General features: G+C 44.6%; 2 protein-coding genes and 1 long non-coding RNA gene across 7 annotated transcripts in view; all 3 read right to left on the reverse strand.

Annotated features, from left to right (window-relative positions):
* ARHGAP44 (Rho GTPase activating protein 44) overlaps positions 1–16801 on the reverse strand; it is a 119053-nt gene extending 102252 nt beyond the window's left edge. For all 4 annotated transcript variants that reach the window (XM_040243320.1, XM_040243322.1, XM_040243319.1 and 1 more), the window contains exon 1: positions 16530–16801. In XM_040243320.1, coding sequence (XP_040099254.1) covers positions 16530–16582 — 53 coding nt within the window. In that variant the 5' untranslated portion in view covers positions 16583–16801. The remainder of the gene's footprint in view (positions 1–16529) is intronic.
* A 16477-nt stretch (positions 16802–33278) lies between these two features.
* MYOCD (myocardin) lies at positions 33279–74751 on the reverse strand. Of its 2 annotated transcripts, XM_040243327.1 has the most exons (11): positions 74671–74751; positions 72360–72521; positions 58744–58919; positions 54810–54923; positions 50767–51011; positions 49657–49810; positions 45302–46243; positions 42406–42549; positions 40829–40957; positions 37654–37711; positions 33279–34692 (listed from the first exon to the last, which is right to left on the reverse strand). In XM_040243327.1, exons 1-11 carry the CDS (start codon positions 74684–74686, stop codon positions 34121–34123), a joined length of 2712 nt encoding a protein of 903 aa, XP_040099261.1. In that variant the 5' UTR covers positions 74687–74751; the 3' UTR covers positions 33279–34120. The 2 variants fall into 2 exon arrangements, with proteins under 2 accessions (XP_040099261.1, XP_040099260.1); XM_040243326.1 differs by lacking the exon at positions 74671–74751 and having other exon boundaries at positions 72360–73003.
* Positions 74752–76176: 1425 nt separating this feature from the next.
* On the reverse strand, positions 76177–117256 carry LOC120865964. Its single transcript, XR_005721569.1, has 4 exons — positions 116999–117256; positions 86231–86296; positions 81251–81294; positions 76177–76360 (listed from the first exon to the last, which is right to left on the reverse strand). It is a non-coding gene; the product is annotated as an uncharacterized LOC120865964 (long non-coding RNA).
* Between the last annotated feature and the right edge of the window lie 26923 nt (positions 117257–144179).

Genomic DNA, 144179 nt, shown 5'->3' on the forward strand with positions numbered 1-144179 from the left:
GTCCTATTTTTTTGCTTGCAGAGTAAAATCCTGGTGATTAGGAAGGCACGACTACAAGCCCCCAGCTAAATATTTAACATGGAAAATCTCAATTTAGAGGACTCAAAAAACCCATTCTGACACCTGTTGGAAAAGCACACACTGCCTCATGCCACCTCGTTGAGAAGCGCCTGCTCCCGCTGTTTGCACAGCACCTGGGACAGCTCCGGACACAGAGGTATCAGCCTGGATCCCTGCAAAGTCACAGCACCCAGTCCAGTGAGGTAAACAGAACTGGCAGCAGCTGGAGATCAGAGCAGAATGAGAGAACTGGTACAGAAGCAGTAGAGCGTGTGGAAGCACAAAGCAAGACACGGCCGTGGGGAGAGACAGGTAGGGGTGGCATCCGAATTGAGCTCTGAGAATGAGCCTCCCAGCTTCCGAGCCCCTTCTGTATTCCAGACACGGCACTGGGGTCCACAGACTACGAGCTGACCTATCACAATGATACAGGACACCGTGTTTCATATGTCGATCCAAACCAGAGCTCTGGAGTACAGAAGGGCCCTGACAAATACAAAGCAGAAGCAACAACATTCTGACTCAAGGTGAAAACCTCACTGAAGTTAAGACTTGAACTTCTCTGAACCACACTTCCAATGACAGTCTAAAAACTCTAGTTCGAAGCATGGGTGGCCCCTGAAAAACTGGTTTTCACACTCAAAATGCTGGGTTCAAGCGAGCTGCAGTCTGACTGTCTAGCCAGATGCCCTTTTCCTCCTCCCTCCTGGACAAGTACCCGTCCCTCCCCCATGCAACACTCCATCTGTACTCCCAGGGCTCTCCGCGCCACTAGTGAGCACAATCCTGCCCCCGCCCCCCGCGAGGGGCCCAGTCAAAGATGCAGGCTTGAGCCCAGCAGCCCCCGGCACCTCCTCCCTCAGGCACATGGCAAGTCAATGGAAAACGTGTAAATATGCTTCACAGGCTGCTCAGGGAAAAGAATTTGCCTGTCCTTGCAGGAGATACAGGAGATGCAGGTTTACTCCCTGGAGGAGGAAACGGCAACCCACTCCAGGATTCCTGGGCTTCCCTAGTGGCTCAGCCAGTAGAGAATCCACCTGCAATGCAGAAGCCCTGGGTTCCATCTCTGGGTTGGGAAGCTCCCCTGGAGAAGGAAATGGCAACCCACTCCAGTATTCTTGCCTGGGAAATCCCATGAACAGAGGAGCCTGGTGGGCCACAGTCCACGGGGTCACAGAGAGTCAGACTCGACTGAGCACATGCATATCAACTGCCTTAGGTGAGAGGAAAGGACTCTTATCCCCTGACTGGGACCCTAGGGACTGCTCCACTTGTCTGAGTCATTTTGGGGCTGCTGTAGCAGAATGCGTTAGGGATTCAAGCAGCTTCACATCAGTAGAAATGTCTCCCAGTTCTAGAAACTGGCAAGTCCATGGTCAAGGCCACAGCTGATCTGCTTTATGGCAATGTCTTCTCCTTGAGTCCTCATGTAGTGGAGGGGCCAAAGGGAGCTTCTGGGGGATTCCTTTTTGGCTGCACCACACTGCCTGTAGGATCTCAGCTCCCTGATCAGGGATCAAATCCGCATCCTTTGCATTCAAAACTCAGAGTCTTAACTACTGGACCATCAGGGAAGACCCTCCAGGGATGCCTTTATAAGGCCACTAATCCCATTCACAGTGGCTCTGTCTTCATGATCTCATCAACTCCTAAAGGCCCTGCTTCCCAAACCACCACCTGGAGGGTCAGGATTTCAATATGAATTTGGGGGGAACATAAACATTCAGACCCAAGCATCTTTCTCCCGTGTCCTCTCGTGGGTTCATGAGCATGAAGACAAACTACCTCAGTTGCTGCTACCAGCTGTATTTCGACCATGAAAAAAAGCCAAGATGCAGGTGAAGGCAAAGCAAAGAGAAATGGTGAGAAAGATACAGGGACCCTGTGCTCAAGGCACCTGGTCTCTCTACCTGTGCACACACCTTCACCTGAAACAAAGTCTCCTTACTAAGTCTCTCTGAAGTCTCATCTGCTACTGTAATGAAAAGCATTCTAGGTGATACAAGTGATCCAGTTTTCTTTCCTGCAGAACTTGAGAACCTTAAATAGAAATATAGATCGTAAGTCTCTAAGAAGAATCGACAGCGTGCCACATTCCTTGCAGTCCGGGAATTTTTTTCCCACAGAACAAAACTTGATAAAGAAGCAAAAGGACATTCTTCTGTCCATGTACTCAAAAATATCATCTTTCCTGTATTGCAGGAAGCCAGAGAGGAGAGATCTCAGGCGAGAATACACATAAAGAGGACACTGCCGCAGGCGACGGTAGGGACACAGACAACAAGGAACAATCAGGAATGTTGGGATGGATCTGTACACACTACTGTGCATGTTTAGAATGGATGACCAACAAGGACCTGCTGTATAGCAAGGGGAATTCTGCTCCATGTCATGTGGCAGCCTGGATGGGAGGGGAGTTTGGGGGGAGAATGGATATATGTATGCATACAGCTGAGTCCCTCTGCTGTCCACCTGAAAATATCACAACACTGTTAATTGGCTACACTCCAATACAAAATAAAAAGTTTCTAAAAAGATACAGGCATGAAATAACATATATAAATTATGATTCAGAGAGAAATTTGGAGGAACTGACTGGACATGGAGGAGTGAGGAATGTACCTCAGAATACCAGGAAACAAGCTCTCCAGGTCACTGCTAAGGTCACAGCTCCCTGGCAAAGGGACCTAGGTTGGGCCTTTGATGTCACTGACTAGAGCCTAGTCAACCATCTGAGTGGACTAAATGGCCACCATCCTTTCTTGATCCTTCGGGTAAAAGCCTCTGGTTTTCCTTTTGGGAATTGCTTCCCCCCTTTTGGTCTGCGTGGACATGCGATGTAGTCAACTCCTTACCCTTCCTCGGTCTGCAAAGGGTTGGCCAGGTCACATGACCCACTCCAAGCCAATCAGACTTTCTTCTGCAATAGAATCCTGAGTGTCCCAATGAGAGAAAACAACTGGGAACTAATCGCCCTTTTTAAAAAATTTGTTTTAAATTGAAGTACAGTTGATTTACAATGTTAGTTTCAGGTGTACAGCAAGTGATTCAGTTATACATTTATATAGTTTAGTGTGGGTGTGTGTGTGTGTGGGTGGGTGGGTGTGTGTGGGGGTGTGTGCATGCTAAGTCGCTTCAGTCGTGTCCAGCTCTTTGGAACTCCATGGTCTGTAGCCCTCCAGGCTCCTCTTTCCACAGGATTCTCCAGGCAAGAATAGTGGAGTGGGTTGCCATGCCCTTCTCCAGGGGAACTCCCCAACCCAGGGATCAAACCCTGGGTCAATCCTGCATTGGCAGGTGGGTTCTTTACCACTAGTGCCACCTGGGAAGCCCTATATGTGTGTGTGTATATATATATGCTTTCCAGATTCTTTCCCCATATATGTTATTGCAAAATACTAAATAGAGTTCTCTGCGCTATACAGCAGATCTTTGTTGGTTACCTATTTTAAATATAGTAGTATGTATACCTTATTCCCAAAGCCCTAATTTATCCACCCTTCCTTTTTCCCTTTCGGTAACCTTAAGTTTGTTTGCTAAGTCTGTGGGTCTGTTTCTGTTTTGTAAATAAGCCCATTTACAGGGAAGTAACCTTTCCAAACAGAGAAGGTGATGGCACCCCACTCCAGTACTCTTGCCTAGAAACTCCCATGGATGGAGGAGCCTGGTAGGCTGCAGTCCATGGGGTCGCTAAGAGTCAGACACGACTGAGCGACTTCACTTTCACGTTTCACTTTCATGCATTGGAGAAGGAAATGGCAACCCACTCGAGTGTTCTTGCCTGGAGAATCCCAGGGATGGGGGAGCCTGGTGGGCTGCCATCTATGGGGTTGCACAGAGTTGGACACGATTGAAGCGACTTAGCAGCAGCAGCAGCAGCAGCAGCCCTTCCAAAAGTGGCCTCTGCAGGGCTGTCCTGTGGCCCCTTGTACCTGGTCACTCCATTGATTTTCTGAGCTGCTCTTCTTTCCAAAGCTTCATTTTGGCTTAAATTAGCTCTTCATACTGCTGCAACCAGAGAACCCCAACTGATCACAGGGATCCACTAGACCTCAGCTCCAAGTCATGCAGACCAAGTTTCAAAATGTGATGTGGCTTTCAAAAGTAGCCACGCACAAAGGCTATTAGCTGATCACTTCTTAAGAGATGACTATTCTGTTCTGTAAAATGAGATCTGATATCAGGTCCCTTCTAGAGCATGAAGATAAGATGTTTCCCATGTTTGAAAATCAAGACTGAGAAGAACTTCAAACATTTCTATTCAGACCTTCCAGGGCCCCAAACTTAACAGTATCACATGAGAACTTCCAGCTACATTTTACATTTGCCCACTTTGAAAGGGTTTGATTTTTTTGTTTTGTTTATTTTTAAAGAATTTGGAAATTTTTAGAAAGTGCAAGCAGCAAGAAACCAAACCACTCCTAATCCTACCCAGAGATAAACATTGCATGCTGAATTGTCCAGGCTTTCCTGATTTCCTTCCAGTCTGTTCTATGTACTCTTTACAAAAAAAAAAAACACAAAAAAACTGTACAGTCTCAACTCTGTATGCCTTCAGTATCCTGTTTCCTTATCTTAAACATTTCTCCCAAGTCATTACATTTTTTTGAACGTTAGGGAAATGCTAAGATTGTTACAACTGCATAGATGGGCCAGAATTTAGTCATCCCACTAACGTTAGACATTTCAACATTTTCCAGATTTTTCCCTCCTGCAGACTCAAAGTGAAAAGTTAAAGTGTTAGTCCCTCAGTTGTGTCCAAATCTTTGTGACCCCATGGACTGTAGCCAATCAGGCTCCTCTGTCCATGGAATTCTGCAAGCAAGAATACTGGAGTGGGTAGCCATTTCTTCTCCAGGAGATCTTCCCGATGCAGGGATTGAACCCGGGTCTCCTGCATTGCAGGCAGGTTCTTTATCGTCTGAGCCACCAGGGAAGCCCAGACTCAAAGTACAGCAATAAAGAACATCAGTGTCAGAACCAGCAAATCCAGGAGCAAATCTCAACTGCTGTCCTTTCCTTATCAACTCTGCACCCAGAAGCATCACACGCTCACCTGCTTGGAGACTTGTGCAAACACTGGGGGTGTCTCCTGAGGATGGACCTCTGCAGCCTCAGGGCCCCTACTGCTAATTTAGTAACTATTCTGAAGAGTCATGAAGATGAAACAGGAATGTCTGTGAAGTGCATCAAGTGTCTGCCGTAAGACGCAGGACACACACCACCAAGAGCAGCTGTGCAATCGAAGCTTATATCTGCAATCCCAGCAGTATTCATGGTGCGCCAAGTCGCTTCAGTCATGTCCAACTCTTTGCAGCCCACCAGGCTCCTCTGTCCATGGAATTCTCCAGGCAAGAATACTGGAGTGGGTTGCCATTTCCTCCTGCAGGGGTTTTTCCCATCCCAGGGATCGAATCCATGTCTCCTGCATTGCAGGCAGATTCTTTACCATTTGAGCCACCAGGGAAGCTCCATAACAGTATCCATAAGCAAATGACAAAATAATAAAAGTTCAGTCCGCTTTTCATTTCCCTGATATGACAAACGAGATATGAGTATATACTCATAGATTCTACCAAGTTTTAAAATCATAAAAAAAGAATGCTTTTCTATAGCATTCGTTTTGTAAAGGTCCCTGCTCAGTTTATTTGTCATGTAGAAGTTGGTAGAGGCTTTTGCAGATACAGAAACTGCTTTTCTTCCAATACAGAGCTTTTTTTTAAAAAAAAGCACTTTCAAAGGGCACTCACTCTCCTTATCCTTTCTGGTGAAACTACAGTCAGGAAACAAAATGAAGAATTTTCTATTGGCAGATGTTCATAGTATGCTCTTTGTGGATGGCTACCAACAAGACACTCGATTACCTTGAATGAATATGACAGTGTTATTTTTATTCATGTCAAGAGCAGTTCATTAGCATTTTCAGAACCACCTAAACTGAAGTAACAGGAGGGACCCAGAGGCTACAGAGATCCATCTTCAGGAGAGAGCAGCTGAGAAAGAGCATTTGCCCGCGCGTGGCCTACTTAGGCCACAGCTCTGATGGTCTGCGCCTGTCTTACTCTGCCACTTCCACAAAATGGAGCTACGCAGAGCACCCAACTTCTAGCCATGCTTCCACATTGCTGTTCAATCACTAAGTCATGTCCCAGTCTTTGCGACGCCATGGACTGCAGTATGCCAGGCTTCCCTGTCCTTCACCATCTCCCGGGGCTTGCTCAAACTTATGTCCATTGGGTCAGTAAGGCCATCCAACCATCTCATCCTCTGTTGCCCCCTTCTCCTCCTGCCCTCAATCTTTCCCAGCATCAGGGTCTTTTCCAATGAGTCAGCTCTTCACATCAGATGGCCAAAGTGTTGCTGCCATGAGTCAAAAAATAATAAAGCCTATAAAAGACACTGCCCAGTCCCGGGTGGCAAGAGACAGAGCTGAGGCCTTTGTGGCTCTCCTTTTCCGGGTCCACGAGGGACTGCCTTTCCCTGCCCCAGCTCCAGGTGGGGTGCCGCAGGTGACTTGCTCTAACCACTGGATGTGAGCAGAAGTGACGTGTGTCACTTCCATAAAGAACCAACATGATTCGTCACATCCTCCACCATCAGAGAGGTGCATGTGGGGTATGGGAAGAAGGGAAACCCCTGGCAAAGCTAGTCCAGGTGAAAAGAGGGAAATGCAAATTTGGCTGACAAAGGAGGTACGACTATATACTCATAGGTTCTATTAAGTTTTAAAATCATAAAAAAGGAATGCTTTTCTATAACACAGGTTACTAAAATGACTCAGGAAAAGATAGAAAACATAAATAGCCCAGTGATCGCTAAAGAAACTGGGAAAGCTGCCAAAGAACCACCTCCAAAAACTGTCCTGGAAAGGTTGTTTTGAACCTTCAAAGAACAAGTAATTCCTTACCTCACCATTGCACAGGAAAAAGAAGTGAACAGTCTGTTTAACAATGTTATGGCTCAGTGGTAAAGAATCCACCAGCCAATGCGGGCAACGTGGGTTTGATTCCTAAGTTGGGAAGATGTCCTAGAGGAGGAAACGGCAACCCACTCCAGTATTCTTGCCTGGGAAATCCATGGACAGAGAAGCCTGGAGTCCTGCAGTACCTGGGGTCACAAAGACTCAGATAAGACTTAGCAACAAAAGAACACATAGGAATACTGAATGCTCAAATCCTAAAGCACTAAATCTAGCATCGTATAAAAATAACTAGCAAGCATAGTCAAATAAGATCAACCGCAGAAAGGCAGGGAGAGCTCAATACTAGAAAGTCTACTGAGGCTCAAGAATGTAAAACACAAGGCCTTCATGTGTAGGAGGAACTATCATTTCTGTATCACTAGCACAGAAAATAATGCCTGGAACATAGTAAGTGCTCAACAAATATCTATGGCATAAATTACTGAGTGAACAGTAACAAATTAAAGGAGAAAAATACATGATTACCTCTAAAGATCACGACAATGTAGTCAAATTTAACTTCAGTGCCAAAGAAAAATTCAAAATAAAATAATAAATTTATGCAACATGTAATATGATTAAAAAACAAAGTCTCTCAAACCAATCATGCATTTCCAGAGCTAATAAGACAGGGAAGTTCACATTTCACCATATGTTCATCTAGTTTAACACTGTTCTATAAGTCCTAGACAATGCAATTAGACAAGAAAATATGATAAGTATAATACTGGAGAGGAAGAAATGAAATTACTATTTGTAGAAAATATGATTACTACTTGGAAAACTCAATACACTCTATTTCTGTTAAAGTACTTATAAGCAACGAGAAAGTCTGGATGAAGGTGATTAAGATAATTATACAAAAATCAATAACTTTCCTACATTCCAACAATAAAGAGTAAGAAAATATCACTTAACAAAAGACTCCAACCATTAAGGCTACAGTAATGACAATAACAAATTACCTAAACATAAAAGCAAGATTACTCAGGACCTTTGTAAACAAAAACTAGATTATAGGATCATAAACAAACTTGAATAAATATGTCATTCCCAGATAGAAAGAATACTGCAAAATTGTCAATTTCTCCCAACTTAATGCATACATTTTAAAACATACTGAAAATAAACCAGTGAGCAAAGCCAAAAGAATATAATCAACATTTTTTTTCAAATAAGGAAGCTATCTATAATTAACTGTGACTAAGGCACATGATCTTTAAGCAAAGCTGTTGAGTCCTAATTGTCAAGCCAAGGAGTTGCCCCAGATGAAGCTAGGCTAAGGGGCCCACACCAACTCCATTGCACTCCTGCCCAAAGGATGGGATGTACTGATCCACCCCTGCTCACCTGGGCAGCAAAGCCCACCTCAAATCCCTGCTCAGTGCCAAAGAATTGATGCTTTTGAACTGTGATGCTATGAAAGACTCTTGAGAGTCCCTTGGACTGCAAGGAGATCAAACCAGTCCATCCTAAAGGAAATCAACCCTGAATACTCATTCAAGGACTCCTGCTGAAGCTCTAGTACTGTGGCCACCTGATGCAAAGAGCTCATCACTGGGAAAGACCCTGATGCTGGAAAACACCGAGGACAGGAGGAAAAGAGGACAAGAGAGGATGAAAGGTTAGAGAGCACCACCGATTCAATGGACGTGAACTCTGGGAGAGAGTGAAGGACAGAGGAGCCTGGCATACTGCAGTCCATGGCATCGCCAAGAGTCAGAAACAGCTTAGCAACTGAACAACAACAACTGTTTAGAAACAAAAACTAAATGTGACATCTATGTGATGTCACACACCAAAATCACAGAATTTGACAAATAAAAGATCTGGTGGCAAAATAAAATTATATAAATGGTAATGAAAATGTATCAATATTAATGTAATCTTAGGCTGGGAAAAGTGTTCCAAAGCATAACATTTAAAGCACAAACCATAAATTGATAGACTTGAGGTCATGAAATATTAAAAATGACATAAAATATCAAAGGCAGAGAAAACTATAGGGAGAGTGCATGGCATAAGACAAAGTGTATATACTTAATATACTAGCAATGACCTTAAAATCAATAAGAAATAGTCATGAACATGACTGTAAAGAAATGGGACAAAGACCTATGCAGGCAACTCAGAGAAGGCCACAAACATCCAATAGACATAAAAAATGCTCAACCTCACTATAGAAATTTGAGAGGAAAAAAGGTTTTGGTTTTATTCAGGTAATTAACAAAGTCATAAAATTAGTTACTGATGGAGTTGGGGTGAAGAAATTAACAATTCTTCTGAGGATGAAAACAGAAAATATGTGTGTGATTCATATATATGAAATATAATCTCTCACAGTCTTAAAAACTCATTTATTCTTTGGCCCAGAAACTCCATTTCTAAGACCTCATCCTAGGAAAGTAAACCCATAGGAAATACTTACTACATGATTACCAAAGGAACTCAGTGGACTCTAATGTAATATTACATAGCTTTGAAAAGTCATGCTGTAAACACAGCTACTGACAAGGGAAGATATTCAAAATATAACACAAAGAAGGAAAAGACGGGTTGCAAAAAGTACGCAGCCACTGGTCTCTATGTCTTTAAGAATAAAAATATACCTATTAAAAACTTGGAAGATTATATCCATAATATTACTGTGGTCTCCAGGTAGTCAGATTACTGGTTTGGGGGGTTTCTGTTTTGTTTTCTGGCCATACCTTGTGGCAGGCAGAGTCTAAGCTCCCGACTAGGGATTGAACCTGAGCCCCCTGCAGTGGAAGTAGGGAGTCTTAACCACCGCACCACCCGTGAAGCCGCTCCAGGTAGTAAGATTGATGATTTTTTTTTGCCTTTTTGCCCACCCTTGAGTCTATAACTTTTCTACAATAAACAAGTATCATCTACACAACCTAAAAGAAAGTTTTAAAAAAAGTAAATTGAATTCTGTGGGAAAATAAACATTTATCCTAAAAATAAACTCTGAAGTTGGAAAATGAAAGCAAAAACATCTGCTTCCTGGACAGAAAGGAGAGTTTAAAATTGCTAGACAGCCACACACTTCCCAAAGGCAGAGGTGCGTCAGCACCCAACGGGAGAGCCCTAACTCTTCCCCACTCCCGGGCTCCCCACACCTCTCTCCAAACTACCACTAACTCCTTGAAGAGTTGAGGCTTAACTGTATTATTTCCCATTGTCATCAATATAGCATTTGAAATACATGTTGTCATTATCAATATGGCATTTGAATCTCTTGATTATTATTAAAAGAGATCAAAAGATCCTTACTAATCCCCTCTAAAAGAAACAACCTTCAACTGAATGACTGTTCTGCTCAACTACTGATTCACTTTGTCTAGAGGGGAAACAATCTTCATCACCCATCATGATACATTTCTTCGCTGGATGGACAATGGGAGGGGGAGTCATTATCCGCTGCTGAGAATGGCTCTCTGGTGATGACTTGCAGGTCTGGGAGAACAGAGTCCTGCAGGAAGTCCTGACACCCGGGAGCAGCCCAGCCCGAGGCTGCAAGCTGGCAGGTCTGCATAGTGAGGAGCCTGGAAGACTCAAGCAGAGAATACATTCCAGATCTGCTAGCCTGCTCATCCGTCGGTGAGTACATTCTGTTTCTCTGTCACACACACACCGCAGCAGGTGGCCTGACACAGGCTTCCATAAAACTAATGAAAAACATCACTCTGAGACCTTACAAACATCCACAGTGCTCCTTGGGGGACAGGTTTGGGTGTGCCCAGCCCCAGCCCTGTTGCATAACAGAAAGACACGGGGAAATACAGGCAGGAGCAAAAGAGTCCGATGACTAATCTGGAGTTGGTTCTGACTTTTCTGTGACACCCTATCAACTGGACCATGGCCCTTAGGAGGCCTGCTGATGGGCAAATAGTGTCTCAGAGACACCTTCAGGAAAAGATCCTCACTGGTCTGGGCTGCTTTGGCTCAAGCCAAGATGTCTGCAGCACCAGTGCTCCTGGAGACGGCTGCATCCTCGGCATCTATCTGGGTACCCCTGGTGGCAGCAGTGGCATCCTGAGAGCTGCACAGCAGCAGTGATGCTCAGCCTGCCCAGCTCTGCACCAGAAACCAAGCCTGCCCGAGGTGGCAGGCCGAGCAGTCTAGAAGTGGAAGACGGGGCTGCGCAGACCAAACTTGACCTTCCACGCCCCCAACTCAGAGCTTTAAGAACCAAAGAATCCAACCCAACCGGACTTGGTCCCTCCCACACCTCCAGAGCTCCTTGTCTACTCGAGTCCCTTGAACATCACCCTGTTTTGCCCATGAGCACTGAGGGCTTCCCAGGTGGTGCCTGCCAATTTGGGAGACGTAAGAGACGGGGGTTCGATTCCTGGGTCAGGAAGATCCCCTGGAGAAAGAAATGACAACCCACTCCAGTATTCTTGCCTGGAGAATCCCATGGACAGAGGAGCCTGGTGGGCTATGGTTCCTGGGGTCACAAAGAGTTGGACACGACTAATGCGACTTAGCACAGAGCCCAGTGATAGCCATCACTGGTCAGTGGCTGTGGGCATCTGAGAAGTCCTTTACACTCGGGAGCCAGTGTTTTCAGAGGACTGAATGGGCACAAGGAGCCTCACCAACCATTTCCTGGGTACTCGATATAAGCCAGGCTCCCTTTAACTCTTAATAGACATCTACGGCAGGGGCTGCTATGCCGTCCACCACCCCTCACTGGAGCCTGAAGGAACTTCCTCCTCACCAAGTCGAGGTGCTAGTTTTATTTCCATTTTCTCAGTCACCTAGCGTGTTAGTCACTCAGCTGTGTCTGACACTTTTGTGACCCCATGGATTGTAGCCTGCCAGGCTCCTCTGTCCATGGAATTCTCCAGGCAAGAATACTGGAGTGGGTAGCCATTCTCTTCTCCATGGGGACCTTCTTGACCCAGGGATCAAACCCACGTTTCCTGCATTGCAGGCAGCTTCTTTACCCTGAGCCACCAGGAAGGCCAGTTTTAGTTCTGTTTTCTGGGTCACCTAGCAGGTCTCTAAATCTCAGCTCAGGGCTCTATTTCCACCCAACACAAACCACATGCCATTTGCAGAAAAAATACTCTATGTCTTTCAGAGTGCCTCTCACCCCAGCAACCGATAGACTCTCCTGAAGGTAAAAAACTCGGTATCCTAAGTCAGCATGAACTGATTCCTCCCTTAACTCCTGCTCTATCCTTCCAAAGCCCAGGAGTACAGCTGTGGTCATGTATCAGTACACCCATTACCATCCCAAAAGGAGAAAGGGGCCGTGTCTGGAGCCTTTCACATCCTTGTCTATGACACTGGGACCTCTCGTTCACTTATACATCTAATTGCCAAAGAATTTCAGAGAACCGACTATATGCCAGGTATTAGAGGACAGCTGTTCCTGCCTGCAAGGAGCTTAAAGTCTACTGGGAAAGGTAAATGAGACAAGATAAAAATTACAGTACACAAGAGAAACGGGTTTTGTTTACTCTGCACAGCAACAGTTCATGAACCAGTATAGAGCCTGGCAAATAGCAGGCATCCAATAAGCATTTACTGAATGAAAGAATAAGCATACAAGCCAGGAATAGCATCTGCCCAAAGGTACTTGTGGCTACTATTTATGAAGCATGCCTTGGCTGAGCATGGTTTTGGGTGCTTTCTGGGAGTAATCCCATCACCTCATTGCCACAATCACCACATCACTGGTACTGAGTCCAAACTTGTACTGCTCGCCACACAAGAGGCCAATAAATTGAGAGAGGAGCTGTTGGACCAAGGAATAGTGACTTTATTTGGAAAGCCAGCAAACCAAGAAGATGGTGGACTCATGTCCCAAAGATTCATCTTGCCTGAGTTCGAATTCAGGCTTCTTTTACATTAACACTAAAAAAAAGCAGGGGGGGGCGGGGACAGTAAAGTCAAACATTTCTTGGTTTGGGTTAGCCTCCAGAAGGGATGTGTTAATTTCTTTCTCCCTGCAGTCATTCACAGGTGAGCTTGATCAGGAAGTTTCCTGGAAGCTAAAGGTATTTTGGCTTAATGATCATGACCTGGGGGGCAGGACTCCCAGAGATGGGTCATTATGTGTAATTTAAGCTTACAGGCAACATCCCTTTAGTGATGAACTTGTCATAGAATACAAAAGGTCCTTTCCTATTATATCACCTCAGCACAACCCTTATTATACCCATTTTGCAGATGAGGAAACTAAGGAGCAGAGCCCAGCTCAAGATCCTGTAGTCAGTAACCATCCAGCCAGATCCATCCCACTCGAAAGCCAGTGCTACCTGGAACCACGAGGCACTTGGTGTTACAGTCTGGAAAGTCGAGAGATGCTTCCCAAAAGATGGGCTGAAGTGAACGGAGAGGAGAAGGAATGTGAGCACAGATGGGAGAAGCAAACCAAGGAGGAGATGACACTTTTCCTAGTTAACTGCAGTGGGCTTGAAACTTTTCCCAGTTGCTGGCACCCTCTCTACAGAGAAGTACTCACTTCAAAAGAAAATACTGCTAACTCCATAAGGTATGTGTAAGTACAGCATTTCCTTGTTAAAGAGACTGGATCTGATCCCTGGCAGTTTTATATTCAGAAGACGTCCAGAACCTACCACTTACAGAAGGCAAGCTGGGTGAGATGCCAAGAGGTAGGACCACCCTCGCATCTCTTTGCCCTCCCTCAAAGACAAGAATGTCATTCTTTCAAAGACACACAGGGCAAGCATCCAGTGGCTTGTTAAAGCATCACCAATAGGTGGTCCACCAACCCCACACCTAAATTCCAAGCATCCAATCCCACTGCTTCTACCGAGTCAAGAAATTAAGAAGCAGCGTTAGGACCATGACTTGGTACATTCTCCGTAAGGGAAAGTGACTGCCCCCTTTTACTTACCTGCATGGACCCCATGGTCAACTGGATTAATCAACAACCATGAACTGAGGACCAACTGCCTAGAAGGCATTGCACTATACACACTGAGCATACAATGGCAGTCGGTACATTCTACGGTTTTGTGCTTGTAAGAAATCAAAAAAAATGAAAAAGAAGAGCATTTCAAAGAGTGATGAGTGCTGTCCCAAAAATGAACAAGATGATGGGGGAATGGGAAGAGGGGAGGGGGGCCCCTCAAAGGTCTTTGAGCAAAGACCTGGAGGAAGAGGAAGAGGCACGCAGGAAGAGGAAGAGGCACGCAGGAAGAGCAGACCCTTAGCCAAGCAGGGAAAGTGGGAAACACCTGGAGCAAGATCCCCAGACAGAAGTGAGCTTGGTGCGTTTGGGGCAAGGAAGGCCGCCGTCAATGGAGCACACAGGAGGAGGGGTCGGCGGAACAGAAGGAGAATGAAAAGACCAGAAGGGAGCCAAGTCTGGCCAGGTCTTGTAGGCCCCTGGAAAGATCTGGGGCGCTCAGTGCAATGAAAAGCCACTGAAGCCCTTTCAGCAGCAAAATAATACAAACTAGTTTTTGCCCTAAAAGGTTCACTCAACTCAGAACGTCATCAACATGGATAGAGACTAGTGATTAACACAACAGTGAGCTGGTCCCAACACTACCTGATAGAGAGTCAAAATTCATCCACACGCCAGCAATCACCAGTGTCTCCATAAACAAGTGGAAAGTACCTCTTAGTGACCAGCTGCTTGGAGCTCCAAGAATATGCTTTCAAATTAGTAAGAACACCTGGTACCTATTCTGAAACCCAACCTCCATTCTCCCTTGGTCATTCCATCCATGGATGAGGCTGGAAATCAGGTTTTATGCCCAAGGTTCTACTTTGAAACAAGTCCTGAAAAGAAACAGCTGTGTTTTAGGGGTACTGGGAAGAAAGCATGACACCTTGCTAACATTCTGCTTCGATGACCGAAGCAGAACCTCAAGACCAAGTGAGAAGGGAGATCCAGGTCTAAGGTTATAGGTCCCTGGTCACGTGGTTGGTCTGGTGTGAAGACCTGAAGACCCATGCCAGCCCCTGGGGTGATGCAGAAGTCAATCACTAAAGACAGGTCAACTGGACCATCATCTGCTAAATGACCCAGACAGGAAAACACGGTTTCCGCATCCAACATACGGAAAGGCAGCCCACGTGAGGCTCTATCTGTGGCAATACCATGCCAGAAATCTGGGCTAATCTGACTCTGCTATTCATAAATTCTTCCCCCTGTGAAAGCACATGTGTTTGGGAAAAAGGAAAATGCATCCAAGTCCATTTTAGATATGGTTGCTTGGGAGCCATCTGGAAGCCTAACAAGCCGCCCGCATCCCCTCTGCCCCCAAATGCCCACCGTAATTAGGGCAGTGTGCTTACAAGGAGGACCACACTCCTCACTGGCCAGATGCCAGCTGGGGCTCCATTTCCCACCCAATAAAGGTATTTGGTTTCTTGGTAAACCTAGTGGAGGGCCCTCGAGGTGTCGAGCTCGTACTTGAATTGCACCCAAGATTGGGTTCTCTGCTTTTCGCCGGCCTTAAGACAGCACACCCAAATTCCTTGGCCACAGAAGAAACGGAAATCTCTCTCCAGGGACAGAAGTTTCACGAAAATCCCTCTCTACCTAACCAGTCTGTGTGCAGAGCTTGGGAAGAGACCCACCGGAACCCTTATGTAACAGGAATAGACACCGGCACCCCACACAGCGGCCCCAGGAGACACTAGCCCAGATGTAGCCCATTTTGGTGATGACAGCCGGCGGCGGGGTCTTGCGCTAGGATCCGGTTCTTTCCAACTCCGAGGCCGGGGTTCCCCCCGCCCCTGGCCTCCCCTACCTGGCTGTGATCTTCCTTCTGCTTATCTCATCTTCCAGAGGAGTTGGGCCTCCTCTGCAGCCTTCACCGCCATCCCCCGCCGCCGCCGCCTCCCCTCCCCCCCACCCAGCAAGCCGCCACTGAAATCAGTCTCAGGACCGAGCGACTGCCGCGCCATTCCACCAGCACCTTCCCTGCCGCGGCCCCCACCCCTACCGATCTCTCCCCGCCACCTAACACCTCGACAAACCCGGTCAGAAAAAGAGATTCAGCATCTCGCACAGCCAGAGCCCCGGGAAGGGCAGGCTCAGCTCTGTCAAGCCGACCCACCAGGCCCAACATTCCCCCCCTCCCCGCGCCGCCGGACCCCGCAAGGAGCCCCGAACTCGGGACTGGAGGGGCATGCATCTTCGAAGAGCGACCGCGGGTCGGCGGCCTCCAGCACGATCAGAGCGAACACCTGTTTCCAGGACGCTCTGGTGCCAGAGGGTGAAGGGAGTCCCGGGGGGCGGGGGGGGGGCGGGGTGAAGGGGCAGCTGGGGACGCAGGTAAAGGATGCGTCATTCTTCGCGCTTGGCAACCGGAGCCCCGGAGCGGCGGGCAGAGGTCCAGAATGGCTCGGGGGTCCGAGAGAAGTTCGGGGAGGAGGGGTCGCGCCCGCGAGCGGCGCCCCGAGCTAGGGGAGAGGACCGGCGGGGGCCGGCGAGCCCGCTCCATCACCTACCTGCGCGCGCGGGGGGATACAGCCCCGCCGCGCGCCCAGCCCGCGGGTGACCTACCTGCCCACCGTCTGGTTGGCCAGCTGGCGCATGCGGTTGAACTGCTTCTTCATCGTGGCCCCGCTGGCGCGTTAGCCCGGAGCTGGGGAGGACGAAGCAGCCCGGAGCCCGCCGCAGGGTTACATGGCTCCCGCGCCGAGCCTCCCGGGCGGCGGCACTGCGGAGCCTCTCGAGCCGTCTGGCCCGCTCGCGGCTCCCTCCCGGGGGCTCCACCGCCTACTCCTCGTGCAGCCGCGGAGCCCTCATGGCCACGCCCGGGCCGCCCTGGGCGCCGCCGCCGGGTCCGCCCCGGCCGCTGCCCCCAGCCCCGCTACGGCGCGGGACCCGGGTCTCCGCAGGCTGGCCGCTGACCGGCTGGCCCGGGTTGGGGGGGGGGGGGGTCCCGCTGCGCCTGTGCGGAGGGCGCCGTGCATTCTGGGGCTTGTAGTTCCGCGCCCGGCGCCCACCTTGCCACGGTCCCGGGTTTCCACGTGGGGCCAGCGGCTCTGCACTTGTTTTCCGGCTTTAGAAATAGCAAAGTGGAACCGAGAATACAACAGCAAATAAGGAGCATCCATTGCCTTTTTTTTTCTCTTTAATGAAATACAGGGCATGTACAATATCATGTCAGTTTCAGGTGTACTGGATTTCCCTGGAGGCTCAGAGGGTAAAGAATCTGCCTGCAATGCAGGAGACCTGGGTTCAGCCCCTGGGTTGGGAAGACTCCTTGGAGAAGGGAATGGCTACCCACTCCAGTATTCTTGCCTGGAGAACATGGAGAGAGGTGCCTCGCCGGCTGCAATCGCAGGGAGTCGGACAGGACTAAGGGACTAATACTTCAGGTGTTTTACATGATGATTTGACATTTGCAAACGATCACCACCATAAATCTAGTAACCAACTGTCCCAACACAAAGCTATTACAATGTTACTGACCATATCCCTTATGTTGCAAAGGTCCAACAGAACAGAGCAACTGAACAACTGACGTATAACTAGAGATTTGTGCCTCTTAATCCCCTTCACCTCTTTCGCCCACTGCCTCCCACCCTCCTTTCTGGAAACCACCTGTTTGTATTTGAAGAGAATGTAAGGTATTGTTGCTTTGAATTCCCAGAAGGAAGACATGCCTGCAAGAACATGGCTCATAAAGCTGCAGATGATTAACACTGAGAGCCTGGCTTAAGCTTGGGGCAAGAGTGTTGGGCAGACTTTGCACCAGGTGTAGCATACATCACAGAAATGTGATGCTTGCTATTCAACAAACCTAGTAGGCAACCAGAAGCCAATAAAATGATAGTGGCATCATGATCACGGGTTCCAGTTTGACCGGGATCACTTTCTTGTGTCGCTTAGACTCCAGCCTCATGTCCCTTCTACCGCTGAAGACCAAGTGCCATCAGCTGTGACTGGCCAGCAGCATCCTACATCGTGGTGGCGCATTAGCATCAGTTGGCTTTTGAAAAGGGGTCATGACCTTCTGCAGCCTTTATCCTTTGGAAAACAATGGTGACTTGTTAGGTTTTATCATCATCTACCAAGTAAGAGCAGTGTGTTGGGTGGGAGGGTCTTTGGATCAAAGAGATATGAGTATTACAACTCCAAATACCAGTTATATAACCTTAGGGAGAAAGAAACCTTAGGGGCTTCCCTGGTGGCTCAGACGGTAAAGCGTCTGCCCGCAATGCGGCAGACCCGGGCTCGATTCCTGGGTCGTGAAGATCCCCTGGAGAAGGAAATGGCAATCCACTCCAGCACTCTTGCCTGGAAAATCCCATGGATGGAAGAGCCTGGTAGGCTACAGTCCATGGGGTCGCAAAGAGTCAGACGCGACTGAGCGACTTCACTTCACCTCACTTCAGGGAGAAAGTACATACCCTCTCTAAGTCAGCTTTCTCATCTCCAATAGAGAAATAACACCACTTGAGAGATAGCAAAGTTAGAGATCTGTTTGCTAAGTTATCAACAATCAAGTAACATCTAAATTTCTATATAGTACATTATGTCCTCTTCATTTCCTACAAATAAGATTAGCATGATTGCAATAGAGAGAAATGCTCTTCCTACAGCCGAATTACTAGTCTGACAAATGAAAGAAATTTTTTTTGCAATGGGCTATTTTGCATAGGTTGATTATAGTCTCAAGATGTCCTACATATGGTTCTAAGTATCTTGCTGACCAGCTGAACAAAAGATGGTTTGAGGCATGTCTTGGCTGAATGAACATGAAATCTTTAATTAAGTTGTGAATTTAGCCTCAGCTTATTAGGTCAGCAGCTCTAGCCAATTAATAAGTTAAGGCATTATTTGCTTTTAACTGAGTTATGCCTATAATGTCAATATAATTTTTCTACAAACTAAAGTTATTTCCATTTTGAGAATTTTTTTAAAAACTAAGTCACAGCATGTTTTTATATGTATAAATAATAGTGAGGCAGTAAGGACACTGGGTGACTTTTATTAATAGTAGCACTGTCTCCTGTAATGTCTAGAGTGTCCAGTATATCAGTCACGGCAGCGCATGGCTATTGAAATTAAAATTTAAAATGTAATTCCTCAGGACTTCCCTGGTGGTCCAGTGGTTAAGATTCTGTACTTCCACTGCAGGGGGCACAAGTTCGATACCTGGTCAAGGAAGTAAGATTCCTGGACACCACCTGGTGCAGCCTAAAAATTAAAAAATAATTTTAAAACATTGGGGCTTCCCTGGTGGCTCAGTGGTAAAGAATCTGCCTGCCAATGCAGGAATCACAGGTTCGATCCCTGATCTGGAAGATCCCTCATACTGCAGAGCAACTAAGCCCTCTTGCCACAATTATTGAGCCTGTGCTCTAGAGCCCAGGAGCTGCAACTACCGAGCGCACGTATCACAACTACTGAAACCCGTAGAGTCTGAGCTCTGCCACCACAGTGAGAAGTCTGCAGAGTGCACAATGCAACAAAGGGCAGCACCCGCTTCCCAGCAATGGAGAAGAGACCGTGCAGCAACAATGATCCCAAACAGCCAAAAATAAAAAAATCTTAAAAAAAAAAACAAAACATACTATCCTCCAATTAAAACTTTTAAAAGTTAAAAGTAATAAAATTTAGTTTCTCCATCACCCTAGCCACATTTTAAGGGCTTCATAGCCCCATGAGACTAGGGGGTTGCTGTGTTGAACAGCACAGAATTAGGAGATTCGTAGCATCTCAGAAAGTTCTAATGGACAGCACTTGTCCTCCAGAACTCTGGCAGACAACTCCGATATCATGTCAGCCTCTGCCTTCAATGCTGAGATATTTCAGTTCTGTTCTGCTTCTCCTCAAAAGGCAGCCTACCCTGCTAGACTGTGGTCTAATAATATGTTATTAACTGATGGTTTCTTCACAGGTTTCTGTTCTCCTATGAGTTTTTCCTCCATTCAAGAAGCAGCCAGGGCTTTTTCTGCTTCCTACCCCAGGGAGGGGATGACAGTGCAGAAAAAAAGAGAAAGGAGTGTCAAATCTTTTCATCTCTCAAAGCAGACTTCAGAAACACAAGTGAGAAAATAGAGTTTTTTTAAAAAAGGGGGTTTTGAGTTTGAAGATTATGGGCTTTGGAATGTTTATGTCTATGCCATAAATAGCAGCGTTTGAAGAGTATCCTACCCCGTATATTCTAGATAAAGAACCCCCAAGCTGTGGGATACTGAAGATGATAATAGGGGAGCGGGAAAGGAGACAGGAAGAGGAAAAGTTGATGACGAATGTGCTGATTTTATTATTGTTCAAAAATTTCACTGCCTATCTCCATAGGAAGGGATTATACTTCCTCTTCTCTTTGAGGTCAAGATCAATCACGTGATTTTTTCCTTGGACATACAATATGCACAGAGGTGATTTATGCCACTTCAAAGTAGAAGCTTTTAAGAGTCATTTTGTGACCCACCGCCTTCTTTCTTTACACCAGCAATGAACAGTTGGGGGCTGCTGTGGATCAGAGTCACGGTTATCCACTTGGAGTGAAAAAAATAATACCTTTGTTGTTGTAAGTCAGAGGTTAGAGGACTGTTCATCACTGCGGCATCACTGAGCCTAAGCTTACTACAGAAGGAATCTCTAAGAAAGTGACTTGCCCCATCCCCTTCCCAAGGTCACAGTTTAAGTAGAGTCCAGGCAGGTAGGAGACAGGTAGATTATATAGCTATGGGTCATATAGCAAAGGGACAGAGGCCCTCCACATGGAGGACCTGGAGTGCCCGAAACACAGAGCCATGTGCAGTGAACGTGTGTGCTCTGAGAGCCTACAAAGGCACCAAAAGAGCTGGGCGTGATGCTGTCGGCAACAAAGATAAGGAGAAGGCAGCAATGGCTGAGGTGTGGAATGAAGAAGCCCCAGATCACCTGAAATTTGATTTCTACCTCCAGAAGAATGGACTGAACGTTTCAATTAAGCGCATTTGAAGAAGAAGCTGAAAAGAGGGAGGAGGGGAGAGGAAGGAGAGGGGGACAGGGGAGGGGAAGGGGGGAGGAAGGTGAGGGAAGAGGGAAGAAAGGGAGAGACAGTGAACAAGAAGGAAGGGGAAGAGAAAGAAAGAACATTCTACTTCTCATATCCCTGACTTTGATCTATGGCAGGGTTACACTTCCTGCTCCTGTGGACCTGAATGAGACCACATGACTTGCTTTGACCAACAAAAATAGGGGCTTCTTACTTGCTTCAGTAATGTTGTAGTACTATTTATCTGAGATCCCTTTCCTCTGAAATCTGATATTCCACTTGGAAGCCCCTGAATCAGTTTTAGCATCTTCCTTCTGCACCCCAGCATTGGCTGGAGCTGCCCTGTCCAACTCAGAAGTCACAAAAGACATGTGCTTATTTAAATTTCAATTAAATTCAATAAAATTAGAGATTTAGTTCCTCAGTGACACTAGCCACATTTCAAATACCCCCAAACCACACATAGCTAGTGCCTGCCATATTAGATAGTATAAAACAGAGCATCTACATCACCACTGACAGTTCCGCTGGACAGTACTGGTCTGGAGAACAGAATTCAAAATACAGGGCAAAAATACCATATGATATCACTTATATGTGGAATCTAAAGTATGAGACAAATGAACTTATCTACAAAACAGAAACAGACTCACAAAAGCAGAGAACAAACTAGCGGTTACCAAAGAGGAAGTGGGTGGGGGGTGGATAAATTAGGAGTTTGGGATTAGCAGATACACGCAACTCTCTATAAAATAGAGAATCAACTCCTATATGGCACAGGGAACTATATTCAACATTCTGTAATGACCTATAATGGAAAAGAAACTGAAAAAATGTGTGTGTGTGTGTACATGTATATGGGCTTCCCAGGTGGCACAGTGGTAAAGAATCTGCCTGCTAATTCAGGAGATTCAAGAGACATAGGTTCCATCCCTGGGTTGGGAAGATCCCCTGGAGGCAACCCTCTCCAAGAATCTTGCCTGGAAAATTCCATGAACAGAGGAGCCTGGCAGGCTATAGTCCATGGGGTCGCAAAGAGTCAGACACAGCTGAGTACACACACACACATACATATATACATACGTATATAACTGAACCACACGTACATATATGTATATAACTGAACCATATATGTGTAATATGTGTATATATACATATATGTATATCACCGAACCACCTTGCTATGCACCTGAAACTAACACAACGCTGTTAATCAGTTATGGGTCAATTAAAAAAAAGAATTTCTGCACCATAGTGTGTCTGTCACATTTTCAAATTATTCTTGTGTTGCCAAATTATCCTCTAGATTAAAAAATGGAAATATTTTGCAGGCCCATCTACCATGCATAAATGTCCTATTCTGCCCACACCCTGACCTACATGGGATATTACCACTTTTAATAATCCTGCCTGATGAATAGCTGAGAAATAGCATTGTAGTGCTCTTTTAATTTGCAGGGTTTTTCTTCTTTATCACGGTAAACACGCGTCTCACGTTTCAAGGCTATGAGCATTCCTTCTTCAGTTAACTGCGCACTTCATGTCCTCAGCCTGGTTTTCTCTTATGGGGCTCCATATTATCTTATTGATTTTAAAAAGCTCTTTAGTTACCTCAACTACACTAATGCTATTGTTATCTTATGTCAGATATTTCCTTTCGTTTGACCTTCCCCCTTTAAAATCTCTAATGTTGATTTTTGTCTTCCAGGAATTTTACATTTTTAACATGGTCAAAGCCATCCATCGTTTCCTTTATGTTTTATGCCTCCAGTTTAATGCTTAGAAAGCCTACCCTATCCCCAAAGGGTAGAAATATTCAACTGTATTTTCATCTAAGCTCCTTCATTTGTTAATTCTCTTTATTTAGAGTAAATTTTAAATTCGGTTTTGGGGACCAAAAAGTTAACTAGAGCCAATAGCTTTGACTCATTTCTTCCTCCAATATTATTTTCAAATAACTCAAATATATTTACACACACACACATACACACACACACACACCAGAAAAATTCTATTTCACTCATGGAAATTAGGGAAAGATACCACTTGCTATATTGGCAGAAAATGGAAGCAGTCATTAGATAGAAACCTCAACCTTAAGAGTAGAGACTTCATCTCGGACCTCTTTTTGCCCAAAATAAGACCTGGGTATATAGAAGACATTCAACAAGTGTTGATTATGATAAGGAATATATACAATGGAAATGGAAAACTGAGATGGAAAGAACTGAGGACCTTATGCAGTAAGTTCCAGTGGCAACTGTGTCAAATTTTAATGAAGCAACTCGACATGACAAACAAGCCCAGGATCAGTCTTGGCTTGGTCACTTACTGAGGGATCCAAGACAAATTACTCAACTTCTCTAGTAACTCAGTTTCTTCCTCTGGAAAATGAAGGCAAGAACCTTGTCTCCCCTGCTCACCATTACACCTGCAGTTCCTACTTTGCAAGATTGTTACGAAGATCAAACACATTAACGCAGGCATGTGAAATGTTTGCTACATTGAAACTAAGGGAGTGGTCATTATTACTACATATATTAATGATAATATATTTTGTTCTTACAGGAAAAAAAAATGGTACCAGTGATTTCTGAATCAGGGAAGAACTGGCCAGGAAAAAGTTACTATGTGTGCTAACCTCTTGAGGGAAATTAAATGGAGACTAATATCATCTCTGATAGATCACCTCCCCCACCATCTCAGCCACCAAATCCTGACTAATCAGAGCTCTCTATCTGAGAATGAACAAACAGAAAAATATCAGTAATTAAATATAATAGTGAAGATGATGATAAAGATGATGACTACAATGATGATGGCAAGATATGATGAAAATAATAATAAATCATATAGTATTAGTTGTTTACTCATGTCCAGCTCTTTGTGACCCCATGGACTGTAGCCTGCCAGGTTCCCCTGTCTGTAGAGTTCTCCAGGCAAGAATACTGGGGTAGATAGCCATTCCCTACCCAGGGGATCTTCCTGACCCAGGAATCAAACCCAGGTCTCCTGCATTGCAGGCAGATTTTGTCATATGAGCCACCAGGAAAGCACAATAAGCCATATGGCGAAAAGTGAAAGTGAAAGTCACCAGTCGTGTCTGACTCTTAGCAACCCCATGGACAATACAGTCCATGGAATTCTCCAGGCCAGAATACTAAAGCGGGTAGCCGTTCTCTTCTCCAGGGGATCTTCCCAACCCAGGGATCAAACTCAAGTCTCCTGCATTGCAGGTGGATTCCTTACCAGCTGAGCCACCAGGGAAGCCCAAGAATACTGGAGTAGGTAGCCTATCCCTTCTGCAGGGGATCTTCCCAACCCAGGAATAGAACCGAGATCGCCTGCATTGCAGGCAGATTCTTTCAACATATATCATCTCATTTAATCCTTAAAAGAACTTTAGGATGAGGGTTTTATTACCCCCATCGAATAAACTAAAGCTCAGAGGGTTTCTAGGAAGAGTCCTTCATGCATCACCATTGAGATGCCAGGTTTTTCTAGTTCAAATGCTTGTGCTGTTATTACAGGTTATTACCTCCATAAAACAGGGAAGCTAATCTGAGAATTCAGAGAACTGTCCTCCAGTGAAAAAGTTAAGCAGGAAGTAAGGGAAATATATTTTTAAAGTCTAATTTGTATTCCTGGTGAGAACAGAGAGAACACTGCTTTAATATGACAGGAGCGGGCTGCCATGAAAAAGAGCCGTCTTAAACAAGGAAGAGCTCTTGGATAAGAAACACATGACTTCTAAACTAATGAAACTCAATAGAGGCAGGAAATAACAGATTTGCCACTGCCCGAAGCCAGGCTGGTCTATTCCAGGATGGGCTGGAAGAGATCTCCCAAAATTCAGAGGAAAGAAGGAGGTAAGGTTCCATGAAAAGAAGGGAAAAGGCAGAGACGTGGAATCTTCCTCAGAACATTGAAAAATATATATGTAATAGCATTTCCAGAGCAGATGATGAATAAGAAAATAGCATGGAAATTCTTGAAAAGATATTTTGCACAGCTGCAGAAAAGCCCAAATCAAACTTGAAATCATTCATCAACCTTCTCACTACTGCACTTGACTAGTCTAAAAATTAAAAAAAAAAAAATCATTCATCAAGTGCCAGAAACTACTACTGCAGCGGGTAGAGGTGGGGGCCCCAGAAGCAACTGGGTAAAATTTCTAAATTTCAAAGCTAGATACATGCTGTCTGGTATATTTGAAAGTTGCTAAGAGAGTAGATCTTAAAAGTTCTAATCATAGGAAATAAATGTAATTTGTGTGGCATGGATGTTAACTAGACTTACTGTGGTGATCATTTTGCAGTATGTGCAAACATCACATCATTACATTGTACTCCTGAAACTAATATAATATGTTAATTACACCTCAATGGAAACAACCACCAAGGCCAAAGGGTGGGGGGGCGGGATTGGGTGAGGGATGGACTGGGAGTTTGGGGTTAGCAGATATAAGATTTTATATATGGAATGGGTAAGCAACAAGGCCCTACTGTATTTCACAAGGAATTAGAGTCAGTATCCTATGATAAACCATAATGGAAAATAATGTAAAAAGGAATGTGTATATAGTATATGTATAAATGAATCACTTTGCTGTACACAGCAGGAACGTACACATTGTGAACCCAGTATACATCAATAAGCAAATTAAAATAAAACCACCACCACAATATAAATACAAAGATATATATAAATGTATATAAGTACTGTTCAGAGAAAAGAAGTTTCTCTCTGAAGAAAAGCTGATTCCCTCAAGCTTCGTTTTTGCAACAGTGTAATAAAATTTCAAGCAATATTTACAGAGCTCAATGGAAACAGGTTGTAACTCAAGTGGGACTCAAAAACTCTGCATCTGGTCTAACATTCACAAACAAGGGTGAAAAATAAGGCGTTTTTAAACATGCAATGAACTGAAAAGGTTTATCAGCCATCATTCTCTAAAAAAAAAAAAAAAAAATTCCCAAGAGAAATAAAAATCAAAATAAAGAACAAATGAGAAGATTTTCTATAGGATCTTGGGGTAAGGAAGGATTCCTTAAACATGATACCAAAAATTCTCACCTTAAAGGAAATCATTATAAATCATAGTGAGTGAGTGAAGTCGCTCAGTCGTGTCCGACTCTTTGCGACCCCATGGATTGTAGCCTACCAGGCTCCTGCCTCCATTGGATTCTCCAGGCAAGAGTACTGGAGTGGGTTGCCATTTCCTTCTCATACTACTTAACAATAAAAGACTTTGCTTTATGAGATAATATCATTAAGAGAATAAAAAAGCAATCTATAGAGTGGGAGAAGTTACTTGAAAAAATCATATAATTGTCAAAGACTCGACTCCAGAATACATAGAGTTCTGCAATACAACAGGAAAAGGGCAAGAAACTTAAAGGAAAAATGGGCAGGTGGCCTGAACAGTCACCTTACCACAGATAGGAATCCAAATGGCCAAGGAAATATGAAAAGTTGCTGAACCTATTAGTCATCCAATCGATGCCAGGCGATTTTACAGGGAATGCCAAAACACATCCACAACATGGCTAAAACTAAAAAGATGGGCAAAACCAAGTGTTGTTCAGGACACAGCTCAGCTGAAGCTCATGTATTCTGATGGGAGGGGGATGCGGACAAGCCCCTCAGAAAGCTGTTTTTACATCACTGGCTACGACTTAAAGGTAGGCAAACACCATGACCCAACAATTTCACATGTTCAACAAAAATGTAAGGAGACTTCCCTGGTGGTTCAGTGATTAAGACTCTGTGCTTCTATTGCAAGGGGCATGGGTTCAATCCCTGGCTGGGGAATTAAGATTCCACATGATGCAAAACTCAGCCAAAAAATAAATTAAAAAAAAAAATTGGTAATGTCTGTACCAAAATGGATTGTATCAGCAACATTTCCAATCGTCAAAAATTGGAAACAGCTGAAGTGTCCATCAACAGTAGAGTGGATAAATTAAAGGTGATACTGATGTGCTACCACTTTCTCTTGTGTGTACTAGCTAATTCTCATTCTTTTTTTTAATTACCTCAGATATCTCTCCTCTAGAAAAATCAGTCCTTTAAATTTCTGTCTGCTCTGGTCTTGTGCATCTTCTTCCTCACGTGGCCATGCCCCTTGAAAGGCGATGCCTGGATTCAGTCTCCATTTTCTCATTGCCCCCACCTTTTTCTCTTTCTCTGGCCACGCTGCACAAGACCTGTGGGGTCACGTCCCCCGACCACCGCCGTGAAAGCCCAGAATCATAACCACTAGGTCACCAGGGAACGGCCTCTTCACTGCCTTCCAATTTGTCGGTCCACATCCACTTGGCTTTACCACTGTACCCATGATGCTCTCACCTTGGTTACCGACCAACCACCTCCTTACTATTAAACCAAACAGTACTCTTCCTTACCTTACAGAAACAGCAGCACTAGACAGGATTGAAGATTTCCTCTTTCTCACACCTTGGAGCCTGGGATACTTCCTACTTCCGGTCTTCTTCCTGGTTTCCTAGTCCCGCCCCTTCCTCCCCTCTGCCAATAGCGAACCGTGTAGGTGGTCCTCGGCATCCCCTTTTCTTATCACTCCACAGGTTGTGTAGGTCACCGCCATCCTCATGATTTCAGTGATCTTCCGAATGCTGATATCTTCCACCTCTAAATCTCTGTGCAAAGGACTCTGAGTTCCAGATCTCTCCAGTGAATGCTTTTGACTTGAGTGTCCTACAGGCGACAGGCACTCAAATTCACAATTTTTCGTATTAAGGTTACTCACTCTGGCCTTTTGCCTCTGTGAATGGAATTAACATACACTGGACATTCACCTGGGCTTCCCAGGTGGTGCTAGTGATAAATAACCTACCTGCTAATGCAGGAGACATGAGAGATGCATATTCCATCCTGGGTGGGGAAGATCCCCTGGAAGAGGGCCTGGCAATCCACGCCAGTATTCTTGCCTGGAGAACTCCAGAACAGAGGAGCCTGGTGGGTTACAGTCCATGGAGCCACAAAGAGTCAGACATGACTGAAGCAACTTAGCATGCACGCACAGACATCCACCTCTCTCTCCTTTGCCATTCCCATCCCATGATCAAGTCCCGTACTTTCCACTCTATTAACATGTTTCAAAACCACCTTAGTCTCTATTCCTACAGCTGTTTTTCTTAGTTGAGTCACCATCTACTTGGCTGGTTTATTAAAGAATCTTAAGTTAGTACTTTCACTCCAACACCTACCGTTACCCCATCATTTCTTCTGTACTGAATTCAGTATGTTGAATTCCCCTTGAAGTTGTTACATCTGTAGAATAAGGAGGGCACCAGTGATTTATCAAACTAATTCACAATTTACTGCGTGTATTTTAATAGGATATATGTAACTGTAGGCTCACTAATGTCCTCATTTGATTAGTGTGGGTGAGACGTACAGTGTATGAGATCAGAAGCACTGCAGATAAGTATAGTATGATTGCTGGTTCTGCCAGGTTTCAGATGTGTAACCTTAAGTGATTAACTCAGCTTTTCCAGACTCAGTTTCTTCATCTGTAAACTGGAGGTGATCGTAATACTGTTTCATGGTACCATTGTGGGGATTTTACAAAATAACAGCACAATGCCTGGTACATTGCATAGTCAAGAAAAAAGCTTTCATCTCTCTCTAAAATAAACATTTTATTTAAAAATATACATATATTTTTTAAAAAAGAACACATGCCAACTTTGGTATTTAGCCATTGCTTCTTTTCTCTTCCTGGTCACCCACATTTCTTCCTAGTTATATATAGTTGAGTGAAGGAGCCGACGTGAAAGCTCCACCACACGGGGTCCCTGCAGAGAACATATGCTGGCTCTTTGGATTTCTTTGCAAAGTGCCTCTTTGTGTTTCCAGGAGGCAGGATTTCAAGCACCCAGCTGTGCACTGCCCTCTTTCCTCACTGCAGGCACATTGGAGAGAACTCTGGGGAGCAGCGTGGGTTCCCTTCCTTTGGAAAACATTACAGCAACCTCCAGGATCGCCATCATTCTATGACCTTATCCCAGAAACCCTCTGGAGCTGTTAAAGCACACACAGGGAGCTCACAAGGCCGAAGGTGACTAAAGTAAGCGCAAGAGACCACCATGAGTTTGTCTTAATCCATAGAATTCTAGAAACTTAGATTCCACCAACTCCTACCATCAGAAGGGAACTTCTTCATGTTACCAAACCCAATGAGTCTACAGCAATTTCCCTGGGAGATAATAGAGAAAATTTTTTTGGATCTCTTCCGGTCTTAAAGTCACTTCCTAATGCATACTCTCACCCTAGCCAGGGCTCCCCTGAAAATGTGGATTCCAGAATCAAACCCAGCTCCTCACCACACTGAGCAGCTCTCTAGCTTATAGGACTGTCTTGTTGTATGTCTAGTAATATCATCTAATGCTAGTTGAGTTTCCGCATCTCAACTGCCCTGCTGGTTTCTACTGGATTTATAACAAAACTTAAGACTCCAGACTCTTTTACTCTGAGTTCTCTTACAGCTAACAGCAAACTTGGTGCATCTGTGGACCACAGCCAAGCCCTGAATGGGGGCCAAGCTGCCCTCACAATCCTGCAGCTTTTGTTCCCTAAAAGATAGAGGCTCTTCATGGACACCCTACCCTGTAAGTGTCCCTTTTGTCCAGAGAGCTTGTTCTGAAGATCAAGATGAAGGCATGGGACAAAATAATAATAATAATAATAAGTTCCCTTTGTCCTTCTCTGATTTTCCAAATGTTTCTTTATCTGGCAATGAAGATAAACCCTAAAAGCTCAAACAGATGTTTTAAGTGGTAGAAAGACATCTAAGTCATGTTGCTGCTGTTTGATCACAGAAGAAAAAAATGTCAGCATGAGTGTAGGTTTTAGCTAAAAAGCCCCTCTCCTTTGGGAAAACTCTCCCCTTTGTCATCATAGGTAAAGGGATTCTGGTTGGAAGACTTGGGAATTACCAGGCTTCTTGCAACCTCCCAGCCCCTCAAGATCAGAACCATCTGTGCAGAGTCTACGTGGTACTGGACATCTGGGACAGGGGATGTGCTCTGCACAGGTGAGACATCCAGTTATTATCTCCCGGATGAGTAGATCTGATACAGGAGTTTTCGGCCAAACCAGCATTGGTTTCTAGAAGAGATGATAGAAACCTCTTCAACAGATCTTTAGAAAAGACTGTCTTGAACGCTTGGGGTAGGTTTTTTACCCCCCCTCTCCTTTTTTTCAGATTGGAAATAAATGTTTCTAGATAGCAAAGGCCACCTGTTCACAGACTGTTGGTTGTTCAACTTAAGACCCTCCTGCTTTCCTTATCTGTTGGGGCGACCACTTCATGGAGAGAATGGTTTCTCATCCCAAGCTTTTCAATTTCCTTTTCGTAATGTAATGTCTCAGCTGAACCGAGAGGCTGTGACCTGACCTTCCTTCCTTTCCTCCCTCTTTCCTTCCTTCCTTCTTTCCTTTCCCCCTTCCTCTCCCTTTCTTTATAGTAGAATGTGTGTCATCTCAGTAACACTGTTAGAAGCACGGCTTCTACTGAGCACAGGCTTAATGGAAGTATTTGCGCAAAGGAACTTCCTGAATCCGTTAGATAAGGGTGAACCCACAGGACTGCACCAGAGTTGGGAGCAGCTGCAAATGCCTGCAGGTCAGCTTTACCACAGGGTGGTCCTGGGGGTCTTGAGAGGACCACATGTGGGTAGTTTCAGGCTCTAAAACCCTGAGGAAACTTGAATGTGGCCATCTTCTTAAGTCTCTGTACATCTTTTAGTCATGCCCAATTTGTCATCAGAACAGAAGACACAATTAAGAGTTTAAAAGAACTTAAAAAAAATCCCCCTTATAGGAAACATAAATTAACACAGATGATCAAGGAGCAACCAGCTTCATCAACCTTTTCCCAATTATCCTCAGTTTTATCTTTCAAATCTCACATCTGATCTACAGAAAGAGAGCGCGAATATGGTGGGTGGGGGTTGTGGGTGGAGGTTGAAAGCAATGATCCAGGAGTCTGCTCTGGGTTGTGTGCTGGTTTGTAGCAGCAAATATCTTTCGTTAACTGTGAGGCGTATACGTCAGTGCCAGATAATAGCCTAAAAATATCCCAATGAAAATGCATAGCCTTACAAAGACAGAGGCCTCCTAGCCACGTCTAGCCCTTCAGACAGAAATACCCAAAGGAAAAAAAAATAATCGACACTCAGACCAGAGTCTCAGAGATTGCTGTGAGGTTGTTTTCCATAGGAAGGGGGATAAAAATAACATTAAAAAATTCACACAACTTGGCACATGAGAAACGGACTGACCAGCGAGCTTTGTCAAGATCCCCCCAAAGTGTCAACGTCTGAGGACACACAAAGGCGAGGAATGTGTCGGGAAGGCTTCCCTCCCCATAGCATCAGCATCAAAGACGAGATGGCGATGTTCCCCTAGGGATCTCTGGTTCTGATGACAGACATCAAAGCAAAGTGGAAAATGTACCGTGTGGCTCTTTTAAAGCCCAAGGCAGATGAAGGAATGTAAAACGACTGTCGTCTTCCACCGCTGCTCTCTGCGAGAGAAGGCAGTACCTTTCCAGTGACCGAAGGTGAATGCTCCCTGTCTCTTCACATCACAGTCGCTGTCGAGACGGGCTTGTTCATCGTAAGCAGGTGGCTGTGCGTCACTGGGTTGGAGCCATGAGTCATACGTAGAAGCAACTTGTAGTCTGGGTGATGAATCGGGAACTCGCAGTGAGAAAGGGCAAGATCATTTCACAGCAGATGGAGGCTTAAAGGCTTTTGGTATAGGACTCTGTTGCACTGCCTTGAAGATACACACACATACACATGTGTGTACGTATATGTACACATGGATGTGTCTATATGGATACACATATCCACACATACCTATAGACACACATACATATACATATGTATATATCTATACACACATGCATATGTGTGTGTATATATATATATATATACACACATATATAATATATATATTCCCCTCCTGCCCTCCCCACCCCCTCATTAAGATGCGGCAGCTTTCAGAGTAGCAATCACCAAAAACACTCTGTGTTCACACATGTTAACAGGTTAACAATGGAATGACTTCTAAATCTTTTTTTTTTTTTCAAAAAGAGAACTTCTAAAATCACAACATGTTTGATTATTTTCTCCATAAGTGCACAGTGAACATTTTTTTTTTTTTACAAAAGAAGAAAACAGTGCCTTAGTGATTTAAATAAAAAATAAAAACAGCGAGAGCTACCTTCTACAGCATGCAACACTATGAATCCGTGCGTTAGAACCACAGTGAGCCTTAGAGACGATCCTGCAATTTAAGTTTTCAACTCCCAGCAAAAGCAGGGGAAGTGGTGAGGAATGCACAGGAGACCATCGTCTGTTTTTCCTTCCATCCTTTTCAACGTGCGATTGTGTTTTCTTTCAGAAACCCAGACCTAAAATACTCTTTCCTTGGAACTATACTTTGTATTTACCTTTACAACATAACTATTTCCGGTTTTCCCCAGAGCAACCCAAATCAGTGATTGCCAACCAAATGAGGGTAAGGAGAGTTTCATGACTGATGGACGGAATCATTGGTTTCTTTCCTTCAATTTCTTTCTTTTGACTTCCTTTTACAGCAAGTTATTATGCAGATGGAGAATGAGTTACCCGGGAGAACCTTGACTTTCAGCTTTTTAACGTATGGTTTTATTAGCAGTAGGACAGCTGATAAATGGATGAAATCCTCTTCTCCGAACACTGGGGCAGAGAAAAGGAGATCTTCAAAAGAGGGGAGAGAACGGATGGAGAATTTGAAAGAAAAGTAGAGTGGGAGAAAGATAATGGAGGTGAACCCCTCCTTTCAATAAGAAAATAAAAAGAGAAGCCAAACGTCCATAAATAATCACCCTGTTATATGAATAGTAACCCACTGTGTTTATCCCCATCATACATGAAATGATGTTCTTTAGTGCTGTCTGCATTGTTCCTGATAACAGTTTCTTGAGACCAGAGAGATACTTCTGATTTGCTTACATGGTCATCTCTAGTCTTTGACACTAAAGGAGGTTGTGCTGGAGAAGGGCAGGAGGTTTTGTCTCTTTTCTTGCCTTAGGATTCTCTCCTGTTTCACAATGCTTAACACCATGGTGGGGATTCCCAGGTGGCTCAGTGGTAAAGAATCCACCTGCCAATGCAGGAGACTGGAATTCGATCCCTGGGTTGGGAAGATCCCCCGGAGGAGGACACGGCAACCCACTCCAGTATTCTTGCCTGGAAAATCCCACCGACTGAGGAGTCTGGGGGGCTATAGCCCAGGGGGTCGCAAAGAGTCTGACACAACCAACCAAGCAACCGATCACACACATCACCATGGAGACAGTGACAGTGATCCGGCCACTGGTTAAGAAAGGGAAATTTCAGGTGGGGTTCTTTGGGCCAATGGTAGGTTGGTTGTTATCAGTGACCACATGGAGTCCTGGGTACAGGGTTGGGGTCACTGTAGCGGGGGCGGCTTTGTGGCCAAGGGGTACTGAGTTCACTTCACTTCCCTGGGAATGGATTGGTCCTGTCCCTCTGTTCTGCCTTAAGAACCTGACACCGGGCTGGACCTCTGTTTTGAAAGGCAGGTGACGGAGACAGGAGAAGCAGCCTTCCAGGATACGACTTCCATCACCTTTGAAGGACTGGCTTCTGTGTGTTCCCCAGAGAGCTTACAACTTCTTTCCATGGTAGGAGTAACAAATTCATGAGAAAAGCTTACAAAGTCAGATTATGCCCCAACAGTCCCTGAAAAAAATATAAGCTAGAAAAAAAGATTAGTGTTTGAAAGGCATTGGAAGAAAAAAACTTTTTTTGCATTCTTGATCTGAAAAAACATAATTTTGAAAGCATTGCTGAAACAGTCACTGAATGTTGGCAAATATTACACTATCTATCTATTTAAAAAAAGACTCCTGTTCATTCTTGCTGGTTGTCACAGAAGTCTCCATGCTTGTTTTCCATTCTCTCCAGCTCCTCCTCCCCTTCTTCCTCCTCCCTCTTCTTCCTCTCCTCCTCCTCTTCCAGCTCCTCCTTCTTTGGGAGAATGTAAATATTTGTGGTCAAGTGCTTTCCCCGATGGGATTCCTCTTGGCTTTCCTTAGCACTTCATCAGGTGTTTACCACTGCTGTAAGTGGAGGTCCATGGGGGAATTCAGATTGAGATCGGTGACATCCAGGAAATCAATGTTGAAGATGCTGGGGCCCCCAGTAGATAGGGAGCTGAAGCTTGGGGTGGAGCTGGGCGGCGTGAGGTCCAGCCACTCCATGCTTTCCCAAGGAGATTCTGTGAAGCTTAAGGGCAGCCCACTGCTGTCTACAGAGGAGGGTGAAAACTGAGTCTGCATGGGGGACAGGGGGCCTGGCAGGATCTCGTGTGCGTTGAAGAGGTCTTCTGCAGCCTTCCCTGAGAATCCATCCATTATCCCGTTGAAAGGAGGCTCCTCACTCCCGATTTTCAGAAGGGCGGTGTCACTCACCTTCCCCAAGGGGCTCTGGGAATTTAATAAGACTTCCAGGTGCTCGTCGTTGTCAGCACCGAAGTGATCAAAGGAGAGCTGGCCTCCTGCTGACGCTGGTTCAAAGGCTGCCGAGGACGTGGGGAGGGCACCAGAGGGGCTTCGAGAAGACCCGGGGATCTTTGGGACTCTGTGAAGACATGAATGATCCTCTCTGGCGTCTGCGGGCATTTCTGTTGGTAAAACACAAACGGGAATTGTTCAATCGCTTCCGATCGATCGTGATCATTCAAAGACTGATTCATTCACTTGAATGAATCTTTGGAATGAATGAATGACTTACAGAAGGAGATGGCCATGCTTCTTGGGTCACGGCTCTTCACCCAGTCTCACCCCTAAACCAGTCTGTATATTGCAAGTTCTTCCCTTGGGTCTCTCCCCAAACCCTCTCTTGCTGGAAATTCCACTCTGCGATTATCAGACAACTCAAAGCAGGTGCTTTTACCTGCTCTTTCGCTGACACCTGGCTGCCCCTGAAGACACTGCAACCTCACTATACCCTCACTGCGGGCTCTTTGCCGCCCAGCCAGAAGATGAGTCATCAGGTCCTTTCCTGCCACCACTGGCTGATTGTTACTCCTACTCCTTATTATAACTCCTCAGTGGTTCTGAAGGTCATCCTGCTCTCAAAGTCCACCCCGTCCCCCAGCCCTGTCTCCTGGTCCCTCCTCCTCATCCTCAAAAAACTACTCCCCGTTCACGGCCTTTCTTCCACTTCAACTCTTGTCATTCTCCGTGACGTCAGCACCCCGGAAGTGACTTGCTGTCCAGGGGGCCTCTCGGTTCCCTGACACCCCACCCCCTCAGTGCAAGGGATGCTGCCATTGCCACTCTGCTGGACACACCCTGGATCTTGTGGCCCCAAACACTGCATCCTCTGAAAGTTCAGTTTCAGTCACCATTTCCAACTCCCTGTCCATCGCCTCCCACTCCTGAAGTTCACTTCGTAAGGACCCTCTGACGACAAATTCTCAGCCATTTTGAGTCACCGCAGTCTACTGACCCCACGATTTTATCACCATCCATCAGCTTCTTCTGGTTTTTATTTATTTTGGCCACTACATGCGGCATGCAGGATCTTAGTTCCCTGAACCAGAGATCAAACCCACCTTCCCTGCAATGGAAGCATGGCATCACAAGCACTGGATCACCAGGCAATTTCCTGGCTTTTACTTCTTTCCTTGTGCAGTCTGTACTCTTGATCCACCACTCTAATTACTCTCACATATATCCTCAATCCCCCTGACCTTTCCTTCCATCACCGTACTTCCTTGGCAAAACCCCACACCTGGATGAATCTGACCGTCTGTTTTCTCCTAGTCCTTCCAGGATTGTCTGGACTTTTAAGAAAAAAATTGCACAATGAAGTTGCCCAGTTCATTTTTAAATTCATGATGTTAAGTCAACACTTAATACTGCCCAGTAGGGGGCTTCCCAGGTGGCGCTAGTAGTAAAGAACCAGCCATCTCCATTGTAAGATATGAAAGACGCAGGAGAGGTAACAGATGCAGGTTGAATCCCTAGGTTGGGAAGGTCCGCTGGAGGAGCCTGGGGGGCTACAGTCCATAGGGTCGCAGAGTCAGACACAACTGGAGCAACTTAGCACGCATGCACTCAGGCACAGAGAGAGGGTGATCCTACTGTTGTTTCTTGTGATCGACTCATCACTGTTCTTTCCTGGAATTTCCCAGGCTCCACTCCCACACCATACTTCATTAAAAACATAAGGGTGTCTTCACTGCTATATTTAAACTGGATAATCAACAAGGACCTACTGTATAGCACAGGGAACTCTGATCAGTGTTATCATGTGGCAGCCAGGATGGGAGGGGAATCTGGGGGAGAATGGATACATGTATATCCATGGCTGAGTCCCTTTGCTGTTCCCCTGAAACTTTCACAATGTTGTTAATCGACTATACCCCAATACAAAATAAAAGGTTTAAATACAGAATATAATGGTGTCTGAGGAACCTGCTCATCTTTCCATCATGAAACTTAACAATGATACAGACCCCTGTGCCCATGTTTTTCTTCTTCCCTCTTGTTACAAGGGAGGAACTGCCTGTTCCCTTGCATGATGCCCATCTCTCTTGCCAGACAGCAAACCCCCTAAAGGTGGAGGCTTTGCCTGGTTCAGCGATGGACCTAGTTCTCTGAAACTTTCAATGCTGTCACTTAAGCGCTCAGCACTGAAGAATTGATGCTTTCGAACTATGGTGTTGGAGAAGACTCTTGAGAGCCCCCTGGACAGCAAGGAGAGCAAACCAACCCTAAAGGAAATCAACTCTGAATACTCATTGGAAGGACTGATGCCGAAGCTCTAGTACTTCAGCCCCCTGATGCAAAGAGCTGACTCATTGGAAAAGACCTTGATGCTGTGAAAGATTGAAGGTAGGAAGAGAAGGGAATGATAGAGGATGAGATGATTGGATGGCATCACTGACTCTATGGTCATGAGTTTGAGCAAACTCAGGGAGATAGTGAAGGACAAGGAAGGCTGGCGTGCTGTAGTCCATGGGGTGGCAAAGAGTTGGACTTAAGGACTGAAAAACAGCAACAACTTAGGGGCTCCAACATGGAGTCTTTTCTTTTTATCCACACATTCTCCTTACATGATCATAGTCACTTGCGTGCTTTCAAATTTTAGGCACAACTATGTAACTGCTTAAAAAGAAGTAAATGAATGACTTAAAAGGAGGCAAAAAAGAACACACTGACCACTGTCACTGCTTGAATGACGTGTGAACATGAAGGGCCCATTGGTGGGAGATTCATTTTGAGTAGACTTGCTTTACCTGCTTCCTTCTTCTCGTAATAAGAAGAGAGGGGCATTGGGATTAGAACAGTAGGGGGAGATGGTTTCGCAGGAAAAACATTTAGGAAAACAAGGACCAAGCTGAAAGATGAAAATTGTTAAAACGATTGCTGAAAAGTTTTCTGAGGGCAATGGGACAAAGGTGATGAGGGGTCACTCTCTAGGACTTCTTTTAAAACATGGACAGGAGGCTCAGAGGCAGGGACACTCCACCTCGACACGGCTCTTTAGTCCAACTCACAATGAGCATCTGGCCTTGGCCCTAAGCGTCCACACCCTAGAGTGCACACAGGGGCAGAGCATCCTGACATCTTACCTCCACTTTCAATGAGGACATCCAGGAGTTCGTCCATCTGCTGGCTCCGTGTCATTTGCTGTTGCCAATTAACCAAAGGAGAACAGAGAAATTAAAATGTAGTGACTGCTTCTGTAGGAAATCATCGGAAGCAGTATGACAGGTTTTTTAATTAGGTTTGGTTAGCAGTGTTGTTGGTTTTTTTTTTCATTGTGGTAAACTACAAACAACATAAAAATTTACCATCTTAACCATTTCAGAGTACAGAGTGCAAATCCATTAAGTTCATTCACATGGTTGTGCCGCTGGCACCACCGTTCAGCTCTGGAACTTTTTCATCTTGCAAAACTGCAACCCTGACCCCACTGAATACTACTACCCACCCCCTCCTCCCTACAGCTCCTGGACACTGCTGTTCTGCTCTCTGTTGCTGTGGATTTGATGACTCTAGGTATCTCACATAAGTGGACTGATACAGTATCTTTGGGGCTTTCCTAGTAGCTCAGTTGGTAAAGAATCTGCCTGCAATGCAGGACACCCTGGTTTGATTCCTGGGTCGGGAAGATCTGCTGGAGAAGGGATAGACTACCCACTCCGGTATTCTGGCCTGGAAAATTCCATGTACTGTATAGACCACGACGGGGTCACAAAGAGTCAGACACGACTGAGACACTTTCACTTTCACAGTGTCTTTCCCTTTATGGCTGGCTTATTTAGCTTAGTACAATGTCTTCAAGGTTTTGCAGCAGGGGTCAGAATCTCCTTCCTTATTAATTCTGAGTAATATTCACTGTGGGGCTTCCCAGGTGGCCCTAGTGATAAAAGAACCCACCTGGCAATGTGGGAGACTATAAGAGACTTGAGTTCAATCCCTGGATGGGGAAGACCCCCTGGAGGAGGGCATGGCAACCCACTCTAGTATTCATGCCTGGAGAATCCCATGGACAGAGGAGGCTGACGGGGTATAGTCTATGAGGTTGCACAGAGTCAGACACGACTGAAGCAACTTAGCATGCAGGCACAATATTCATTGTATGTATAGAATACGTATTTCATTTATCCATTCATCCTTCAATGAACACTTGGGTTGGTTCCACCTTTTGGCCTTCATGAATAAGGACGTTAACTGGCTAAAGGTTGCGGTAGCATGCATTTTTGGACAGGAAAACTACTAAATAAAACAATCTGACACAACAAGAGAAGGAGGGAAAGGAGGCAGAATGATCCCTAGCCCAGAGTCATTCAGAGTAGATTCAGTTGTTTGAGAAGTTTCCATTCCAGGAGATGGACACCTTAATATATAAATAGTATGGCCATTTTTATCACTTTGAAGTGACTTGGCTAGGACACAAAATAAGCCTCAACAATCAAGCATCTTTTCTGATCACAACGTCATGAAACTAGAAATTAATCAGAGAAAAAGCAGTGGAAAAAAATGCTTAAGTGGAGGCTAAACAACACGCTACTAAAAAATGGATTCATGTCAATGTATGCCAAAACCAATACAGAATTGTAAAGTAAAAATTAAAAATTAATTAATTAATTAATTAATTTAAAAAAATGAATTGGTCAGTGATGAAATCAAAGAGGAAATTAAAAGATACCTAGAGACAAAGAAAAGGTGGACTTAGTCTAAAAGTTGGACTATAAAGAAAGCTGAGCACTGAAGAATTGATGCTTTTGAACTGTGGTGCTGGAGAAGACTCTAGAGTTCCTTGGACTGCAAGGATATCCAACCAGTTCATCCTAAAGGAAATCAGTCCTAAATATCCATTGGAAGGACTGATGCTGAAGCTGAAACTCCAATATTTTGGCCACCTGATGAAAAGAACTAACTCACTGGAAAGGATTGAAGGCAGAAGGAAAAGAGGGCAACACAGGATGAGATGGTTGGATGGCATCACCGACTTGATGGACATGAATTTGAGCAGGCTCCGGGAGTTGGTGATGGACAGGGAAGCCTGGCGTGTTGCAGTCTGTGGGGTTGACAAGAGTCGGACACGACTGAGAGACTGAGCTGAACGGAGAGACAAATGTCAATAAAAATACAAGCATGCAAAATCTATAGGATGGAGTGAAAACAGTTCTTAAGAAGTAGTTCATAGGGATACTGAAATTCCTCAATAAAATAAGAAGAATCTCAAATGAACAACCTAACCTATCATCTAGAACTGTTAGAGGGACTTCCCTGGTGGTCCAGTGGTTAAGACTTGCACTCCCAATACAGAGGTCCTATCCTTGGTTGGGGAATCAGATCTCTCATGCCGTGCAATGTGGCCAAAAATAAACCAAAAAAGCAACTAAGGAAGGGGGCTGGGAAAAAAAAAATTAGAAAAAGAGCAAACAAAACCTAAACTCAGCAGAAGGAAGGACATTAAAGATCAGAGAGGAATTACATAAGACAGAGATGAAATAACAATAGAAAAAAAAAATCAATAAACCCAAGACCTGGTTCTTTCAAACAGCGAACAAAATCGACAAACCTTTGGCTCACCAAGAAGGACCCAAATAAAGAAAATAAGAAATGAAGTGACTTGGATCTGCCTCCCGTTTGGCTGCTGGAGATGGGGCTCCCGTCTCTCTGGCTCCCCATTGCACTTGTAGTGAACACATCTTCCCCTCTGGCTCATCTGAGTTAAGTAAGCTCAGTCTGTGGAAGTCAACTTTGCCTGGCCCTCTTCTTTTCTTTTGAAACCACAAAGGATCCATTGGATGTTTACAGATACCAGGGGATGGGAATGAGGAGGATGAAGGCATACATGGATCTCAGTCCCTGGGATCACTGAGTTTTGAAGCTAGGAAGAACCCGAGAAACAGCTGCCCCGGCAATTACTCTCATGTGTTAATATTTGAGTACGTATCTTGTGTCAGGACAATGCGATCAATGCCATGTCGTCTAGAAGCCTTATCCAGACAATATCGTCTTCATTTCACAGAAGAGAAGTCGAATTCTTGACCAGTGTTTGTGGCAGTGGCAGCTGGCACCGAGTCTGGACATTTGGGTGCTAAGTCAACCTCCTCTCTCTGCCTCACACGGCGTCTCTGCACACACCACGCTTCTTCACAGTGAGCATCTAGACAGTCTGCTTGTTCCGGCGGGGGAGGCCACAGAATCTACACGCGTGAAGCCACATCATATAACAAGACATGCAGTGAGTCAGCCTGTCCTTCCATGAAGATCAAATGGTGCGCTTACCTGCTTCACTGCATCTTCGTAGGATGGCGGCTGGGTTATTTCTGAAACTGCAGAAGTGGACTTGGAAAAAGTTGGGGATGGAATTGGAAACTTTGGCCCTGCCTTATCAGACGAGTGCAGACCCGCCATCTGCGTGAGTAAAATTCAGAGAAAGACGATCAATCCATGCATCAGACATTGTATATTGCTCCTGTTTTAGAAACTATAGACTCAACTGTAGAAAAAAAATGATTCAAGGGAAAAAAAGATCTGGGGCTTAAATATATATCACAGATATGTTACAGATGTATATCAACAATAGGACACATCACTGTGGACGCGATGCTGGAGGCATCTCAGGATGGGAGCCTCAGAAATTCATTCCCCTCCTCTAAGGTGCACCCTGACTGATGGGAGAAAGTGAGATGAGAAAAGAAAATGAAGAAGTATCTGTCCAGTCCAACACAAAGAGCTCCATCATCCCAGGCATTTCCAGAGTAATTTATCTCTCAGCCTGTGTTGTTCCTAAGTGAAAGTATTAGTTGCTCAATTACATCCAACTCTTTGCACCCCATGGACTGTTGCCCTCCAGGCTCTTCCGTCCATGGGATTTCTCAGACAAGAATACTGGAGTGGGTAGCCGTTCCCTTCTTCAGGGCATCTTGCTAAACTAGGGATCGAACCCAGGTCTCTCGCACTGACAGCAGATTCTTTACCATCTGAGCCACCAGGGAAGCCCGTTTCATTCCTAAGTGAGTGTATGTGCAGATATTGCTGGAGGGTCTCTCCATAAGCCAGCGCTGCGTGCTGTGTGTTCTGTGGGGTACCCGGGACATTACAGAGTCTCCATCCCCAAATGATGCCCTGCCTGTTGCATGCAGCACTTTTGTGTCATTGTCAACTCATGTCTGCCACCTTTTTTTTTTTAAGACTAATTTTATTATTTTTTTGAACTTCTAATTTTGTATTGGGGTATATATAGCTCATTAACAGACAATGCTGTGATAGTTTCAGGTGAAGAGTGAAGGAGCTCAGCCATGCGTATACGTGCCTCCATTCTCTCCCAAGCCCCCTTCCCATCCAGGCTGCTACATAAAAGTCTGCCTCCTTTTTGCCTACCTTCCCACTGCTCCTTGCATTTCCCACAGCCTGTATCTTTTACCTCTCTGATTCTCCCGCCTGCTGACACGTGTCATCTCCTCCCTTCTACACGGCGACTCCAACTTTCTGCACCTTTCCATTCACTTCCAAGGATCCGCTATTTCTCTCATTCTCCACATTTCCACCCCCTCCCCCCCCGCCCCATGCTCCCTGACTCCTATCTTCAACTTCACTGAACTTGATCTGTTCGCCACGCTCTTTTGCAAACCTGCCAAGGCCATTTTACTTGTCATAATTTCTGGGATGAACCCAGGAAATGATGCCTTGGAATACTCTCACTTATATCCGTATATCCATTTCTGTCCTTTTCAAGTAGACTTGTTTCTATCCAAAATGTCATTTCTTTCTGTTTGAACCTCAACACAGGGAGGAGAGGGGCTACAGAGAGAGATGAGGCCAAGCTGGCTCCCAGCTTACACCTGTCTCCAGGTGCCTACCTTTTGCTGCACACCTGGGCTTTTGGGAGAAGGTTTGCCCCCAGCACCATGACTGCTGTCTGCCGCAGCTCCAGAGAAAGGGGGGTGAAGGCTGGGAGGCTGGGGAGAGAAGCTGGGAGGGTGGCCCTCATGTGCCCCTGAGTTCTGTGGAGAGGAAGAAGGAAAAATGAAATGGCTGATCCCTGCCCTGGTGTCTTATCTTTCCAAACCTCCCTAAATTCCATCACCAAGGTCTCAAATCCAGCTTTGGACATTTCACCTCCTGCTCACAAACTCTCCATGGTTTCCACACATCTACAATGGAGGGTCTCCACATCTAACCAGGGTGAGTCTTCAAAATGCTCCACAGTCAAGCATTATTCTTTTCCCTCTGTGAGCTTCCGTGTGTGCATGTTCAGTTGCTTCAGTCAGGTCTGATTCTTTATGACCCTATGGACTGTGGCCCACCAGACTCCTCTGTGCATGGGATTCTCCGGACAAGAATACTAGACTGGGTTCCCATGGCCTTCTCCAGGGGATCTTTCCAACCCAGGGATCAAACCCATGTCTCCTGTATTATAGGTGGATTCTTTACCACTGGGCCAGCAGGGAAGCCCTCTGAGAACTTAAATTCTGCTAATCCAGCCACAACTTGTACATTTTGCTTATGCTTTTTTTCACATGGAATGACCTTCTCCTGATTCTCCTCTTCCAACTCCTCTTCCCGAGTCCAATCCCTTTGCAAGTCCTCCCACTCCTGTAGCCCTTCACGGTTGACACCCACTCCCCGAGGGCTCTGTGTAGCATTTAACATCATGCTGCTCAGTGATGTTATCCTATATTGCTCTTTGTCTTTTTATTTATTCATTTTTTTATCATGGACTCATTCATGTCTTCAAAGAGTGCTTTGTAAGCCACCAGTGTGCAAGTGGTGGTTCTTCTCGATAGCATCCATATCCTTCACTTGAGCATCTTCTGTCCCGAGGTATTTCAAGAGCTACTTTTACCTTTGATGCCGAGAACACCACATTGACACCTGTTGTCACTGAGGATGAGAATCCACGTTAAATTTCAGCCCCTCCCAGAGTGCTGACTCAGGAGTGAGCATCCTTCATGCGAATGTGTTGCTCCAGTGGGTTCATAAGAATGTATCTGCATTACCCCGCCTCATACTCCCAGGGGAGAGGAGATTCAATGTGAAAGAGGCATACATTTTATTAATAGTATCCGATAATCCTTGGTTCTGTGGCCCTGGGCAACTGGCTTCACCTCCCTGGGCCTTATTTTCCTCAATAATGAAGAATAACAAATTGTAATTCGTAAGGCTGTTTTGGAATTCGTAAGGACTTCCCTGGTGGCTCAGACGGTAAAGCATCTGCCTACAATGTGGGAGACCTGGGTTTGATCCCTGGGTCAGGAAGATCCTCTGGAGAAGGAAATGGCAACCCTCTCCAGTACTCTTGCCTGGAGAATCCCATGGGTGGAGGAGCCTGGTAGGCTACAGTCCATGGGGTTGCAAGGAGTCAGACACGACTGAGCAACTTCATTCACTCACTCACTCAAGGCTGTTTTGACAGTTAATGAGTTGCTCACATACATACCTCTTTTGAAAAAAATACACTGTGATTTTTTTTTAAAGATCATCTTATTGTTATTTTTTGACTTATTGATAGATTGATTTTGTTGCTCTGGGTCTTAGTTTCAGCACATGAGATCTTCAACATTAATTGTGGCATAGGGGATTTACTTGTGGGATCTAGTTCGCTGACCAGGGATCAAACCCAGGCCCCCTGCATTGGCAGTAAGGAGTCTTAGCCCCTGGACCACAAGGGAAGTCCCATACATGCCCCTTAATACCTGGCGCATGACAGGGATCCAATTAACTTTTCTTCCTATTCCCTTCCTAATAACAGATTTCAGAACCTTCATAATTTTCTTCCTCAAAGAGACTTAGACTTTTCTAATAATTCTTCGGTCTTCGGTTTCATGGACAGAGGAAGTCTTGGATGCTTCCCTTGGTCTAGTCTTTGAACTGGATATTCTTCTGAGCCATCCCTATGACACCCTTCATTCTGCTCCAGCCATACCAACTTCTTTCTGGTCCTGGACTGTCCCACACATGCTCCTAGAACAGGGCCCTTGCACTTGCTGTTCCTCCTTTGCTTATAATGCCTTCACCCCAAACATTTACAAGGTTTTCTCCTTTACCCCCTTCAAATGTCCCTGGCCCTTCCACTTAAACTTCCAAACTTCTCATTTCCCTTGTCTGCTTTTTCTCTGTAAGATGTTTCATTTTCTAATATACTAAATACTTTACTTAGATCTTTTGCTTACTGTCTGTCTCCCCATGAGAATAGGAATTTTTGTCTGGCTAGCTCAACACTAATTCCCAGATACTAGAACACAGCCTGGCACACAGTAGGTAAACATTTGCACTTTACAGACCATTACTCAGAGAGAACAGTAAGGTCTGATAACTTTCCCTTTGGCCCTCTTAATGAGTTAGTTTGGCCTACAATGAAGTTTGACACCAAGGGGTCCTGGGAACAGCTCCATGAGCCAAATCCGGACCCCAGCTTGTTTTTGTAAATAAAGTTTTATTGGAACAGCCATGTGCATTCATTTACCCAGTTGTCTATGGCTGCTTTGGGGTTGCAGAGGTAGAGCTGAGTGGCTGTGACAAAGACTGTACATTCCACAAAGAAAAAACATTTATCATCTAGCTCTTTACTGAACAAGTTTGTCATCCTTGTCTCATAAGTGAGTTTGGCAGACCATAAAGGTTTGTGGATCATGGTGCCCGGGAGTTACTATCAGACTTTTAGCAAACCCTCCCCAAGCAAAGTTCCAAGGTCAGCTCCTTAGCAGTTGCAAACTCACATCACACTTTCAGGAAGAGCACGGGGTCAGTTCTTACCTGTGCAGTGCACACCTGGCTGCTGACAGGTGAGGAGACCCTGTGTTCTTCTCCTTGGGCGCCTGATGATGGGGGAAGGAAGTAATGGTTGTTCGGCGATGGGGGCAAACTGATGTGCTGTGGGCTTTTCACAGCCCCGAGGGGAGAATGCTGCGGTGAGCACTGCGGGCTGAGGAATGTGGAAGACAGTACGTTGGTCTGACCTGAGGACTCTGCACAGTGAGTGCTCCCCAGGGGCAGGAGCTGAGCGTCTTCGCAAGGCAATGGCGGCTGGCCCTCCGAGCCGGTGCTCTGTCTTTTCACGGCTGTTTGCCGGGATGAGAAAGGACAGCTGGACATGGCATCTTCCTGCTTGATGGGGGCGGCCGGGAAGGGCGGCGGCTTCCTGTCGGGACAGCCGCTCCTCTTGTGCTTCTGCAGCTGCAGCCTCAGCTCCTCCACCTGCCTCTGTTCTTGCTGGAGCTTCCAGGTGAGCTCGTTGATCACCTTCTGCTTCTCCACCAGCATCTTGTCCTTCTCCGAGTCCAGCCCGTCCAGCTCCGGAAGCATGGAGCTGCCATTCAGACTGCCCATGAGGGTTTCCTCGGCACACGCGGGGACCGGGGAGGGATGCAGGCCGAAGGATGGGGAGGCCTCATTGAAGGCGTCCGGCAGGGACCCCGCCACTGACAGGTCAGATGAGGCGGGTGAGATTGGGGGGCTGGAGCTAGTGCTGCCGAAGTGGTAGAAGCCGTTGGACAGGGCGCCGGTGGAGGGGGAGGACTGGTAACTGGGCAGCGCGTTGCTGGGCGTCACCGGAAAGGTGACAGTCGTGATGTCGCCGAAGTTGGGCACAGGGTTCCCAGAGCAGTCCTGGAAGGGCCGGAGTCGGTCCATGAGGGCCGTCTTGGTACCGGACACGGGCAAACCTCGTATTCGAAGCTGTTGTCTTAACTCAGAGACCTGAAGGAACCAGGCTGGCGTTAATGCTGCTTAGTGACAATCTTTTTTTTTTTTTTTTTTTAAGTATTGTTACGCAGCTTTAAGATGTCACAAATGGACTCTAACATGTCCCCTTATTTGTTTCCGATTTTGATATCATCTTGCACATTCTTAATGATTTGAAAAAAAAATCATACACCATGTTTTCATGGTCTCAGTTTATAGAAATGTCCAGCTCAGATGAACCACAGGGCTAATCTGGTCTATTGCCTTGCAACCCCCATCCTGGTCCTTGCCCCCACTTAACAGGTGAGAAAGCTGGTACCTGCCTGGGTTTAGATGTCAACCCTCAACCAGCAACACAGGGCAGCCTGACATGCTAGGACCTCTGTGCCCCTGGTGAACATCCTGCTCACCCCATTTTCCCCAGACCTGGCAAGAGCATTAGAGCAGAGCTATGCCCCCCATGGGGTTCCTGACTCAGCAGGTCTGGGTTGGGCACTGAGAATCTGGGTCTCAAACAAGTTCCTGGAGGACCAAGTTTTGAACATCACGGTTCTGCATTACCATGAATGTCCTAATTTTAGTGACTGGCTGGATAGCAGTCATATACCGAGAGAAGTGTGTGCGGAGATGAGACCATCAGTTCAAATCCTGGCCCTGCCTCCTCCCAACTCGGTGATCGCTCTGTGAAATGGGGTGACAGTACCTCTCTTGCACATTTTTGTGGGGATGAAAACGGCTGAGGATTTGTAAAGGGCTTGGAGTAGTGCCTCACAATTGTTGGTGCAAGGTTCTTGCTTTATTATTATGTGGATTCACAAGTAATTATTTTAACGCCACATTGATATATATATATAAATGTTTGTCGCTGTTGTGTTAGCCACCTCAGTCGTGTCCGATTCTTTTCAACCCCATGGACTGTAGCCCACCAGGCTCCTCTGTCCATGGGATTTCCCAGGCAAGAACACTGGAGTGGGTTGCCATTTCCTTCTCCAGGGAATCTTACTGTCCCAAGGATCAATCCCGTGTTTCATGCATTGGCAGGTGGATTGTTTACCATGGGAAGCCTATAAATACATGTATGTGTATATATATCTAAATCTCTGTTTGCAGATGAAAACGTCTGGATAAAAATAGGCTAAAATTCTAACAACAGTTCTCTTTATTTGCATTTCTAAAATAGCCCTCATCAGTATTACTTTTGTAATCAAAATGGAAAATGTATCAAATACCTAAGTGTCAATAATTCAATACAACAGCCAGAAATCAATAGGGAGATATTCTTGTGATGTTTTGTACAAAAAGGTCTTGTTGAACCTCAAAGCTAAGAGACTAATCATAAAAGTACTGACCACAAAACTGAAAACTATAGGTCAAAAATACTGGGAGAAAATCCAAATAGCCATTTCATTAAAAAAAAAAAAAAAGGCAGGGAAAATAATAGTAAGCTCAGTGTATCCAAAGGAAAATATTGACACCCAAACTAAAACTGGGTAATGGACATGATCCAACCCTTCACAAACAAAAGATAAAATTAAAAGAAAAATGGGGACTTCCCTAGCAATACATTGGTTAAAACTTCGCCTTCCAATGCAAGTTTGATCCCTGGTTGGGGAGCTAAGATTCCATATGCCTCATGGCAAAAACACCAAAAGATAAAACAGAAGCAATATTGTAACAAATTCAATAAAGACCTGAAAAATGGTCCACATAAAAAATTTTTTTAAGAAAATTAAAAGAAAAATGACCTATAACATCTGAGTACCAGCTAATATTCCAAGAAATAAATATGTTCATAGCTTTGCATTTACCAGATGGACAAAGAAATGAATAATAACACTTTGTGTCAGTGAAGTAGCAGCAAAAATAACTGTATAAAAATATTAAGGAAAAAAAAAGCTTTTTAAACCTTGCTATTGTGAGTGTGGCCATGGGCCCAGTAGCATCAGACAGCATCTGGGAGCTTACGATAGAAATGCCGACTCTCAAGGCCCTTGCCACACCTATCAAATCAGAATCTGCATTTGACCACGAGCCCCAGGTGGACCACTGGGCGTGTGCCGGCTTGAGGAGTGTTGCCCTAACACACTCCTTCTGGGAACAGATTGGCACAGACATTCACGACAGGAATGTGACAACACGGACAAAGAGCGTTCAAAGATAGTCACGCGTTTAGGCTCAGGAGTTCCACTGCTGTATATTCAGCCTGGGGAGATAACTAGAGAAATTAAATGTATACACGAATTACACCTTTCATAGCAAAAATTTGGAAGCAAAAGTCCAATAGACAGAGGTCAATGAAGTGGAGAAATGATATGCCAGTACTAAAAAGAAAAACCTTACTGAAATATTAAAAGTTATGAAAAAGTCCATGATAATATATACTCAATAATTATTTTAGAACCAAACATGTTCACAAATATTTTAAGTCTAGAAGGAAATACTATAGAATCTGTGAGTCAACTGTCTTTTAAAATACTTTTTTTATACACTATCATATTTCAGTAGTGAATATATATTACCTTAAGAGTTCTTGAAAAAATTATCTTCAAAAGGATTGCAATTACTGACTATATCACAAGCAATAAGATATGCTCTCAGCCCCCTAGCCTGGCTAGCGTTGTCTTACCATTTTCTTCTATATTCACTGGTTTGAAAAAGTGAAAAATGGCAACTCGTTATTGTTTTAATTTAGAATTACTTAAAATTAATGAGTTCTACATTCATTTTTAGAATCTGCTCTGGCACTGAATAATTTAAACTACATTATTAAATAATGCAGCTCATATTCTAAAATAAAATGAATACTTGTTCAGTCCAGTTTACTTTAAATTTCAGACTATTATGCTGTGTAGGCTTGCTTGGCACAAAGATTTCTATTCACCTCTTTTATACATTCACTGATGTTTTAATCGTTGATGAATTTTTAAGTCAAACCAGCCAATCCTAAAGGAAATCAACCCTGAATATTCACTGGAAGGACTGACGCTGAAGATGAAACTCTAACACTTTTGGCCACCTGATGTGAAGAGCCAACTTATTGGAAAAGACCCTGTGCTGGGAAAGGTTGAGGGCAGGAGAAGCGGGCAGCAGAGGATGAGATGGTTGGATGGCATCACTGACTCGATAGACAGGAGTTTGAGCAAACTCTGGGAGCTGGTAAAGGACAGGGAACCCTGGAGTGCTATAGTTCATGGGGTCACAAAGGGTCGCACACGACTGAGCGACTGAACACCAGGGCCTTCTCTGGTGGCCCAGTGGCTAAGACTCTGTGCTCCCAATGCAGGGGACCTGGGCTCCATCCCTGGTCAGGGAACTAGATCCCACACTCTGCAACTACCACACAACCAAGACCCAGCACCGCCAAATAAATACATAAATATTTTTAAAATATTTGTTTAAAAAAACCAAAATAATGCCAAACCCTATACCTTCAGATCATCCAGGTTGGAAGGGAGTGGGCCTGGCTTGAGAGAAGAGACACCAGTTTGTCCAGAAAAGCTGTTTTTGGCAGGAGACAAAGGGGTATTGCTCAATGGTGCTGAAGAAGCGTTTGGATTTCTGGCCATCTGCTCATTTGGTTCCCTGTAAAACAAACAGAAGAGGTACTGAAAATACAGTCAAATTTATGTATGGGGATATGACGTTGTGATTTATAATAGGAAATGTATATATTTGGTCTTCATCCTGGTTTCTGGCACAGCTCCTAAAACCCTGGGGGTTTCCTAAATCATAAGAACAAAAGCTGTCTTTTGTTATCCTAATGAGGTGACTGTTGGGAGCCACTTAAGCTTGGAGGCTGGTGGCCTGGAGACTGAATCACGTGATTTTTCAGTCCCACCCCTGACCTCTAGGGAAGAGAAAAAGCTGGAGGTTGAATTGATTCACAACGGCCAAAGATCCACTCAATAATGTAATGAAGCCTCCATAAAAACCCAAAAGAATGGGGTTTGGAGAGCTTCTGGGTTGTGTAGCAGGTGGAGATTTGGGGAGAGTGGTGTATCTGGAGGGACATGGATGCTCTGCCTGACCCCCATGTACCCTGCCCCAGGCCTCTCTCCCATCTGGCTGTTCCCATGAGGACCTACGTGTTTCCACAACAGACCGGTAGTCTAATAAGTAAAATGTTTCTCTGAGTTCTGTGAGCAACTTTAGCAAATTAATTGGAACCCAAGGAAGAGGTTATTGGAACGTCCAGTTGATAGCTGGTCTGTCAGACGGACAGGTGACAACTTGGACTTGTGACTGGTGTCTGGAGGGCGAGGGCCCAGTCTTGGGGGACTAAGCTCTCAAGCTGTGAGACTTAGATCCAACACCATGTCTGGGTAGAGGGCATCAGAACTGAGTTGAACTGCGGGACACCCCCCCCCCACCCCACCTAGCTGGTGTCAGAGAGGTGTCTGGTGGTGCGGGGAAGACTGGGCGACCCGACCACCAGGACGTGGTGTGGTGTGGGACTCGCTGGGTCCTCTGCTGGAGAAGCCACAGCCAGCCTCCATCCCCAGGTGCTCCTCCCCACCCCCTGGGCTTGCCTGACTTACTTGAGTGGAGCTGCGTGCAGCCCGGGATAGCTGAAGCGGTGCTGCTGCTGCTGGCTGAGGATCTGAAGCTGCAGGAAGAGCTGCTGCTGCTGGAGCAGCCGGGCGTAGGCAGAGTCCATGGGCGGAGGGGACTTCTCCGCCTTCTGGTCCGGGGGGATGTACTGGTGGTATTTGAGCTTCTTCACCTTTGGCTTGGGGTCCTTGGGCTTTTTGTGGCGGTTCTTGCTGTCGCTCAAGGACTTGGACTGCAAAGCGGATGGAGAGACGGCATGTGCTTTTAGGTGGTGGATGGGAACGGCTTGGCATCAGGAATATTACCTCTAGATTTTATCTGATGGATGTCTTTGAACCCCCGACACACAATATAGCAAAGACAGGAGGCACAATGAGATCCTGCAAGTTAAGGTACCTAACAAACAAATCCATGCAAATGCATCGCAAAGGATGGACACTCCTTAGGCAGGAAGTCTTGAGTCTTAGAAGTGGCTTCGGGGAACTTCCTTCCCAGAACAGAGAGGCAAGTTTATGTTTCAGCGAGGCCAGCTTCCCAACCTGAAACCTAAACCTGATGACTAATGAAGATGACATTCTGTTCTCGAGTTAGATTCATAAGAAGGTTCTTTTTTTTTTTTTTTTTTTTAAAAAAAAAAAACAAAACAAAAAGTTTGCTGTGGACCATTTTTAAAGCCTTTATCGAATCTGTTGCATTGCTGTTTCTGTTTTGGTGTTTTGGTCATGAGGCATGTGGGATCTTTGCTGCCCGACCAGGGATTGAAGCCACACTCCCCGCATTGAAAGGGCAAGTTCTAACCATTGCACCGTCAGAGAGGTCCCAAGAAGGTTCTTTCATCTGTATACATGTCATCATCTTTAGCAAAGCTCCTCGTGAGCTGACTTATTAACAACATAAAAGAAGATGAGATTAAGGCTGTCTCTAAAAACCCCTAAGGTGGATACTTGTTGCTTCTAAAGCAATTCCCCTTCCCACCAAATACTGATATAAGATAAGGAAGTGACACCCTCTGAACTAAAGATTCTTCACTGACTACAGGAAGGACAAGTCATCCAATGAGACCTTTCCAGAAGTTACCAATCATGGTGTACGGTTGGATCCTTGAAAAAAGTTTGGACAGAGGCCTGGAAGTGAAGACACATTTTTGAACGTGGTGTAGTTATCCAACTTTACCATATCTCAATGACCCCGACCTGCAAGTTGGGTAAAATATTCTCTACTTTTGATTTCAGTAACCAATGGGAGGATGGTAGAATATATTGTTGAAACAATAAGATTTCAAAGGACAGCGTGATTATATTTATAACCTGTTCCTGAAATCCAAAGACCTCCAGCGATTGAGAGGCAATAGATCTGTACTTCAGTCAGTTAAAAAAAAAATACATGTCCAATCCCTGACTGTATTACAGAAGATTGAAATGAACAGGGATGTGATCATGGAAGGGTCTTGATCTAAGAACAAGCTGGCAGGGGAAGGAGTGGTACCCGCAGTGTCCAGAAGAGGGAGCTCCTGAATAGCCAGCAGGCAGGTTGTCACCGGGCAGCTTTCCCATTTTAACCACAAATACACAACTGAAGGTGACCTATTGGATTTGCTTTTCTCTGACTCAACGTGCCCGTCCACCAAAGCCTTTTTTGCGTGTGTTTTCTCAGGAAGGCTTCTTCTTGTACACTTAGCTCAAGGATTCCTGTGGGCCAGGGGTCCTCCTCCCTGCTCATTCATCGATGGGTTAAGCGCTCCAGGTAATGAGTCAGCCTTCTGTTCTTAGGAGAGTTTCCCCCAGCTCCTGCAGTCAGCTCTGCCCTGCTCCCACTCCTCCTAGGACCTGCTTGTCTGGGGGAGCTGCAGCCTTGCGTCTAAAGCAACTAAATCAGGGGCTCAGTCATCTTCTCTATCTGTTGCCTTATTATCACAGAGACTCTGAGCATTCAAAAGGTATTGTAAATCAGACCATCTTCTCCAGATGGTGAGAAGCATAAACGACGGAGCCCACGGAACTCTGAATCACTGGAGCTTTGATTTGTGCTGCACTCATTTGCTCAGTCATGTCTGACTCTATACAACCCCATGGGCTGCAGCCTGCCAGGCTTCTCTGTCCATGGGACTCTCCAGGCAAGAATATTGGAGTGGGTTACCATGCCCTCTTCCAGGGGATCTTCCCAACCCAGGAATCTCCTTCATTGGCAGGCGTTTTTTTTTTTTTTTAACCACTAGCGCCACATGGGAAGCATACCTGGAACTGTATAGTAGCATATTTCTGACATGACTCTTCATTGAAATTGATTGTCCTTTCCCAGGACAATTACTACACTTTCTTAATATGAAGAGGCTGAAGGCTCTGTTCATTTGCCTTCAGCTCAGTTCAGTTGCTCAGTTGCATCTGACTCTTACTCATGTCTATGGAGTCGGTGATGCCATCCAACTATCTCATCCTCTGTCGTTCCCTTCTCCTCCTGCCTTCAATCTTTCCCAGGTTCAGGGTCTTTTCCAACTGTTTTGCATTAGGCAAAACTTAAACACTTCAGTAGAAATATTAATACAATTTCTCTTTGCTCCCAATGGTGGAAATCACTGAATCATATTAATATTAAAATATAAATATTCTCCCAAGTCAATTTGTCTCCTTCCTCCACCTGTAATGAACAAAATTCACCAATAGCCACATGATTTCAAAGCAGTTAAGCTGAGTGGATTGTGCAGTGAAAGTCACTCTTTGCGACTCCATGGACAAGTCCATGAAATTCTGCAGGTCAGAATACTAGAGTGTGTTCCCTTCTCCAGGGGATCTTCCCAACCCAGGGATCGAACCTAGATCTCCTGTGTCTCTTGCATCGGCAGGTGGATTCTTTACCAGCTGAGCCACCAGGGAAGAGTGGATTGTAGGCTGGGGTTAAGCCACTGCAGTCTGGGGAGCTTTCCTGGGAATCAGAAATGCCTGTTGTCCATTCAGAACATGAAAACTAGTTTTCTGGGCTTCCCCGGTGGCTCCATGGTAAATAATCTGCCTGCCAGTGCAGCAAACACGGGTTCGATCCCTGATCCAGGAAGATCCCACAGCAACTAAGCCCAAGGGCTACAACTGCTGAGCCCACGTGCTGCAACTAGAGGCCGTGCTCTGCAGCAGGAGAAGCCACCGCAAGGAGAAGCCCGGGCACCGCAGCTAGAGAGCAGCTCCCACTCTCCGCAACTAGAGAAGAGCCCCTGCAGTGGTGATGACCAGCACAGCCATAAATAAACACACACAGTTAAAAAAAGAAAACCGCTTTTGTGCATATGCAGTGGAGGGGTGGCAGGGCCATCACTTTAACACTGATTCTTACTCAACTTACAAGCTTTTAAAAGTATTTCTTAAGCATCATCTCAGCATTAAGTGCCAGCTTTAGAGCTGAGAAAATATTAATATGCCCCCAAGTCAATGCGAAGTTATCTGGGATAAAATATTATGAAAAAAGTCAAATGACTACCAGTTAATTGAGGAGAAAGTACTTTGTGAACGGTTAGATACAATGCTGAGAAAATTAAACCCAAACTACACAATGCTGCTTATTCTGTGCCTCCTGCGAACGTAAGCCCTCCCTTCATTTCCACAGGGAGACTGGCTTGACTGACAGAGGTTTTACTTTAGGCAAGTCCTTCGGGCTGGCCTCCCTTGTGGAAAAGCCACTGTCCTATCTATACCTGTGTTATGGCGCGTGCAAATCCTATGTGCATTGCAGTCAGTGTCTGTCTCTAGGCTAAGCTACCGAAGACTTTCAAGTCGGGAGCCAGCTGGCTGAACTGTGAGCCCAAAGAAAGGAGCCACAGACGCTTCTCTTCTGTGGGTAAGACCCCTGAGGGGCAAGAGTGTCTTGGTCCACGTACACTGATAGCCCACCTCTCAACCCCTGTCTAGTGAGGCTCCCAGTGGACTGAATCCATCCATCGGTCCACATGACTCTCCCCATTGCCAGACCTAACTCAGCACGCCCTGCCCCGCAATGGCCCCACGAACTGTGTGCTCGGGTGGGCATGGAGGCTGGCCCATCCTACCTTTACGGCTGTGTGCACAGGGATGGGGGTGCCCAGGGAGCCAAGCCCCTGCTTGCCCGGGTCTGGCTGGTTGCTGGGGTGTTGGGCTGAATCACTCCTCTCATTTTCTGCATCCTGAAAATCCAAATTTGAGCCTGATTAGGATGCAGGAGCAGAAACTGTGTGACACGGGGGTGCTGCAGTGGAGGTGCCCACCCTTGCCCCTCAGCTCTGCTGTGTCAACCCCAGCTTCCTATCTGAGGAGAGCCTCAGACTCTGTCCCCAGGGGTGGAGAGTCAAGCACATGATCTGTCAACCAATCGAGGACCCTTTTTAAGAGAGAAAGCAGGCATGATAATCATTCCATCCAACAGGTGTAGAACTGGCTTGGACTAGGCGAACTGGGACATCTGGTCACCCTGTGGGTGGGATCCACCTACTTGCAGTGAGGTCTACATGTTGGAATTGACAGTGGGATTGAAAAAGAGAGGAAGCGGGAGGAATGAGTGGAGGGACTTTGGGGGAAAGTTAGGACAATGAAAGAGTCAGATGAGAAGGGGGCTGGCAGATGGAAGGAAAGTGTGTAGGTATGTGTGTGTATGTGTGTCTCTGAATCTGTGTATATGCCTCTGTAATATATGTGTGCATATGTGTATGTATACACATTCCTTTGCATGTGTGTCTGCGTGTATGTCTGTGTATATAAATATGTGTGTGTGTGTGTGCAGCATCAGGAAAACCTTAATGAAAGGCACGTTCCCACACACAGAGAATGCAGAAATGAACGCAGCATCCTCTTCCTCTCCCACAATCCTATGCCACGACTTTGAGAAAAGGCCCCTGAGCTGCCCAGTCTTTGCCTGAGCACGTGTCAAAGGTCTGTAGCATCCTTTTCTCTCAGAGCCCATGCCCTCATCTCTCACCTGAGGCTGCTGGATTAACTGATGTAAAATGATTTTTGCATTTTGCCTGACATTGCTCAGTGCTCATTCCCTTCTTCCCCACTTCAAGGGTGAAAAAGAAAAGCATGTGTCTGCTCCCAAAACCATCTTTAAATCAGAAGCTGAGGAATTTACTATCAGAGCAATAAGAATACAAATGGCCTGATGTACTGTTTGATGTTATCAAAGACGCTGGGCTGCAAAGAAGCTCGGGATGCAGGGAAGAAAGAATGCCTTGATTATAAACTCTTGCACAACAAACATGCAGCTCTTTTGGTTCTGCTTTTTCTGTCTTCTGTCTCCCTCTCATTCCACATTTCCTCCTGGAAGCCTTGAATTTGCTCTGATGGAGTGAAGAAAGCCTGACAATGACCGGTAACAGTGCAGCTTCAGGAAAGAGGGCCATGGTAAATAACTCCTGAAACTGTCTCTGATCCCTGCATGCTTTACAGTATAAAAATGTTTTCAACTAATATGGGTTTAAAAAGTACAAACATCCAGCTATACAATAAATTGGGCTTCCCTGGTGGCTCAGCAGTAAAGAATCTGTCTACGATGTAGGAGACCCAGGTTCAGTCTCTGGGTAGGGAAGACCCTCTGGAGAAGGAAATGGCAACCCACTCCAGTATTCTTGCCTGGAGCGTTCCATGGACTGAGGAGCCTGGCAGGCTACAGTCCATGGGGTTGCAAAGAGTTGGACAGCTTGAGCTACTAACACACACACACACATCCGATAAATAAATCCTGGGGGTGTTCTGTTCAGCATGGTGACCACAGTTAACAAGACTGCATGGTCTCTTTGAAAGTTCCTAAGAGAGTAGATCTTAAAGACTCTCATCAGTAGAAAGAAAATTTGTGACTATATATGAAGATGGATGCTAACCTAGAATTATCCTGGTGATCATTTCACAATATACACAATGATATATCGTATCTATCATATATGTTGTGAAATACACACGTAATTCACACATGTATCACATGTATATGTTACATCACATGTATATGTTATATTTCACAATATATACAGTAGATATAATATCCAACAATTATGTTCTACAGCTGATATTGTATATACTGTATACATTATGTATTTCACAACATATATGGTATCAAACAGTTGTAGTGAACACTTGAAATTAATACAATCTTATATGTCAATTATACCTCAATTTAAAAATTAAAAGTACACACAGATATAAAATATCTATATGTAATAAAAATAAGATATAAGATATCTATATATAATAAAATATATAAAATAATGCATGCTCAGTTGTTAAGCTGTGTCTGACTCTTTTTCGACCTCATGGACTGTAGCCCACCAGGCTCCTCTGTCCATGATATTTCCTAGGCAAGAATACTGGAATGGGTTACCATTTCCTTCTCCAGGGGATCTTCCCGACCCAGGATTTGGCAGGCAGGTTCTTTACCGCTGAGCTACCAGGGAAGCCCCATATAAAATAATATAAAAAATAATAAAAATAGGCAATATGTGTGTATGTATATATATATATATAGTATCTGATTTCAAGTCACTGAACAATTCCTGTGAGGCCAAGAGGAGTGAGGTCTTCCTGAAAGGAAGGGGCTGAGGGTGAAGGGTTCTCTCCAGAGTTGGAATGTGGTGGAAGATTCACATCTTGCTATCACACGAGTGTGACCCCTCCTCTCCCCCCCACCCCGTGCAGACGCTCACACTCATCTTCTCTGGGGGCTCCAGGAATACCATCCTGCCAGGCAGAGGGGAGTGCCATCAAGACTGGATGTGGCTTCTAGAGGGGACGCTCCAGGGATGGGGGGGGGGGTGGTCTGCGGTGCTCCCAGGGCCACACAGCTACTCAGCCTCACCAACTCATTTCCTTCTCTCTAACATCTGGTAGAAAACGCCTGCAAGGTGCCTAGCACTCACTGGTCCTGGTACGCAGCTGGTGCTTAATCATGGCAGTAGCTGTTGACAGCTATCATCCTGCTCTTTATAAATGTGCTTTTAATAGTATTTGCAACATATATTTATCATGTCTGGACAGTCTGTAGATTTGTCCAGAAAGAGGGGAGTGCTATGTTTAGGCTGGGGCTGGAGGCAGCCCTGGCACGATTTGGCGTGTGGACACCTGCGAAAGGCTGGAGCAGCTTGGGGCTCCTGCTCTTTAGCCAATCAGTTTTTCCAGTAGTCAAGTACAGATGTGCCACTCGGACCATAAAGAAGACTGCGCACCAAAGAATCAATGCTTTCCCATTGTGGTGCTAGAGAAGAACTGTTTAAGAGTCCCTTGGATAGCAAGGAGGTCAAACCAGTCAATCCTAAAGGAAATCAACCCTGAATATTCACTGGGAGGACCGATGCTGAAGATGAAGCTCTAATACTTGGCCACCTGTTGTGAAGAGCCAACTCACTGGAAAAGATTCTGATGCTGGGAAAGATTGAGGGCAGGAGGACAAGAGGGCAGCAGAGGATGAGATGAATTAAATAGCATCACTGACTCAACGAACATGAATTTGAGCAAACTCCTGGAGATAGTGAAGGACAGAGGAGTCTGGTGTGCTGCAGTCCTTGGGGGCGCAAAGAGTTGGACATGACTGAACAACAACCCCCAGCACCTCCAGCTCCTGCTCCCCAGATTCTACAGTGGCAACTCAATCTCAGGAAGGACCGTGAGCTCTGAAGCCAGGCCTGCCGTGGCCCTTTCTCTCCAGGAGACTGTCGACTGACTGTCAAGTCTTCGGGAGCCTCATTTCTACCTTGTCTGCAAAAACAGAGATAAAAGAGATCTATTTGGCCGAGTAGATACTGAAAATTTAAATCAAAGGACGTATTTCTGAGGACTCTCTCTCTTGGTGTTTTCTGGAAGCTCCTGCCCTCACACACAGAACCCTGAACTGAACATGATAAGAGTTAGCAACAGGACAATGTGTCATGAAAAGACACCTCTCAGGTCTTTATGCTAAACCTGCCGTGGCAGCCTTGATTTCAAGACTGAAGAGATGAGCAGGCTGGAAGGGGGTTTGTTTACCTGGACTGTCCCACGAGGACCCACCAAAGGGGTCTCTGTAGCTTTCGTGTCTGGGGGGGATCCCGCTGAGCCCTGGAGGTCTTCCCCTCGAGTCTGATCCGGAGAAAGCCCATCGCTGCTGCTGTCCTCCTCAAAGGCAAATGCATCCGCCGACTTGGAGAAAGCCACCTGATTCCCTGAGGGAGGGGAAGCCAAGAACTGGGTCAGCAGACACGCTTCCAGGTGTCAACCCCATTCGGAGCACTACCCGATGCCTTCAGAGTTCCCAGTTCAAAGAACCCGGGTCTCCTGCACTGCAGGTAGATTCTTTACTGTCCAAGCCACCAGGGAAGCCCAAGGTAAGAGTGAAGGTATATTTAAAATGATTTGGTTTCTCCTCTATTTACTCCATAGAGGGGGATTTACATTTATAAAAGTGGCATGTTTGGCAGGGAGGAATGAGTGACATACTAAAGGTCTATCATCACCTGTCAACCTTTATTTAGTGTCGATCCATTCCTGCACATTTTGTTATGTGAACCCCTATCTTTCTGGAGCTAAATCAGGGAAGATGAAGGAAAGAATGTAGGCCACTGGAGGAGAAGGCCCCGTCTCCCTCGGGCTTTACGACCAGAGGTGAAGTTGATGTGACGGCGTGCCATTTGCATCGTGTTCAAATACAAAGCAGGCACCGGCACGAAATGTTTTGCAAACTTTGCTATTAAGGATAAGCCAGAGGAGCTCCTAAATTTAAGTTTCTAAATGTCAGAAGAGGGCTAATGTCACCAGAGTGTACTGAAGCCCCATTCAACAAACGCATATCTGTTTATAAAAAGCCATAAATGTGTCTCAGAAACTGGAGCATGATCTTTATTATTTTTTTTAATTCTTTGGATTTTGTTGTTATTCCTCTTATCTTTGTGTCTATTTTGGAAATCCCCAGCGACTCACACATGTTCAGATTCTTCCCCAGCAGCCTGCATGGTGTCGGGAGGGGAACCCAGGCCTGGGCTTGGGAAGTGGGGTTACCAGACCAGGTGGGACTGTGGTGACATCCTTGAATGTCCCTCCCATTTCTTAGTTACCAGATCTCCTCTCTTATTATCCAAGTGCAGAGTACAAAATGTGCCGAGGCCACAGAGCCCTCCTGACCCGCTTGCAGGCACAGCTCTTGGAAAGGAATTTATGTATTATCAGCAAGTTTTCCAGCCCGGTGTTCCGCAATCACACTGACAAGAACTTTTGACTCAAGCTCTGGGCAGATAAGAGAGAGGAGCTCTCACCGGGGAGACTGGAAAGGAGCTGGAAGTAACGGAACAAACGCGGTTTGGGGCTTGTCACCGCCACCGCTGCTGGCATGTGTCCCGGACCCCCACTCAGATACGCAAGCGTCAAGTCAGGAGGGAGGCCGGACAAGCACAGAGCCGCTGAGAGCTCCAGTCACTGGGCAGCCTGCTAATCTGGAAAGGCTAGGGGACCGGCCCTGCTGTTTCTCGGCTTCCAGGATTACTTATGAAACTCACTGTCACTTTTCTGTGATTATCAAAGTAATTTTTACTTATAAAAACTCATTCGCACCATATGAAATGAACATAACAAGGTATATAATAATCCCACTTGCGTTAATGATTTATTTCTTCTTCCGGATTTAATTCTATCCATATAGCAAGACACAGATGGATTTAAAAAGCATTTCATTCAGTTAGGACTGGGTGAAATAGACCATTCTGAAACTTGCTTAAAAAAAAAATTTTTTTTTTAATTCCACAGTGCTTCTTGGAGATCTTTGCATGTGAACACATAGAGATCGGCCTCAATTTTTTGGTAACAGCTACACAGTATTCGACTGTCTTAATATGAACTTTTAGTTTTCAACTTTTATTTCCCAAAGGGCCCTTATTTGTATCTATAAAAATTTGAAATAATAGAAAAGTACAGAGAAAACTATAAAACATCTGTTCATGTATCATCTGAAATAAATACATGCCAGTATTTTTTATATGTGTATCAGAAACCGATTCATTTTCTAACAGAGGGTTATTTGACAAATGTCTGCTTTTTCCTTGCAACCATGGGTCACTTTCTCTCCCATCTGGTCTCAGACCACCGCACCCCTGCCCCCACACTCTATTTTAAGGGTCCAGAGTTAGCTCACTCCCTCCCTTCTTTTCTCATGGCAAACCTTGGACTCTGCAAAGAAGCTCAAGTTGTTTCCACACAATGTGAAGGAATTTTTATACTGTTTTCCCTTTCTCAAGGGGATTGTGTGATCTTCCCAGGCAGGTCCTTCTGGAAGCCTCTATGAATATGGTTCCACTGTAACTCAACCTGTTAATTTCTTTACTTTAGAAACAACGTTTTTTTTCCACTGGCATTTCAACTCCTACTTCTGTTTGTGGAATTAAAATAAAGGGTTTGTCCCAAGACTTCCCTGGTGGTCCAGTGGCTAAGACTCTGCACTCCCGATGCAGGGGCACTGGGTTCGATCCCTGGTCAAGGAACTATATCCCACATGCCACAACTAAAAAACCTGCAACAAAGATGGAAGATCTCATGTGCCACAACCAAGACCCGACACAGCCAAGGAAGTAAATAGATACATATATCATTCTTAAAGAAGGCTTTGTCCCTGTTTAAAAGATGACATGTGTTATTCAGGGCCAGCTGGGCATGGGAGTTGGGGTTGAGTGGGTATTAAGCCTTCCTCACTGGCTTAAAACTCAACATTCAAAAAATGAAGATCATGGTATCCAGTCCCATCACTTCATGGCAAATAGATGAGAAAACAAAGGAAACAGGGACAGACTTTATTTGGGGGGGCTCCAAAATCACTGCAGATGGTGACTCCAGCCATAAAATCAAAAGACGCTTGCTCCTTGGAAGAAAAGCTATGGCCAACCTAGATAGTGAATTAAAAAGCAGAGACATTACTTTGCAACAAAGGTCCATCTAGTCAAAATTATGGTCTTTCCAATAGTCATGTACAGATGTGAGTTGGACCATAAAGAAGGCTGAGTACCGAAGAACTGATACTTTGAACAGTTGGAGAAGACTCTTGAGAGTCCCTTGGACAGCAAGGAAATCAAACCAGTCAATCCTAAAGGAAATCAGTCCTGAATATTCACTGGAAGAGCTGATGCTGAAGTTGAAGCTCCAATACTTTGGCCACTTGATGGGAAGAACTGACTCATTAGAAAAGACCCTGATGCTGGGAAAGATTGAAGGCAGGAAGAGAAGGGGATGATACAGGATGAGATGGTTGGATGGCATCACCAACTTGATGGACATGAGTTTGAGCAAGCTCTGGGAGTTGGTGATAGATCAGGGAGCCTGCTGTGCTGCAGTCCATGGGGTCACAAAGAGTCGGACATGACTGAGCGACTGAACTGAACTGATCCCCAGAAATTGCAGCATTTTGTTGGGGTTTACTTGGCACAGGGCCTGAGCGCACACTGACTCAGAGAGCCCAGCGCTGACTGTGCCAGTCAGCCTCCTCTGCCCAGTAGGACCCTTGATGGCCGAGCTTTAGCATCTTATATTCCTTCCCCACTTCCTTCAGTCTGAACAGGTATGGATCTTCTCTGTGTGATCTGACCCTTTATGTGACAAAGAATTTACCCCCTGCCTCCCTGCCCCCCAACCCCCACTCCACACTCCACACAAGAGTATCACATCTGAAACTCATACATGAGAGTGAATTAATTAAACCACAAAGTTGTCCAACGGTTCTAACTCATGTAGAAATATCATAAGAAGGGTGGGGATGGAAAAAGAAAGAAAATTTCTCTTATTCCCTGACTACCCCTCTTCAATGATTTTAAGTGGAAAGATAACAAATGATGAAAATAGTAGTTTGTGCGACTTCCCTGGGTGGTTCAGTGGCTAAGACTCCATCCTCCCAATGCAGGGGGCCTGGGCTTGGTCCCTGGTCAGGAAACTAGATCTCACATGTCACAACAAAAAAGATCCCTTGTGCCACAATGAAGATTGAAGATCCTGTGTGCAACATAGGCTCAGTGCAGCCAAATAAATAAACAAACACTAAAAAACAAACAACTCTCTCCCAGCCCAGCACACACAAAAGATAGTAGTTCAAATCAGCAGTCCATTTAGCAGTGGCAGCAGCAACAGAAACGGTCAACTTGTGTTTGGCTACAGAATGGCCCAGGAAGTCAGAGTAAGGACTGCAATCTCTCATCTCTGTTTTGTAGAGGAGGTCATCACAAGGTCCAGGCTGGCCCCAGTTCCCTAGAGATTGAGCTAAGACTGCAGGTCCAGCCTTCGGATGCTCAGAGTCCCAGCAGAGAGGATGGCAAAATCGATTTTCCTCCAGGGAGGTTGTCGGATATGTGTTGTTTTGGGAACTTGTTAAGACCTGCTGGGCTGGTGGGTGAGGTGGGACTGATGACATAGAAATCAGCCGCGTCCCTGTTTCTGCATATGTGTGTTAAGGACAGCTCCATCCTTCATGACATCCTTTACTTGAGTTTTTGAGATCTGAGGGAATGAACGTGACACCCTGACTGTGAGAAGAAAGGAGGCAGGGGATCGCGACAGTCTGTCGCCATTGTCTCAGAGAAGGCATGGGAGGACTGTGGAGCCCTGCTGTCACGGTCATAAATCAGCATGTCCTTTCCACTCTGACACTGCGAGTGCACGCTCAGTCACTCAGTCATGTCTGATTCTTTGCGACCCCATAGACTGTAGCTCGCCAGGCTCTTCTGTCCATGGGATTCTCCAGGCAAGAATACTGGAATGGGTTGCCAAGCCCTCCTCCAGGGGACCTTCCCGACTCAGGGATCGAACACACGTCTGTTACGTCTCCTGCATTGCAGGCAAATTCTTTACCACTAGTGCCACCTGGGAAGCCCAGCACGCAACAACTAATATCCAGGGCAGCCAAACTAATAAATAGGTATTTTAAAAAAATCAATGAGATAGCTTTCTTAAAATAAAAAAGCATTGAGGTTGACATATGTTATATGTTATTCACAAGGTTCCTGACACACAAGCATCCAATCATTTCTAGCTGTTGTTGTTATTATTGGTTTTGGTAGGAGTGTCTGCTTGTCTCAAGTTCACCATGATCAAAAATTTTAAAAAAGACCACCCAAGAGGCAGTTGATCCTGTGGTTAGCTGTGCAAAAGTCAGCACAACTCTGGAGCCAGAAACACTGAGAGGTTCATTCTGGGAAAGCGAAGCAGACCTTCCCCAGAGCACAAGGGACATTGCAGGAAAGGCTGTGTGCTCCCCCCTCTCCTGCCTGGTTCAGACCAGGCTCGGTGAAGAGGGACAGAGGTCACCTTATCTGGCTGCCGCAGGAACAAGCAGAGTCTATCGGCTCCGTGTTGTGACCCAGGGCCCCTGCTGCAATCTCCTGGGGCTCGCTGGGAGCTGCTGGAGTGTAGGGCGCTGGCTATTGTCCCTGGAGACACATCGGCCCATGTGATGACAAGGACCCGCTTCGGGAAGTCCTGACATCACCCCGCAGCTATGCCCACAGGGCTGACTCCGGGTCTGGCCTCTTGGGGATCTCAGTCTGGCCCCTTGGCGCACCCCTACTCCTCTTTCTCTCTCTCTCTCTCTCTCTCTCTCGGAAGTGATTAGATGAATGAGTCAGTTGGACTTTCCTCTGTATAAACATTTAAAATTCCGAGATTACAGTAAGATAGTCAGGGTCCTGGTTACCTTGCCTCTGGATCCACACCAAGGGCTGGAATGCAGGGGGTGGAACATGAGAACGAACTTCACGGGTTTATCTGTATGCAGGCCTGAGCAGTGCACATATGATGGCTGTTTTAATTCTCAGTCAGACCTTCTCCTAACATCCTCCTGGAAGAAGCGGAAGCCAAATCCACTTCCTGAGGGAGGAGGCGGTCGGGTGCCAGGAGCTAGTTTAAATGCAGCTCCCGCCTAAAGAGGTTCCTATACACTGAGATACTACAGTCTGGAGGAGACTGGCTGAACTGTCCAACGAAGACCGTGGAGCTCTGGAAGGGGATCAGATGGCTTCAGGAAGAGAATAGGTGGACGTGGGACTTTGGAGAAACAAGCATTCCTTTACCTCAGATTCCTGGGACTTTAGAAATTGACTTTATTAGGGGAGAATATATATACATGAAAATAAAAGTGTTAGTTGCTCAGTTGTGTCTGACTCTTTGTGACCCCATGGACTGTAGTCCATCAGGCTCCTCTATCCATGGGATTCTTCAGGCAAGAATACTGGAGTGAGTTGCCATGCCCTTCTCCAGGGAATCTTCCTGACCCAGGGACTTCCCTGGTGACCCAGATGGTAAAGAATCTGCCTGCAATGTGGGAGACTCAGATTCCATCCCTGAGTCAGGAAGATTCTTGCCTAGGAAAACCCGTGGAGAGAGGAACCTGGCAGGCGACAGTGCATGGGGTCGCAAAGAGTAGGACACAGCTGAGCGACTAACCCCTTCCTTTCTATGTGCTGTGCTCTGTGCTTACTCAATTGTGTCTGTTTACATACATACATGTTACAGTATACATATTCATTATATGTATGTGTATTGCTGAATCCCTTTGCTGTCTACCTGAAACTATTATACACATTGTTAATTGGCTATATTCCAATACAAAATAAAAAGTTTAAAAAGAAAAAAAAAGAAACTGACTTTAAGTCTCTAGACAGACCCTGATGCTAAGGACTACAGGAGTTGGGAGAAACAGTTAAGCTGCATCAGCACTTGTCCTGTATTGACTATTGAAACCAATTCTCCAGGAACAAAGAAGATTGTTAGGTGGGTAAAGATACGTTAGCGTCATCTTAGAGCACTCTAACTTTCCTCCCTGACATCCCCGACCCCCAAAGCTACTGGCTTCCTGCTTCTCTTTTCCCACCACCTTTTCCAGAATCTTCCTCAGAAAAGTATTTATCACATGTTTTTTTCCCCTAAGGATCATTTGCACTTTGGAAATCCTTTCTCATTACGGAATGATAGATTCTGGTCATGAGAAAGTTATGCCAAAGCAAATGACCCCGCCATCTGGTTTAGGGGCCATGGTTAGTGTCTATTTGCCTTCAAAATGGACGATTAGAGAGTGTTGAGACTTCCAGAGAGTCTGAAGGATGACTGGATTCCTAGTAAACAAGAATTTTTGTTTTGTTTTATTATAAAGTCTTAGCCTTGGGGTTATAAGTGAGCTAAGACTATCGTAGGATCTTTTAGAAAAATGTACATGACCCTTGTAAGTGGATGGTTTCTGGGCCATCCCCCAGGGACAGAAATGTTGCTTCCCGTGTTGAAAGGTTAGAGTGATAGAAAGAATGACTTTATCTTTCAAAAATGGGGCTGTATATTCTGAATCAGGCTTCACTGGTGGCTCAGATTATGAAAGAATCCACCTGCAATACAGGAGACCCAGGTTCAATCCCTGGGTCAGGAAGATCCCCTGGAGAAAAGAATGGCTACCCACTCCAGTATTCCTGCCTGGAGAATCCCATGGACAGAGGAGCCTGGTGGGCTATGGTTCATGCATGGGGTCGCAAAGAGTCAGGCACAGCTGAGTGACTTTCACTTTCTTTTCATTCTGAATTGCAGGTTCAGTTTTTTTAAAAGGAGCTGAAAAAACGAATTCAGGCATTCAGGTGGGCAGCCTGGCTCAATCTGAGGAAAAGACGAGGACACTTTAGGGTGGAGGAGCTTGCCCACTGGAGCAGGGCACCAGGACCCCAGCAACCCTCCAGCTTGCCCACTGGAGCAGGACACCAGGACCCCAGCTGAGAAAGCCAGCCAGGGTTCTCCTTTCCTCAAGCAAAAGCCAGGCCTCTGGACAATAACAGCTTCCTTGGTAGCTAAGGGATGCTCCTGGCAGTGAAGGAGATACTCGGATGACCAAAGAGAGGATTAACCAGCTCGGAGGAGAGCTCTCCAAGCTGAGAGTGTGAAGTGACAATGGCCATACACAAGCAGAACAAAGCCAGCCTCAACTCCAGTGCACAACTTCTGGTCTCGCAAGGTATCACTCCCTCACCATATCTGTTACAGTGAGTGTTCTGGCCTGAGAGAGAGAGAGAGAGAGGCTGTTGGTGGTTTTCTAAGTAGGAGTAACAGAAAAACAGGTATCAGCTGTGAGATGTAGCCACGAGGCACCCTCGAGTCTCCTTTTGTGTCAGTAAAATCAGAAAACCTGGTATTTACCATAGCTACGACATGGAAGCAACCTAGATGTCCATCAAGAGATGAATGGATAAAGAGGCTGTAGTGCATATATACAATGGAATATTACTCAGCCATACAGAAGGAACACATTTGAGTCAGTTCTAAAGAGGTAGATAAACCTAGAACCAATTATATAGAGTGAAGTAAGTCAGAAAGAGAAAACCAAATATTGTATACTAATGCATATATGTGGATCTAGAAGGATGGTACTGATGAACGTCTCTGCAGGGCAGCAAGGGAGACCTAGACAGAGAAAACAGACTTGTGGGCACAGTGGGGGAAGGAGAGGGAGGGACAAACTGAGAGAGCAGCCCGGAAACACACGTATTACCATATGCAAAACAGACTGCCAGTGGGAATTCACTGTGTGATGCAGGGAGCCCAAAGCTGGTGCTCTGTGACAACCTAGAGGGGTGGGATGGGGAAGGAGGTGGGAGGAGGGCTCAAGGAGCGGGGGACATAGGTATACCTTCGGCTGATTCATGTTGATGCATGGCAGACAACAACACAGTATTGTAAGGCAGTTATCCTCCAACTAAAAATACATAAAAACCAAAACAAACAAAAAAGAACCCAAAAAACAAGCCCCCTTTCCTTTCACATCATATCACTGTAGCCCACACAAGCCTAAATTTCCTCCAGCTGGAATCTGGAATCTGTAAACTTCTACCTGACTCAGAAAACAAGCCTGCAGGCTAGAAGAGTGATGGTTGGCTGGCACCCCAAAGGAGAGGAAGGTGTAGGGGAAAGATTTGCTACAGTCTACTCAGCTGAGGGCAGGGTGGGCACATCTGCCAAGGAGAAGAAAAACCCCACAGTGAGGGCTGTTCTCTGTCAACAGCCTCCTTGCAAGATGTTCTAGTTTATTTCATCTTCGTGTTGAAGAAAAACTGGTCTTGAATAAAACCTGGGCGGGGGCATCGGGGGAAGAAGACAGTGGGAGTTTCGCTCTGGAATTGGCAGAAACACAGACGCACAGCTGCGGAGGGAGCTGGAAAATGTAAACACATCTGGAAAGGCGCGTGGACCAAGGAAGGAAAATACACAGAGGCCAGGAGAACAGTACACAGAAAACCACCACCCTGAGTCACTGCTTTGCTGAGGGTGGAGGATGAGATCCAGGGAAGTGACAGCCAGGAGAGGGGTGGGGACCATCAGTGCCATTGGAAGGGTTACTCAGAGGGCTATTTCTACAGCTGGTCTCTGAGAAGCTTCCTCTGTCCCTATGACATGTCATAAGATAGATGGCATGTCATAAGATAGATGGCATGTCATAAGATGTCATAAGAATTTTATGACATGTCATAAGATGCCACTCATTTGAAAAGACCCTGATGCTGGGAAAGATTGAAGGCAGGAGGAGGAGGGGATGACAGAGGATGAGATGGTTGGATGGCATCACCAACTCAATGGACATGAGTTTGAGTAAGCTCCGGAAGTTGGTGATGGGCAGGGAAGCCTGGTGTGCTGCAGTCCATGGGGTTGCAAAGAGTTGGACATGACTGAGAGATGGAACTGAAGATGCCACTGCCTTGCTGGTAGAAATTCACGCACGTTGAAAGATTGCTGCTAACAGGCTGACACATGGGGGGTCCCTGGATGAGGTCAACCTCCACCAACATTTTCTCTAGCTTTTCCTTCTCTTTATTCTTCACAGATCCCTACCTCTGTTTATACATTATTCTCTTTGCTTTTTATACTTCCTTCCATCCCCTCAACCACCCTCTACTGGGCACTCTGTACCCTGCACAACATCTATTTTCACACCATTTATCACTTTTTATTAGGATATATAATTATTCACAGGTTTTGCTGATCATCTGTGTCTGCTGTACTAGAATATAAGCTCTGCTAGAGCAGACATTTTTGTAGGTTTTGTTCATTAATATATCACAAACACTTGGAATAGTGCCTGACACACAGAATATGCTCTATAAACATTAAATGAAGAAATGAATACATGAAAGCAAGTCCATCAGTTTAACTTTCCATAGTCTTCTAAGTCTGTAGCTCTAGAACAAGAATTTCTTCTGCAGTCTAGTTCGGTAGAAACCCCTGCTTACTGAACCCCTGCCCCCGGAGTTCCTGTGTATCCCTCACTCCAACATGAAACAGGAATTCATCATCTCTCCCCTGATCTGCTCCTCTGCTCACAGTCCCCATTATGATACATGGCTGCCATTTAACTAGCTGACCAACAGGGAAATCAAGGGTGGTCATCTGTGACTCTTCCTTTTATCCACACTGACACATTCTCCCAGTATCTAACAATGGATATCAATTACTTCTCAGATGCTCTTTTTTTCTGTGCCCACAGCATGACTCTTGTTCAGGCTTTTGACCAAAAGCTACTCGTTAAAATTTACACCCCCCTCCCTCTTCCACAGTATAGAGATATTTCTGTGAAATTGCTGTTCCTTTCTTTCCTCTTCCCTGGTTAGATTTGGAGGATGATAAGGCTGCAGGGCACAGGTTAGCAAATTTATAGTTGGTGAGCCTGCTGTCTGTTTTTGTAAATAAAGTTTTATTGGAACACAGCCATCCCCATTTGTTTATTTATTTATTTTTTTAAATTTTATTATTTATTTATTTATTTATTTTTTAATTTACTTTACAATTCTGTATTGGTTTTGCCATACATTGACATGAATCCACCACGGGTGTACATGCGTTCCCAAACATGAACCCCCCTCCCACCCCCCTACCCACAACATCTCTCTGGGTCATCCCTGTGTACCAGCCCCAAGCAACTGAATTCTACCAAAAATTTAGAGAAGAGTTAACACCTATCCTACTCAAACTCTTCCAGAAAATCGCAGAGGAAGGTAAACTTCCAAACTCATTCTATGAGGCCACCATCACCCTAATACCAAAACCTGACAAAGATACTACAATAAAAGAACACTACAGCCCATTTGTTTATGTATTGACTGTGGCTCCTCTTCCACTATGATGGCCGAGCCGAGTTGTTGTGACAGCTCGGAGAGCTTGCTTACTATCTAGCTCTTTAAGTTTGCCACCTTTGTGCTAGGGGATGATGGAGTAGCAAGATCAAAGAAGTCTGTGTGCTTGAAACGTTTGCCATAGAAGAAAACCCTCTCTGGACCATTTATAAATAAGAAATAAATGTCTGTTAAGCAGCTGAAATTTTGTGGTTTGGTTAGCAGCTTCTGTTATCCCAACTAATAACAAAAGAGATGTAAAATTCGCAAATAAAATATTAGCAATTTCTAGGGGGGAAATATCCATGTAGGATTTATTTCCAGAAATACAAGGATGATTAAGAAAGACAGTAGTACCACGTTCCTAGAAGGGAGAAACTCAAATGGTCGTCTTTTCATGAACGTGGAAAGCATTTTAAAAACTAAGCATCCATCTTGCAAGCTACTGTCAATAATGGAATAGAACAAACACTCCCTTAGAATATCTGTTTATAGCAAAAGTCAGTATCATATTTAGAGGTGAATGACTGGAGAAATTCCCAAGGAAGACTGAATCAAACAAAAGTGTTATCATCAACATCACAAATAAAACTGGACTAACTTTTTGGCCAATCCAATATATAACATTATCATACTGTTTCTGAAGCACTGGCAATATAGCAATAATAATAATTTTCTTCTATGTAATATATCAATAATTATTAAATTATATATAAAGCTGCATAATGTAAAGATATGAATTATATGTGCTTCATATAATTCATACATATAATTTTATAGGTTAGATACACACTTGTATATTTTATGTATAATAAAATATATATTAGACTGCTATAATATACTCTATTGTTATCATTTATCTATTATTTATAAAAGAAATAGGTAATTTATAAATAAAATACACAAAATTATATATAATTTGTGCTATGAATATACTGCATGTAACTTAAAGTGATATGTTGCAATTTACTAATAATTCCTTGATGTTTCTTTTCAACAACCAGCCAGTGTTTCAAGACAGAAAGGAGAAACAAAGCAGAAGGCACATCTTCATTATTTGCAGATGATGTGATTATATATCCAAACAATTTAAGATAAAACGAGAAACTACTGGAACTATTAAGAAAATCTTCAAAGTGCCCCAGTTACAAAATAAATTGCAAAATTAATAGGTTTCCCATATGCAAGCAATAACTGATATGAATTTATTTTTGAAAACCTCACCAAGGGAAATTTTTTAAAAAGGCTTGTGTAGGTGAAAAGAGATTCTATCTTTTTGCCACAGAAGAATTCATATAATTTAAACATATGAATTCACCATAACTTAACCTATAAATTCACTGCAATCCCGAACAACATTCTAACAGGATTGAAGCTGGCATATAACAAACTGATCCTAAATATCACTAACCAGAAACTTCTCAGAATAGCCAAGAAACATGAGAAAAATCAGGCCAATGTAAAACATCCTTGTGAAGACAGAGATCAAGACACATTATAAAATAAACCACTAACAGTGTGGAAAAAAGAAAACTAAACCTTGTCTCCTAAACCATGCACTCTCATATATAAAAGTATAAATACTTTTATATTTCAGCATAAAGACTGAAATATAAAAATGAAGCATAAACATGTTAGAAAACAGAATAGGTGAATAACTCCATTCTTGAGCTAAGAAGTGTTTTCAGTAAGCAATAACATTCGGAAACTCAAAGAAAAAGATTAAGAGATTGAACTATACAGAAATGAAAAACTGCTACAGGTAAAATACACTACACAGAAAATCAAAAGACAAAGGACAGAAACAAAACAAACAAAAAAGGTAAAGGACGTGTTGATGAAAGGATACGTAATATTTGTGACAGATAGAGGATCAGCTTTTTAAAGATATGTTTTGTATATATATATTTTGGGGGGGGGTGGTGCTTCCCTGGTAGCTCAGACAGTAAAGAATCTGTTTGCAATGTAGGAGTCCTGGGTTCGATCCATGGGTTGGGAAGATCCCCTGGAGAAGGAAATGGCTATCCACCCCAGTATTCTTGTCTGGACAATTCCCTGGACAGAGGAGCCTGGCGGGCTACAGTCCATGGGGTCGCAAAGAGTCAGACACAATTGAGTAACTAACACTTTTCAACCCACAGTGCACAAACTGGGCTTAGCGCCCAGTTCTTCCCACTCGGGTCCAGAGCTCTTTCTGTTCTGCCAGTCTCCACCCTTTTAAAAGAGGGAACCAAGGGGCATCACGACTCCAGAGTGATGGATCCCCATGGGGGAGACGTTCTGACCTGCTTGACCAGAACCACCCTGGTCTATGTCAACCTGACGTTGGAGGGGGGTGGCTAGGAATTTCTTCCTTGTTCCTGGGATTTCTGGGAACATTTTGGGACAGTAACCCCTGGAATAACTCTTGTTTAGTGAGACGCCTTCATCCCCAGGACCCCAGCACTTCAGAGCCACGGCTGCCTTCAGATCCCAGCACGGAGGAAGCCTGCCATTGGTGCTAGTTACCTTTAATGGCCTCCTTCACAGCGGAGTCCACAGGGAGTATGTTCTTCTCCACCAGCTCCAGCGGCCCCGGCCGGAGAGCAATCTTTTCGTTGAGGTCATCTGCGAGACGGGCTCTTTTCAGTTTCATCTGGGCAGTCGGAACCGATCTTTCTGCAGTGGAAGCTGAGGGGTTAAAATCAAGAGGATTGGCTCTAGAATTTGATGTCATTTTTGTGGTTTTATTTTTATTCTGTTTCTTGCTTCTGTAACCCAAACACTCTGACACATTGTACGCCACCATCCTAATAATTTTTCGATGCAATCATCCTCATTTCACATGGATTAGCAGCAAAGACCAGACAGTTCCAAATAAAGGCAAATTGAAGAGCATAGAAGTGTTAGAGAAACTGGCTTTGTGAGGATTTTGGGAGAAAAATGCGCAATTTGTCGATTCTGTAAGCAAAGAGTCCACAGGGCCTGCCTTGTTTACTGACTTTAAATGACAGTATTTGCATGCCCATCCAGTCTGTATGCGCTTCCCTCGTGGCTCAGCTGGTAAAGAATCTGCCTGAAATGCAGGAGACCTGGGTATTACCTGGCCCATGATGAGCTGGCAATAAATATTATCTATTGTTATAACTGGGGCTTCCCTAGTGGCTCAGCGGTAAAAAATTTGCCTGCAATATAGGAGACGCAGGAGACGCAGGAGAAGCAGGTTTGACCCCTGGGTCGGGAAGCCCCTGGGGAAGGAAATGGCAACCCATTCCAGTATTCTTGCCTGGGAAATCCCATGGGTAGAAAGCCTGGCGGGCTACAGTCCATGGGGTTGCAAAAGAGTCAGACACAACTGAAGGGACTAAACAATCCAATCCAATTGTAACAATTGTGGTAGCTTGACTTCTTAAGGGTTTCAGACCTGTTGAGGTTGTGATTCAAATGTCCTGATCTGGTTGTAAAAGAGAAACAATTTTGGAGGGAAATGGTTATTTAATTAAACAGGGATTTAAGAAACTGAATATATCCAACAAAACAGTTATTTAATAAAACAGGGATTTAAAAAAGAATATATTAGCTTCTCATCACTGGGAGGGTGAGAAAGATCACTGACAAGCTCTAAATCACTCTTTATTCCTCTCTGGGTGAGGCCCTGACTTATTTCTGTGCAAGAACATGGAAGAGAGTCTTGAAAGCCAGTTGTTGCAATAAGGCAGAACTGGAAGTTAGGGTTCCATGAGAGTTTGCCACTTTCTGCTCAACTCTGAAAATTTAGAAGGCGAGATCTTTCCAGACCTCATAGTACCACTGTTCCATGAATGTGTGTGTGTGCTCAGTTGCTCAGTTGTGTCCGATTCTCGGGGTTCATAGCCTGGTATTTTAATTCAAGATGGTAAAGATGCAACAGATAATGTTCCATTTTTGATTATGTATTCTTATACATTGCTGTAAGTGTAGAAAATTTTAAAAAAATTCTGCAAAAGAAATGAAAGCATTGGGAAACCTCTTCCACTTAGAATCTACTGTTTTTAATAATTGGGTGTATTTCTTAATTATTTACACAGTATTTATTGTTAGGTCTTTATCTTTTCATCATAGAATCTGGCCATAAATACATTTTATGTATATACTTTGCTTTCCTGAATTTGATTGTGAATATAGTTTTGTTTTCTGGTCTCCTCAGACATCATTTTGTAAGCCTTGCATGCTCAGTTGCTTCAGTAGTGTCCAACTCTTTTGTGACCCTATGGACTGTAGCCTGCCAGTCTCCTCTGTCCATGGAATTCTCCAGGCATGAATACTGGAGTGGGTTGCCATGCCCTCCTCCAAGGGGATCTTCCCAACCCAGGGATCGAACCTGAGACTCCTGCTTTGCAGGCAGATTCTTTACTGCTGAGCCACCAGGGAAAACTTTTCGAAACTAAACATTTATTACTGGTATGAAGGATGGACATTTTAAAGGAAGTTGATATATATTGGACATGCCCTGTGTGCTCAGAGAAAGCTGAGCAGTGGTGCAGCTCAGATTAGACCCCAAGTGTGGTACCTTCTGGGCCACCATATGGCTTCTCGATTTGACCATCAACACGGCCTTGAATGACTAGATGACAGCTCAAAAACCACTTTGGAATGGAAGTAGCTCCTTTCTAAGTGGACTCAGCCTCTGAGCAGAAAGCAGCAACTGAGCATGCAAGGCTTACAAAATGATGTCTATTGAGGAGACCAGAAAACAAAACTATATTCACAGTTAAATTCAGGAAAGCAAAGAACCTTGAACAATGCTCCCTGTTCCCTTCTCACTGACTGGTACTGGTTTAATGATTTTGGGCAGCCCTACCTTGGAGTATGTGCATTTTCACCACTGCTGCACGGTCGGACCTGCTTCTTGCCTTGCGCTTCAGGGTGTCTTCAGGCTGTTGGACACAAACATGGAATCAATTCCACTCAGTATCATACAGCTGAATCATCTCATTTTAACTTTAAAAGAAACCCCTTTTCTCTCAAAAGGAAAAAGCATTACTTTCTTACAAATGAAACATGCAAATATCCCTGTTCTACATTTTGATGAAGGAGGACTCATCTAGTAAAACCTCTCTAGTAATTTCAGGATGGAGAAATAAGATAAAGAGGTCAAAAACTTTGGTCCATCTCAGCGCTCCAAACTTAAAGGGCAGACAGGTACCTATTCATAAAATACTAATAAAACTGATATCATCATGCTGCTTATATTATAGCCAATCTTATTTTGTAAAGGAGTCACAAACTAACTAGAGTCAGGGATTAAAGGTAACCTCATCCCATCCAGTATAACATGACAACACATGCCATCCTCCTGTTTTTCCCTTGAGTTTTCTCTCAGGATGTGAAAATGAGAATCCTGCAGATTGAGACCCACATTGATGCTGCAAGGACACTTACAGACATAGCATTTATTGAGTCTTAAAGTTTTCTTGATGATGGAGTTGTCTGCAGAGATGGTGTGGGCTGCGGCAGAGCAAAAACTGGACTTCAGGGCCCTCATTTCTGGGTTCTGATCTCACTGTATTGGCCCCCTGAAGAGGGGTCTGGGGCTCACTCCAGTTCGGATGAAAGGTAGTTATTCTCCAGGCAGCAGGAAGCACAGCCTCCCATGAGCAGCCCTAGGGAGTCCTGGAGCTCTGCCACTCTTCCCCGCTCCCCTACCCGCTCACTAGCCGCCAGGCTAGGATTCTCTAGCAGTGGCCTCCCAGGAGAAGGAGCCTGCTGGCCTTCCTTCTAGGTGCACTGCTGATGCTCCCTAACTAGCACTTACAGTCTCGATAAATTCAAGTTGCAGAGACTTGCTCTGAAGGCATATAATACATGCTAATTCCCCCCCTCAAATGCTAAAAGAAAGATAAACAGAATTCCTTCAGCCTTCCATTGCTGTTTAGTCACTCAGTTGTGTCTGACTTATTGGACCCCACAGACTGTAGCCCGCCAGGCTCCTCTGACCATGGGATTCTCCAGGCAAGAATACTGGAGGGGGTTGCCATTTCCTTCTCCAGGAGATCTTCCCAATCCAAGGATTGAGTTTGCATCTCCTGCACTGGCCTCGAATAAGCCCCGTATCCGTGGGCCTTACCCTACCACTGAGTTGGATTTAAAATCATCTGCTCATCACTGAGAAATGCCTGTCATGAAAGAGAGGCCAGCTTGCCAACCCACCTCACCTACCTCATTTCATGTCTCTCTGAAAACTCCTTGCAGGGATGCCCCTACCGACATCAGAAAGACTGGGGACATCTGTTTTTAAAAAGCTCACCAATAGCAGTTTCGAAGCCAACATCATTGATCCTATTTCCACAGTTTTCAGAGCCTAGGAGGAAGATTCCACACAGTGTGGGGGGAGGGGACCAGCCAATTGTAGGAGAAATTTGCCCAAATTTAGCACCTGGAGATCCATAGCCTAGAGTCTGAGATAAAAAAGATGGGAGGTTTGCAGAAAGTTACCTCGTCACTATCCAAATGTTTTCTTTGTTCATGGAATTCAGGTGGGCTTTTCAGGGCTGAAACAGAAAGATACAGACGTGAGCAGGGGGCCTTGGGGCCCGGAGCAGCATGGCGGTGTTTGCCAGTGTGCTTGCTGAGCTGTGCACGGGGGTGGGGGGAGGTGATCGCCTTCTTCAGGCCACAAGCAGTTGAAGAAGAAAGGCCTGGAGGTCACCAGCTTCCCCGAGGCCGGAGGGCACAGAGAAAGGTGGACGTCAGCCTCAAACAGGAGGAGCAGCGGGGGCAGAATACGCGATAGGAAAAGGAGTGGCAGAGACGGGGCATTCCGAAGACGGGCAGGCCCAGGGCGCGGACAGGCGATGCTCTAGTTTTAGGAAGATGGGGAGACTGGGGTGACCACCACTCTCTTTGACTTTGCCCTGCCCTTGAGTGTAGAAGTCTGGGTGGAGGTCAAGGTCAGTGGAAGGGCTGTGATCCATGTTGTGGGAGGCAACTTATCCTTTTGGGTCAGGGAGGTGGCTGGTCGGGCAAGAACATGCAACCAAAGGGTGTTGAGAGAGAAGCATGGAATGAGACTTTGAGGGCTGGAAGGGACCTTGGAGATGCTAAAATAATGGGGAAACTTAAGGCCCCTGGAATGGGACTGACTTGCCCAGGGTCACACAGGTAGGGCTCGGAGCCTAGGTCCTCTGACCATCTAACTTCTCTTCAGCTGTGATGCTCATAACGCTGACGACTGATAGACATGGGCACTGGTCCATCACAGTCCACAGCAGCCAGAAACAACCTGGACTGGACGCCAGCCACCTTCTCTCCACGACCCCACTGCTTCTCCTCCTACCAGCTCCCAGCAATGCCTCATGGGGATGAACTTTTGACTTTGCTTTTGCAAAAATCTGCCTTTTCCTTGCCTTTCCTGATCCCCTGGAACAATCACAATGCCGAGCCATAAATAGTAACTTCTCCTCAGAAATGATGAGGTTGATCAGCGGTTGCAGAATTGCATCGAATATTCTCCTGGACTGGAGGTCTGGACAAGTGGGTGGATCACGTGATCCAGAATTCTAATATTACTTCAACAGATATCAACTCACAAGCTGCAGGCAAGGAAACAGTCTTCCAAACTTTGGCATAAAAAAAACAATTGGATATCTAACCAGATGGGCACTTGGGGCTGTGTGTGTGAATGCGTGAGCATGTGCATGTGTGTGAGTGTGTGTGTCTCATTCAGCCTCAAAACCATGCCTCATGTGAGCCCAGCTCTTGGACGGGCTTGTTGGAGAGAAGGGAGACTCCACTCTGGGCAGTTGGTCAAGCCCATTATCCTTGGATATTGCTTGGGGAACTACTGAGGCATCTCTCTCTAGACTTTCCTGTCTCACCCAAACGACTGCAGAGTTGACCAAAGGAACAGGCAGACTGGTCCCAGCTGGCTGCCTTGTGCCAAGGAGACTGGACAAGTCCTTTTCTCCTCAATTTGACCAGAAACTAAGGGGCTTCCTTTTTATAGGAGAAAAAAAAAATGTTGCTTGACCACCACATCTCCCATCGATCTAATACCTCCAGTTTCTCTTTGCTGCTTTTCACTCTTAAAAGGAACCTCCCTGCCAACTCTACCCTTTTCAATGGCCTCTTTCCCCTCCCTACCCCCCAACTCAGTGGCTCTGGAAAAATGTGCTGGTTGGCTGCATTGCTCATACATTTTCTCTGACTTGGGTCTGACCCCCATCCTGAGTCAGGAGGCTTGTCTTTATTTGCCTTTGATCACAGCTGCAATTCACACTGATGGAGTTCTGAAACCATTTCCCGTTTCCCCAGGCAACCAGATCCTACAAATCTGCTTGAGGGCCACTGGGTCCTGGTGAGTCTGTGCCATCTGAACCCATAAGTCTTCACCTCTGTCCAACAGTCTCATGGTCACCTAGGTATTATATACTGATGTGGCTTAATCCCTTCCATAATCCAGAAAAGGAGTTGATTTTAGTGTGGCCTTCCTTACTAAGTCATTAAAAAAGAGTGACATAAATTTTTCCTTAAGAAGCAACCCTAAGGGGACAGCATGAATCTATCTTGAGATGGCTCTTACATTCCAAACTCAATTGGTTTTAATTGGGTTCAGGGTTTAGGGGGAATTTATCTGCTTCTCTTATCCCTGAGGCTTTTCAGTTCTTATTAGTGGAGCTTATTAACTCTTCCATGAAATGCTGCATTTCCTGTATCTTAGCCTGTAGAGTTACAATTCATCACTCTTTGGTGGTAACAGTTCCCCTGTGAAATGACTGAACAGTCCAGTTCTCTGATGCCAGGTGCACAATGGTCTTCTGGAACCTTCTGCCACAGGGTGGGAGAGGTTATGACCATTCAGCAAGGACTTAGGAAGGAAGCTAAAAAGATTCACACACTGGGTTGTACCCCACGCTTTTCTTTCTAGGACTTAAAGGAGGTTACATGGGGCACTGGGTTGGCCTGCCATGGCCTCTGTGATTGACATGTATCTTTTCTGGGATTCCAGAGAAAAGAGGGTTTCAGTCCCTCCCTCCAAGGGCCAAGGAAAGTGAAACTGCATCGCGGCGCACCACATTGACTTTTTGGAAAATCCTCCTCTGCTGACAGCCCTGGGAGTATCAAATGGCAACATTTTATATTTAAGGGACATTGACATTTAGGATTGAAAAAGGAATTTGGATTGTTAAATTAAAAAAAAAAAAAGTCAACGTGATTCCAAATTAAAATACAGTTGTAAATCCAGTCAGCCACACGTCTCACTCATCCCCTGGGAGGAAGATGAATCGCTTCTCACAGGGGAATTCATGTTCTCGATGAGGAGTTTAGTCACGGGCTATTCCTATTTCTGTCCGCGCAGCTCCAGCTAATTTGGGTCAGCAGTGTGTATAAACATTTGCTTACTTAGAGCTCAGGAAAAGATCTCAAGATAAGAACAGACGTCCTGCGGTGGCCCCCTGCTTCTAACCTCCTGCCTCCAACAGGGACCCGGAAAAAAGAGAAAACAGGCTGGAGGGCCCTTGACAATCTGTTAGGGAGAGAAGCCTGGGGCTGGTGGCAGTTCTGATGGCGGAGGCGGGGCCTGCCTTCTCCCCTCTGGCTTGGAAGGGAGAACCCAGCTCCTCCTCTGGTGTTCGGGTCAGGACCAAGAGGCTGCATCCAAGAGCTGGTATTCTGGGGCAGCAGCTGGGGCAGTGGTTCCCAAAGTGTGGCCCTGGACCAGCATCTTTGGCATCATTTGGAAACCTGCCAACAGTACCAATTTTCAGGCCCCACCCAGACCTACAGAATCCAAAGCTTGGGTGAGAGGCGGAGGGACAGAGGGTCTGTGTTCGGACAAGCCCCCCAGGGGGATACTCGTTCTCTGGCATTTCCATGGCAAGTAGGTCCTCATCTGTAGATGGGAATCTACAGATGTACTTGGGAATCAGAGACTTCAAAAAGGGGTGCCTGATGTCTACGACTGATTTCTCAGCATTTCAAAGAGCTGAAGAAAAAGGGTACGTTTGTCCAGAGAAAGGCTGCTTAGTTTCATAAACTGCCACTTCTCATAGTTGCTGCCTAGAAGCAGAACACCTTGGTTTAGAACTGCTTGTTCTCATCAAAAAGCACTGGCTGGTAAGTTTGTATGCCATTAATTAATCAAAGACAGATATATGGATAATAATTCATATATATAGGGGTTTGGGGGGAGGAAGACAAAACTGATTTAAATATAAGCTCTATAGTCAAGTGAAGTGAAGGGAAGTGGCTCAGTCGTGTCTGACTCTTTGCGACCCTGTGGACTGTAGCCCACCAGGCTCCTCTGTCCATGGGATTCTCCAGGCAAGAATACTGGAGTGGGTTGCCATTTCCTTCTCCAGGGGAATCTTCCTGACCCAGGGATCGAACCCAGGTCTCCCACATTGCAGGCAGATGCTTTAGCCTCTAAGCCACCAGGGAAGCTCTACAGTAGTCATGGGTATAATTGAAGTCTTGGGTGACTAATGTTTTGGGAGCCATCCCTCTGGGTTCTGCCCTTGCTTTGCCATCTATTTCTGGTGCAGCCTTGAACAAGTCTAAGAGCCTTCCCATGTTCTCAGTTTCCCACTTACAAACAGGTTTAGCAATGCTTGTCCTCTTGACTTTGCCTTTTTTTTGTTTTTTTTGGTCATGCTGTATGGCATGGGGGATCTTAGCTCACCAACCAGGGATCGAACCTGCGCCCTCCTGCATTGGAAGTGCAAAGTCTTAACCACTGGACCACCAGGGAAGTCCATTGGCTTTGCTTTTAAAGACAAACTGGACCAGGAGAATTTTTCTTCCAAACAAATGGGATCCATGCTATGCACGTGTGGTTAATACTTTGGAAACTGTCTCATCTCTTTAGGGTGGCAACAGATGGCCCATTCAGGACCCAAAGGATAGTTGCAGGAGGCCTGAAAATTGCCTTTTCCCAATGGAGCTTTGTAATATTACAGCCTGGCTTGCATGCTTAGGGAATTCAATGCCTTCTACACGAATACTCTGGAATTTCTCAGAAGGGTCCATAGATACATTCACGTGATGCCTGCATCACTAGTGCACTAATTTCTAAGGAGCAAGGAACTAGAGATGAAGGAAAGAGTTGGGGGAAATAGAGAAGTTAGGATTTTGGATCCAAATGGGCTTGGTATGAAAACCGAGGAGGCTTTTTTCCCACTCCACATTTGAGATGTTAGGAGGGAGGGAAGGAGGACAGATGAAACCCCTGTGCCGTGTTCTGCTCAAACAGCCAACAGTGGGGGTGGGGGCGGTGCTGTGGGGAGAAGCCAAGTCAGATGAAGGCATTGAGGAAACGAAGGAAGACTCTGCCCCGCCAGCTTCTCAAAACTATCAAGATGCTGCGCGTGCTGTGGGTGCAGGGACCGGCCCGTGACGCCTCTCGCTACTCAGGAGGAGGACCACAGAATCCAGGGATTTACCAAGGCTTTGCCGTAAGTGTGTGGCTGCGGAGGCCTGGATTAGTCTGCAAAACAAATAAAGGCAGCACCATTCACACACAGCTCATCGTATCTTTCCATTCATCGACATCCATCAGATCACGGAACCAAGCTGCCCAGATGCTTATTTCTGGCCAGCAGGCTTTCTTTGAGTCTCGGCGGCGAAGTCGCAGCCTTTTGGGTGCCCCCTGGGCTTCTGTAATCTACTTCAGTTTTCTAATGCCGTTTTCTGGATTCCAGGACAATCAACTCAATGTTCCTGCTTCTCTCCCCTGGATTCATAGAGATCAGCCCCACTGTACTAGCAGAAGGAGAGAGAAAGTCATTTCTTTCCTTCAGGTCTCCCAGAAACCTACTCCATGTAGTGGTGAGACGTTGTCCAATATTATTAACAGGCATAATTTAGCAGGAGAATTGAGAGAACATTCTAGACGGTAAGCTCTTTGAAACAGAATGCATGTCTAACTCTTCTGTGTTCCATGGGGCTTTTCTCCCAACAGATGGTCAAAATATCTACCGAACTGCTCTATGACTTTTTTTTTTCATCGAAAACTCAGAGCTGATTCTCTTTCTGCACTAAGAATTCTGAAGGGGTTGGAATAAAACAATATTTAACATTGAACTCAGGAGGAATGTGTTAGTCACTCAGTCATGTCCAGCTCTTTTGCGACCCCATGGACTGGAGCCCGCCATGCTCCTCTGTCCATGGGATTCTCCAGGCAAGAATACTGGGGTGGGTTGCCACTTCCTCCTCCAGGGGATCTTCCCGCCCAGAGATCAAACCCACGACTCCTGCTTTGCAGGCAGATTCTTTACCATCTGAGCCACAGCATTTACCCTCCAACCCAGGAGATTTGTGCCCAAAGAGAAGAATGCAGTGGAGAAAACTTGCATGAGAAATGATGGCCAGACCTGAGCCTGCCCACAGGTGTCCAGGAAGGAAAGGAGGTTGGGCTGTGTCCCAAAACAAGAAAAAATGAGAACCCTGATGTCCTCTTGCAGCCTTGAGCCTGATGGGGACGGTGGCAGAGCCATGCTTCTGAATTCCAGTTGACGGTGACATGTAGGCAATTTGAAAGTTTCCTTTTGAGATTCAGAGGTAGGATTCTGGAAGGGAGTCTGAACCATAAATTCTTAAAGTAATATTCTACACTAATGATGAGAGGCTAGTTCACTCAAGTTTACCAACTCTTTTGAAAATGTGAATTTCACCACTGATACTATAAATGTGAAAGCAATCTTAGAAGCCAGCCTGGGGGTGTACTTCTGGCTGAGAGCACTTTTGTACTGTTTAAAGGGGCTCTGTGCTGGCTGCTACTCCAGGATCAAGAGATGCAGGTTCTGGCCTCAACTGCTGCAACAGGAGGGGACTGCAAATTCTTCCTTTTGCAATGGGCAATGGCCTTGGGTCAATCTAATGTACAACTCAAGACTAATTCTGTCCAAGGAGAGCAGGTGTTTCTGTGAACAAACTAAACCAGCAGGGCTACCTCGTAGTAACAGAAGGACAATGAACAATTCACCTGGCCAGGAGCTCTCCACTTGAGCAATTTATAACAAGTTTGAAAATTCAGGGGGAGTACTGCAGTTATTTCCAGTGTTATGGACAATGTGAGGCTGTGTTATCATTTTACTGTGCATGCATTTAAAGTCTCACGGTTCAAGTTTGTAAATAGGATCACTTTGGGCTCTTGCTTTGGGATAGTTGACACATCTCTGAGGCCTCTCCAATCTCAGTTTCATGAAGGTTAAAGACAGTGAGACATGGACTAGGGCAGGGTTTTCAAACTCTGTTTGAAGAGGACCCTGGGGAAGAGAAACAGGGTTATCTAAGATGGGTGAGGGGGGGCCGAGTGAGTGGGGCAGAGGCCTCTGACCCTGTTCCAGCCAGAATGTGTGTGTGTATATATACACACATAACACAATATATATTTAACTATTAAAAAACACCAAAAATCATCAAATTAGGTGATGTCCAATGACTATCGGCTTTGCTTCCCTCCGTTCTACTCACTTTCTTCCTCCTTTCCTCTTTTCTGCTGCTTCAGAAAATTCAAATGATAGAAGGAAGACATAAAATGCCCTCTTGGAAAATATAACCGGTCCTATCTTCTGTGTTTCTTGTCACCTTTCCCCTAAAATCTTGAGCCTCTACAAAGTACAGTTGTGCTCACGGTGGTCCCCACAGCGCCCAGCATACCACCCTGCACAGAGTCTGGGTCATCATGAAATATGTTGAATCTGATTGAGTAGAAAAGACCCAGAGACTGTGAGTTCCTGCTTCCTTCTCTGGAGCAACTGCCTTTACACACGTGTGCCTGGTGGTGGTGGGTGGCTGAGTAAAGAGACTAGTGTTTAAGCTCTGGGTCAATGGGGCTACCATTTGGGCTCCCCATCTCAGCAGGTGCAGAGGCTTGTCTGGATCTGGCTTCCCCAGAAGTGCTAGGTCCCTGAGATCTAGGGACTGGGCCTGTACCGGGCTGGGTGTACCTGCTGTAGCTTTGACAATTTTCTACAGCAGAAGTAACACCTTTGGAGAGGAGGTGGCTGAAGACTATGGGAAACTGATGCTGCTTGATCCACCTTTCTCATTTTGCTGAATTAAAAAGGAAACATCACTGCATGACTCATAGGAGTTTCCCCAGCAACTGTCTTCAAGACACAATGGGCTATGGGTGCAAAATTTCTGTTAAGCAGTATTTAATTAATAGATACACTATCTGATTCTGGAAATCCCAGAGAAAAGTGAAAAAAAAAAGGGAAAGTGTTAGTCACTTAGTCATGTCCAGCTCTGCGATCCCATGGACTGTAGCCCATCAGGCTCCTCTGTCCATGGGGATTCTCCAGGCAAGAATACTGGAGTGAGTTGCCATTCCCTTCTCCAGGGGATCTTCCTGACCCAGGGATTGAACCTGTGTCCCCTGATCTGCAGGTAGATTCTTTACCATTTGAACCATCGGGGAAACCCAACACTATCTGATTCTGGAAATCCTGGATAACAACATATTCTATTTCCTTTGGGCCCTATTCTGCAAATGGACATTAAATTTGCATACCTTACATAGGGGTGTTACGTAAAAATGTGCCTGGATTCATTCCTGTTTTTATTAGGTGTCTTAGTTCTGAAATTTAACTCCAGAAATTTCAAAAAAATTTTTTATTCTCCTCGAAATGGCAGCTGCAAGACCCAGGTTTGGATTATTTAAACATGTAGGTTAAACTTTAAATCAGTTGTGAACAGCTTGAGCGGATGTAAAGGCACTGGGTCTCTCTACTTCAATTTCCTTTCCAGAATTAAGGAAAGTGATGCCCATGAAGGATTGCTGTTGTTATTGTTTAGTTGCCAAGTTGTGTCCAACTCTGTGGGACCCCGTGGACTGTAGCCAGCCAGGCTTCTCTGTCCTTGGGGTCCCCTAGGCAAGAACACTGGAGAGGCTTGCCTTTTCCTTTCCAGAGGATCTTCCTGACCTGGGGATCAAACCCAAGTTTCCTTCATTGGTAGGTGGGTTCTTTACCTCTACACCACCGGGGAAGCCCCCATGAAAGAACTGATTATTTTAATCCCACTGAAACTGATGTATTCATCTTATATTTGAGGGCATGTGGTAGAGACTGTGGTCTGCTGAGAGGATACTGGTGGATCTACACTTGTCTACCTTCCACTGTTAGTGAATCGTTCTTCTAGATGGTGGTTAAACAAATTCAATTCTACACATTTGCAACAGGATTCAGAAATAAGACTGGCCTGGTTGGCTTTGAGCGCCAATGTATTTATCTGACTTGAAGCCTGTAGACTCTGGGTCTCTCCTGTGTTTTAACACCTGCCTTGCTGGGCTGGCTAAGATGAAACAGGCCACACAGCCTTGTGCCTTTGGTTTCTCATTCTAACTGTACATTTGATCAAAGCAGCCTTCCAGTTGCAGGGTGAGATCTTTCTTTTGCGCTTAGCAAATCGCTAAAAGAAGTTGTTCTGCCATAGGTCACCTGCTGTTTATTCTTTGCAGGGCTGAGCCATGAACAAAAACTTCATCTGAACTCCCAAAGGAAAGAGCTTGAAATATTCTTAGTTCTTTTCTGGTTCTGAAGCACCGACTATACTTAAATGTTTAGACTTTGGATCACAGGGCACAAAGGTTACTAATTGTAGGACATTCAATCAAGGGCAAATGCTTGCTTGTTGCATGCTTAACTATGAAGTCACAGTCTGGACAAGGACCTGGATTTCTGCAGGAGTCATTATGGATTTTGACTTTTAAAATTTTAATTAAAAAATTAAAAAATTTAACTTCTGCGGGAAGAAGTTAGAAAGTGTGACCTAAAGGAGCTTACATGGTGATTCCATTTATTTGGTACTTTTCTTGTTTTTATAGCTAACCAGAAGGTAGCTTCAACTGCTAAACTTGAAGTTTTCAAGTTTCAAGATAGGAAATTTCAAATATACCTTCCAAAAGATAGGATAATTCTTCTTCTTTGACCCAAATGATGGCCAGTAATTCAATGTAACACCATTTATACTAGAATGGTATTGCTGCTCATTATTCCAGAAAGGAAGCAATTGACAATATTCAATTAACTGGGGACTCAAGTACTCAAATAGTTTGAAACCAAGGAGGTGAGAGAAAGATGATACAATTGATGCTTCCAGGAAGAACAGTGATTATGTCCAATTCTAAAAATAGAGGGGGTGGAGGCCCATAGTATTATGCTTGTCTTGTAATCAAATCCACTACATTAGAATTTTAGGTACAACCTCTATGAGTAAAGGGAATCCCTGGCAGGTGAGTAGCATTTGGTACAAAGCCTCTAAGGTCTGGGATTCCTGCTGACCCAGAGTCCGTGAGAATCTGGGGAGACTGGTCCATGAAATTGGATTATGACCTCTGAGGTGCTTTCCAGCTCCCAAATTGCACGCCCTCCTGCCACCCCCATATAGACCAGTCTCTAAGAAGCAGAGCTACTCACATGGTACGATGCCTTGGTTAGCCAGCTGTTCTTGGGTCCTTCTCTGCTGGAGTCGTAACTGTAAAACTTAGAAAAAGAAGAGTTAGTATGTGAGCTAGGCTAAGACTGATTGCGACCACTTTTATTTGCCTCGTATCTTTTTTTGCCTGATCACTCTTCTCATTTTATTTCTAGAACAGTTCTGAAAGTCTGAAGTGTGTGAAGGACACTTGCATTTTGTTGTAGACATGGACAAGAAAGGATGAGAGAAGCTGAGGGGTTGCAGGGTTTTCCGGCAAGTGAGTGGCCACCAGAGACTAGAAGTCCAGTCTCCTCCTCTCAGTGTCACACTGTCTCCCCCCGCTATGCTCCCTGGGAGATGAATGCCATCAAATGCTGCCATGAGTTCAAAACAGGAGACAGAGTAAAGAAAGCTGGGTCTCGGAAGTGTCACCTGGGTTCAAATCCCACCTGGGACTGCCCCTTCCTGGGTGGATAACTCTGGGCAAGTTGTTCAACCTCTTTGACCCTCAGCTTTTTCATTTGTAAATGGAAACAATGCCCTGTGGGATTGCTATACTTTGATTAAAACACGTATGCAGGTTGCTTAGCAGAGTGCCTGGTACCATAAGTCATCAATAAATGGTAGTATTGGGACTTCCCTGGAAGCCCAGTGGCTAAGACTCCATGCTTCCAATGCTGGCAGCCCAGGTTTGATCCCTGCTCAGGGAACTAGATCCCTCAGGCTGCAACTAAGAGTTCATATGCCACAACGAAGCTGGAAGATCCAGTGTGCTACAACTAAGACCTGGCACAGCCAAATAAATGAATGAAATAAACATTAAAATAATAAATGGTACTATCATGAGAGTCTGGAATTCACCTGGGAATTCAGAGAAGGGCCAATGGAGTCATGCTTTGGTTAGAAAATGTAAAACACTATAAACTGTACAAACTATAAATTATGGAACTCTCGGTTACTATCTATAGCACAAGCAGATTACGTATATATCACATATATATATGTAAGTAAGTTACATATATGATATATATCATGAGTATAATATTTATGATTTCCTTCTTGTCTTCTCACTTAACCCCCTTAAAGAATCTATCTTTGGACACATACATTTTCTCAGGGAGATTCAGAGTTTGCTGTCTTGATTCCTGGGTTTAAGATGCTCAGGATGAGAATAGAAAGAGCAGAAATTTTCAAAAAGAGGGACTGGTTTGATCACCTTATAATGAAAAGGGAGAACAAGCATTGCTTTTATGAAGAGAAAATTAGAGTGGAGAGAAGAAAAATGAAAAGGCTATACAGAAAAATGAAAAGGCTACACAGCTGTCTTTCAAGTTCATTTACTATTCCACAGTGAGGCTTCAGAGCAAATGCAGTCATAAGATATTCTGAGACGAGCATCTCTGGTGGCTCAGTGGTAAAGAACCCACCTGTCAATGCAGGAGACACGGGTTCGATCTCTGATCTGGGAAGATCCCGTATGCTGTGGAACAACTAACCCTGTGCCACGTGCCGTAGAGCCCGGGAGTTGCAGCTACTGAGCCCTAGAGCCCGTGCTCCACAACAAGAGAACTCACTGCAATGAGGAGCCTGCACACCACAAGGAACAGTAGTCCCCACTTGCCACAACTAGAGAAAAAGCCCGTGTAATAAGGAAGACCTAGCACAAAAATATATAAATAAATAAACATAAAAAAAAAAACAAGATATTCTGAAAGAGTAATGAAGACAGGTAATTTTTAAAGGTGTTGCTATGGGTTTTGAATTGGCTTCTCGCCAACCTTCATGGGAGAGACCAACGTTACTGAATTGCTATCAATTCCTTTTGGAGGCTAGACTGTGCTTCGCTGAACAGTCTCATGTGACTCCATCTTAGGACTGAACACACAAAACAGAATCAAATGAAAATACAAGATTTACAGTAGAATATCTGAAGTAAAAAAAAATTCACCAAAAGGCCTAACAAAAGAATGAGTATCAAGTCAGGACACTTGAACACAGAGCAACCTGAAGAAGAGAGAGAAAATGATGAAAAAAGTGGTCAGACCCTCAGGTTCCTGCACCCCAGTATCAAAAAGTCTGTTAATAACATCATCTCATTCAGTTTAGTTCAGTTCAGTTCAGTCACTCAGTTGTGTCCGACTCTTTGCGACCAAATGGACTGCAGCATGCCAGGGTTCCCTGTCTATCACCAACTGCCAGAGCTTGCTCAGACTCATGTCTGTCGAGTCAGTGATGCCATCCAACCATCTCATCTTCTGTCATCTCCTTCTCCTCCTGCCTTCAATCTTTCCCAGCATCAGGGTGTTTTCCAATGAGTCAGCTCTTTATACCAGGTGGCCAAAGTACTGGAGCTTCAGCTTCAGCATCAGTCCTTCCGATGAGTATTCAGGACTGATTTCCTTTAGGATTGACTGATTTGTTCTCCTTGAAGTCCAAGGGACTCTCAAGAGTCTTCTCCAACACCACAGTTCAAAGGCATCAATTAGATCATTAGATCTACTTGATGTATATATAATAATCAGCTCACTAGAGCCCCAGAAAGAGAGCAGAAAAATAAATAATTGCCACAACTCCCCAAATTTGGTGAAAAACAGAAATTTACAGATTCAGAAAGTTCAACAAACCCCAAACCAGATATAGTCACAGAAAAATCACACTTAGATTCATCATAATCCAATGGCTGAAAACCAAAGAGAAGGAGAAAATCTTGAAAGTAGCCAGGAAAAACAAAACATTACATAAAGGAAAACATTGATTTAAATAACCACAGACTTCTCAGCAGAAATCACAGTTCAGAAAATAAAACAAAATGAAAACCAAACGAAAACTATCAACCCAGAACACAGAATATCCTCTAGGAATGAAGGTGAAATAAAGATAGTTCACGTAAAGGAGAAAATCAGATAATTTGTTTGCTAGCAGACTTGACTACAGTAAATACTTAGGGAAATTCTTCAGGCTGAACAGAAATGATATCAGAAGGAAATCAGGGTATTAAAGAATGACTAGAGTATATCAGAAATGGTAACTAGCTGGGTAAACTGTAAAGATTATGTTCTTCTCACTAGCTAAGTGAAGCATGGCTGGTCGCCCAGCGCCCTTGGCGTTGCCCCTCTTGTCACCTGGGAGCTTCTGTAGTCCTTCTCTCCAGTGAAGGACTGGTGGGCAGGCTGTCAGTTCAGCGCTCCAAGCCTAGAGGGAAAGGCCAGACAGCCAAGGGCAGGATGATCCTGGCAGTGGCATTTGTCCCTGGGAAGCTTCTCCGGATCTGGCAAAGCTCCAAGGCTAGAGGTGGAGATTGAATGACCACATCCCTTTCTGCGCCTGCTTCCTGCTGCACCTGGGAGAGTCCTGACACTGGGCCAAAACCGTACCACCAGTGGCCTGCACCTTTGGACGCAGCTGTCCTTAGCTACTGCCTGGCCTCCATTCCTGATGGTCTCTTCGTGCTTTACTTCCCTCTCTGCTTTCAGCTTGCTGTGGTCATCTGTGTCCCCAGAGCCCTTGGCAAACCTCCACCGCTCCACTGTAGCTAAAAATACTCTGAGCAGAGGGTTGCTTTCCAGTCCAAGCCTAACCCCTGCTCCCTGGTCCAACCAGCTACACACTACAGGTATCCATGAAGCTTTCTCTTCACTTCATTTGAGGCCATATGGTTTTCTTTGGGAGGTGAAAGGGAGGGAGTTCTTGATATCTTTTCCACATCATCCCAACGTGTTCTCATATGGTTCTGGCATTCAAGTGTCAATCTGTTTTAGCTTTCAGAAACAAAGCAATTTTTCCCCCCTCTAGTTTTGCATTCTTCTAGTCATCGTTATCAGAATTGAGAGTCCTGTGTTTATACTTAAGTTGCTTCTTTTTTTTTAAGTAAGTTTCTTTATTAAAAAAATAAAAATCTCTACAATGTTATATTTAAGGACCAAACGAGATAATAAAAAACAATGTGATATGTCCCCCGAATGTTAAAATAAAGCATGGTGATTACTGTGACCAATTTGAGTTAGGCAACATTTATGTCATTCTAGAAATTTCCATAAATTGCCTAGGAACCAATAAGTAGATCTGAGAAGATATTAAGTTTAGAACCAGAAGGAATCCTCAGTACATGCTGTTCTTTTCCACACAATACTGAGATTAGTGATTTTATCTAATCATAAAAATATCAGCTCTACTATATTAAATTCTCTTCAAGACTGATATTAGCCCTACTTAGTTTTCTTGGTGGAGAAGGAAATGGCAACCCACTCCGGTATTCTTGCCTAGAGAATCCTGTGGACAGAGGAGCCTGGTGGGCTGCTGTCCATGGGCTCACACAGAGTCGGACACGACTGAAGCAACTTAGCAGCAGCAGCAGCAGTGTTCTTGGTACAAACACAGATGTTTATACTAATCAAGTTGCTTCTTTATTCAGAAGTTCTGGGCTCTCAATTCTGATTTTCTCATCTGTCTGGCTTTTCCTGTCCCAGTTCTACACTATTTGAATTATTCTAGACTTAAGCATAGATGTTCATGCATGGTAGTGAGGATCTTCTATCAACCTTATTTTACAAACGTGTCTTGACTACTCTAGCCTGCTTTCCCACTCGCCCCCTCAAATGAATTTTAGGATATGAGTAGCAAGTTCTGCCATCACCTCAAGAACCTACCTCTCTGGAAGCAGAGGGGATACATTCCTTTAATATTCTATAATTATAAGTGTGAACCCTAACCAGCCAGGGAAGCATTATCCTGTTTAAGATTATTAAAGAATATATAGAAACTTCAGGGTCAAGGATAGTGCAAGACCAGGAATAGGTTCTCTGAATGTAGTTGGGACTGAGCCTGGATACCCAACTCAAGAATGGGAGTTAGAAGTACTATTCACAGTAGCCAAGATATGGAGATAACCTAAACGACCATCTACAGATAAATGGATAAATAAATCTGTGGTATACACACACAATGGAATATTACTAAGCCATGAAAAAGAATGAAAGACTGCTATTTGCAGCAACATGGGTGGGCCTCGAGATTATCACACTAAGAGAAGTAAGTCAGAAAAAGGCAAACAGCACATGATATCACTTATATGTGGAATCCAAAATACAACACAAATGAGCACATCTGTGTGTTGGGGAAACACATAGGAAACAGACTCCCAAACATGGAGGACAGTTGCCAAAGGGTGTTGAGGAAAGGGATGAATTGGGAGTTTAGGCTTATAAGATGCAAACTAGTATATAAAGAATGGATAAACAACAATGTCCTACTGTACATCACAGGGAACTATTTTCAACATCCTGTGATAAACCATTGTGGGAAACAGTATGAAAAAGAAGATTATATATATATATATATTTATTATATTATTATATATATTTTATATATATTATATTTATTAATATTATATATATTTATATATATATATAAATATCTGAATCAACTTTGCTGGAGAGCAGAAATCAACACATTGTAAATCAACTATACCTCAATAAAATACATTTGTTAAAGATGGTAGCTAGAATATGCAGAGAAGGCGATGGCACCCCGCTCCAGTACTCTTGCCTGGAAAATCCCATGGACGGAGGAGCCTAGTAGGCTGCAGTCCATGGGGTTACGAAGAGTCGGACACTTACTGAGTGACTTCCCTTTCACTTTTCACTTTCATGCATTGGAGAAGGAAATGGCAACCCACTCCAGTGTTCTTGCCTGGAGAATCCCAGGGACAGGGGAGCCTGGTGGGCTGCCGCCTATGGGGTCTCACAGAATCGGACACGACTGAAGCGACTTAGCAGCAGCAGCAGCAGCAGCTAGAACATATCTACACACCACTGGCTTGCAACCAGAACATGACGGTGGCCTGTGCCCAGCAGAGCAGAGCCAGCCAGGATGGGAAGGACCAGGGCTAGCTGGGCACGTCTCTCAAGAGTTTCAGGTAGAAGAGGAGGGAAATATAGGGATTGATGGATATAGTGACATTCCTCTTGTCACATAGACTTTGGACTCTAAAGTTTAGCCTCATGGGTGCAAATTTCAAATGAAACAATTTGGATGATAAAACGGTAACTTCTGCCACACTAAACCCTATGTTTTAATGTATTTCTTCCATTGGAAGGTATCCTTTCAAATGAAGAATCAGAAGCCACTAAAACATGAAGCATGTTTCATTTTCACTGCTTCCTTGGTAACTAAGCACAAGGGACCTTCAGCTCAGTATCACTGTCCATAGTGTCTCCATAGCAACAGTCATGTAGGGTACCATTCTTACCAACACAGGTGAATGGCTCAGCCGTGTCTCTGGTTAGAGTGAGGCTCCTGAATGATCCCAGGCTCTGACAGCATCACACAGAGTTGTTGCCATGGTTTTGGTGAGAAGTATTGCTTTTCTGAGGATTACAAAACACTTTATGTTCCAACCCCATGCTGGCTCATTCCTGACAGAGTGGAAAATGCGTCTCCTTGGCTGAAATGTTCCTCTTGAGTCCAGCCCAAAGATGACATTTTTAGGAAAGTTTGAGAAGAATCCTGAGGCTGTTACTGAGTCACGATAGAGTAGAAATGGATCTTTTCTATTTAAAGAGTTTTGTGCTACTGTTTGAAAATGTCACATTGCTAGGGAACAGTGGAAATGGAAAACTTTCCATTTGCCATCAACAAAGGAAGATCGTTACTGAATGTGAAGCAGAGGAGCTGAAGAGAAGTTCTGTTACCTGTCTGACCAAAATAGAAGGAGGCTGATGGGAGTTTGATTTAATAATATTGGTCTGAACAAGCTTGAAGCTCTAAAACCGGATCACTCATCTGGAATGTAGCACACATAATTTTAACTCCCACCCCCATCCCCCACTCCTACGAAGCTGTAGTTTAGACTGGTTCCAGAATCTCTCTGGATCGCAGTTTAATACAAAGCAAAAGAAGAGATTAGCTTAGCTTAGATGAGGATTTCCCCAATTTATCTTATATCAAGAGTCATCTGGGACCTGGGGGAAAAAAAAAAACCAGTATCTCTTTGGTACCTTTCCTGGAGCCTATGGTCCAATAGTCCTGTGGTATATTGGAAATATATTTTAACAAACATTCTAGGAAATTCTGAGGAAAAAAAGTAGGTTTGAGATATAGAAATAAGCAAATATACTATGTGAAAAAATGAGACCACATTTTTATACTGTTTTGGGACTTTCTTTTTCATTGGTAACATACCGTCATTTTGGGGGGTCAGGGGTATATATGTGCACCATCATTATTAATGACTACAGAGTATCTGGTCATGCACCAATAACTGTTTAACAAATCTTTTATTTTACATTTAATTTTTCTTCCGGCATAAGTGATGTATTTGTATTCCTACGGGGACTATTGGAGGCTTTCCCTTTCACTACATCCTTATTATCAATGCTATTAAAGAAGAAAAAAGCCTTACTAATTTGATTGGTATCCATTATACTTTCTAATAAGTTAGACACATTTTCATAGATTTGTTGATTTTTAGTATCTTTTCTTTTGTGAATGACTTGATAACAGTCTTTGCAAAGTTTTCCACTGGCATTACATTTTCTTATAGGTTTTGGGAGAGCTATTTTTATCTGAAGCACATTAAACATAGTCATATGTTGTAAACTCCCCCTGGGTTTTAGTTTCCACTCAGTTTTGAGTGCAATGGTTTTTGGCATTTAACATTTCTATATGCAATCCTTTTAAAAGCTCTTTTATGATTTCTATCTTTGGTATATACTTTTGAAAATCCTTTTCATCTCCAGATTATATATTCATTTAAATGTTCTTATATCTTTAAGATTTGCGGTTTTGTATCTGACTTTGCAATGCATCTGGAGTTAAATTTGGTATATAGTATTAAAAAAGGTTTTCATTATTTTTACAAATTGTTAACTAATTATTCTAACATAATTCCTAATCAAATGGATTTTAGATATCAATTTTGTTATACACTACATACATAACCCTTGAATCTGTTTCTACTCTTTCTTTATATTCTGACCTCAATATTTTGTTTTGTTTGCTTACAGGCTGGATTTATTCCTGACTTAAACATACATTTTGTATGGCATGGGAGTCTGATTTGGGAAACCCTCAGCTCCCCAGTTGCATAATACTTGTATAGATGACCCAATCCAAGCTTTCAGAATGATTCCCAAGTAATTACAAGGGTCCAGAGTTCCAAACAATAAAATTATCTTCTAAAAGTATACATTTTCTAGACTTTCAGCAGTAATACTAGATGCCAAAATACATGGAACTGTATCAAAGTTTTGCGTGAACACAAATTAGAAATCTAGCATTCTGATCATACTAAGTCAAACAAGTGGAATCAGAATGTTATAAATTTTTTAGCTAGACAAAAATTCATAAAATTTCTATATATTAATACTATATATATAGTATTAATATATACAAAAGCTTCTCTTCACAGGGCTTTTCAGGTCTATTATATTCTTCTGGGCTTCCCATGTGGTGTTAGTGGTAAAGAACCCACCTGCCAATGCAAGAGATGTCAGAAATGTGGGTTCAATCCCTGGGTTGGGAGGATTCCCCTGGAGGAGGGCATGGCAACCCACTCCAGTATTCTTGCCTGGACAATCCCATGGACAGAGGAGCCTGGTGGGCTACAGTCCACGGGGTCACAAAGAGTTGGACACGACTATGCAAGCATTTGCACACATATCCTTCTACTTCTCTGTATATTCATTCTATTAATTTTTGAGAGTTTGATATCCAAATTCCACCTAAAAATCTCATTTTATCTACTTATAAATAATTGTAATATATAGTGAAACTATATATAACCTTGTTCTGTATTTTCTAAGTCTCCTGTAAATGTGTCTTCATGCTTTCATAATTTAAAAAAACAAAAATTGCAAAATAAAGCAGCTTCTATCAGCAGCAGAGGTGACATAGCAAGTCAAGACAGTGCCATGTACTCATGGGCATGTTTATGTATGGCAGGCAGGGAAAGCCTGATGCAGTGAAATCTGAGTCTGAATCAATCCTGAACTACTCATTTTATCAGAAAAGGGAGAAGACAAAAGAAGAGAAAGCAAAGACGGGCTAACGGTACAAAGAGGAAGTAAAGAAGAAAGAGAGTAGGACAGAGGTTTAATCTTTTACTGTAAGAAGAGTATTTGTGTTTGTATGAGTACTCCAGTGATGGCTCTCAGTTCGTATGTATTTAACAGAATGTAAAAGATGGGTCAGATTAGGGGCATATGAGGTCCTGCTCCAGAAAGGAAGCAAGAGACGGGCCCAGTGTCTTATAGTGTTTCCCAAGTCTTTGGCAATTGTGAATTCTTGTTTATTACTTTCTGTCTAGAATATGACATGGGCCCATGCAGTTGTATCACACAAAGAATCCCAAAGAAATTGCTGGGATCTGTGCATTAAATTGTTATTTGGTCCATCTAAAAAAATTATTACAAAGAGCATCATCTTTATCCTTACCCACCACTCCTCCCATGCTGCCATGGAAACAATGGCTTCCTAAGACCATCATATTATTGGTATTTGATTGATTTTCTGTTCCACCCTTCTGCCACTCAACTTTTTTTTTCTTTCCCTACCAAATTCTCCATTTTTCTTAAGTGAATCTCTCTTAGCCTCACCTCACCCATGGTCTCTGTGCAGATAACTTGCCATCACCTCTACAGCCTCTAAGAATGGTCATATTTCCTAAAAGAACCCCAGAATGCATGGACTAGCAAGATTTTTCCCCCAAATTTTAAATTAATTTGTATTGAAACATAACAAACATCATAACCTGACTTGTATTTATTTTATATTTTGTAAGTCATTTTTGGGTGGGAGGAGAAATAAATTAAAAAAAAAAAAACTCAAAGAAGGTGAATGATAAACAGAAGACATGTACTCACTAAACCAATCATATATTCATCATCCATATGAATATATATATTCATATGGAGATATATATATGAATATATATATATGATGAATCATATATTCATCATCATCATCTTTCTTCTAATGTTCCACAAAATCCAGCCCAACAATGGCACTTCCATGACTACCAGGGAAGGTGAAAGCAATTCCCTAATTTTGCTGAGTGAAACCAAGAGTCTTCTTCCAACAACATTTCAAAATAATAACACAAGGAGGTCCTCTCTGGGCTCCAGTCTTCCTTCCCATGAAGGACAGGACAGACAAAGTCAGCAATAGGTGCTCTTAAACTTAAAAAAAAAATCACTGAAAACTTTTTTTTTTTTCAAGCTGAAATCCTACATGGAAGGAAAAGCAAAAACAAAATGAAACCCAGGACCAGGGTGCACAATAAAAGCAGAACCTCTTGTGAAATGTCAGAGTTCTATGAATCAGAGTTTGAAAAATCATTGGATTGGATCGTCTCTAAATCTCTTCCAACTTAAATATGTTACTTTTGTGATTTTGATCTAAAAAAGTCTCAACCCTCCAAGGAGACATTGCTTAGGAACAGATGGGTTGATTTTATCCATGGAGTGAGGGCTGAGGGGTGGATTACAATGCCACCTTTCCTCAGCAGAACCCTGTTTATCCAGCCCTTCTCAGTCCTTTGAATGTCCTTGTGTGCTCAGTAGCTTCAGTCGTGTCTGGCTCTTTGCGACCCCATGGACTGTAGCCCACCAGGCTCCTCTGTCCATGGGATGCTCCAGGCAAGAATACTGGAATGGGTTGTCATTTCCTTCTCCACTGAACCTCCTTGCAGGGGTATAAAGCCTCACAAGATGCAGGAAAGCTTTGGATTCAGAGGACCACACCCAGGTTCCTTAGCAACAACAGCAGAGGGAAGCCTTTCTCACCAGCAGATGGTGGTGGGCTGTTGCTCTGTTTCTGCATCACCTTCTTACAATGGGCTCTTGGCTCCCAGTAGAATCCTCTGAAGCCTACTTAGCAACCAGCATCCCTTGGTAACCCTGAGAGCCATCTTTCCATCAGACCTATAGCGCTGCTTTTTACTCTCGTTGCTCTATACTTTTTTCAAGTCCTGCATATGCAACATGCCCTCTGTCTAAATACGAATTCTTTTAATCATCTGAATATTGGATAATGGAGGTCAAAGTCCAGAATCCCAGAGAAAACCAAAGTGAACTGCATTCAAAAACTGACCTGCATCTATACAGAATTCCTACTTTGTACACAGGCAAAATACTTATGAGTTGCAGTTAGAAGATCATCAGAACTCTGTCTGCTGAAATATATCAGTGGATGTCCCCTGCAAGTCACACGAGAGTTCAGGGGACCAGGCCCTGCTCTTCCCATGAAATAGCTGTGTGACCTTGGTCAAAGATACGTCACCTCTCCACAACTCGGCTCCTTCCTACTAAAACAAGAAAGATGAGCTGGTGATCCCAGAGGTCCCTTGGAGTGTGAATATTTCATGACCCTTGGCTTCATCTTTGACCAGGGTCTTTCTTTGTATGTCTCCAAATTCAAGCCGCTGAGATGTTTCTTAATCTCAAGAGTTTTCCCCATGAGATGATGCGACATGTCTTGGAATAGTTCTAAGTGTTATGTTCAAATGCAGGAAAAAGGCTGCAAGATAGAAAGCCTTCCCTCACCGATGGTTCTAAGAAGTCAGATGTGAAATGCTGGGTCTTGAAATGAACCTCCAAAAGGAAACGTGACCCCAAATACTATCACTTGTACAAAGACTCCAGAAATCTTTAGGGGTCAAATGGACCCCAGGCCAATTTGATGATCATGAAATCTTGCATGAATCTACCAACTCAGTCTCTCAAAAAGGATTCAGTCATTCCTTGCTATTGGCTGAGGCATCTCCAGACACTGACCATGATACACAGTAATTTAAGGTGTGAATAATCTAGTGAGGAAGAAAAGACACCCACACATGAGTCAGAGAAATAAAGTGTTAGGCAACACATGATTAAAGCATCCATATTCATAGGAGGCTACCAAGGATAAAAGAACAGAACCTTTACTTTTGCAAGGGAGAATCTTATTAGAAAGAGGGCTGATAAAGGGAATTGCTGATCAAGGGAAGAAGCATGCATTACAAACTAGAATATGGAATCAACATGGTACCTCCTGTCCAGGGCCAGCTTTGTGAGCATATCACCTGCCACCAGCATCCCACGAAGGGCCCTGTGCTTAGTCTAACGCTGTGTTGTCACCACCTGAAATTGTAACCATTTACAGGGCCTCACATTATAATTCTGCATCGGGCCCCACCCACTATGGAGTGTACCCCAGAATATCACCTTGTTCCAGGAGAGGGATACTACTGTGGGGTGGTAAGAGATGGGACTAGAAAAGGAAGTGGGGTTCATGGACAGAGGGCCTTGAATTCTATGCTGTACTGCTCAGACTTTATCCTGTAGAAAGAAGGTTATTTTTTCAAATTTTAAACTCTTTTAAAAGTTTACATTTTAAACTTTTTTGTACTGGGGTACAGCTGATTAACAATGGTGTGGTAGTTTCAGGTGAACAGCTAAGGCTCTCAGCCATATCTGTACATGTATCCATTCTCCCCCAGACCGTCCTCCCATCCAGGCTAACGTGACACTGAGTAAAGTTCCATGTGCTATATAGGAGCACTTTGTTGATTATTCATTTTAAATGGAGCAGTGTATACATGGCCTTCCCAAACTCCCTAACTATTCCTTCCCAAACTCCCTAACTATTCCTTTTCCTCCCCACTAGGCAACCATAAGTCTGTGAGTCTCTTTCTGTTTTGTAAGTTAAGTTCATTTGCATCATTTCTTTTTAGATTCTACATATGAGGGATGTCATACCATAGTTCTAGAAGGTATTTTTTGAGCAGCAGAGTTATATGGTAACATTGAGATTTTAGGACATCTTGTGATGTCCTCATGTTATCTTGTGATAACATGAATGGGGGAGACAGCGCTGGTGTGAAGACCCTTATCGATCCATCAGCAAAGTAAGAAAGTTCACTTAGACGTGGTGAGAGCAGAGAGAAGAGGTCAAAGTTGAGAAACAAATGGAAAAGAGGAATCTCTGTGTCTTGATAACAAATTGAAGACGGAGGGACAGAGACAGCTGAATCAAATTTACATGACAATTTCTTTCCCCAGGCTTTTGCAAAAAAAAAGATAAAAATAAAATGACAAAAACTAAAGCACTGTGACTATAATTATTGGTGGAAAAATTGGTAGGGCTGTCAGGGGCCTCTGAGGCAAGGCTTTCATTTGAGAACTTGGCAGTAAGATGAGTGGGTTAACATTGTTCAATCCTTCATTTTATCCACTCAATATTTACTGATCTCTTCCTAAAGGTCTAGATACCACTTTAGATATTAAAGATCTGGCTTCAAATAAAGCAGTCACAGGCTCTGCCTATGAAAATTTTACAGCCTCGGAGGGAAAAGATGTTAAACAATTACAATTGTGGGTATATGGTGAAAGGGAAGTGGCACATCATTTTGAATCAGAGAGAGTTTTCTTGTCTTTTCTCCCAGGAAACTTAAACAAATAAATAAATGGAGTTGTTAAGCCCATGACACTTAATTTGCTACCTTTCAATTTCACTAAACTACAGCCTACTTTGTTTGTGTGTGTGTGTGTCTGTGTATGTCTGCATGTGCGCAAGGGTAATTTCCATTTCCAAAAGACTTGGCTTCCCTGATGAGAAGGGGAGATTTTGACAGAGTGAAAGATAAAAAAGAGAACGTGAGAAGCAAGTGATACTTGGCTTTTGTTCCCTTTTGAATGGTTTTCCACTGAATTACAAGGCAATGCTCTTTTGACCTGCTACAGAGGTGGGTTTTGTGTAGCCAAGATGTTCCCACTGGATGGCCTCTCACCCAGCCAGGCTGGCCTTTTCCCTAAAAATTTTGGAAATAGGATTGGGAGACAGATGTCTATTTTGGAGCTGTGAGGAGTGGCCATTTTCAACCACATGAACTGGACAGATGGTGAACCTGGCTGACAGGAATGCAAACAGCCAGTGAGAGTGTGGCTGGAGGGTGTTCCAGTCTCCAATTCCAGCCCATCCTCCTCTATGGATCAATCACGTTCCTGTTGCCGAGTTCCATGAGACATCCCAGTATGCTTATAAGCTTTTCTGTTAAAGCTTGTTCAAGAATTCTATTTAATTCTCTACTGTTTGCAAACCAAGATGCTCCCTACTGATTAGCATTGAAGAGGGACAGCCGGTGGCGGTGGAAAGTTACCAGGACAAGCAAGCAAAGCTCTGAGACCTATTTTTAAATCCTGGTTCACTAATCAAAATCCCTAAGGTATGGACCCAGGGTTTGTAAAGGTGGCCAAAACATATACTGCAAAGCGTGACATTGGCAGAGCCTGGAAGCCAGGATAGGCATGTTGCAGGAAACATCTCTGAGTGGTTGTTAATGTTGCGTCTTTCTCTGTGGGGCCAGGTAAGGACCACAAGCCCTAGATAGAGCAGAGCATCAGCCAGCTGCAGGTTCTCCCCTCAGAAGGGGCAGTCATATCTGTCCATAACGTAGGCCTTGAACTTCTTTTGTTGACCTCCACCCTGGGATTTGGGCTTCCTGGGTGGCTCAGCAGTAAAGAATCCACCCACCGTGCAGGGGACACGAGTTCGATCCCTGGGTTGGGAAGATCTGCTGGAGGGGAAATGGCTTCCCCCTCCAGTATTCTTGCCTGGGAAATCCCATGGACAGAGGAGCCTGGGGGGCTACAGTCCATGGGGTTTAAACGAGTTAGACATGACTGAGCAACTAAAACAACCACACCCTGGGTTTAGCTGAATCGAGCTTCAGGTACAACCCTTGACTTTGACATCACTGTCTTCAAGGACACAGGCCAGTGGAGGGTTTTGTGAAAAGTAACGAGCAAGGGACTTCTCTAGTGGTCCAGTGGCTAAGATTCCAGGCTCCCAATGCAGGGAGCCCAGGTTCGATCTCTGGGCTGGGAACTAGAAAGCGCATGCCTCAATTAAGAATGAGCATACTACAACTAAAGATTCCCACATGCTGCAACTAAGACCTGGCTCAATCAAATAAATACATATTTAATTTAAAAAAATGTTTAAAAAAAGGAAAGAAAGTAACAAGCAAGACCACCCCGGGAAGTTTCAGTAATATTCAGGGCTGGAAGCTGATACTGTTGGACACAGACTGTTGAAATAACTGCTCTCTTCTTGTCCAACGGGTGGCCTGCCACAGAATCCTTTTCTATACCTGCTACTTCATGGCAAATAGATGGGAAAACAATGAAAACAGTGGCAGAATTTATTTATTTATTTATTTTTGAGCGGCAAAATCACTGCAGATGGTGACTGCAGCTGTAAAATTAAGAGACGCTTGCTCCTTGGAAGAAAAGTTATGACCAACCTAGACAGCATATTAAAAAGCAGAGACATGATTTTGCCAACAAAGGTCTGTCTAGTCAAAGCTATGTTTTTCCGGTAATCATGTATGGATTGACAGTTGGACTGTAAAGAAAGCTGAGCACCAAAGAATTGATGCTTTGAACTGTCATGTTGGAGGAGACTCTTGAGAGTCCCTTGGACAGCAAGGAGATCCAACCAGTCCATCCTAAAGGAAATCAGTCCTGAATATTTATTGGAAGGACTAAAGCTGAGTTTGAAGCTCTAATACTTTGGCCACCTGATGCGAAGAACTGACTCATTGGAAAAGACTCTGATGCTAGGAAAGATTGAAGGCAGGAGGAGAAGGGGACAACAGAGGATGAGATGGTTGGATGACATCACTGAGTCAATGGACATGAGTTTGAGTAAGCTCTGGCAGTTGGTGACAGACATGAAAGCCTGGGGTGCTGCAGTCCATGGGGTTGCAAAGAGTCAGACACCAGTGAGCGACTGAACTGACTGACCTGGTATTTTCCAACTCTGGGACAAACAGCCCTCCTAGGAGCAGCCTGCGTCACTCATGGGTCTGATATTGTCTTGGTTGGGGTACACAGGCATCAGCCCCTGGTACAGAGGAGACAAGCCTATGAGAGCTGAGAGAAGGTGGCCTTTTAGGCCAGGCTGTCGACACTGCTCCTGCCCCAGTCCTGGCCGTGTTTCTCAAACAAGGCTGAAAGCCAGCGATTATTCTCGTGTGTCCTGCTGACATCTGAGCACATCCTGCTCCTCACCTTCAGAGTCCAGGTACCAATAATAACTGTTCCCTTGGCCACTGTTACCCTGTGCACTGACATGCAGCCAAAGGGCTCAGTGACCAAGAAGGACAGAAGTGGACCGTCCACCCATCCATGTCTGGGGACATCCAGAAAGGGGAGGAGAAAATGACCATCGGGTGACGGAAGTAACCCTTTGTGGTCAGACAGAAGAGGGGAGCCTGGGGGCTGCTGGACTGGCCTGAGCGGTCCTCACGGATGAGCATAGGAAAGAGGCTGGGACCAGGCACCACAGTTCTTTCTTCACCTCACAAGACGTCCTGACTCTGCTTCCTTCGAGACACACAAAGGAGACACACGAATTCAGGCCAGCTTCCAGCGCTGGACACATGTCAGGTAGAAAACCATGGGCATGTTCACATGCCAAGAGCCCCAGCTTGGGCTGACCACACAGTTGTTTCGGTGATTAAGCCTCACGCACAGAGTTGAGTTGTTGGAGAACGACGTCTGCTCACACAAACACTGCAAAGCGACCCTTTCCCTAAGCACCATGCTCTCAGTTTGTCAAAACATTTGAAGAAGACTAATTCAGGCCTCAAAAGGAATTCTCTCTCACTCAGCCAGCTGCCAGGTCTCTGAGCCGAAGGCTTTATGTTACAATATTTCAAGACACTAGAGACAGGAGGAACGCGGGCCTCGAGTGGACGTCCCGTGGGGCTGACAACGTCAATAAGGGGACAGAAGGCACTCTTCACCTGCTCTCTGGCAGGGGGGATGGGATGAGGAGGCCAGCTCTGGCCAGTCTAGATGCCTGTGAAGAGCAGTACAGGGCAGGAGCCACAGACATGGGCTCTGAAGCCAGGGGTGGGTGCGTGCAAGTCCCAGCTTTTCCATTTACTACTCGTGGAGTTTTATGAGATGTCCTTTGGGGCTACATGCTCCAATTTCTCCATCTGTGAATGTGGGGGGACAGACAGGGGGCCAAGGTACCATCCCCTAGGACTGTTGTGAGGAGTCAGTTAGTATAACATACATGTGATGTACTAATAGCCATACCCAGTAAGCAGTGAGCACGCGATCATTCTTGGGGTGCTCTACAGGACTGTGGTGCATGTCACCAAAGTCCTCCCTTTGTGGGGAGGGCCAGCCAGCCTCAGGCCACGCTGTCATAGAACTGCCCGCTGAGCCCTGCCTGCTCAGCCGTGGGGAAATTTTTTCCTCCATCGCAAACAGGTCCCTGGAGCGCAGAACAGCAACTCAGCAACTGACATAAACAATTTCAAACAATCATTTCAGAAGACAAATGGCTCCATTTGGGCATCAAGATTCCTCCCAGAGGCTTTCCCTGCCTGTTTACGTGTTCCGTGGCCTCCAGCCACAAGTGAATTAGGCGGACAGCCACGCCCGGGGAGGCGGGAGGGGCCTGTGCGGACCAGCACCTGCTGTTTGACCTGCTTTCCTTGAAAGCTGATGCTGGGGGTGGGGGTGGGGGTTCTGGAGGAAAGAAACTCCCATTTCCACCTGCCAGTGCCCACCTGTCATGGGAAACATTGTGAGATACAGGGAAAATAGAGTATGTAGGTATATTACATTTTTTTTACGCATTAGAAAATAATCTTGGCCCTGCCTTTTTTTTTTTAACAAGGTTTTGAAACTATCAAACATAATGTTTCAAGACTTCCCTGGTGGCACAAATGGTTAAAGAAGACGTCTGCCAATGCAGGAGATGTAAGAGAGGCAGGTTCGATCCCTGGGTTGGGAAGATCCCCTGGGGGAGGAAATGGCAACCCACTCCAGTATTCTAGCTGGAACATTTCCTGTCTCTGGGATGTTCCATGGTGCTGGGTTCTAGTCTATGTGCTAAGACCAGAAACTTCTGCAGAGGGTGGTGCTTTACTGAAGCCAAAGCCTCCTTTGTTTCTATGCCTATTCAGTTCTCCTCTCAGTAGCACTTGCTGAATTCCACCTCTCCTAATTCAGTCCTTTCTATCTTGAAGCCAGAGGAGATGGCTACTTCGTGCTGAAACAGCTCTAAGCAGAAGGACCATTTATTTTGTTGAGAGTGACTGGCTTACCCATCTCTGCACCATCAGTGCTTCCCCGTGGCTGTGTGTTCCTCAGAGGATCACATGGCCAACTTGGTTCTGGAGCCCAGAGCCCAGGCTCTGGTTCTAAATCTACTGAGGGACCTTGGGCAAATTTCTTAACATCCCTGACCCTCAGGTCTCCTCATCTGCACGGCCAGTTTTGCAATCTTACAGAGTTGTTATGAAAATATAAGCATAACGACTTGAGAGTTTAATTCACCATAAAAATAAAAGGTGTTATAATTTAGCAGACTGCTGTCTGAACCCTAGGCACTGCTCCCTGTAGTCAGAGCTCTCCACCTTGGTTTCAGCTTTAGACGGAATGACATTTTCAGTTGTCAAGGTGGAGGATCTGGGATATCAGGGGAGCTGGAAGAACAGCCATGAGCCATGCTCATCCTTAGAGCTGACTGGTAACCTTGCAAGATCCAGCTCTCACCGGAAACACGTTAAGACTGAGCTAAACTACCACCACCTCTGTCTGGAGAATGAAAATGATAACAATGTCTTCCTCAAAAAGTTTTTTTGAAAGAGAGGGAATAAGTAATAGTATGTATATAATAGTATGTATATAAAACATTTATAGAATATATTGTAAACGCTACAATGATAATGATTATCTGTATTACTTGCAAACATCACCTGGGTTTGAAAAGAAATGAGGGACTTCCTTGGCCATCCAGTGGTTAAGACTTCGTTTTCCAATGCAGAGGGTACAGGTTCGATTCCCAGCTGGGGGGCAGGGCTTAGATTCCGCATGACTCAAGGCCAAAAAACCAAAACATAAGACAGAAACAATATTGTAACAAATTCAGTAAAGTCCAAGGACTTCCTTGCTGATCCAGTGGCTAAAACTCCACATTCCCAATATGGGGGCCTAGATTTGATCCCTGGTCAGAGAACTAGATCCCACATGCTGTAACTAAGACGCGGCACAGACAAATAAATAAACAAATAAAAATAAATGTTTTTAAAATGGTCCACATTAAAAGATATCTTAAAAAAAGAAAGCAATGAGGAGAATTAGCAGCAAATCTTATGACATAATCATCAGAGGCTAGTGGTTGGTAATTTACAAACAATATGACATTTTATAATAATATTAAAGGTATTTAAAAATACTGTACAACAGCCTATAGTATATGGATGTAGGCAAAGATAAAATCATGAATATTAATCTGTGAATAAAATTGCTAGCTTTGTTGAAGTCTATAGACACATGAAGGCAAACGGAGAAGGGGCAGCAGAAGAAGAGATGCTTGAATGGCATCACCGATTCAATGGACATGAGTTTGACAAACTCTGGGAGAGAGTGAAGGGTAGGAGAGCCTGGAGTGCTGCAGTCCATAGGGTCACAGAGTCAGACACAACTTAGCAACTGAACAACAACAACAACAAGCACATTCCTGTACTAGATCAAATACTTTTTATTTGCCTTTTCACTAAAGCCCCACAAAATTTCCATGGAGCAGGCATTTTTTGGTCCCATGTTCTCGGATGGATAAGAGGAGAGCTTGAAGAACATGCTCAAGTTCACAGGAATGGAGGAGCCAGAATCTGAACCCAGGTCAGCGAGACAGCAGGGTCTGTATCACAACATACATATTGGAATTTTCCAACATAAATTAACCAGAGGGGTTGTCAGTGTTCAGTCTCAGCTGGGGACCAGGTTTTCTCTGTTGTAGTTTGAATGTGAACATGCTCTTGGATTGGTAGGAATTTATAACAACTTCAGCTTCCCAGGTATTCAGCCAACTTGGCTCAGCAGCTCCTCCCATCAGGAATCTTTATCTCCTGTGACTCCATGGCTTAAACATAAACATGCAAGCAAAGCCCACTGCTAACTTATGAATCACCCAAGTTATTCTTGATGACTACAGAAGACGCAGGAGACACTGAATAGATCATCAAAATAAGGAATATAGGAATATAAGAGAGAATATAAGAAAAATTAAAGATTACTTATTGTCTAGATACCCGGAGATCATACTGAGAATGGGTCTTTTTAGACTTTGTTCTATGCTTGAACACTTCTGGTAGTTTCTGGTATGTTTTGATCCCTAATTTGCTGAGTTTAAAAATTCAACTTTCAAAGTAGTTTCTGTTTAAAGGGAAGCCTCATGCACTATTGCTGGGAATATAAATTGGTGCCTCCACTGCAGAAAATAGTATGGAAGTTCTTCAAAACACTAGAAATATAACAACCAGGCGATTCAGCAATTCTATTCCTGGGTATATCTTTAAAAACCATCAAAATGTTAATTTGAAAAGATACACACACCCCAACATTCACAATGCTGCTGCTGCTGCTAAGTTGCTTCAGTCGTGTCCGACTCTGTGCGACCCCAGAGACAGCAGCCCAGCAGGCTCCCCCGTCCCTGGGATTCTCCAGGCAAGAACACTGGAGTGGGTTGCCATTTCCTTCTCCAATGCATGAAAGTGAAAAGTGAAAGGGAAGTCGCTCAGTCGTGTCCGACTCTTCGCGACCCCATGGACTGCAGCCTACCAGGCTCCTCCATCCATGGGATTTTCCAGGCAAGAGTACTGGACAATATTATCATCTATAAATGCCAAGATATAGAAATAACCAGAGTGTCCATCAATACCTGGATAAAGACAAACAGATGAAGAAGACATGGTATTTATACACAGTGGAATATTACTCAACCATAAAGAAGAATGAAAATTTGTCACTTGCAGCAACATGGATGGACTCGGAGGGCATTATGCTAAGTGAAATAAGTCATATGAAAAAAGATAAATACTGTATGATACCACTGATATGCGGGATCTAAAAAATACGACAAGCTATAACACATAAATATAACAAAGAAAGCAGCAGACTCACATATATAGAGAACAAATTGGTGGTTGCCAGTGGAGAAGAGGGGGAGGACCAATATAGGTGTAGGGCATTAAGAGGTACAAACTTCTGGGTATAAAATAGGCTCAAGGATGTGTTATACAACATGAGGAATATAGTCAACATTTTGTAATAACTATAAATGGAAAGTAACTTAAACATCATATAAAAATTTTAAAAATACAAAAAAGAGAATGCTTTTTAATTGCCATTTGATCAAGAAATGAGATAATATGTAACATTTACTGACATTTCTCTGTGTCTTTGGGGAGGGCACTAAATTTAAGGGGATATAATATACCTATGGCTGATTCATGTTGATGTTTGGCAGAAACCAACACAATTCTATAAAGCAGTTATCCTTCAATTTAAAAATAAATAAATTTAAAGACAATCATCTTCTAACATTTTATGCCTCATCAGTTACTTACTGTAAAACTGAGAATCGAAAAGTTCCATGTGGAACTTTACCTTGGATAAGAAGCCAGACTAACCAGTCATGAGGACAACAAAATTGAACGACTTCCTGAAAGGAGAGTTCCCGGAAATAGGAAAGTGAAAAACTGCTTACGGGGTATTTTCCAGTCCTTATCTGTGGAACAGGGATATTCCCGGGGGCTACTGGACTATATTTAATAAGAAAGAACTGATGCCTTTCTACCATTTGAGTCTAAGGGGAAAGACACGCAAATTGAGGGCTGGATAACTTATTTGAGAGGTAGTTCAGATGGAGATGTTAGGCAAGACGTACTGAGAATTTGAGAGGCTGTAATCACTGACCATTGCTACACATACCCAGTGATGACTGAGGTTCTAGATGGGGGACCCAATAAATACATTTTACAATATTACAGTGGCTTAAGCCACTGCTTCTACTGCTCGAATCCTACCGCTTTCTCTAATGATCTAAGGTATCTGAATACAGCAAACATCAACTGCAGTGGCTGAAATGTAAGAGAAGTATTCTAGTAGCATCTTTAGGGGAATAGAAGAATTTATCTTCCTTCAACTAACAGGAGAAAAGAAAGAAATGATTCTTTCTTCAGTGGTTCCAGGGAGCACTTTGCTATGCTCTGTAAAAATTAAAGTCGGGAATCAGCCTTATTTATTCTAAATTTCTGGGAATAAATGATACATCTTATTGTAACAAAATTTGGAGACCCTTGTTTTTTACCTAAAAATATTAATTCAGAGAATTCCCTGGTGGTCAAGCAGTCAGAATTCTGCACTCTCACTGAAGGAAGTGTGGGTTCAATTCCTGGTCAAGGAAGGAAGATCCCACAAGCCATGCAGTGTGACAGGAAAAAAAAAATTTTTTTTTAAGCAATTCAAATCTAGTTAAGTAAAGCTTGACTTACCAGCTATTCTGGATGATGTCAGGATGGAAATGACTGCAAATTGCTGATTTAAACAAACGCTGTCTGCTCAATAAAGCTGAAAATCTGAGTACTAAAATCATAAGACTGAAAAAATTTATTTGGCTAATGGTTGTTGCTGATGTCTTAAAAATCATATTTAGGACTTCCCTGGTGGTCCAGTGGTTAAGAATCCACCTGCTAATGCTGGGGACATGGGTTCAATCCTTGGTCCAGGAAGATTCCACGTGCCATGGCGTAGCTAAGACCATGCACGGCAACTGCTGAGCCTCGCTCTAGAGCCTGTGCTCCACAACAAGAGAAGCCCCCACAAAGAGAAGCCCATCCCCACAACTTGAGAGCAGCCTCTATTCACTGCAACGAGAGAAAGCCTGTGCATAGCAACAAAGACCCAGTGCAGCCCAACATTAACTAATGAAAAAATATCTTATTTATGTCTATCGAACTCACCATTCCATGCCTCTCTCTAGTGCAATTCACAAGCCACCAGACCAAGTAATCCCTTGTCACGTGGGGAATGTAGAGAAAGCCTCAGTAATTCTACAAAGGTCTTTCCCTCACAAATGGAAGGAACCATTTTGCCAGCATGGAAACAGGTACCCAGTGAGCTGAGCTGACTTTCCCAGGATTGTGAATCAGAGAGTGGGTGTGTGGGCTCCTGCATAGTTCTAAGTTCTACCCACTGGAGAGCGGGCATGAGACTTCAAAGGCTGGTACCTGGGAAATACACTTGCTGACTTCACCTTCCTGATCTAGGCAGAGATGCAAGACAGCTAGTCACCATCCAATAGAGGACCAGTGAGCTCGCGTTAGGCACATGAGAATGAAGAAGATGAAAGACCACGTTATGCGCCAACATCTCCTGTTTATGTTAGGCTTTTCTGAGGTACATAAAACCCTATGCCTCCAGCTGAGCACTTGAACATCCACCGTGCAATTCTGTTAATTCTCCAGTCCAACTCAATTCGATCAGAAACCATTAAATTTGGTTCAATCCAATTTGACAAAATCTTACCATGTCTATCATGCACTGTAGCAGATAAAAGAGGAAGGCTACTCTTTATGGTCTTAAAAAACTTACATTTTCATTTTTCCAAAGATACCAGGTAATTAAATTGGATTCATTATTATCCTTAGGACAGGTCACATTGTCATCACTGACCCATGAATGTTGTTGTTCAGCCACTAAGTTGTGTTTGATTCTTTTCGACTCCATGGACTGCAGCATGCCAGGCTCCTCTGTCCTTCACTATCTCCTGGAGTTTGCTCGGATTTATGTCCACTGAGTCAGTGATGCTATCTTACCATCTCATCCTCTGCAGTCCTCTTCTCCTTTTGCCTCCAGTCCTTCCCAGCATCAGGGTCTTTTCCAGTGAGTTGGCTCTTCGCATCAGGTGGCCAAAGTATGGAGCTTTAGCTTTAGCATCAGTCCTTCCAATGAATATTCAAGGTTGATGTCCTTTACTATTGACTGGTTTGATCTCCTTGCAGTCCAAGGGACTCTCAAGAGTCTTTTCCAGCACCACAATTTGAAAGCATCAATTCTTCAGCACTCAGCCTTCTTTATGGACTAACTCTCACATTTGTACATGACTACTGGAAAAACCATAGCTTTGAGTATATGGACATGTGTTGGCAAAGTGATGTCTCTGCTTTTTAATATGCTGTCTAGGTTTATCATAGCTTTTCTTCCAAGAAGCAAGCATCTTTCAATTTAATTCATTTGCTTAATAATCAGCATGCATGTCACCACCAATCAAGCTAAAACCAGCATCACGATAACCTTTCTCTTCCCTTGGACCACATCTGTATCTAGTCTCCCTGTGTCTCACACTCCAGAGGCAACTACTTTTCAGAATTCTGTATTTATATCCACTCATTCTTTTTGTTGTTGTTCTAGTTTTAAGCCCCTACCTTTGACACCAATATGCCTAAAAATATACTAAAACATACCCTGTTTACTTTTATTGTTTTTGAATAGTCTTTGGTGGGAAAATAAAATGTACTCATTCAAGGCATTTTTAACAGTGCCTAATCTATGCCTATCACTGTTTTAGGTGCCAGGGAAGAAAGCAGTGAAAATGAAGGAACAAACACAAATTCCTGCCTTCATGGACAAATACACAAATAACCAAGTAAAAAGTTTAGTGTCTGCTGTAGTGGTTAGAGCTATGGATAATAATCAGGATGGTTAGGTGTGCGGGGGAATTTGGGGGTGTTGCCATGGTAATGAAGATGCTAGGGAGGCCAACCACCCCCTCAGTACATGAGGTGAAAGTAATAGTCTCAGGCAGGTGGCCTGACTGAACATTCCTCTAGCTTAAAAAAAAAAATCTATTTTTAAATTTATTTTTGGCTGCATCACACCAGCTTCACTCTGGTTGTGGTGCCCTGTAGCATGTGGGATCTTAGTTCCCTGACTTGGGATTGAACCTACATCCCCCTGCATTGGAAGGTGAATTCTCAGCCACTGGATTATCAGGGACATCCTCCCCCTCCAGTTTTATAAAAGATTTTAAATTCCTACTTAGGCCTTGAAATACACTCATCTTCTAGGATCCAGCTAACTGTGTTGTCACATGGGCTGTTAGACAGCACAGCTTAAAGGAATCACACACAGAGTGTTAGAAGGTTGGCTCTAACATCCCATGTGAGGACACGGGCTAGGTCTTTTTTGCTCCCCAAACAGACCCCCAGCTCCTAACACAGCCTCCCTTACAAGGGCAACAGGAAAGAGATATTCACGCCTGTCTGTTGAATGAATGCATAAATATGTAACTCTCATATAGCATTTTTCAGCACTTTCCAGGTGACCTGTGAGCTCCTTGGGGACAGGGAATATATATAAGCCTCTGATGGATATTCCTGGGATGGGTACTGGTGACAATAAATAACAGAGGTTTGAGGAGTGAAGTGGGGGAAGGAAAAGCATCAGAATTTACACCTGGCTGGTGCAGAGGGCCTGTCAGTGACCTACGTGTAGAGATTAACCCCATTAGAGAAATCACGCTCGGAAACTGTGAGGCTCTGTGTCCAGAAAAAATTTTCCATGATGTGTCTATCCAGCTAAACTTGCCCTCTGAGGTGCTGCGTGAATAAAGGTGAAACATGGCTGGGAATCACTGCCTTTTAGAAGCTCATAACTGACATTAGAAATAGTAAAGTCTTAAAAAATTCTGCAATTAAAAATCCAATTTAATTTTTCACTATACTCTCTTCCCTCTTTCCATTTTTTTGTTTTGATGTGAGCTACTTTTTTAGAGGACTTTATTGAGTTTGTTACCATATTGCTTCTGTCTTATGTTTTGTTTTGTTTTGTTTTTCCCTAAGAGGCATGTGGGATTGTAGTTCCCCAACCAGGGATCGAACCCGAATCCCCTGCATTAGAAGGTGAAGTCTTAATGCCTGGACCACCAAGGAAGTCCTCACGTCCCTCAGATTTCCTGCTGAACAACTTTAACCTACTATGACATGAGTCTTCTGGGGACCACCCTGCGGACAACAACGGGATTAAGGCTGGATACTCCATATGCAGGGAAAAGGGCTGAAGAACACAGTCTATAGGACAGAGGCATGTGGAGGGGTTACAGTGAGGAATGGCATAGTGGCCGCTACTCTCATAGGCAGAATAATGTCTCCTTCCCCAAAGATGTCCACATCCTAACCCCTGGCACCTGAGTATGTGACCTTAGCTGTATAGACTTAACTGTGCCCCCCACCCACCCACCACATACCAAATTCACATGCTGAAGCCCTAACCTCTGTGTGTGATAGTATTTTTTTTTTTTTACAGACTTTGTTTATTTATTTTACTTATTTGGCTGGCTGGGTTTTAGTTGCAGCATGCAGGATCTAGTTTCCCGACAAGGGATCAAACCAGAATCCTCTGCACTGGGAGATTGGAGTCTTAACCACTGGATCATCAGGGATGTCCTTGGAGATGAAGGACTTTGGGAATAATTATGTTTGAAGCCTTTGGGAATAATTATGTTTAGACGAGGACTCCATAGAGAGGCCCTCGTGATGAGATCAGGGTCCTTGTAAGAAGAGATCAGAGAGCTTGCTGTCTATCTGCCTGTCTTTCTCTCTGCCATGTGAGGACACAGTGAAAAAGTGACCGTCTGCAAGCCAGGGAGAGAACTCTGACCAGAAAATTACCATGATGGTAATGCTGGACTTCCACCCCCAGAGAAAATAAATGTCTGTTGTTTTGCTACCCAGGCTATGGTGTTTTGTTCTCGCAAAATACCAAATTATGAAAAGAACACTGAACATATGAAGCAATTGAAAAGACTGTCTTCAGAATAATCTTAGAATAATAATGGGCTAATCATAAAGTCAGGGCTTCCCTGGTGGCTCAGTGGTAAAGAACCCGCCTGCCAAACAGGAGACATGGGTTCTATCCCTGAGTTGGGAAGATCCCCTGGAGAAGGAAATAGCAACCTACTCCAGTATTCTTGCCTGAGAAATCCCATAGACAGAGAAGCCTGGCGGGCTATAGCCCGTGGGGTCACAAAAGAGTCAGACACGATTTAGTGACTGAATGAAACCAACAAATTATAAAGATGGCAGGTATGAATTATTCATCAATCCACGCAAGAAAATGTTACTGAACATCTACTCTATGTCCAGTTCCCCAAGGATATGACAGTTAAAAAATGACATAGTGATGCTTTTATGAAGCTTATAGTCACCAAAACTTTACAAAAGTACTCGGGCTATTCATTCGAGAAAATTTAAAAACTAACTGCAAAGATGAACCACTCAAATCCTCTATTTTGTAGATGAAAAAAAAAATGAGATGTGAAGAGACCAATTAAATTTGGTGAATATACATAGTTTTATAGCCCAGCTACCACAGAAAATGCAGAATGTCCAGCTTAGGTGAAAGTATGCTCCTAATATTGCAACAGGCTAAAAACTAATCACTGCTTATCTCAAATTCAACTAGGCATCTTGCATTTTGATTTGCTAAAGCTTGACAACCTTAAATTTCTGGGAGATAGAGTCAAGGTCATGGCAGAAACCAGAGTCCACCTTTGTATGAGCTGTTTGAATGGGAAGAAGAGAAAAAGAGAACAAAGCAAAAGAAACACAGCAGTTCTTTAAAAGGGAAACCCACTAACAGACCTCTCTCTCTCCTTTTTGATCCTTTGTGCATGGCGCGTGCGCGCGTGCGCACGTGTGTGTGTGCACACATATGGGTCATTGTGTCTTACTGGCACAGGATTATGGTAATGAGGAAAATTATCAACAGTGATACTGACTACAGATATTGACAGAACTAGAAGACAAAATACAATAAAATGTGGTTAATTCAAAAACAACACTAAAATGACTGCACTTAAGTAGACTGTCTATGATATATGCCCAACTGACACACAGCCCGATCACAATTTTACTTATTCCCAATCTTTGCATTTTCACAGAACCATAAAGTGTTTCTCAAGGGTGGGAGAAATCACCGAGCCCAACCTAGACATTTACAGATGAAGCAACCAAGAGTCACAGGGAAGAAATGACAAGCCTAGGACCACCCTGTAAATGAATATGAATAATAGAACAGTATTTTTTTGTGGGCTTACTAAGTGCCAGGCATTTTTAAAAAAATGCTCTACTTGTATTACCACATTTGTCACAACAATCCTATGATTCTTGTCATTATTCAAACCAAACAAATTGAGGCAGAGAAAATTATGTAATTTATCTAAGGTTTCAGGTTATACAGCTGATAGGAACAGGTACTTGCTAAAAACCCAGGGAGTCTGGCATTCCAGTAGGATGAATTTAGATCACTAAACATGTCTGTCCATGTAAACTTTCATATTTATCGCTCTGGTAGCAGACTTTGTAGTTCAATAACAAGGCCACTCCAATACAGTTTATAGAAAGTCAGTTGGAAACAGTTACCATAATGTTAGTTTCAGAGTGGAAACAGTTATCTGCTCCCTTATAAAGCAGTCTTACCATCTTACTATGATCAGAGAACAATTTTGTTTCCTGCTTTTTGAAACATTTTAAATGAAGTACACCAGAATCCACTATCAAAGCAAACATTAGCAGTGAGGTACAGTTTTATGAGTTTACATTTTGAGCAGTTTGTGAAAGAAAAGGAGAAGAAAAAAAAAAAAGAAAACAAGAGAGAAAGAGAGAGAGAGAGAAATCAAAACAGAGAAGAGGCTTCTTGATCCATTGTTAGCCATAAAGTAAACCGAGGACTCTTGAAGAGGCCCTTGTGCTCTCCTGCTGCCAGCCAGACTTCTGTGTTCCTGCAGCTACAGCAGCAATGATCTCCAGGAAGAATAATCACATAAGAAAAATGATGTCTACTCAGTTTTTCATTCAGTGTGTCTTCTTCTCTATCTTTCAAGACATCATCAACTCCTAACATCTCAAATGACCAAACCACTTTGTCCATTTTCAGACCCTCTGTTTCTCTGTTTATCGAAGGTAGAAGATTAAGCATGCCTTTGTCTGCTTTGACAGCACGTTTTACCAAAGCAACACTTTCTGTGACACAAAAGCGTGTCCAAGTTAAAACAAACAAGCAAACAAACAAACAAAGAACAGCAAAAGTGAGGCTGTCGTTGGAATTCTCAGAAGCTCCAAGGCGCAGGTCTGCAAGGCCTGCCTGGGACACATAGGACTCCACCAACCCACCAAGGCAGGAATTAGGAGAACCGTCCGACTCTCCTCTGCACTGCAGCTGAAGGAAGCATCGCTTGACAAGCCTGTTCAGAAATTCCACTATCAAGTACATCTCCAGATCCATCCAGAGACAAACCAGGCCCTCCCCCGGCCCTACAGGGAACTGGTGAGGGTGTATCTGAAATGTGTGGAGCTTCTCACAAAACAAACTCACATCCTCTGCTCTTCAGAAAGGTGGCAGTGTTGCCCTGCGGTCCCGACCAAATTGCGAAGCGGTGGCCGTGTCTCTGCATCTCTAGTGGATTAACGGACCAAGCACCTCACCTCACCACGGAAAGGATGGATTGATTAATCCACTGCAGAACCTAGTGCCTTGCAGACTCGCCCCACATCTTCAGGGAGCTGAGTCTTGTTTCAGGGCGCTTTGTCTTGAGCCTAAGTTCTCAAGTTTTTATCTCGCTTTGACAGTACAGAACCATAGACAATCTCCATGGGATCCCACAGACATCTAAAAGCCAGGCGCACCTAAGGAGATCCCAGAGGGCCCTGCTTTACAGCACCCACTCTTCTCAATTTCTGTAACCTCCTTCCAAGTGACATGCTGAGTGGTCCTGTGTAGAAAGGCTATGGAAAACTTAGCAAACTATGCCAGCATCCTTATAACACCTGTTATGGGAAATGTCCACATCACAGTTTAAAGTAACTCACAGCATCTTCTGGGCTTCCCAGGTGGCAGTTATGGTAAAGAACCCAGGCCTCCCAATGCAGGAGGTGCGGGTTCCATCCCTGGGTCAGGAAGATTCAACCCTCTCCAGTATTCTTCCCTCGAGAATCCCATGGACAGAGGAGCCTGGCGCGATACAGTCCACAGGGTTGCAAAGAGTCAGTCACGACTGAAGCGACTGAGCATGCAGACATGGCATCTTCCAGGTAGAAGCTGTACCATTTATTGAGTTTGTCACCACTTTCCTAAAACCAATATTCTACACAGAGCTGCTGAGAAAGAACTGAAGAACTGTCCCTGTATCAGTGTGCAGACTCGCACACCAATATCTTTCAGCGGTGAGTGCACACACCAGCCTGTTTGCGGGGCAGTTAAAGGCCCTGTCTCCTCCCCCACTCACCTTCCCTCAGTGTCCGCGGAGAAGTTTCTCTATCGGGACAGAAATTTGGGGGGAAAGTCTCCATTTATAAATATCAGATGGTTTGAGAAAAAATATTTGTGGCACTAGACTTTTTTTTTTTCCTACAGTGATGTCATTTTGAATACTTGGTGCGCTCCAAATTTGCTATTTTTACTTTCCCCAAGTGACTTTTTTTGGGAAATACATTTGTTTGGATTAGCTACATTTGAAGTGGCTCCTGTGTGTGATGTCCAGCACCAGGTTCATCTTCTCACAGTTCTCAGCTCTCAAACCTGAAATCCCCATGAGCTCATTTTCAAGGTTATTCCTTTTATGATGCACACCCCTCCCCCCCCCCAATTTTTTTTTTCTAGTCACAGATTCAGAGACAAAAATAAAAGGATTGGCCTTCTCACAAACCAAACCACCTCTGCGGCTCAAAGCATTGACAACAGAAGACATGAAAGCCACCCCCCACCCCAGGCTCATACAATTCTTGACTTCCCAAATGTGCTTCTGGGGGACAGAGGTGCAGGAGCCAAGGTGGGCTCTGAAACGTGCACTGGAAAGCAGTGTGCAGCTGAGACGCAGAAGAGGAGGAAGAGCTGAAGAAGGAACGCTCAGTGTCTTCGCCCTACCTGATCTGAACTTGGTCCTAATCAGCAAAGAGTGATCAGACCCCAGGAGTGTCATGTTGAGTTGAGTCTCAGAGAGCCGCTGGTCCCTTAGCCAGACGCCCCCTGATGTCCACCAGGAACGGGCTCCCGGGAGCTCAGCTGACCGAAGTGAACAACCCAGAATTCATCCAACTCTCCGCGAGCTCCCCTGGGTAGGAAGGAGTACAGCGGCAGCCAGGGACCGAAACCCGTGTCCCCTGGAAAGCGGCGGCCTCCCCCCTCGCCGCAGCGGGGCTACTGCGCTCTCGGCCGGCGGGACCCTGCGCCTCCTCGGGGTCTGGCCGGGCGCCGCGGGCATCCCAGGCGTGCGCGGCTGATGTCATAGGCTGCCCGCTCCTCGAGCATCCCCACCACGCCTTTATGAAGGTCCCCAGTTTGCTATCTGATCCTTTTTTACTACTGACAGGAGCTCAACCAATCAGGAGGAGCGAGCGGCGCCCGGGACTCGCAGCCGCCGGAGTCCCGGGAGCCGGTCTGGACTCGGGCTGCGCTGGGGTGGGAGGCAGGGATGCGGGGGCGCGGGCGGGGGGCGGAGCCGGGGAGGAGGGGAGCGGAGGGGCGCGGCGCTGGGCGCGTAGGTGGGCGGGCCAGGTGGGAGGGTGGGGAACCCCGGGGAGGGGGCTTTCCTTCCTCGCAGCCTGGGAGACAGCGGGGGAGCTGTAGGCGGTGTGTGTGTCCCACCCCGGGAGCACACTTGCGCTCCCGCGCTCCCCCGGGGCGCACGGAGCTCTGACAAATAACCTAGGATCCCAGCGTTCCCAGAGTCCGCGCGTTCTCTCCCCATCTGCAGAGGCAGAGACCGAACAAACATCCTGCAGTTCGCTTATCAAACCTGGACACACGTCCACGGAGAAAACAAAACGCCTTTGATTTTTCTGGGAGTCAGAATGGCTGCAGATCCAGCCGGGGCTCAATGCTCTCCCTCCAGGGGGAGAGGCAAGAGCTGGAAGCCCTTTGAAGAGCGTCCTTCCCTTGGGCGGGGCTCAAGGAGGGAGAGTCTCAGGAGCAGAGGGATGTCGGAGCGGGGCTTGGGTTCATGTTGGAAAGACTGACTTTTCCTAGGAGGGAGTCCCTCCTTCCTTAGGGGCAAATCCATCTCGAATCCGACCCCAAGGGACTGCACATCCAGAACGTGCCAGGTGTGGTAGGCGCCTCTGTAAATGAAACCTGCTCTCAAGACCTGAAGAAGGTTGCTTAATTGTTAGCAGCACAGAAAATAAAAACTAAACTATATACGCATACAGCGTTGGGCTGAATTTATCTGCAACGTTCTATGCATGGGGGCCTCGAAGTAGCATCTGTTACTTGCATGCATGCCTGCTTATTGTCTTAGGGCACAAAACCCTTCCAAGGTAAGTGGGTGACAGATGAAGACCTGGTGTGACCATACCTCCTGGGACAACCTGTAACGCTCTGAGTGTGGGCCTTGCCCAAATGCGTGGGTCCTTGGGATCTGACCAGCAGTTGGCATAACTGAGGTCTTCTGGAGTAGACCATCTGACTCCTGACACATCAGAGGGGCAGAGCAGTCTGGTCCTTGTTCCTCTTGGAGATAGGGTCCTGTTCCTGGAGGCCTGTTTTCCGAGGATGAGCTCATGAGCAGCTCAGGTTCTGTGCCACACGCTCCTGCAGAAGACATCAGTCTCCTAGGCTTGCTGGAATAAATTACACCTTGAGTAATTTCATATAACACAGATTTATTATCTTGCAGTTCTGGTGACAAGTCCACAGTGGGTCTCACCCGGCTAACCTTCCAGTCTTCTCAGGACCACCTTCCCTTGTGGAAGATTTAGGGGAGAACTGTTTCCTTGCCCTTTCCAGCTTCTAGAGGGCGCCCATGTTTTATGTCTCGTGGCTTCTTCAGGTTCAAAGTCGTCTTGATGGGCCCAGTTATTCTCACATGAGATGGCTCTGCCCTCTCCCCTTTGTCCCCCTCGTCCATGTTTAAGGACCTTGTGATTATACTGGGCCCACCTTGGATAAACCCTGTGGTCAGGGTTTATCAATCTTAATTCCACCTGCATCTTTTTTTTTAATAACATTAAAAAAATTAGGTTATTGTAGTGCACTAGATTTGAGCTTTCTGCGTCATACAGTACATTTCTACTGGCTATCTAATTTTACCTAGAGGGTTGGGATGGTGGGAGGTGGCAGGCAGGTTTAGGAGGGAGGGGACATATGTATACCTATGGCTGATTCATGTTGATGTATGGTGGAGGCCAACATAATATTGTAAAGCAATCATCCTTCAATTAAAAATATTTTTTTGAAAAAAGAAAAAATAGGTAAAGAGCATGCAAATATAATTCATTTTAAAAGGAAATAAATATGGAAGCAAACAAAAAATTTATTTTTCATTTTCGGTCATGCCATCTGGCATGTGGGAACTCAGTTCTCCAAGCAAGGATCAAACCCACACCCCCTGCATTGGAATCACAGAGTCTTAACCACTGGACTGCAAGGGAGGTCCCCACACACATTCTTTAACTCTTCTTTGCCAAGTGATGGAAAATACAGATTCCTGGGGTTAAGATGTGAACATAGGGGGTAGTGGCATTATGTTATTCGTGACAGAAAGTGACCACTTTCCCTACCAGCATGTTCTTGTCCTTGGTTGAACCCCAGGCTCCTGATCTTCAATGAAAAGAGGTCAAGGGAGGGAGATTTGGGAATAGAGATGCCTTGGGGCCTGGAAGAACCCTGGCCAGCTTTGAGATGCCTGTGACAGGGAGGTACTCGACAGGGGAGAGATTGGTGGAAGAAGGAATGTTGCTAAATGATCTGAGTAGAGAAAAAACTATTCTGAGCCACATTAAAAAAAAAAAAAAAGCCAAACAGATTTTTATCCTGAGGGTTGTGGAGCTGAAGAGAGATACATGGCAACTTGGCAGAGAACTCTTCTTGCAGTGAAAGTTGGGATAAGGGTCTGCCTGACCCAGATGAGTTGGACAGGAGTAGATTGTTTTTCCTCTGCAGGCCTGACTGAGGGAGAAAGAGAGGGAGAGAAAGAGAGAGGAAAAAAGAGAGAGAGAGTGTGTGTGTGAGTGTGTGTGTGTCTGGGAGTGTAGTTTCTTTTTTGAGCACGTTTAAGAAATACTAGTAACTGTAGCCTTCCTTAAGTTTCCCATCTGAGCGTGGAGCTGCTGACATCTGCTCTCTGGGATTTATACTGCCTATGGCATGGAATATCTATGGATATAAATATGCTCATATAGAAGCTCATCCATCCCTCTCTCTATGCAAGCAATTTTTTTGGAAAAAAAAATTTTTTTTTTGGTGGAATTTAAGAGAGGATATCCCGAGGGAAGCTGATCTTCCAGGCTGCTGTGTTTTGAGAGCAGCGGGCTAACATAGCACCACAGGCCCACAAGGCTCTTTCTTGCAATTGGATCACAGCCACTGCACTTCTCGGGGGACTTGCTTTCCCCCTGAGGCCTGGAGTGAGCCTGGGATGGGATGTGATGTAAGGGAGAGACAGGAGCTGCCAGGGAGATCTCCATTTGAATCTAAGCTACCCTTGTGACCTGGAGTGATTCAAGTCTTCTGAGATGCGTGGTCAACTGACCAGAAATGGCAACACAGAAATGTTTCCCAGTTACAACCTGGCTTCCCTTTCCCACCTGGAACTCTGGAGAATTCCCAGCTCCTCTAGGTACCCATACTGCCAGTGCAAGTTGGGGGACCCCCATTGTCTTCCCGGTAAATCCACCTCTGGGGCTGGTGAAACGTGTGTGAGCTCAGGGAGACTCGTGGTTCTGGTTGGTGACCCCTGTGATGACATCTGTGCTCTGATCTCCAAGGGTCTCTATCTAGATTCCAGAAGGGAGGGGTGAATCTGGACTGCCAATGACCCCTTTAAGGAATTCAGCCTCTGCTTATCAATTTCTCAATTTCCTATCAGTTTCAATTCCAGAAATGTGTATAAAGCACAGAGTGTGTTCTAGAACTCTAGGGGTTATAAAGATGAAATAGACACGATCCTGGATCTCTAAGGACTAAATAGAGTGGCAGGACCCCCCAAAACTCCCAATAAACCAGAAATCCCATGTCATTATTAGACCAGTAATGAAATCTCAGATGGAACTCATATGAACCACCCTACTAACGCAGCCTGTTTTCTCTCATGAATGTGAATACAAAAGGACTTTGGCCTGATTTAAACAAAGACTTTAAGTTAAACAACTGGAGAAGGACGTGGCACCCCACTCCAGTATTCTTGCCTGGAAAATCCCATGGATGGAGGAACCTGGCAGCCTACAGTCCATGGGGTCGCAAAGAGTCGGACACGACTGAACGACTTCACTCTTAAGTTAAACGAATATGAAGAAAGTAGTTTCAGTTGAGAGTTTCGGTCAAAGCTCCTCCTTCTTCCTCTGCCTGCCAGCAATGCCTCCCACCTTTCCTTCTCTGTCTCACCCCTGCCCAAGACAAGGGAATCTAATTTGATAATTCAGAGTTAGAGCCACTGGGTTGGGCACTTTTGCAGAATAGGGTCACTGTGTTGAAAAGTCACGCATATGCATTTTGCCTACATTTCTGCTTCTTCCTTGATGCTCTCACTTTAAGAGGTGGGGAGGAGTGTAGATCTGAAATAAAGAACGTGCATCTGGCCCCTATGGGCTTCCCTGGTGGCTCAGACAGTAAAGAATCAGCCTGCAATACAGGAAACGCAGGTTTGACCCCTGAGTTGGGAAGATCCCCTGGAGAAGGGAATGACAACCCACTCCAGTATTCTTGCTTGGGAAATGCCATGGACAGAGGGGCCCGGTGGGCTACAGTGCATGGGTCTCAAAGAGGTGGACACAAGTGAGTGACTAACATCATCTCATCATCATCACCTTCCCCTGTGTTCATAGCAGCAGGAGTTACAAAGCGAGGACATGGAGACAACATAAATGTCCATTGACAGATGAATGGGTTGAGAAGATGTGGTGCATATACACAATGGAATATTACACAGCCACAAAAAGAACAGAGTAACGTCATTCGCAACAGCATGGATGCAACTAGAGGGGATCACACTAAGTGAAGTAAGTCAGACAGAGAAAGACTAATCCCATATGATATCATTTATACATGGAATCTAAAATGGGACATAAATGGATGTATCTATACGTGAACCGTGAACTTCCTGATGTTCAAGCTGGTTTTAGAAAAGGCAGAGGAACCATAGTTCAAATTGCCAACATCCGCTGGATCATGGAAAAAGCAAGAGAATTCCAGAAAAACATCTATTTCTGCTTTATTGACTATGCCAAAGCCTTTGACTGTGTGGATCACAATAAACTGTGGAAAATTCTGAAAGAGATGGGAATACCAGACCGCCTGACCTGCCTCTTGAGAAATCTGTATACAGGTCAGGAAGCAACAGTTAGAACTGGATATGGAACAACAGACTGGTTCCAAATAGGAAAAGGAGTACGTCAAGGCTGTATATTGTCACCCTGCTTATTTAACTTATATGCAGAGTACATCACGAGAAACACTGGACTGGAAGAAACACAAGCTGGAATCAAATTGCCGGGAGAAATATCAATAACCTCAGATATGTAGATGACACCACCTTTATGGCAGAAAGTGAAGAGGAACTAAAAAGCGTCTTGATGAAAGTGAAAGAGGAGAGTGAAAAAGTTGGCCTAAAGCTCAACATTCAGAAAACGAAGATCATGGCATCTGGTCCCATCACTTCATGGGAAATAGATGGGGAAACAGTGGAAACAATGTCAGACTTTATTTTTTGGGGCTCCAAAATCAATGCAGATGATGATTTCAGCCACGAAATTAAAAGACGCTTACTCCTTGGAAGAAAAGTTATGACCAACCTAGATAGTATATTCAAAAGCAGAGACATTACTTTGCTGACTAAGGTCCGTCTAGTCAAGGCTATGGTTTTTCCTGTGGTTATGTATGGATGTGAGAGTTGGAATGTGAAGAAGGCTGAGAGCCGAAGAATTGATGCGTTTGAACTGTGGTGTTGGAGAAGACTCTTGAGAGTCCCTTGGACTGCAAGGAAATCCAACCAGTCCATTCTGAAGGAGATCAGCCCTGGGATTTCTTTGGAAGGAATGACGTGAAAGCTGAAACTCCACTACTTTGGCCACCTCATGCAAAGAGTTGACTCATTGGAAAAGACTCTGATGCTGGGAGGGACTGGGGGCAGGAGGAGAAGGGGATGACAGAGGATGAGATGGCTGGATGGCATCACTGACTCAATGGATGTGAGTCTGAGTGAACTCCGGGAGTTGGTGATGGACAGGGAGGCCTGGCGTGCTGCGATTCATGGGGTCGCAAAGAGTCGGACAGGACTGAGCGACTGAACTGAACTGAACGGAACTGATGAAGCAGAAACAGACTCACAGAGAATAGACTTGTGGGTGCCAAGGGGGAGGGGGTTGGGCTTAGCAGATGTTAAGTTATTATATACGGAATGGATAAACAACAAGATTCTATTGTATAGCATGGGGAGCTATATTCAATATCCTATGATAAACCATAATGAAAAAATAAATAAAAAGAATATATATATGTATGTATGTATATATATATATATATCTATATCTGAGTATATATATGTATATGCTGCTGCTGCGCTAAGTCGCTTCAGTTGTATCCGACTCTGTGCGACCCCAGAGATATCAGCCCACAAGGCTCCCCCGTCCCTGGGATTCTCCAGGCAAGAACACTGGAGTGGGTTGCCATTGCCTTCTCCAATGCATGAAAGTGAAAAGTGAAAGTGAAGTCACTTAGTTGTGTCCGACTCTTAGCAACCCCATGGACTGCAGCCCACCAGGCTCCTCCATCCATGGGATTTTCCAGGCAAGAGTACTGGAGTGGGGTGCCATCGCCTTCTCCATATATGTGTGTATATATATATATCTGAATCACTTTGTTGTACAGTAGAAATTAACACAACTCTGTCAAGCAACTGTGCTGTGCTTAGTTGCTCAGTCGTGTCCAACTCTTTGCCATGCTATGGACTGTACAGCCTGCCAGGCTCCTCTGTCCATGGGGATTCTCCAGGCAAGAATACTGGAGAGAGAGGGTTGTCATTTCCTCCTCCAGGGGATCTTCCCAACCCAGAGATTGAACCCATGTCTCCTGCATTGCAGGTGGACTCTTTACCATCCGAGTCACCAGGGAAGCCCAGGAATACTTGAATGGGTAGCCTATCCCTTCTCCAGGGGAATCTTCCTGACCCAGGAATTGAACCGGGATCTCTAGCATTGCAGGTGGATTCTTTACCAGCTGACCTAACAGGGAAGCCAACTGCACCTCAATTCTAAAAACCCAAAACTGTACATCTAACCGTGTTTGACTCATACTCCAGTCAGTCTCAGCTCCATTAGGCTGCTCGGTACTGAATTTAAGCCATGATGGTGTCCCTGGCCCAGGGTATATGCAAGAGCCTGTCGCACTGCTGTGACTTGCTTGCCATGGAGGGTATGGAAGATGGAAGCACACTGCCCACAGCTGGACTCGGGGTTGTCATTCAGTCTTGGGTGGGTGCCATTGATATGGTCCAAACTCCTCGCTTCCCCTTCGTATTGTCTGTTCTGCAGGGGCACCAAGATGACAGGTAATGACCTATTTGTTCAATAGATACTTGTCAGTTTTTGTCTCTCTAGGTTCTCTTGGGGATCAAGCATTGTTGGTCCTTTCTCATGTACTCAGATGCCTTCTCCACTGGGGTTTCTTTGAAAATAAGAGGTACAAAACCTATCTTGTACTCCCTCTTGCCAAGTCTCCCTATGAAACTATTCCTCTCCCAGCAGTTCCTGTCTAGTGAAGGGGAGATCCACCCCTGAATTTCTGGCTTGGGTGATGGTTCACCATCCACACCCCTGTGTTTTCCCCATCCCCAGTCTTTCACCATGCTTTTTCCATTCTCCTCCTAAATACCTCCTAACCTACGCCTTAATTTGCTCCTAATGTCTCTTCCTTACTTAAACCCCCCACCCCTTGTTTTTTTTTTTCTGGTATATTTCAAGTGTCTTTTGAGTGGCCCCCCTCCTCTTTCCCTGCTCCAATTCATCTCCATGTTGTCATCAAGGTGATATTTCTAAGTCATAAGCAGGATCAGTCTGCTTCCGGCCTACAACCTTCTTTGGCTCCCTAGTGCCAAAGGATAATGTCCACACCCTTAAGTATGACATGGAAAACCCCACATAATCTGTCCCCATTAACTCTTACTTTATTTCCTGCCTTTCTTCCTACTTCCTTCTCTGTACACTCACAGTAACAAAGGATTTTAAAAACACCGAGTCTTTTCTCTCTTTCTTCCTTTCCTGTTTCTATTACCTAGAATGCCTAGAATCCTTTGTCTAGAGACATCCTACATACTACTCAGCCATAAAAAGGAATGAAATTGGGTCATTTGTAGTGATGTGGATTGACCTAGAGTCTGTCATATAGAGTGAAAGGGAAAAACAAATATCGTATATTAATGCATATATGAGGACTCTAGAACAATGGTATTGACGAATCTATCCGCAGGGCAAGAATAGAGACGCAGATGTAGAGAATGGACACGTGGGCAAGGCAGGGGGAGGAGGGGGATGGACGAATTGGGAGAGTGGCACTGACTACCACTACCACGTGTCAGAGCTGGAGGGAGGCTGCTGTCTACCACAGAGCGCTCATCCTTGTGCTCTGTGATGCCCTAGTGGGCTGGGCTGGGGGCGGGTGGGAGGGAGACTTAAGAGGGAGGGAATATATGTACACATTCAGCTGATTCACCTTGTTGCATAGCAGAAACTAATACCATATTGTAAGGCAATTATACTCCAATAAAATAAAAAAAAATCAAATTTTACCTTATGCAGAAAACCTCTGACAGTCCCAGGCAGAATTAATCACAGCCTCTTTGCTTTGCTCTTTTCGTAGCTTGCTTATACCTCTGTTGCTGCATTTGTCAAGGAGTATTATCCATTATTTTTTTTACATGAAAATCTCTTCACTAGTTTCTCAGCTATTGAGAGTCAGAAATGTCATTTTCATTTATCTGTAACTCATTGTCTAATATTTTTCCTTTCGTTCTATTTTACTATTTTCTTGTATTACTCCTGTCGTCATAAACTGCCCTTTGACATACTTTGTGTTTGAATTACTGTCTATAGAGTAGTGTTTCTGGTTCTTGATCATCTCTTCTGTAACTATATTATGAATTTCTTGAGGGCTCTGGGTACATCTGAGAGGCTTCATCTCTGCCAAGGCATCTTAAATGATGGTTTTCAAATAGTCATTGTAAAAGCAGTTGGTGTAGGGACTGTTTGGTTCTGATTCGCTCCATTCAGAGCCTGATACAACCTTACACACTTTCCAGAGATGATGAAACCGCTTCTGGTTCATAAAGTGTGATCTGATGTGGGAGTCTGCTTTCTATTCCAAATCTTTTTTTTTTTTTTTTGCAACTGGTCACATTCTGTTTCCCAACTCCTCCCTTGGCCTGCCATCTCCCCCACTCCCCAGAAAACAGAATGGAGGTCCATAAATCCCTGACCCACTTCAGATGACCTTACGAATCATGCATGTCTACTCTCATTAACCCTGGACGCCTATTACAGCCAAGGAACAGAGACGCACCACCTGGGCAGGGCAGGGCGGGCAGGCCAGCATGGATTCCTCCTGGACACCAGTCAGTCAAGAGCTTTCCAAACCTCATCTCTGTCTCACCCCCGGTTTCCAGGGCTGTGAATCAGGGAGGGGGAGCTTTTTGTTTTCGGGGATGTAGTCTAGGGAGGACATTTCTCTTGCTTTGGAAGTATTACTCGGGGAGTTGGAAGAAGTGAACTGAAATCTGACTGTTATAGTCACTAGGCTCCAAGTGACAGTGTCTGAAAAGGGGGAAACCCAAGTGCTGTTGGAGAAGGCAATGGCAACCCACTCCAGTACTCTTGCCTGGAAAATCCCAAGGACAGAGGAACCTGGTAGGCTGCAGTCTATGGGGTCGCTGGGAGTCGGACATGACTGAGCGACTTCACTTTCACTTTTCACTTTCATGCATTGGAGAAGGAAATGGCAACCCACTCCAGTGTTCTTGCCTGGAGAATCCCATGGACGGAGGAGCCTGGTGGGCTGCCGTCTCTGGGGTCGCACAGAGTCGGACACGACTGAGGCGACTTAGCAGCAGCAGCAAGTGCTGTTGCAATCAGCGATGACAACAGGCAAGACCATTCATGGTGGGAGGTCCATTAACCCATAATATCTTCAGCTCCTCTCAGTAAAAGGAAATTTAAAAAAGAAATTGAATCATTTCAGCAAATAGCCAAGGGATTTTCAAATCCACTAAATGCTTCTACCACAAAATTCCTCTTTATGAAGATGATTTTTTAAAGATTTATTTTTGGCTGTGCTGGGTCTTTAGGGCTGTGCGGGCTTCTCTCTAGTTGTGGTCTTGGGCTTCTCATTGCAGTGGCTTCTCTTGTTGCAGAGCACAGGCTCTATGGGGCTTCAGTAGTTGTGGCTCCTGGGCTCTAGAGCAAAGGCTCAGTAGAGGAGGTGCACAGGCTTAGTTGCTCTGAGGCATGTGGTATCTTCCTGAACCAGGGATTGAACCTGTGTCTTCTGCTTGGCAGATGGATTCTTATCCACTGAGCCACCAGGGAAGCCCTATGAATATGATTGGAATAGGCACACTAGCTTGATAGAAATGGATTCCTGAAACTCTCAGACTAAAACTTACACAATGTTCAGGCAGGGGCTGCGATCATCAGTGGTCTTCTTTTTGCAAGATTTGTTTTTTTTTAAGACGTTTTGGAGCAGTTTGAGTTTCACAGTAAAATCGAGAGGATGGCACCGAGATTTCCTGTAAGCAACTTGCTCCTACACGCGCATGGCATGGGGGGGGGGGGGGGCCAGAACATTCCACTACAGTGATGCATTTGTTACAGTTTGTTACTGATGACCTTCCACTGAATCACCATTATAACCCAGAGTCTACAGGTCACATTAAGGCTCAGCCTTGGTGTTGTACATTCTCGGGGTTTGGATAAGCCCCAGATGACACAGTTCTAAAGGAAATGACACATCCTAAAGGAAATCAACCCTGAATATGCATTGGAAGGACTGATGCTGAAGCTGAAGCTCCAATACTTTGGCCACCTGATGCGAAGAGCTGACTCATTGGAAAAGACCCTGATGCTGGGAAAGATTGAAGTGGGGAGGAGAGGGAGTGACAGAGGATGAGATGGTTGGATGGCATCACCGGCTCAATGGACATGAGTTTGAGCAAACTTCAGGTGGTAGTGAAGGGCAGGGAAGCCTGGTGTGATGCAGTTCATGGGGTCGCAAGGAGTCAGACACAACTTAGCAGCTGAACAACCACATAATGGCACAGACCCATCATTATAGCATCACACAGAGCAGTTTCATTGCCATAAAAAATCCTCTGTGTTCCACTTCTTCATCCCTCTCCTGCCATAAGATTTTCCTGTCTTATAATTGCACAATTTTCATGCTTCTTTCCCCCTAAGGACACATATACGTTTCACTTTTTAAGGCCCTTGAGTTTAGACAGTCTGGGAGTCATTTGAGACACTTTGTGACAGCTGAAATAATTGATGCAGAAGAGAGGGTCTCTGGTCCATGAGAAGTTGTCCCTCTAGGTAGAGGCAAGACAAGGGCTTGGGGCTCAAGGCTTCTTCATGTCTGTTCTCAATGGCTGATGCAGCCTTTAATTAAAAAAAAAATCTTTTATTTTGCAATGGGGTATAGCCTCTTATGGCTGGATGGCATCACTGACTCGATGGACGTGAGTCTCAGTGAACTCCGGGAGTTGGTGATGGACAGGGAGGCCTGGTGTGCTGCGATTCATGGGGTACAAAGAGTCAGACATGACTGAGTGACTGAACTGAACTGAACTGAACTGATAGCCCCTTAACAATGTTGTGATAGTTTCACAGTGAACAGTGAAGGGACTCAGCCATACATATACATGTATCCATTCTCCCCTAAACTCCCCGCCCATCCAGGCTGCCACATAATAACATTGATCAGAGTTCCCTGTGCTCTACAGTAGGTCCTTGTTGGTTGGTTGTCCATTTAAATACAACACAGCGGCAGTGTGTACACAGCCATCCCAAACTCCCTAACTACTCCATCCCACTCCACACCTCCCCCAGCAACCGTAAGATCATTCTCTAAGTCATGTGTCTCTTTCCTCTTTCATATAGCCTCTGGTTTGACAGGTGACTCAGAAGCCTGCTCCAGTTTCAGTCTCTGGGTATACACGTGCCCGGGGCTTCAACAGGTGTTTTCTTTATTCCCCTGGGTGGTCAGTATTCATGTCAGGGAAAATTTAAACATCTCTTCATTGCTTCCTGGCTCATGCAGTATTTTCTTACAGTACGTTGCCAATTTCTGCTTTTCTTCTGGAAAATTCTTTATTACGAACTGACCTTGGTACTGACCCATTTCAAAAAAAAAAAAATCCATAAAACCCAGGATTTTGTTACATTAGCCTTTAAAGCTAAAGGAGGGTAACTGTGTGTTGAAGCCTTTCGTGACATGAGGCTGGGGTATCTTCCAGTGTGTTTGAAATGAAATTTATTAAAAATGACCAACGGTGAATCCCAGAAGAGTCAGTAAAAGTTACACGTCTGCCGAGGTTTAGGTTTGGAAAGGTTATGGGAACATGGAGCTGTTGGTGGTGTTTCCTCGTGTTCAGGGGTGGTAGTGGTTTGAAGGCTAGTTATGGAGAAGACAATGGCACCCCACTCCAGTACTCTCGCCTGGAAAATCCCATGGGCAGAGGAGCCTGGTGGGCTGCAGTCCATGGGGTCGCTAAGAGTCAGATACGACTGAGCGACTTCACTTTCACTTTTCACTTTCATGCACTGGAGAAGGAAATGGCAACCCACTCCAGTGTTCTTGCCTGGAGAATCCCAGAGACAGGGAAGCCTGGTGGGCTGCCATCTATGGGGTCGCACAGAGTTGGACACGACTGAAGTGACTTAGCAGCATGGCAAAAGATGTGGGTTCTGAAGTAGGATACCTAAGTGTCATTCCTTGGCCCCACATTTTGCGAGCTGTGTGATTTTGAGCAAGTTACTCAACCTCTCTGTTCTCTGTGCCTCAGTGTCCACATCTGTAAGACAGGAAGATTCAGTTTGAAAAGTTATGGAGAGGATCTGATCGGTAAATAGATACATATAAAGCACTCAGGTAGCTTCCCTGGTGGTTCAGATAATAAAGAATCCACCTGCAAGGCAGGAGACCTGGGTTCCATCCCTGGGTTGGGAAGACCCCCCTGGAGGAGGGAATGGCTACTCACTCCAGTATTCTTGCCTGAAGAATTCCATGGACAGAGGAGCCTGGTGGCTATGGTCCATAGGGTCAAAAAGAGTTGGATATGACTGAGCAACTAACACACACACACACACAAAGCGCTTAGTACAGAGCCTGGCAAGTGGCAGTTTCCCACTTGAGAGTGGGAAAAAAGAGAGTCCCCCCATCCCATAGATGGCTGTGAAGGTGTGGTGATGGCTGCGCTGACAATCATGCATTCCTTATTGACCAACCCATTTACAGGCAAAACTAAGGTACAGAGAAGTGCCTCACACCTGTCACAGTGATCTACAAAGGCTGCATATTAGAGTCTGTGAACCGTGGTCACTCTGGAATAACTGTTTTCTGTGGAAAAACTAGCCAGAGCTATTCCCAAGTAGTGAAAAATTCAGCATCCTTTAAACCCCGGTTTCATTAGACCAAGCTGTCCACAGCTGACTGTGGTCCTGCAGGTGGGGACCTGTTGCCAGGGATGCTGCCGTCAGACCCCTGAGTTGCAGGTTTGCCTTGGCCGGCATCTGAGTTGTTTTTTTTCTTCTAAAGATTCCACTGGAAATACAAACGTGGAATGACCAATGCTTAAGTGAACTCTAATAATTAGAACAATATTCAGTTTTGAGGCATTTAGACTTTGGAAGTTTTCTTCTTACCCTATTTGAGAAGGAAAAAAAAAAAAAACCCTGCAAATTAATATCTGCTTGGATGGAAATTTGTGAAGCTAGAACTAACAACTCTAAGAGTTTTGAGTCCCCCTTATTGTTGTTGTTGCTCTGTGGGGTTTGCTGACTGGTGATCTGAAGCTGAACACACGCTGCACCTGCCAGAGAATAGAGCCAAGTGCTAAATGATCAACTGTCATCAGAAAGTTTTCTGAATCTAGAGTACAACATACATACTTCCGTGTACAAAGTCATGTGTATGTACATGTGTGTGTGTGTGAGAGAGAGAGAAAGAGTCACTCAGTTGTGTCCAACTCTTTGTGACCCCATGGACTGTAGTCTGCCAGGCTCCTCTGTCCAGGAAATTCTCCAGGCAAGAATAATGGACTGAGTTATCATTCCCTTCTCTAAAGGATCTTCTTGACCCAGGGATCAAACCCGGGTACCAGCAGTCCTGCTCAGAGGTGAAGTGATTTGACTAAGACCATCCAGTTACTTAGAGGCAGGCTGTGATTTGACCTCAGTTGTGTCTTGAAGTGCTTCACACACTCTTTATTCTTAAAGCTACTAGAATATATACATTTTGCAAAAAACTCAAAAAAGATCAGTTCCCTCGACTGTGCTAAGTCATTTGTTCTAAGTTATTTGCAGAATGAGCCAAAAACTTTTCCACAGTTTTCTCTGATCTGTGAGCACCTACATGCTAGGCCTGTCTTCCATAAGAATATAAATTTAATAGTCTACCTAGGACTATTTATGGAACATCAGAACTTCCTGAGGCGTGAATAATGGCTTGGGATTGGTATTAGGTTGGCCAAAAACTTTGTTCGGGTTTTTGTAACATCTTTTGGGAAAAACCCAAACAAACTTTTTGGCCAATACAGTATTATGACATCAGCCTTTAAGCTGCTCATCACTGATACAGCCTGTGATTGAAGCGATGTTGATGGGTTTTTAGAGACATTGATGGATTTTAGTTCTTTAGCTGGAAATGATACCCCATCTGGGAACACAGTGAAAGCATTTCTGATATCTGACAAAACTATCAAAGAGAGAGAAAGAGGGAAAAAAATTCTACAAACATTCATGACTGTGGAATTTAAAAATTACTGACGTTATTTGTTTAGTAAAGATTATAACTCACTTCAACATCACAAAGAATGAAATCCCTTTGACCAGATAATAAGCACAGCATGTTCTTTACGACAATGCCAACAATAAAACTAGAAGACTTTACAATTTGTTATTTATCAGGTCCACCAGACACATCATTTTTCTACATGCCAGGCTTGGGAAATTCTTTATTTTCTCTCTCCTTCTTATAAATAAAGACAGCACAGAGCTGGCACATTTCTCTCCATGCACTTTGCACTATAAAAGCCATATGGCTTGGCACTAGTGCTGAGGTCCTAGAGTTTGCAGCTCTGAGGGTGTACGTATGTTCTTATTTCCCATCAGGGTTGGAGAAGGGTCTCCTTTATCTCATGGCAATGGCAGAATTTGCCTTTAAAATGTTTTCTTTTTCAGCATATTCCCTGAATCTATTTATTTTTCTTTATCTTCAGCCGCCATGCTAGACCACCCCAACATAAATTTTTATTTTGATGGTGTAATAACCTCATAAATACCCTCCCAACTTCTAGTCTTGCCCAAGGAAAGTTGATTCCCCTCACAGAAGCTGGATTAATCTTTTTAATATAAATCAGTTCAAAGCATCCCCTTACTGGGACTTCCCTGGCGGTCCAGTGGTCAAAACTTCACTTCCAATGCAAGGGGTGTGGGTTCGATCCCTAGTCAGGGAGCTAAGATTCCACATGACTCAAGGCCGCAGAACCAAAACATAAAACAGAAGCAATATTGTAACACATTCAGTAAGGATTTTAAAAATGGTCCACATTAAAAAAAAAAAAAATTGTATGCCCTTACTTAAAACTCCCCAGTGGCTTTCTAATGTCCTCAGAATTAAACCACACACCTTATCATGGCCATTCTGGGTATATCTTCTACCATCTTGTTTTTTCATCTCTGATCTTCCTCCTGCCTCCTCTGTCCAACCCCCCACTCTGGGGTGGGGTGCAGCGGGGAGGCAGTGTCCAGGAGGTGGACCAATATGGCTGGCATTAATAGATTTCCTTTGTCCTCTGACTTCTGGGTGTGTCCAGCCAATGTGGAGCTCTAGCATGGATTCCAGGGAGGTGGGAGAGAGGGGTTATTGTGTTTGTTTCCCAGGGTCTCATGACCTCAGCAGCATCCCTGTGAAGACTAACAGCTTTCAACAGGCAGTCTTGTCTATTAAGATCGCTTCCTGTGGGCCCTGCTGACCATTCCATCCTTTTGCTTCAGCACTAGGAGTGCCTGAGGTGTCTCTCTGGCTGGAACATCCTTCCCCAGATCTCCATGTGCCCCACTCACACAGGAATCAGCTTCATACAAAGTCCTTCTCTGACCTTCTTCCCCTAGGTAGCTTGCTCGTTCCAGCGTCTTTCTATCAATTTCTCTGCTTTGCTTTTTTCCAGTCCCTGCCCATTAACTGAAATGGTCATATTTAGTTACCTGGTTGTCTGTTTGAGCGTTTGTCTCTGCTACCAACACCCAAGCAGGAATCGTGTCTTTCTGGTGCTGCTTTGCAACCCCGGTGCCTAGAACTGCACCTTGCACACAGTTGGTGCTCAGTATGACTGACTGATTAAGACTGATGCTCGCTCAGTCGTGTCTGATGCTTTGCGATCCCATGGACTGTAGCCCACCAAGTTCCTCTGTCTATGGGATTCTCTAGGCAAGAATACTAGAGTGGGTTGCCATGCCCTCCTTCAAGGGATCTTCCTAACCTAGGGATCAAACGTGCATCTCCTGTCTCCTGCATTGGCAGGTGGATTCTTTATCACTGAGCCACCTGGGAAGCCCCCAAGCTAAACGTCTGTTGAATGAATGCAATGGGACCATCTCATTTTACAGTCAAGGAAGCTGAGATCTGTGGAAAGAGACCCTGTCCAGGTCCTCACATGGGAATGGAACCAAGATTTCTGTGACCCAGGCTGCCTTTCCTGTTCTCAAGTTCCTGAGGTTTTTTTTTTTTTTTAATTTTTGATGTGAAACATTTTTAAGCCTTTATTGAATTTGTTACAACATTGTTTCTGTTTTATGTTTTGGTTTTTTAGGCTGCAAGTGGGATCTTACCTCCCTGTTCAGTTCAGTTCAGTTCAATCCAGTCGCTCAGTCCTGTCTGACTCTTTGCGACCCCATGAACTGCAGCATGCCAGGCCTCCCCATCCATCACCAACTCCTGGAATTCACTCAAACTCACCTCCATCGAGTCGGCGATGCCACCCAGCCATCTCATCCTCTGTCGTCCCCTTCTCTTCCTGCCCCCAATCCCTCCCAGCATCAGAGTTTTTTCCAATGAGTCAACTCTTTGCTTGAGGTGGCCAAAGTACTGGAGTTTCAGCCTCAGCATCAGTCCTTCCAAAGAAATCCCAGGACTGATCTCCTTTAGGATGGACTGGTTAGATAACCTTGCAGTCCAAGGGACTCTCAAGAGTCTTCTCCAACACCACAGTTCAAAAGCATCAATTCTTCGGTGCTCAGCTTTCTTCACAGTCCAACTCTCACATCCATACATGACCACTTGAAAAACCATATCCTTGACTAGACAGACCTTTGCTGGCAAAGTAATATCTCTGCTTTACAATATACTATCTAGGTTGGTCATAACTTTCCTTCCAAGGAGTAAGCATCTTTTAATTTCATGGCTGCAATCACCATTTGCAGTGATTTTGCAGCCCCCCAAAACTAAAGTCTGACATTGTTTCCACTGTTTCCCCATCTATTTCCCATGAAGTGATGGGACCAAATGATTACTTAAGGCTGATTCATGTTGAGACATAGCAGAAACCAACATAGTATTGCAAAGCAATTATCCTCTAGTTAAAAATAAAGTGAAAGTGAAAGCGTTAATCACTCAGTCTTGTCTGACTCTTTGCAACCACATGAAGTGTAGTTGACCAGGCTCCTCTGTCCGTGGAAATCTCCAGGCAAGAATACTGGAGTGGGTAGCCATTCCCTTCTCCAGGGGATCCTATTGACCCAGGGATTGAACCCTGGTCTCCTGCATTGCAGGCAGATTCTTTACTGTCTGAGTCACCAGGGATGCCCAATTAAAAGTACATTTAAATTTAAAAAGATATTTTATTTTTTTAAAAAAATGAAAGGGGCCTCTCTTTGCCATCTCTTTACTGACTATGATTTTTTAAATAAAATGAGTGATTTCCCCTACAGGATGGATGCTCTAACCTGCATCTCCTCCCATCTTTCTTTATTCTCTTCTTTCTTTCCTATGTCCCATCTCTATTCCTTATTGTATCTAGGAGCCACCGATTAAGAGTTGATGTTTAGAACCTTAGAAAAAATCCACGCGAGGACCGGGGAGCAACTAGGGGAATCAAGACCTGGGAGATTTTGGAGGCAGTCAGAGCCTCTGTCCCTCACACAGTGATAGTAATATAGTTACTGATACTTAATTGACAAGCACCCAGTCTGGATCAAACATAGCATGAAGCACTTTACGTATAATCCATGTAAGTTCTTACATATTTCTAATGGCAATCCCCTGACGTACATATCTTCCTCTTCTTTTAGAGACAGAAGTCAAAATTCAAGGTTAGGAGATGGGTGAAGACATGGGTCTGCCTCACTAAATCCTGTTACTACTTTCTCCAAGTCTAATGAGGTTCCTGGTAAGTCAGGATGGGGAGCTGCAGGTAACCCTTCAAAGAGAGGGGTGAGACAGAAGTAAGATGCTGATTGGGAGGTTAGCCAGAGCTTGGAAAAGTCAGATATTAGAGGAGGAATGAAGCCCATGGAATAGAGAGCATACGCAGCCAGTTTCAAGCAAAAAGTTCAACATTAGATCTTTTTAAATTTTTTTTCTTTTTAAAATTTGGCTGTACGAGTCTTTGTTGCAGCATGCGGGATTGCTAATTGCAGCATGGGGGAATCTAGCTCCCTGACCAGGGATCAAAGCCAGACCCCCTGCACTGGAGGCAAGGAGTCTTAGCCACTGGGCCACCAGGGAAGTCCCTTGAAATTAGATCTTAAGCCTAAAGTGAGACATGGGGATCCGAGGCTCATCCCAGAGACCATGTTTCCTGGCCCTTTGATTCTCTGGTGCCTTCTTTGCATCTGTAAGACTATTTTTTTGGAAAGGACACTGATATTCAAGGAGGGCCTTTCTCTCTAACCCAGTAATGAGGAAATACTGGCTAGACTCTCTCTAGGGCAGAGAGAAGTTGCCCCTGAAACAAGGTGGCTAGCTTTCAGGCCTTAATAAAGCATAACCAAGGACAGAGTTAGGGAGAAGAACTCAGAAGTTAGGAGTATCTGCAAAAAAAGAGGACCAAGCTGAGGGCTGTGTGTCCTTCAGCTGCCAAACAAGATTTCGGATTATCGAGTGTCAGCTCTTACTTGCAGCCCCAGGTTCCATATCCAGTGTATTTCGTTGATTGAAGTCACCGGCAAATGGCCACTCCCTGACCCAGAAGACTTTCTCTGCATTTTACAAAAGGAGCGAGTGGACAGAAAGGATGGTGAGGCTGCTCCATCACGGAGGTAGGGTCCGGCCATGAAACATTAATCTCCATTCTTCAAGCATCCCAAAGAAATGTCTCAATTTATTGCCATGCAGAGGTTGTTGTGCAATTGACGCTGACACAAAATACTTCTGCACTTTCCTAAGTCTACTTTTGAGCCGCCCCATGTTTTCATCATAATATTTACTTCTGGGTAAATAGGCTAAATTCTCCGATTCTGATACAAAACAGAAAGATCAGAGAATGAAAATAAATAGATGACCTGGCTGTTTAAAGATCACGGAAAATGTTTTTGAGTAGCATAAATATTTGATTGTAAAACTTTCAATATGTTGTGTCTATTAACTAGCAATGTACAATATTTAAATAATTCAGCCAGTCGAAATGGGCCAGGGTCATCGCGGGAGGACAGAGCGAAGGCCCAACGTGGCAAGAGGCCAACCTGCAGTCTTAACATAACCCCGAGACTGGCCCCAGACACTGTCCATGCCATCTGGAGCTCTTTGGTCAGGCCGAGCCACAGACGAGAGCAGAGAGTTTGAATGAAACACTCAGGGACATTGAACAATTCCCAGTCACTTTCCATAGCTAACGTGGTTTGCACAGAACCTTCCGTGTATCATTGCCACTTGGACCTTCAGATGCTCAGTTCAGTTGGCATTCTTTGGTTTGACCCTCTGATTTTGTGTTTGGGTGGGGGTGATGTTTCTAGAATGCCATCCAGGACTTCTGTGGGATTACTCTGAAATTCCATCCATTCCCTCTGATATCCCTGGCATGATAATCTGGCAGAAAGCATTTGATTTACAGTCAAGAGGCTTGAGTTTGGGAAGCCTCTGTAGCCATCTGGGTTCGGGCAGTTCTCTGAATGTCTCTGGGCCTCACCTTCCTCATCTGTGAAATGGGACTGAGATGTTCCCTGGCTGTTACACTGGGTGGTTATGAGGGTTCCTCCAAGTGAGGAACTTCCTTGGTGGTCCAGTGGTTAAAAATGCACCTATCAATGAAGGGGACATGGGTTCAGTCCCTAGCCCAGGAAGGTCCCACATGCTGTGGGGCAAGAAAGCCCGTGCACTGAAATTACTGAGCCCGCACACCTAGAGCCTGTGCAGAAGAGAAACTACTGCAATGAGAAGCCCTCTCGCCACAGCTCGAGTAGCCCTGTGCTCACCACAGCTAGAGAAAGCCCACACGGAGCAGTGAAGACCCAGCACAGCCAAAAACAACACGTGAACGTGAAAGCCGCTCAGTTGTGTCTGACTCTTTGCGGCCCCACGGACTATACAGTCCGTGGAATTCTCCAGGCCCAGAATACTGGAGTGGGTAGCCTTTCCCTTCTCCAGGGGATCTTCCCAACCCAGGGATCAGACCCAGGTCTCCCGCATGGAAGGCAGATTCTTTACCAGCTAAACAACATAAATCAATTTTAAAAATGAAAAGTACGAAAGTTCTCTGAAGGACTTGTTTAAGGAAGCATCGCAGTCACATGAGAGTGTATTCATCACTGTATGTGTTCTGCTACCTAAGACCAAGGCACACCGGAAACCTCTTTACAAGTTTGTTGATCGAATAAATGCGCATTGCTGGCAGCCTACGCCGTCCTCTCCTTGCTCAGTGCTGCAAGGAGTGTGCTCAGAACGCCCAAGAATGAGGATCCCCAGCTGATCAAGATTGCAGTGGCCCCTTGTTGTTCTCAAGGGGTGTATATTGCAAACCTGAGAACCCTCAGATTCCTGAAGAAACTTGAAGAGGAGAAGGACAGAGCTGTAATGAGAGGCTAAGATGCTGGGGGACAGTCTGCACCCACCCCTGGCTTGGTGACTGCCCAGGTGACTGAATCCCCAGGACAAAGGCAAATTTCTAGACATAGTGGACCTTGCTGCTGCTGCTGCTGCTAAGTCGCTTCAGTTGTGTCCAGCTCTGTATGACCCCATAGACAACAGCCCACCAGGCTCCCCCTGGGATTCTCCAGACAAGAACACTGGAGTGGGTTGCCATTTCCTTCTCCAATGCATGAAAGTGAAATGTGAAAGTGAAGTCGCTCAGTCGTGTCAGACTCTTAGCGACCCCATGGATGGCAGCCCACCAGGCTCCTCCATCCATGGGATTTTCCAGGCAAGAGTACTGGAGTGGGGTGCCATTGACCCTCAGGTGGCTCATAAACAATGAAAACCAGAAAACTGAAATTAACAAATGACAATAGCTGATTTGCTATTGTAAATAACTGGGGAGAAAGTAATTTAATAAAGCAGTGTGAATGATGTATTGATTCTAATTTTCTGGTGTTCCTCTGCCCCCTTTCCCCCGCCCTCTTCGAATCCTTGAGACAGCTCCTGGGCACATCAACACAACAAAATTGCTTCACCCAGTTTTTAAATCTTTCCCTCCTGACTGATGAAGACCTATAAAGATGCACATTGAGAGACCTATAAGCTAATTAGCTTTAACAGACTGTGTATTCTCTTGTGTCTGAATTTAGAACAGACTTTATTACATTATGTATGTCTATTTTTACTTCTTGTTGTTGTTCAGTCACTAAGTCATGTCCAACTCTTTGTGACCCCATGGACTGCAGCACGCCAGACTTCCTTGTCCTCCACTGTCCCATTTTTACTCATTCAGTTCAGTTTAGTTCAGTTCAGTTGCTCAGTCGTGTCTGACCCTTTGCAACCCCATGAATCCCAGCACGCCAGGCCTCCCTGTCCATCACCAACTCCCGGAGTTCACTCAGACTCACGTCCATCGAGTCCGTGATGCCATCCAGCCATCTCATCCTCTGTTGTCCCCTTCTCCTCCTGCCCCCAATCCCTCCCAGCATCAGAGTCTTTTCCAATGAGTCAACTCTTCGCATGAGGTGTCCAAAGTACTGGAGTTTCAGCTTTAGCGTCATTCCTTCCAAAGAACACCCAGGGCTGATCTCCTTCAGAATGGAATGGTTGGATCTCCTTGCAGTTCAAGGGACTCTCAAGAGTCTTCTCCAACACCGCAGTTCAAACGCATCAATTCTTCGGCGCTCAGCCTTCTTCACAGTCTAACTCTCACATCCATACATGACCACAGGAAAAACCATAGCCTTGACTAGACGGACCTTTGTTGGCAAAATAATATCTCTGCTTTTCAATATGCTATCTAGGTTGGTCATAACTTTTCTTTCAAGGAGTAAACATCTTTTAATTTCATGGCTGCAGTCACCATCTGCAGTGATTTGGGAGCCCCAAAAAATAAAGTCTGACACTGTTTCCATTGTTTCCCCATCTATTTCCCATGAAGTGATGGGACCAGATGCCATGATCTTCGTTTTCTGAATGTTGAGCTTTAAGTCAACTTTTTCACTTTCCTCTTTCACTTTTTACTCATTACCTCACTTCAAATATTTAGAGTGCCTACTATGTGCAAAATTATGTGATATACTACCTACCAAGGGACATAAATTGCAATCCATTAATTTCTACCTTTAGAACCTTACCGTCCTTCCTAGGGGGTAAAGGCCATAGAAAGCATCGGTACAACAAAGTGTGAGCTTGAATGTAGATGCCTTGTCTGTACTGGCTGTGGACATCCTTGGTACAGTGCTGAGCACATGGTAGGTGACATTTACTGAGTAAATTTGCTCAGGATATATGTAATGAGTAAATGAACGTGTGTATGAGTCTCCCACTATATTTCACTGAATCCAAGATGCACATTTTTCTAGCTTTTGTTGTTGTTGTTGTTGTTCAGTCGTGTCCAACTCTTTTCGACCCTATAGGCTACAGCACGCCAGCCTCCCCTGTCCTTCACTATCTCCCTGAGTTTGCTGGTTTGTGTCTATTGAATCAGTGATGCTATCTAACCATCTCATCCTCTGCTGCCTCCTCCTCCTTTTGCCTTCAGTCGTTCCCAGCATCAGGGTCTTTTCCAATGAATCGGCTCTTCGCATGAGGCAGCCAAAGTGTTGGAGCTTCAGCTTCACATCACCCCCAAAATAACACCTCTTAAAGAATCAGTGACATGCAGGGACTTCCCCAGTGGTCCAGTGGTTAAGAATCTGCCTTCCAGTGCAGGGGATACGGGTTCGATCTCTGTTTGGGAAACTAAGATCCCACATGCCTCAAGGCAACCACTGAGCCCACACACCATCACTAGAGAGAAGCTAGTGCTACAACAAAGGCCCGACACAGCCATAAATAAATAAATAAATAAACAAATATTAGAAAAATCAATGGCATGCAAAGTGGAAAGGGGGAGGTGTAAGTGAAGAGCTTGCGATTAACATATACACACTCTGCTACCATATATAAAACAAACAACCAACAAGGATGCGCTGTATAGCACAGGGAAAGGAAAAGTGCAAGTCGCTCAGTCATGTCTGACTCTTTGTGACCCCACGTACTGTACAGTCCAGGGAATTCTCCAGGCCCAGAATACTGGAGTGGGTAGCCTTTCCCTTCTCCAGGGGATCTTCCCAACCCAGAGATGGAACCCAGGTCTCCCACACTACAAGCAAATTCTTAACCAGCTGAGTGATCAAGGGTGCCCTGATAGCACAGGGAACTGTGCTCAGGATTTTGTAATAACCTTGAAGGGAAAAGAATCTGAAAAGGAATATCTGTATCTCTATCTGAATCACTCTGCTGAACATCTGAAACCAACACAACATTTGTAAATCAACCATACTCCAACCAAGAAAAGAAAAAAAAAAAAACTAATGAAATGTCACACTGTACTTGGAAGGTTTTTCTCTTTCTTAGTGGTTCATACAATATTTTCTCTTACAATCAATACTTTTGAATTTGATGATGTATGATAATGACACAAGGTAGGATTTACTTAAGTATTAGAATACAGCACTTAAATTCCTTGGACATTCTAAGAGGAACGTTTCTTTGTAGGATGAGCTAGACTGCATTCGAGGAGAAAGGAAGATCTAGCTGGCATGGAGGGGTGGAAGCAGGGACAGCTGACATGGAAATAGGTTACACGTGTGAACAAAGAAAGACACACAGAGAGAAGTGATTAAAGTATGTTTCAGGGCTATAGAAAACATAGACATTCCTGGGGTGGAGAGTTCATATAGGTACAGCATAAGCCTGTAAATAAAGGTGGGATCATAGAAGATTTTAAAGGGCTTTGAATAACAAGCTGGAAAGTTTGGAGTTCATCTTGTATATAAATTTTGAGCCAAAATGTGGCATACTAAAAATAGTGTTCTAAGAGGATTAATCTGTGCAGGGTGGATTGAAGTTTGTAAAACTGGAGACAAGGAGAGCAGATAGTGGATTATTTTTGTAATCCATCAGAAATTTAAGGAGAGATTATGCTAGGGTCATAGAAATGGGAACGGAGAACAAAGGTGAGCTATGAGAGAAATTTTGAACTAATTGGTCAATGATGTCTCTTGTTTTACATAATCATCATTCATTTAACTCTTTTTATGAACCAGGTAGCATTATACTAACTGAGATCAAACCAGTCAGTCCTAAAGGAAATCAGTCCTGAATATTCACTGGAAGGACTGATGCTGAAGCTGAAGCTCCAATACTTTGGCCACCTGATGCAAAGAACTGACTCATTGGAAAAGACCCTGATGCTGGGAAAGACCGAAGGAAGGAAGAGAAGGGGACGACAGAGAGTGAGATGCTTGGATGGCAACACCGACTTGATGGGCATGAGTTTGAGCAAGCTGTGAGGGTTGGTGATGGACAGGGAAGCCTGGCGTGCTGTAGTCCATGGGGTTGCAAAGAGTCGGACACGACTGAACGACTGAACTGAGCATTGCATTAAATACTTTCAAGCATCATCTCAGTATTCCAATAGAACTTATTATTTTCTCCATTATTTTCTAAGTATCACTTATTATTTCCTCTGTTTTATAGCTGAGGGAACAGTAAATGGTACATAATCTGTGTCACTAAAAACTTCTTACCTTGGATTTGTCTTTGTCGGTAGTATTACTACCTCTGTTTGTTTTCATCTGTAACTGATATCTTTCTATATATTTTAATTTTAACCCTTTAATGTCATTTGAGTTTAGGTGTTTCTTGGTGTTCATATCCCAAATCATAGGGAAACTTCTTGATTTTGTACTATAATTAAATTATGCAGTTTTTATACAGGTTCCATTTGACATGTGCTGCCTTTATTAACTTTAAGTATCTGTCATTTTTCAATTGCTAATAAGTATTTTCTGATGTCAGTCTGCTTCCTTTTCAGGACCAGCTTCCTAAGTATAAAATCTTCCCAAAGAAGAGATTAGGTGATCTATAATTACTTCAACGACTGTTATTGAAAGGGGGTGCATTTTTTCTGACTTAACAAATCAGTTCCCTTTTGAAGACTGTGGAATAATTTTATACATCTGCTTTTCCTCCCTGACGATTTAGGCGATTTGTCCAGTACAGAGAACTGAAATCAGTTCTATCAAGGATTTTGTATATTGGTATTAAAATATCTGGGATCCAGGTGAAAGGGAAAGGAAAACTTTTGATTCATAGATCTTCAGTTTGCCAGATTAGAGAACCAAGAGGTTGTAGGGAGTGAGGAGGGACTTCAAACCCGAGGTAACTGGACGAGGGAATCTGGCCCCACTGAGACGACAGCCCTACACCAGCCCAGTCTCAGCAGGTGTGCTGGAGGCAGCTTGGCCTGTTCCTGATGTTTGCGTGCATGCATCTCTTCCCAGCTCCAGCTTCAGTGACATCATGGTGTTAACTGAAATAGATGGCAGTAGGAGTATTTACACCACAGACATTGTCAAATACTATACCAATCATGTCACCACAATGACAGATGGCGGTTAAACATTTACCAGCATATGGCTGCTTTTTAGAAAACATATTTAGCTTTCCATTTTCCTGGGTCCAATGTCTAACTCTGCCTTGAGAAAATTTGTGATGAAAATGAAGCTTGATTTTGGCGTTCTTACATATTCTTCTTTTATGAGCCAAATGGTATCCTCTCAAAATTCTTATGTTGAAGCCTTTAACAATCCACACACCAGAATGTGATTGTCTCCAGAGACAGGGTCTTTAAAGAGGTGATTAAGTTAAAATGAGGCTGTGGTTTGTTGTTGTTGATCAGTTGCTAAGTTGTGTCCAACCTTTTGTGACCCCGTGGACTGCAGCATGCCAATCTCCTCTGTACTTCACTGTCTCCTGGAGTTTACTCATACTCATATCCATTGAGTCGGTGACACTATCTAACCATCTCATCTTCAGCTGCCCCCTTCTCCTTCAATCTTTCCTGGTATCAGGGTCTTTTCCAATGAGTTGTCTCTTTGGATCAGGCGGCCAAGGTATTAGAGCTTCAGCTTCAGCATCAGTCCTTCCAATGAATATTCAGGGTTGATTTCCTTTAGGATTGGCCAGCTTCAGCATCAGTCCTTCCAATGAGTATTCAGGGTTGATTTCCTTTAGGATTGACCAGCTTCAGCATCAGGCCTTCCAATGAATACTCAGGGTTGATTTCCTTTAGGAGTGACTGGTTTGATCTTGCAGGCCAAGGGACTGTCAAGAGTTTTCTCTAGCACCACAATTCAAAAGCATAAATTCTTTGGTGCTCAGTCTTCTTTATAGTCCAACTCTTGCATTTGTACATGACTACTGGAAAAACCACAGCTTTGACTAGACAGACCTT

The sequence above is a fragment of the Oryx dammah genome, unplaced genomic scaffold (genome assembly GCF_014754425.2).
Source record: "Oryx dammah isolate SB20612 unplaced genomic scaffold, SCBI_Odam_1.1 HiC_scaffold_8, whole genome shotgun sequence".
Classification (NCBI taxonomy): domain Eukaryota; kingdom Metazoa; phylum Chordata; class Mammalia; order Artiodactyla; family Bovidae; genus Oryx; species Oryx dammah.

Bases quoted from the DNA above. Each gene is read 5' to 3' on its own strand.
- MYOCD (XM_040243326.1), bottom strand. From the start codon at position 72,639: ATGGTGGCGTACAATGTGTCAGAGTGTTTGGGTTACAGAAGCAAGAAA. The intron at 54,924-58,743 runs GTAAACAAACCC...TTGGATTTTCAG, and splicing joins GTCCTCGTGGGACAGTCCAG to GATGCAGAAAATGAGAGGAG. The intron at 34,693-37,653 runs GTAAGATGTCAG...TTTTACCAACAG, and splicing joins TGTCCTCATTGAAAGTGGAG to AAATGCCCGCAGACGCCAGA.